Genomic DNA, 144,179 nt, shown 5'->3' on the forward strand with positions numbered 1-144,179 from the left:
AATTATGGAAGTTAGGTGGATAGAATGCCATATCAGAGACAGGGAAATTGATATTCCTGAGTTCAAATCTTCCTTCAGATGCTTACTGGCTGTGTTGATCCAGAGAAAATTGCTTACCACTTTTTTGACTCAGTTTCTTCATTTGTAAAATGAAATGGAGAAGGAAATGGCAAACCACTCCAGTATCTTTGCCAAGAAAATTTTAAATGGGATCATAAAGAGTTATATATGACTGAAAAACAACTGAAATAAGTATAATTGACCATATTAACAAATCCAGAAAAATATTATTCTTTCCATAAATGTAGATGCAGAAAAAGTTTTTGATAAATCATAGGAATAGAGCTTTTCTTGAAATGATATAAATAACATCTCTCTAAAACCAAGAGCAAACATTATATATTTTGGAGATAAACTAGAAGCCTTTTAAATAAGGTCAAGGGTGAAGCAAGAATTTAAATTATCTACATTAGTATTCAATATTGCACTAAAAATACTATCTCTAGCAATGAGATACAAAAAGATATTGAAAGAATAAACATAATCAATGATGAAACAAAACTCACTCTTTTTAGATGATATGATGGTTTAATGAGAGAATATTAGAGAGTCAACTAAAAAATTAGTCAAAACAACAACTTTGCCAAAGTTGTGGCATGCTTAATAAACCTATGAAAAAACCCAGGAGGAAGAGATAAAGAAATCCACTTAAAATATCTGGACAGTGGGCATCTGGGTGGCGCAGTAGATATAGCACCATCCCAGGATTCAGGAGGACCTGAGTTCAAATCTAGCCTCAGACACTTGACACTTACTAGCTGCGTGACACTGGGGAAGTCACTTAACCCTCATTGCCCCACCAAAAACAAACAAATAAATGAAATATCTGAAGCCAGTACAAAATATGAAATATTCCATGCAAAGACAAATTTAAATAAAGAAATATTCATTATTCATGTGTAGGCCAAGCTGGTATAATAAAACTGACAATATTATGTACATTAATATACTTAATCACTGCCATAGCAATAAAATTACTAAAGAATAATTTTATAGAACTAGACAAAAATAACAATACTAAGTTGGTAAATTGGGGGATATTGGGGTGGGGGAGGGAAGGAAAAGGGATTGGCACTACTGTATCTCAAACAATGTTATTATTGTTTAGTTGTTTCAATCATGTACAACCCTGTTTGACCAAATGTGGGATTTTCTTGGCAAAGATATTAGAGTGCTTTGCCATTTTCTTTCTCCTGGGGATCTAGTGGACTCATTTTTTCAGGCAATCAGAGATTAAGTGACTTGCCCACAGTCACATAGCTAGGAAGTGTCTTTGACCAGATTTGAACTCAGGTCTCCCTGATTCCAGGCCCAGTGCTCTATCCACTGGGTCACCAGCTGCCTATAAATTATAAAAAAAAAAGTACAAAGCTTTAATAATCATAACAGTTTGTTACTGAGTAAGAAATAGGAGGATTGACAAGTGGAACAAATCAGGTTTACAGTAAATAGAAACAAATAAGCAGAGCAACTTAGTGTTTGAAAAACCCAAAGATCTCAACTAGTCAGGTATGAATTATTTGACAAAAATTGTTGGAAAAACTGAAAAGTAGTCTCACAGAGACTGGCATAGACCATTTCCTTATACCATATACCAGGGATGAGTTTCTGACCAAATGAGAGATAAAAAAGTTGCACAGGAAATAAAATGGATAACTCTGATTTTATCAAATGAAAGGTTTTTACATGAATAAAACCAATGTAGCTAAAAGTCGAAGAAAAGTAGGAAACTGGAAAAAAAATCTTTGTAGTAAATTTTTCTTCTATTTCAGGTCTCATTTCATAGATATACATATACAGATACAGATACAGATACAGATACAGATACAGATACAGATACAGATACAGATACAGATACAGATACAGAGCTAGAAATAGGCCCATTGGGGGTCTACTTGGCAAAGATACTGAAATAGTTTGCCATTTACTTCTCCTGTTCATTTTACAGTAGAAGAAACTGAGGCAAAGAGAATTAAATGATTTTCACAGGCTCAAACAGCTAGTCTGAGGCAAGATTTCAACCCAGGAAGATGAAATTTTTGACTCTAGGCCTGGCATCTCTCCACTGTGTCTCCTCGCTTCCATGGAAAGTAAACAACTTTAGGTAAGGGAGTCAGTAGGTAGGGAACACAGATGTTAAAGTAGGACAAAGAAACACAAAAGGAATGGCAAAAGAAGAAACCTACATGCTTAACTCCTTTCAAAGGTGACACTGACAATATGCTTCATCTCAGGTCTCTGTAGGTGAGTCAGAAATAGGATTCAAGTTTCCTCTGCCACATTTACTTTGTATGAAGCTTTCTGAAGTTGAGCACAAAGGGTGCTAGGTCAATATGCAGATAGCTTGGTGTAGCATCAGGAGTGACCTGAATGGCAGGAAAGTGGGTTCAAATCTAGCTCTGATCCTTAGCCATGACAAATATGTCTATTGCATTCTACAAGTACCCTGCTCTTTGGGAGATATTCTACAATTTCTGAAATTGTACCACTGGGCAGTCAGTTCATAAAACTTACTAATTATTTTTTAATCCCATAAACATTTTGGCTACCATTCCCAATACTTTTTCTTTTGTCTTAAAATTGCCTAAAAGTATTAGCAGCACTGCCAAACAGCTGTTCAGTGTTCCATAGTTTTTGTCTCCTTCTTGGTATTATATTACACATTAAATGCTATGATGGGAAGCAATTCAGGATAAGATACAGTGGCTGGAGGAGGCTGGTTTTTCCTAAACATATACTGGATGGTTTGGTGCTGCTTTCCTGAAATAGTTCAATTGCCCTTACCTCTATCCACCTGGATTATTGCAATAGCTTTCTAATAGGACTTTTTCATCTCCTTTCTCTTATCAGTGGTCTCCAAAGTTGATTATATGCACCCCTGTTGGGATGCATGGTGACCCATTTGGGTGAGTGAAGAAAATACTAGAACTGAAAATAGCAACATGATTATTCAGAAGTCTTGTAGTCACTGCCTTCCTGCCTCTGCTGGTCAGTCAGTAGCAGCCTTTCTCCTCAGAGAATAAGGTAGGAACATCCCCAACCCTATTGTGCCCCTTCCCAATAAGAGCAGCCTAGGAACACAGGAGGTCATTCTGACCCAAATCCCAGAGCTCATATATTACTGTCTTCCTTCCCCAGCATCTAAGTCAATGGTAGTGACAGTGCACACCTCGAAAGCAAAGACTACTAGCCCAGCTAAAAAAGATTTATGCTGATAAATGAGTATAATTTGTAATTTAAAAAATATATTAAAATGAAATTTAAAACTTATCTAAGTTTAATATTTTTAAGAAAAATATTCTTTATCTGATCCTTTTAAATTTATCTTTTTATGTGTTTTATGATGTGCTTATTAGTATAGTACTACATGTAGGTAATGTAGTACTTATTTATGAATATTCACACGTTGTAGGTAATTTATGAATATTCACATATTGGAGTGCCTGCTTAAAAGATTTTACATAAAAGCTTGTGTAATCAGAAAATGTGTAGAGAAATGCATTATGCCACTACCAAAATCACTTCCTGAGTAAAATGTAAATTTCTTTCCCTGGAATTCAGGGCTTTCCCAAATCCCTAGCTACCCTACATTCCCAGTGTAATTTCAGACTATTCACTTCCCAGCCAAAATGGGTTCTGTTTTCCAACTGGGCATTGCTTTTTCCTATCTCCACACCTTGTTTGCTCTGTTCTCTATAAGAGAATCTCCAACTACTACTTTGGGGAGAAACGCTGCTTCAGATTCTCTTTTCAAGAATGGGGGAAAAAATGTCTGTTGAAATTGTGTACTGAAACATTTAATATTTGAGGTAGAGCCTTGATAGTTGCAGCCATTTCAAACTCTGTTCTTCTCTCTAAAGATTAGAAAAGTCAAATTGTACCATTCCTGGCCTTATCCTTATCTAAAAGACTATAACTCTGTATACAAGTCCCATATAAGTATAAAGAAGGGATGTGTTTTGAAAATTTCAGCACAAGAAAATCAAATGAAACAAGGATGTTTGATTTTGAAGAAATCAGTGACCCCATTTAAATTTTTCCCCCTTAGGAAGGACATTTATGAAATGAAATGAATTGAAATGATAAGCCCTGCATTAAGGCTTTTTGAAAAGCAATCTTAAACAGAAACTACTTTTTATATTAGAATTCCATGCAGAATGATGGTGATTGGTAAATTAAAATGTATCAAAAAAGCCAGACCATATGGGCTTTCCAGTTACAGATTGCTGCTCTTCTGGGGGTACTCCTGCCAGCAGAGAAGTTCAGCTGCATTTTAAGCATATGTTTTGCTGGGCCATTGCTATGAAAAAAAAAAGAAAGAAAGAAAATTATTTGGTGATAATTCAGACTATGTGAACAAGGATCCTAAGGGGAAAGGAAATTTCCTATTTCCAATTATTTGTATTTTTTAAATTAAATTACTAGAAACCCTTGAAAGTGATCAGTTATTTGCCAGTTGATGTACCAAAGAAATTCTATTTCTTTTATTTTCCCTCACCTCAAATTGAAGTTATATCAAAATAGAGCAATATTACTACTGGTTATGCCAAGAAGACAAATTGATCCATTTTTTTCTTGCAAGTCTTTTTTCTATCTTTGTTTTAGTGTTTTATATCTGTGCCAAATTCCTGCAGATTTTTGGATATATAGTGTCTGGAATATTGGAGGTGTTTAATAAATGTTTATTGACTTGAATTACTATTGATGATATGTGATGGAAATATATATTGTTCTATCAATGATTATGTTTCTACCTTTATTGATTTTATTCTTTCAAAAGGTTTTAAAATTTTATTCAAAATTGTCTATTTCAGATTTTATGGCCTTATCAAGGTACAAAGATTCCCTATCTTGTTTGCTTCTAATCTTATTTTCCCCTAATATACCCTTTTAAATTAAGGATAAGTATCCTTTTGGAACTTATTGTGGGATGTTTTTCAGTATGTCAAATTGCCTTCCAATTGTCCCAGGAGAGCTTGTGAAAAAGGAGTACTTCCCTGAGAAGTGTGTTTTCTTAGGCTTATCAAACACAGGACCATTGTTTTCTTTTAATTATATTCTTTGCTTATCTTGACTCTTTCAACAATGTACTTTTCTTTTTTCTAACCAGTACTAAAGAATTTTAATGACCATTCCTTTATAAAATAGTTTGAGATGTAGTAATTCTATGCCAATTTTACTTATACTTTTTCTTATAAATTCCTTTGAGATTATAGAACTCTTTCCCTCCGAGTGGATTTCATTATTTTGTCTAGTTCTAAAAATTATTGCTGGACTTCCAGTGCCAATATGGCAGAGTAAAGAAGGAACCCACTGAAGTCCCCCCAACACCCCTCCAAAAACCCCACAAAAACAAAACAAACAAACAAAAAAACTCTACAAAGCCACCTCAACATTGTTCCAGGAACAGGAAGGCAGCTAACCAACCCAGCAGAAAATATCTGTCCTACTGGGGTGGGAGGGGAGTGTGGTCTAAGAGCAACAGCAGCAATAGCAGCAACAGTCAGCTTCATATCAGGAAGCCTGAAGCAGGGCTTTAAGCCTGGAGAAATTCACCAGTGACATCCCACCCTTTTGCAAACCACCAGCTACCTAGGCAAATGATCAGTCTGGGCTGCACAGGAAGGCCCCACCCCAGCAACCCCACCAGGCACAAGTAACCAGGCAGGCCTTGATTCCACTACTGACCAAATGTAAAGCTCCACCATGATGTTGGCCAACACTTAGATCCTACCTCTGTGGCCTACCAGCAGAGAGACTCTATTTCCATAGTAAAACAGCAGCAGGGACCCCAACCCTTAGGCAAATCAATGACAAGTTGTTTTTTTTTTTTTTCCTCCAGGGCCATCTGATGGAAAGACTCTATTACTATAACAACCCAGCAGCAAGGTTTCACCCTGGAGCAGGCCAGCAGCTAAACCCCACATTCAGGGAAGGACAACAGGGAAGATCAACCACCCAATACAAGCCATAAAGGAAACATTCTACAAAGAAACCAAGCAGCTAAGCCCTGCGGCTCAGTGAAAACCATCAGGAAGACCCAGAACCCCAAAACAAAAACTAGGGACAGTGGAGGACTAGAGCCCAACTCTCACATAAAACCACTAAGTCACAAAAAAAGGAATAAAATGAGCAAAACACAAACAAAAAAATTTGACTCTAGAATGTTACTGTAATGATAGGAAAGATCAACAAATAAACTTAGAGGAGGACAATAGTACAAAAATGGCTGCAGGTGAACGTCAAAGAAAAATGTAATTTGGTCTAAGGCTGAAAAAGAATTTTCCAAAGCATGTAAAAAGTACTTTAAAAAACAAATTAGAGAAGTAGAAGAAGAATTTTGAGAAGAAATGAGAGTAATGTAAGAGAATCATAAAAAGTCAATAGCATCAGAAAATATATACAAAACTTTACAGAAGATAATAACTATCAAAAAACATAGAATTAGCCAAATGGAAAAGGAAGTATAAAAGTTCACTGAAGAAAATAATTTCTTCAAAATTAGAATTGAACAAATGGAAACAAACAACTCTATGAGACATCAAGATATGACAAAACAAAATTTAAAAAGGAAAAAAATAAAGGAGGAAATGTGAAATCATTGATCATTGGAAAAAACATCTGACCTAGAAAACACATCCAGGAGAGATAATATAAGAATTATTGAACTACCTGAAAGTCATGATAAAAAAAAATTTGTGTGTGTGTTTGTATATACATATGTATATATTCTTCAGCTAAAGCAAAGGAAGAGTTAGCAATCATGATTTCAGAAAAAGCAAAAGTAAAAATAGATTTAATTAAAGGCGATAAAGAAATTATAGCTTGTTGAAAGGTACTGTGACAGGTAAAACTAAATGTGGGTGGCTACCCTATCTGTCCTCTTGTGGGGAAAGCTAACTAGGACAACAGTTTAACAGTTTAGGTATTAAACATTTATTAAAATATATTAAAGGTAAACAAAGACAGAACAAGTGTCTCTGAAAGAATAGGAAAACCCTAACTACCTCAACCACTCCTAGTTCAGTTGCCAACCCCATGAGATTCCAACTACCAACTGACAAAACCAACTACCTCACACATTGCTTCAGGCTGATTGGTTGAGAGTAGTCTCATATTTATGTGAAGTAACTTCAGGACACTGAACCTTAGAAAGTTCAACCCATAATCTCACAGCAGGGGGCTTATAGTAATAATAATATTATCATACTACCATAGACAATGAAGTCATATCAATACTTAACATACATACACCAAATGCAATAGCATCTAAACTTTTGAAGAAGTTGAATGAGTTTCATGTGAATATAGATAATAAAACTATACTAATAGGGGACCTTAACCTTCCCCTCTCAGACTCCTGTATATCTAACCAAAAAATAAATAAGAAAGAAGTTAAGGAAATGAATAAATTTCTGGAAAAGTTAGTTACAATAAATTTATGGAAAAAATTGAATGGGAATAGAAAGGGATACCCTTTCTCCTGAGAAGTACATGGAACCTAGATATGTTTTGGACATAAAATTCTCACAAGGAAATGCAGAAAAGCAAAACTAGTAAACACATCCTTTTCTGATCATAATGCAATAAAAATTACATTCAATAATGGACAATTGATAAATAGATTAAAATTTAATTAGAAATTAATTAATCTAAAACACAAGTGGGTCAAAGAAAAACCATAGAAACAATGAATTTCAGAAAATAACAACAATGAGACATGTTGAAATTTATGGCAAGTAGCCAAAAAAGTACTTAGGGGAAAATATAAATCTCTAACTGCTTGCATCAGTAAAAAAGAGAAAAAAAACAAAACATTCAGCTAAAAAAATAACCTAGAAAATGAACAAATTAAAATTTCTCAATTAAATTCCAAATTAGAAATTCTTAAAATTAAAAGAAATTAATAAAATCGTAAGAAAGCCACTGAAAGTAAGAAAAAATTAATAAAACTGGAAGCAAGTTTTATGAAAAAAAACCACAATAAAACAGACTATTGGCTAATTTTATTAGAAAAGAAAGAAGAAAAACAAATTATTATTATCAAAAATGAAAGGTCTGAATTCACCATCACTGAAGAGGAAATTTAGACAATCATGAGGCCCTATTTTGCCCAATTATATGCCAATAAATTTGACAATCTAAAGGAAATAAATGAATATCTACAAAAATAGAAATTACCCAGATTAAAAGAAGAAATAAAATACGTATATATCCCAATCATAGAAAAAGAAATTGAATAAACCATCAATGAACTCCCTAAGAATAAAAACCCAAGACCAAATAGATTTACAAAGGAATTCTATATAACATTTAAAAGAACAATTTATCCCAATACTATGTAAACCATTTGGGAAAATAGGTGAAACAGGAGTCTTATCAAATTCCCTTTATGAAACAAATATGGTTCTGATATTCAAATAAGGAAGAGTGAAACGAGAGAAAGTATAGACCAACTTTTCTAATGAATATTGATGCAAAAAATTTAAATAAAATATTAGCAGGATCCCTCCAAATACCTTCAAATAATGCCTTAAAATAATCCCTGGAGTAGCAGAACCCACAAAAAGACAAAACGAAATCATTTTCCAGCCAAAGACAACTTGGAAAGTTAGCTGAAAAATGTTGTTACACACTGGTGAGACGAGAGTGCAATCTAGGACATGCTGTGCCAGCATAGCCTCAGCTTCAACAAACCAGGAGCAGGACTTGGGAACCATTGAATCAACAAGTGTCACTTGTTTCTAAAGCGTCACTTGTCAACTGTTTCTAAAACTCTTAAGTAACAGACAATAAAGGGGTCAAAAAAGTGTCCAGAAGCAGATTATAGGGATCTCTTTACTAGCACTGAGGCAGGACTCTGTTACTTTGCCCATACTCTGATATACCTTACAGTCTTGGGTGTCAGTCCTAGGGCAGGAAGAAGCACTAGCACACCAAAGCTTGCAGCCACAGTGGAGCTGGATGCTCTTCACAGTTCCAGGGCAGAAAGGCAAGCTTGTAGTCTTGTAGACCACAGCACAGGCCAGGAGAGTAGTAAATAACACTTCTCTTTAGATCATACCACCTTGGAAAATCTGAAAACTTGTAAGTTCCTAGAAGTATCTCTGAAAACACCTGCACCAACCCCCTGAAGCTTAGCATAGTGCACCCTCTACTTTAGAAGCAGAGCCCTACTTTAACAAAAAATTAAAAGTTAGGCTGGGACAATGACCAAGAAAAACAGAAAAACATTCAGACCATAGAAAGTTATTATGATGACAAGATCAAAACACAACCTCAGAAGAAGATAATAAAGTCAAAGCTCCTACGTCCAAAGCCTCAAAAAAAAAAAAATGAATTGGTTTCATGCTATGGAAGGGCTCAAAAAGGACTTTGAAAATAAAGAGAGGTGGAGGAAAAAATGAGAAATGAGAGTGGTGTAAGAAAATCATGAAAAAATAGTCAATAACTTTGTAAAGGACACACGCAGACCAAATACTGAAGAAAATACCTTGAAAACAGAATAGGCTAAGTGTTCAAAGACATACAAAAACCAATGAGGAAAAAAAAATGCCACGAAAAGCAGTATTGGCCAAAATGAAAAAGAGGTACAAAACCTTGCTGAAGAAAATAGCTCCTTAAAATTTAGGATTCATCAGATGGAAGCTAAAGACTTTATGAGAAATCAAGAAACAATAAAATAAAACCAAAAGAAAGAAAAATAGAAAGCAATGTGAAATATCTTATTGGGGAACAACAACAACAACAATAAATTAATAGATAGATAGATAGATAGATAGATAGATAGATAGATAGATAGATAGATAGATAGATGAATAAATAAATAGGTAAATAAATGAATGAATATAAATAAATGAATGAATGAACAAACAAACAAATAAATAAATAAAACCTACCTGGAAAATAGATCCAGCAGAGATAATTTGAAAACTATTTGACTACCTGAAAGCTATGATCAAAAAGAGAACATTGACATCATCGTCCAAGAAATTGTCAAAGGAAATTGCCTTGATATTCTAGAACCAGAGGGTAAAATAGAAATTGAAAAAAAATGTATTGATCACCTGAAAGATATCACAAAATGAAAATTTCCAGGAATATTAATAGCCAAATTCCAGAACTCCAAGGTCAATAAGAAAATATTACAAGCAACCAGAAAGACACAGTTCAAGTATTTTTGTCTAATGCTAGCCATATCTAGGGCAGGAAAGAAAAGGTAAGGAAAGGGAAAAAAGGGGGGGAAATTACATGATAATTTTGTTTTCTATTTGAATGGAATAGCAAGTTGTGCATAGTAGATTTACAGCTTCATATGCAATCATATTTTTATTATTCTGTGTTATAGACATGCTTTTTTATTCCATAAATTAAAAAAATAAAGCATAATTCAACCAAATTATTTTTCCTCTCTTATGAATTCACATTGTTCAATTTTAACTTCAATAATTTCATCTCTTTCTGATCAGGTTAGCTAACAAAATGGTTTTAGCTTTGTTTATCAGTTCTATCCTTTTATTTTTAATTCTCTACTTCTATAATGTCTTAAATGTTTTATAATATAAACATTTATAATGTTATATTTTTTCTATTGTACCTGTTTTAGAGTTGCCAACAGCTTTATTTTCTAGTCTTTTAAAATTCATGTTCATGTAATTTTAATTTATTTCATTAAAATAAATTTTCAGAGATACATAAGTATCCTCTGAATATTGTTCTAGCTAGATCTTGTAAATTCTAGTGTATTTTATTATTAACATTTTAATATTTTTTTATGTTCTTTAGTCAATTTTGTTAAATATTTTCTTTAGCTTTTGTTTAGGTTGGTATCTTTTGTTCATTGTTTTTTATTGCTATTTTTATTGTGTTATTTATAGTCCAAAAAGAAAGGGTCCTAGTGTTTTTCACCCTGAAACTACTGTTTGAAGAGTTTCCTAGTCTTTTTGTTTCTATATTTATTTATTCTTCTATGATTAGACTTGCTGATTTCTTGCTTAAATGCTTACTGAAGGATTCTAATTTTAATCTTTCATAGAGTCACTTTATTTTTTAAATGCTCTTCTGAATCATTTTGCTACTTCTTGGGTTTGTTTTGTTGACTTTTTAGGGGAGTTAGCAGAATCTGTTGTGATATTTGCACATTGTTCAGTTGACTCAGTTTTCTTTATTCTTGAAATAATTATGCATTGAGGTGGGTCTTTCTTCAAATAATGATTAATTTCTCAGTCAGCTTTTATTTGTCTTTATTAATCACTCTGCTGATATTTCTCTGCTGTCTTTGCTCATTTTTTTAAATTACTAATCCATTCCCTTTAGACAGTTCCAGAACTGTTTTGTCCCCCACATAGTTTGCTGCCTATTTTATCTTAAACCACTATGAGTCAAAGTGTGTTCTTTCAGAGGACAAAGGTGACCATTTGAGACACTGTTTTCAGCAAACTGCAATTAGCCACTGTAGTTGGGCCTATTCTCCACCTTTACCAGTTCCATTCTTTTAGTTTCTACCATCTTCCCTACAACTGCCTTTCTTTAGTGCTTAGTTTGACCTCCCCACTCCAGCCATAGATGCTAGCTGTGAAGAAGTGAGAGAGGTCTATTAGCACACTACTATAAAAGGTACTTCCAGAATCCTTTGTACTTATTATTTTTCTCTATCTAGGACAACTGAGTGGCCCTGTAGATAAGAGTGCCTGGTCTAGAGTCCAGAAGACTCATCTTCTTGAGTTCAAATCTGACCTCAGACTCTAATTAGCTATGTGACCCCAGGAAAGTAATTTAACTCTGTTTTTCTCAGTTTTCTCAACTGTAAAATGAACTGGAGAAGGAAATGGTAAATTAGTTCAATATCTTTGCCCACCCCAAAATGGACACATGAAGAGCCAGACACAAATGAGAAACAACTCTGCTCCAATTATTTTTTTCTACATCTAACTTGTTTCCTTTCTTCTGTATTAAATAATCATAATGACTGCTGAGTTTCTGGTCTTTTCCTTCCTCTACTTTCTCATGCCCTATTCTCACATTTCTCTCTGGCTACTTTTTGCCTCCTTTTGGGCCTGAGTTCTGGTATGATCTATAATTATCAACCTACCTGGTACCAGGTTTACCTCTTGGTACAGTACCAAAGTGTGAACTAAAAATGTTCCAGATGCCTAAAATTGTGTCAGCCACACAGGTGAGGCCTTGGGCTAGCAATGACTTGTGTGAGTATCAAAGCCAGCAGAAGGAATATTTTGTCTATTAGAGCCTTTACCTTCAACTGTGGATCAGGAAATTTCTCACCTCTGTGGAAAAGAATAAACTCTGAAAGTCATTGTCTAAAATTCCCATGTGGTGGGAGGGCAGCTAGGTGGTGCAGTGGATACAGCACCAGCCCTGGATTCAGGAGGACCTGAGTTCAAATCTGGCCTCAGACAGTTAACAATTACTAGCTGTGTGACCCTGGGCAAGTCACTTAACCCTCATTGCCCCACAAAAAAAATCCAGTTAATAGAGAAATATACCTTCATTACATCTTTCTACACCATCTTCCCAGGATCCCTTTCACTGTTGTGTAGTGAACTATGGAATGGCTTTCATTGAGTTATTTATTAATAAGCCAGAAAGAAATGAACAGACATTTTTCTGGGTCTTCTTCATGCTAAAAAGCACTGGCCATTATAGCAAGTCAAAAGAACTAAAACTGCTAACATTGCTTTATACCAATCCCCATTTTATAAAATGCACTTTCTCCTTTCCTGACATAATTTTTAGTCACCAAGGAGATAGTGTTTGAAGGGCTGTCTGTCTACAGACAGTTTTCAAAATTGAGTTGCCCCAGGATGACTTCAAGGTCTTGCTTTGTTTTCTGAGTAAGTGAGTCATGATTAGATACCTTATCTTGAGTGGAGAGAATTCCAGCAGCATTGATGAGGTAGTCTAAGAAGGTGACAGTGAAAGTTGTAATTCACATTTTTCATCTTTTACTCTGATATCTGGCATATCAAAATGATGTAAACCTGTTTGAGGTCTTGCCCTAAGTTCATAGACATGAGCTAAATGAAAATCACTTGGTTGGAAGCTCTCATTCAACCTTACTAACAAGTTTCTATTTCATCCATTATTGATTTCAGTGATCAGGAGTTTTGATACTTTGATCCCATGATTACAACTTCATCTAAATAACACCCCATGCCTAAAGGCATGGGAAAGAAAAGAATCTTTCCAAAGCAGTAGAAAGTTCAAAGGACAGCTATAATCCCAAATTGCTGTTAAGCTTAAAGAAAGTAAAATTTTATAAAGACCTTTTCCAGAGAAAGAACAGCAGGGAATTGACTGACTGCAGATAGTACTGCTTAAGTGGCTTATTACCTTATGTTTGTAACTCTCACAGTTTCACCTTAACATCAGGCTTTAATGTAGGCTAACTGGGCTAGCCCACTCTGTCAGAATAATTGGTTCAAGGGCGACTTTTTTGCTAAGAGACCTATTAGCATAGAATATAACACACTGGGCTTAGCATTGAGAAGACCAAAGTAAAAATCTTAACCTTAGACACATTCATTTGTGGTCCTAGTATAAGAATTATGGTAACTACTACTACCTATTAAACAAGGAAACAGGAAAGCTCAGTGTTTGACCTTGACAGGGAAGCTTTCACCTCATCAGAGTTAGATTAGCAGTATGAACCTAGAATTTATTCCAATCTTCACCCAGCATCAGGGAGTTTAAATATCATGTAGCTTCCAATTCTCCAGTGTTCTTTCTTCCTCTCACTTTCATAAGTCAGCACCAAAATCTAGGTCAAGGTGGCTCACACCTTTCTCCCAATGGAGAAGAGGTCCTACCAAACCCAAATAAGAACCCTATAGAAACCCAACAGATTTACCCTCAACCTGGTTTAGTCCATCTGCCAAGACTGTTTCTCATGGGGCCCTTTGCATCTGTCTCATCATTCTGCCTGATGGCATTGCATTTTGTGAGTGTCTCCCCTCAATAAAGCTAGTTTGCTTCATTTTGTTGTTAGCTCCAACAAAATGCTTACTTTTGCTAACTAGTGGACAGATACATTAATTAGATTTACACTTCTCAATGCTTGTAATCAAACTTTATTAATCAAAGTATGTAAACAATACCCTTTTTTAAGAACAAAGTATTGGGGATTCCAAAATGTTTTGTTCATATTCTCTGCAAGCTGCACATTGTATGTCTCCCTCCAAGGTGGTCTGGTCATCTGACAAGGCTATATCAGTCAGAATAGCGGTCAAATTTACATGGACTGGGGTGGCTAGGTAGCGCAGTAGATAGAGCACCAGCCCTGGAGTCAGGAGGACCTGAGTTCAAATCCAGACTCAGACACTTAACACTTACTGGCTGTGTGACCCTGAGCAAGTCACTTAACCCCAATTGCCTCACCAAAAACAAAAACAAAATAAAACAAAACAAAAACAAGTTTACATGGACTGCTTGAGCCTTATATGTGTGTGTGAGCAGGGTGGCATGAGTGAGGGAAGGTAGAAGGGAAAAGAAGCCAATCAAGTTCAGAAATTCATGTAGTTTACAAAACAAGAATCTAGAAGAGCTTAAAAGAGGGGGTGGGGGGAAAATATATCTCAATCAAGTGGGTTTCAGTTCAGTGCTCTCTTTCTCTCTCCCTTCCTATTATTCCATCCTACCTAATATCAAAGGAACATAATCCTGGGGTATAGTGGAAGGAGCATTGTGCTAAGAGGAATCAAAAACAAAGTCCAACTTGGTCACCTACAATCCATGTAACCATGAATATGTTGCTTTGTCTCAATGAACTTTGTTTTTTCACACTGTGTGCTTAGCATAGTTCCTGTCATTACTAGGCACTTTGTTTTTTAATGATTATTGATTGATTGATCTGTAAAAAAATGGAGTGGGAATATGATAATTTTCCTATTCCACAATTACATTGTTTCAGGTGAAATCACTGAAAATTCTAAATGTAAAATATTCATTACTTAGAATATAAAGTATTATTGCACAAAAATACATTGTAAACTATAAAGCCATAATAATGTGATTTACTATTAATATAATATTACATAGAAGGTTCTTGGACTTTGAAATAAGACAAGGTGATGTATTGAATACAGTCCTTGAATATAGGAATATGTGGCATTCTCATATTCATTCCTGACAACTGAATAGTATTTCTCCCTCACCACCCATCTCCATTGATGCATGGTTTGATTGTTTCAAAATTACTTCTTCATCCATTCTACCACAAAACCAGTTTTACTTCAGATCTTATGGAGGAAAAAATTCTGCCAAGTTATATCTGTAAAATTATTTGGGTCTTACAGGAAATAAAGGCTTAGCTTTATTACATATATGTACACATTAATTCACTAATCATTTTTCCAACTCCTTATTTGTTCTTCTTATTTATATATCACTCTGGAAATTCACAGAATTTTACAACTTCATAGGAGCCAAGGTCACTCTTCCAAGGAGACTACAATTCAATTCAAGCTAATACTAAGCAAAAGGTAACTGAAGCACAGTAAAGCAGCGAGACATCGTCAATGGGGATATTAATGTCCAGGCTTTTGAAAATTGTGGGTTTTAAGAAAGGATTGGGAAGGAAGAGGGCAAACAGAGCAAATGAGGTGAGAACTGGTCCTCAGTGGGTGATCATTAAGGTAGAGAGCTTGGGAGAAAGCTACCAATCACGGGAATTCAATGTAGAACTTCTACTGCTCCATTACAGAAAGTACAGCCATGAAAAGACAATGAGAATCTTTTTAGAAAAAAACTTAATTCTCAAGGTCACCTTTCTCTTTTTTTACTTTTGCCTGGATAGATATATAGGAAACTAGTCAGGAATCTTTACCAGCCTGATGAAATAGCCCCTTATGGTTATTGACACTCTTCTCTCAGAGACAATGCAGTGATAATAATTGTCACCTTTATAGGTATTTTTACTTGTAGAAAGAGTGTGGCATAGTGGATAGAACACATAGCTTAGAGTCAGGAAGACCTGGATTCAAATAGGATCTCTAGTACTCATCGTCTATGTGAGTGCACAATTCTACATGCCTTGGACAGCTTCCTAGGACCTAAGTCATAGATGTGTTGTGAACAGATGTTCTCTTTATAAACAAAATCACAGATGCTTTGTTCATTCACATGTTCTTTCCTTGTGGAAGGAGCTCTCAAGTGGAGTGAGTGCCCCAGGGATTTGTACTTAGCCTACGCTATTTAAAAATTTGATCACAGATTTGAATAAAGGTATAGGTGGCATGCTTATCACATATATAAATGATGCAAAATGAGGAGTGGCAGTTATCACATTCGATGTTAGAGTTGAGAACCCAAAAAAGATCTTGGTATGCTAGATAATTTAGCCAAATCAAATAACGTGAAATTTAATAGGAATAAATATGAAGTTGTCACTTGTGTTTTAAAAAAAAATTACAAAATAATTCCAAAATAGGGGGCAGCCATGTGGCACAGTGGATAAAGCACCAGTCTTGGATTAAGGAGGACCTGAGTTGAAATCTGGCCTCAGACACTTGACACTTAACTAGCTGTATGACCCTGGGCAAGTCACTTGACCCTGACAAAATAAATAAATAAATAAACAAACAAACAAATAAATAAATGAATGAATGAATGAATGAATGAATGAATAAAAAATAGATAAATAAATAAATAGATGGATAGATAGATAAATAAGTAAATAAATAAACTAATAATTACAAAATAGGGGAGACATGAAAACATACCATTTCATAAGAAAATTGTGTTGTCATTTTTCATTTGGGTCCAACTTTTCATGACCCCTCTTGGGGTTTTCTTGCCAGGGATAGTAGAATGGTTTTCCATTTCCTTCTCCAGTTCATTTTAAAGATGAGTAACTGAGGCATACAGGGTTAAGTGATTTGCTCAGGGACATAAGGCTAGTAAATGTCTGAGGCCAAATTTGAATTCATGAAGATGTGTCTTCCTGACTCAAGGCCCAGTAGTCTATCTATTGTACCACCTAGTTGTCCCTCATATGAAAATAGATCTGTTTTTTTTTTCTTTTTATGGACCTTGAACTCATAAGTCAACAATAGCTTTAAGAAAAGCTAATGAAATAAACCTTTGTCTTTAGTAAGATGTCTAAGATGAGAGAGGTGGTAGTCTTGGTGTTCTATGGTGTGATAAGAACACTAGGTGATGCAGTAGTTAGTTAATAGGGCCTAGACTAAGAAAGACCTGAGTTTAGATTTTCCCTCAGACATTCACTAGTTGTGTGACTAGTTGGCAAGTCACTTAAGTTTTTTCTGCCCTACTTTTATCAATAGTAAACTGCATAATAATAGCACTCATGTTTCAGGGTTATTGTGAGGATCAAATGGGACAATATTTCTAATGTGATTAGCAAGCACAATGACTGTCACACAGGATGTGCTTAACAAATGCTTGTTTCCTTCTTTTCATTGTGTTTTACTCTAGGAACCAGAGTTATGCTTTTGGGAAGAATATTAATAGGAGAGCAATTCTAATGCTGAAGGAGCAAAAGTTCATGAAATTTTAGGATCAATTGATAAGACTAAGGATAGTTAGCCAGAGGAATAGACACTCGAGGAAACCATGATGATTTTCTGTTAAAGAAATATAGAAGAGGGATTTGATTTGTTCTACTTGGCTCGATTTGGCAGAACCAGGATTAACTGGTGGCATTTTCAAGGAGACCCACTTGGGCTTCGTGTAAAGAAGACTTTCCTAGGAATAAGTGGCATCCCCAAGTGGAATGGGGGGCCTGAAGATAGTGGATTTTTCTCATGTAGACCTCCAAGAAGAGGCATCAGGTCACAGACACACATATTGTAGACAAGGCTAATGTTCAGGTATATATTTTCCAGGATGACCTCTGGAGTCTTTTCCAGCTCTAAAATTCTGTGCCTCTGAGTGTTAGAGTACTTAAAGGATTTTCCCAATTGCACACAGCTAGTAAGCATCAGAGGTGATGGGGAAGGTACTCAGATTTAGCTACCAACTTTCCATCTATACCCCAGTGCTATGAACACCTTTCATGTTGCAGTTTAGGAGATGCAACTGCAGGTATAAATTATGTGAGACTTAGCTGTGAATTGGGACTTACCACTGCAAGAGCTTCAGCACTTCCTCTCATAAAAGAGGGGGGTTTTGCTCATTTTCTCCTACAGGTGGTATGAATAAAGTACAACTAAAAGACAGTATAGTGTTGATAATATAAAATGGCTACCTGATTGAAAAATTAGTTATTGGATCAGAGGTTGAAGTAGCCTTTCCCCAAGCAATCAATTCAAGCTCTAATATACGTATACATATATATACATATATAAATGTGTGTGTATAAATATATCTATATCTATCTATATAAATGTGTATATATATATATATATATATATATATATATATATATATATATATATATATATATATATAAAATAGATTTAGAGCTCAAAAAGGCCTTTGAGACCAGCAAGTCTATAGATTGTCAACTTCATTTTACAGAGGAGGAAGCTGAGGCAGATAAGGATTAAATGACTTGCCATGGGTCAGATAATTAGTAATTGTCCAAAGTGGAATTTGAACCCAAGTCAAGACTGTGAAAAATGGTTTGGAAAAGAAAGCATTTCAAGTATTCCTAAGTTCAAAAGCATGGTTTGAGTCAATCAATCTTACTCCACTCAGCTCTAATAACTTTGTGAGGTGAGAATACCTCAATTAATTCAATCAACCTAAGGAATGAATTAAGTATGAACAAGTCCCTAGACAACTCTATTGTATCAATCAAAGCCAATTTTACAGGATGGAAAAGGAAATCTTTTCAGGATTGGTTGAGAAACTTGGTCATGACCACTGTGTCTCTTTAGCTTTTGGAAAACTGAGAAACTCAGTTGATATTCTATCATCACTCAGCAATCACCTGACTCACTTGGGGCTGGAGAATGGTAGTCCAAGAAGCACCCTAGTTTCCAGAATAGTATTAAATGGAGGCATTGTCTACATTGAGGGCCATGGACAAATTAGACACACTGAGGAAAGGCAGCTGAAAAGAAACATCAGGCCTAAGGTAAGCTTCATGAGTAACCCACACAAAGGAGAAAATAGGTTCCCAGTTACCCAGAGCTGAGTTACTCTACTGATAATATATTTTCTAATCTTAAGTCAATTGTCTCCTGTATGTACTGGTGGAAAATTGCGCCATAGACTTTTCATTGGTTTGATCCCATCCTTTTTGTACCACCTTTGTAAAGACCCCCTTCTAAAATCTCATTACATCTGACATACTTATTGATGCTTGCTGAGTGACTGCTGTGGGGCACACATATAGTAATAGTATCAACGCAGAGCTAGGATTTAAATCTAGATCTGGTGACTTCCAGTTTCCTGCTCTTTTCCCTGTATTGGTCACATTCTCATGGGTGGCTTCTTAGTCACCAGACTTATAGTCAGACATGGTTTTGGATTTCTTTGTTTCCCCTGTGTTTAGTGCCATTCTGGATTCCGAAGTTTCTCAGAATGCCTGTCCCCAGATTAATAAACTATTATTACACTTCAGTTCCTTTGAGGAGTCTTAGATGGTGACTCCTGGCTTCAGTCAAATGAGCTGGTAAATCTTTATAGAGCTATATTGCTATGGCCTCACTCCAGCCCACTATCATATAACATAATTAAATGGTTTCTCTATATTTTAACAACCAGTCATCTTAATGAATCTTGAAGATGGTGCATCTAGACATCCCAATTTATTTCTTAATGCATTTTTTATGGCTGCCATTGCAGTAAGCTGGAAATGATCCTGACTGAGTGCATTTGGTGTAGTTAAAAACATAATAGAATTAATGAGTAAGCAGTACATAAAATTCCAAAGCCTAACATTACAAAATGGGGTCGTATAAACACCATAATGCATTTGAGACATTCTTATCTCTTGAATAATGACTTAACCTCACTGGTACAGAGGTATATGACCAATTCTGCAGAATAACAATGCCGTATCTGGGATCACAAAAGCTGATTTCTGTATTCTAAGGCCTCCCACTCTTGCACTGAGATTTAATACAGGACAAGGGCTGAGAGGCAGCATGGCATATAGTAAATAGAAATGTAGCCAAGGAGTCAGGATGACCAGGTTCAGGCCTTGCTTCTGTTAATGACATGCCACACATAAGAGACATCTATTTGTGAAGATTATGAGTTATGGACAATTGCTTTTCTGCATTGGTGGAAGGACTATTCACCCCAAAAGTTCCCTATGTCAATGAAGTCATAGATTTCATTTGGACCCAAAGTTACTGAGTGGAATACACTAAAGTAAAAATGGGGGCAAAAGGGGTGGAGTATATTACAAATATTTCCTCTTATCTATTCATTTACATATTTAAAGACTACCTAATATGTGCAAAGAACTTTACTAGGCATAATGTAGAATTCACAAATGCATTATGAGGAACGAGAACTTGTATGGCATAATTCTTGATAGTTTTTAGAAATCTCCTAAATAAACATTTCCCCCCCATATGGTAACTGCAAATTAATTTGTAATGATGCTGGATCTCTAGTTTTGTTTCCTTGTTACCTTCTTACCCAGCTTTGTTTCTTCTTTGAGCACTCTTCTTACGTGTCTTTTCTACAATTGGTCACAGCAGCTCCCAGAATACTAGCTTTTACAAGGCTCATTTTAACCATCTTTTCACCTTCACTGCAGTGACCTGGGAAATGGGAGTTATAATTGCCTACCCCAGCCTTTTGTTGTGAGAGTTCATTAAAAAATATCTTTAGTTTAAATATTCTACTGCCCCAGTTACTGAGGGGAAATACTCACAATTTCACAAAATATTCTAGGAAACTGTATTGGTCTGACAGAAATTAAGTTTGGATTCATACCTCACACCATACACCAATCTATTTTCCAAATGGATACATGACTTAAATTTAAATTTAAGGGGCAGCTAGGTGGTGCAGTGGATAGAGCACTGGCCCTGGAGTCAGGAGGACCTGAGTTCGGGTCCAGCCTCAGACACTTAACACTTACTAGCTGTGTGACCCTGGGCAAGTCACTTAACCCCAATTGCCTCACCAAAAAAAAAAAATTTAAATTTAAAAATTTAAAAGGTTATATTATAAACAAATTAGAGGAGCAAAGAAGAAATTACCTTTTAGATATTAATAAGGGAAGACATCATGACTAAATAAGTAATAGAAAGGCTAAAGAAAACAAAATAAACAATTTTGATTATAAGATCAAAAATATGTTTTTTGCACAAACAAATCTAAGGTAGTAACAATTAGAAGGGAAACAGGTATCTGGGGGAAAATCGTTCTTAACAGGTTTCTCTGATAAATATCTTACATGCAAAGACATAAGGATATGATTCAAATTCATAAAATCAAGAACTATTCTCCAGTAGATAAATGATAAACAAGACAAAATCAAATTAATTAACAATTAACTAGAGAAAATCAAATTAAAGCCACTTTGAGGTTCCACCTTATCAGATAGACAAAGATAACAGAAGCAGAGAATGACTTATGTTAGAGGAACAATGAGATAACAGACTACTGCACTGTTAGGGGAGCTGTGAATTGGTCCATCCTTTCTGGAAAGTACTTTGAAACTGTGCCCTAAAAGTTACCAAAATGTGTAAACCCGTGACCCATCTATATTAATACTAGGCCTATACCTAAATGAAATCACATAAAGGAAAAAGACAGATGTAACGGAAAAAATAATTTATAGTAGACCTTTCATAATAACCAAAAATTAATAACTAAAGGAGATTTCAGTTGGGGAATGGTTAAGCAAATTGTGACGTATGAGTGTAATTAAATACTATTGTGTCATGGGAAGTTATGACAATTTCAGGGAGGGAATTTGTTTTGCTAGACTATTCAGCTATATACTGAGGGCTCTATTTATTTTATGTAGTGGTTACTAAGAAAGGAAAATGACATTTTAAATGTTTATTAAATGAAAAATTACAACTTAAATTTCTTTATACATACATGTGTGGGCATATGTGCTTATGCTGTGAGATGGGGTTCTGAGAAAATGATACATAAAAGGTTAAGATAAAAATTTTAATTTGAAATGACCAGGGTCAATTGAGGATATGGTCAAAATATTCCCATAGTTACTTCAGTACATAGACCATTGCTGAGGCTCTTTGACTAATGCAGATAGGTACTTTTGAACTGTGTAATGTTAGAAATTTGACTTTAGGGACAAGAAATAGAGGGATAGTTAACTTCCTTTTAAAATTGTATTTTTATTTTCAGTCCCATATTTTTGCCCTCCCTCCATACCACCCCACCCACCAATAAATATGCTATGCATTATACATATGAAATCATTCTTATATAGATAACATATGTATGTGTGTAGATATATGTATACATATATTTTTTTCATTTCCACATTAGCCACATTTTAAAATTTTTAAAAGGAAAAAAAAATTATGTTTCTATCTGTATTCTGGAGGTATTTTACATCACGAGTCCTTTGGAATTGTGATGGATCATAGCATTGCTCAGAGCTATTAAGTCTTTCACAGTCGATTATTTTTATAGTATTGCTGTTACTGTGTAGAGTGGTCATGTTCTACATATTTCACTTTGCATCAGTTCATATAAGTTTTCACAGGTTTTTCTGCAACTATACCCTTCATCATTTCTTTTTTTTTTTTTTTAGTGAGGCAATTGGGGTTAAGTGACTTGCCCAGGGTCACACAGCTAGTAAGTGTTAAGTGTCTGAGGCTGGCTTTGAACTCAGGTACTCCTGAATCCAGGGCCAGTGCTCTATCCACTGCTCCACCTAGCTGCCCCCCTTCATCATTTCTTACAGCACAATAGTATTCCATCACAGTCATATACCATAATTTATCTATTTCCCAATTGATGGGCATCTCCTCAGTTTCCGATTCTTTGCCACCACAAAAAAGAGCTGCTATAAATACTTAAAATATAGATAATTTTTCTTTTTTGATCTTTTTGAGACATATATCAATTGTTGGCTTTCTACAAGTAAAGAGGCAGCACTGTCATTCAAGTCAAGAGAAATTAGTGAACATCTTTTAAAGTATTTACTGTGCCCTGTGCTCAGCCCTGAGGATGTAAAGCAAGGTTAAAACATGGTTCCTGCTCTCAAGGACCTCACAGTCTAATGAGGGTAGCAGGTGAGGGACACTACATAGAAAACATTATGTACATACAAGATATACATTGTAAATAGGAGATAAAGTCAGAAAAAAAGACACTAGCAAATGGGAGGAGGGGAAGAGGAAGGGTCACTGAGAAGGGTGAAGGTCTTGGTGAAGGTAGAATTTAAACTGAGTTTTGAAGGAATACAGAAGTGAAAGAAACTGGAGGTGAAAAGAGTATCCCGGGCACGAGGGACAGTAAAAAGGCAGAGTATAGGATGAAGGAGCAGTGTGTGTGAAGAACAGCAAGAAGACAAGTGTTAGGAGATACTAGTTTGTGCAGAGGGGAGCTATTGCTATTTCCTTCTTGGAAAACTCTCTTTCGAGTATAACATATTGGAATAGAAGGAATCTTTTCTTGTGATTTGATACTGTTTTGACTTTACTAATGTTGTGTCCAGTTACTTCAAACCATTTAATTTTATCCTTGCATTGCTGTAGAATACAAGTCCTCCATACCTGAATAGATCATTTTAATAAGCTGCTGAGCAAAATTCATAACTTGGTGACTAACTCTACAGGAATAAGTGTCTGAATATCCTCAGAGTGGTCCCCGGACCACAGACATACAATTAATCACCAGATCTGTCATGAAAGGGCATCTAGGTGGCTAAAGGGATAAAGCACTGGGCTCTGGAGTCAGGAAAACATGACTTCAAATCTGTCCTCAGACATTTATTAGCTGCATGACCCTAGGAAAGTCACTTAACCCCAATTGCCCTCCCATCCCCCCCCCCAAAAAAAAACCACAGCAAACCGAAATCCACAGTTTGATAAGGACTTGTAGGATCTTGAGCTTTATTGGCATAGCTTTATGAGGAACATAGTTCACCTCCACAGCATGATGAAGCTTTGGAATAAAGATTCTGTTAGAGAAATATCAGACAGTATTCATGTGAGAACAACAAAGATTTGTTTTGGGGGGGCGGGACAATGAAGGTTAAGTAACTTGCCCAAGGTCACACAGACAGTAAGTGTTAAGTGTCTGAGGCTGGATTTGAACTTAGGTCCTCCTGAATCCAGAGCCAGTGCTCTATCCACTGCGCCACCTAGCCGCCCCATATTTGAAGTAATTTAAATGAATATAACACATTACTTTTGAGTATATATTATACACTTGCTTAATATAGTATGAATGATGTGTGAGAAAATAGTTATTAATAATGGATTTGTGGGGGACCCTGATGTCAGTTTCTCAGTCCTTTCTCCCCACCACTGCAGAAAGTCCAGTTATCCTTGAACTGGGACAAAACCAAGGGAATAAAAGAAATGGAGACAGAGTCTTTTGTGAAAGACTAATCAAAACACACCTAGATATTAGAATATGCCTTAAGTAACTTGAGTGAGAGTTTTTTGCATGTTTTTCCCTGATGTCATTTGTAGAGTTCATTTTAATGTCGACCACCTTTAAATCATGTCAACCAATGGAACTAAATGCTGCTAACCAATTAGCTTTGATCAAGGTGTCAAAAGAGGATAAAAACCTTTGGAAGATGCCATTAGAAACTTTTGGGGTTTTAGACCCTCTCACTCTCTTTTAGGACAGTGTAGGCCTGGTAGGTCTTCTGAACTTTCTTGGGTCCCCTTGAGACGATGTGTTGTCTCTCAGGGAGACAGCATAAGTCTTCTGGGGCTTTTCTCCTGCTCGTGCTAACTGCCATGCTGAGGCTCTTTCCCTGCTTTCTCTATCATGTGGCCTGAGACCATGAGAAGTTAGGAAGACTTTTGGTCAATCCTTTACTGGTATTATATTAATAAGTTAATATATGCTTACCCAAAACTTTAAAAAATCTCCATAATTCTATTCTTTTAATTAGCTAATTAAAAACAAAGCAAAAGAAAACACAGATGGAAGGTAGAAGTCTCTGCTAGTACCATTGCATTTTTTTTTAAGTAAAGGAGAATAGAATTATGGAGATAATAGAATTAAATGATTTTTATTTAGAAAAATATTTTCTTCCAACTTGTTCCAAATTATCCAAGAGATTTTACACCACAACTTTTGTCATTACTTCTTTATAAAGCTCTGCATTTCTGCCTTTTTGTCACTAGGTGGTATTACAACTCACCCCAAAGAATGCATTGAAGGAAAAATGGAAATTTAATTGAATTTCTAGATTACTATACTTTTCTAAAAGAATGCCACCTGGCCCAGAATTACCAAAAATTAGTAACAAAACAACAAACAAACAAATAATAACAATCATCACAACAATATTCAAATAGCTGGGGAATGCTATTAAGGTAAGGATATAAGAAAACATGAAAAATGGGCTCTGGATGAGAAAATACAAACAAAATAACACTCAAAGACACTAAGTTAGGAGGCAATATTATACCTCTGATACAGATGGAATTTTATGTGTATACTTTAGAAAAGCTAAAATAGTATGCTCCTAAAAAAGTACCATTTGTCCACTAAAGATAAGAGAGCTTGAAATGTCAGCTGACTATTCTACCTCTTGGCAATCAAGCAAAAATATTGTATTTGTGATCTTGAGAGAAAGTTGGATCAACCAAATTATGTTCAGCACTACTTCAATATAAAATATTACTCTTCAGACCATGATTCCCCAAAGTACCACTATACTTGAATGGAATACATCCACAGATAAGAAGTGACAGAAAGATGACTATTAATGGTAGTGGGTGTGGTAAAAAAAATGAAAGTTTTTTTAACAGTCAGTTAGGATAACTGAAAGACGCCAGTTTTTGAAGGACCGCCCTTTCGGGGAGGAGACCAATGGCATGAGCTCCGCACGCCAGTCTGCCTGTTGCGCACGTCAGACTGCCTGCTACGCACTCGACTTCCGGGGTGTGAGCTTAAAAGGCAAGGAGAGAACGGAAGTGGGAGCTTTTTCCTGCTCTGCTGGTCTCCTGACTGGGATGCACAGATTGATGCTGACTGGAGTTCGACTCGGCCCGGCTCGCGGTTAGCAGCAGCACGCGCTTGACACGGTCTCTCTCTCTCTCCCCAAAGGTGGCCTTGGGCTTTTGGTGAGTTTTATACAGAATATAAACTAAGCTTAGACTTAAGACAATTTGTATTGTATTTCTACTTTCCTATCCTTCTAATCAACATCACCTTGTGACTATCATACAATAAAAGCTCTAACTAGAAAACCAGAAGCTTCTTCCATTTATTAGTCTGGGAGATAAATTAAGGGAAAGGTTAAAGAGGAAAGATTTATGATCTAATATCCAATTTTAAATCTCACATGGGGAAAAAAATGACAGTAGGAGGCTGTCAACTGGGTTCATGCACTTAGTTCTACATTCATATTCCCAGGTTCCATAAGAAAGAATAAACCCACCTCAGTCAGAAATGGAGCAGGTCAAAGTTCCTAAAATGATCAGAGTAGCATTGGTGGCTGTGAATATCCCTCACTGTTCCAGCTTGTAATAGATTATAATAAGTCTCTATGAAGCACTATGGGTTAGGAATGTTTTCTCAACTGATTCTCACAACTGTATGAGTTGTGGTCCTATGAAGTAGGTCCTATTATTATCCACATGGTACAGTAAAAGAAAACTGAGGAAACCATAGGTTAAGTGACTTGTCCAGAGTCATGAAGCTAGTAAATGTCTGAGATTGGATTTGAACTCTGGTCTTTCTGACTCCAGATCTAGCCACTCTATCTATCTATTGAGCCACCTAGCATCCTGGCAGAGAGAGGGAGACCCAAATGAAAAGGAAGGAAGGAAGGAAGGAAGGAAGGAAGGAAGGAAGGAAGGAAGGAAGGAAGGAAGGAAGGAAAGAAAGAAGGAAGAAAGGACGGAAGGAAGGAAGGAAGGAAGGAAGGAAGGAAGGAAGGAAGGAAAAGAAAGGAAGGAAGGAAAGAAGGAAAAGAAAGAAAGGAAGGAAGGAAGGAAGGAAGGAAGGAAGGAAGGAAGGAAGGAAAAAAATATGACTTTTTTCATTATTTGCATCTTAATAGGTTCTAGAATACAAGTCATATCTTCTCCAAAAATCTGACATGAATAAAACCCAGATGGGTCAAGAGTTTTTAGCCTTTTTTTAAAAAAAATATGTCATTGGTAAAGCACCGGCCCTGGATTCAGGAGTACCTGAGTTCAATTCCGGCCTCAGACACTTGACACTTACTAGCTGTGTGACCCTGGGCAAGTCACTTAACCCTCATTGCCCTAAAAAAACAAAAACAAAACAAAACAAAAATATGTCATGTATCCCTTTGGCATTCTGGTAAAGACTATATATCCCTTCTCAGAATATTATTTTTAAATGCATAAAACAAAATACAGTGTTATAAAGGAACCAATTTTATTGATAAAGAATTATCAAAATACAACTCATAGATGAGCAAGCAATGTAGAAAGGTATACCATATTTATCGCTGTTACCTTGAGATTAAGGATTGCAACATTTTTGCCTCCTTCCCTACTGAGTCACACAGCTATACATCTAACATGGGAGTGTTCAAAGTCCTCCTTCTCAAGGTCATCAGGCTAGAGGACTGCTAGTGCCTTCCCTCTGTTGTCACATCCATTAGGCTGTAAGATCTTTGAGAACAGGAGCTATTTTGTTGCATTTCTTCATATCCCTAATACTTAATACAGTACCTGGCTCATAGTATGACTTAATAAATGCTTGTTGATTGACTGACTAGTGGTAAGAAGGGTTTCTGAAAATTTCTAGCTCCAAAGTTTGCAATATATCAAGTAGGTTGGCTTGCTTCTTTCTAGATAATAAACGACAGCCTCAGTGCCAAGAGGACTATTATAGAAGTTCTCTGGGAACAGGGTAAGAATATAGGAAATAGGGCAGGCATGGCAGATGTCATGAAATAGAAAGTTTTCCAAAATTTCCAAGTGAAAAAGAGCTTATCCTGGGAATGAAAGGAGCTAAAGAAGCAGTGAAGACATGTGAGAGTTAGATTTCTGTGTTAGTTTCTTTATTGTTTTGCTTTGAAAAAAATCTCCTAAGGTACTGACTGACATCTGAGGATTCCTTGTCACTGTCCCATGTTGGGCTGGAGAGTTCTAATTAGCTGGGATTCTGTATCTCAGATCAAGTTGGAGGATATAGTGAGAAGAAAGAAGGTGAACAGATGTGCATACCTCTCAGATACCTGATACTTAAGCCCATGGTGGACTTAATACTGTGGGAGGGAAGCAGGAAAGGAGAGGATGGGAATATACCATTGGATTCAGCACTGTTATCATTAGGGGAGCATTACAAGGTAGGGAGAACAGGAGATACAGTTTTCCCTCAAAGTATAGCACCCTAACCACCTGGCACCTCATCATCAAATTCCCGCTTTCAACAGAAGATATTGTTTAAACTTAATCTGGGTGGAATATTTTTCACATACATGTATCAAAAAAATGTGCCCAACTGTTAATCACATGCATTATAGTATAATGGCTTACAAACAATTCCGAAGATGATATAAAATAAGACTTGGAGAACTCAGGTGGTGGACAGAGTGCTGGAAGCTAAGTCAGGAAGTATTGCTATCAAATTTCACTTCAGAGACTTACTGCCTGTGTGACTGTGGGCAAGTCTCTTAAAATACCTCAGCCTAGTCTCAATTTCCCCATCTGGAAAATGAGGATTAATAATAGCACCTGCATTTTAGGATTGTTATGAAGATCAAATGAGGTAACATATATAAAAGTGCTTTAAAACCTTAAAATGCTATATAAATGCTAGCTTTTTTTCATTTTCACGAATAGATTTTTATCTATTTTTCTTGTTATTTCATTTAATATTTGAATATTTGAATATTTTCTAGAATGCTACATTAATACACATACAAATCTAAGGAACATACCATCAAAGGTGGTGAAATACAGGAAATTCCCCATTTCATTCTCTATCTCTATGCTTTTGTATTGCCTACCCTTGTATTTATTACATGAACATTCTTGTGCATGTGTGTGTATGCACATTTAATAAAAAGGAAATGTAGGGGCACCTTGGTAGCATAGTGGATAGAGCACCTGCCCTGGAGTCAGGAGGATCTGAGTCCAAATCCGGCCTCAGACACTTGACACTTACTAGCTGTGTGACTTTGGGCAAGTCACTTAACCCCAATTGCCTCACTAAAAAAATTTAATTCAATTTAATTTTAAAAAAAGGAAATGCAGACTACAATTTGGGAAACTAAGGGTCACCTACATGGTAGGCGCTGGAGGAGAAATTTGAAACCTGGTCAAACAGCAAAGCCAGCAAGGTTTATTTGGAGCTCTCCTCACCAATGACCTGTGATGTTTGAGTGTTATTTTAGTGGAGAGGAAGATATATAAATAGTCATAGCTCATCAGTCCAATCACTGGGGAAGCAGGAGTGTGGACCACAGGTGGAAGCAAGTATAAGTTCAGTGTGTCTTTGTTGTTTAGTCTTTTCGGTCATGTCCAAATAGTCATGACCCTATTTGGGATTTTCTGGGCAAAGATACAGGAGTGATTTGACATTATCTTCTTAAATAATTTCTAAAGATCTGAGGCAAACTGGGTTAAGTGACCTGACCAGTGACACACAGCTACTAAGTGTCTGAAGATAGATTTGAACTCAGGTATTCCTGATACCAGTTCCATTAATCTAATCAGTGTACCATCTAGCTGGCCATATTTAGGATCATTTCCACTCACATCCAGGATAAAAAAAAAAAAAAAAAAAAAAACTCCCAGAAGTCACACTATGAAAAAACAAAACAAAACAAAACAAAATTCTGTTTCTGATCTTATAAGTTTAAGAAGCTCAGTCTATGACTTTTAGGTCCATTAGCTTCAAGGTCTCCAGTGCATCTGCCCATCTGATGGCTAGGAGTCCTTTGGCATATAGAACCTCTCTTCTAGCCTTAGATGACAGTTGCTAGCTACAGTAGTAGACATATCACTTTTTTTTTTCTATCAGGGCTTCAGTTTCCACATTTATAAAATTAGAAATTTATACTAGGTGATCTCTGTAATACTTTCTAGTTCCCATAGTTTGTGCTTCTGCAACTGATAGCTGGGAGAGTTGGGCTAAATGACTGTGAGCACCCAATGTCGAGGCAAAACATTAGTCTGTTACTCAACAAGCATTTAGTAAGTGCCTGATATGTGTTAAACCCTAAGTAAAGAAATAAAGAACCCAAAACAAAAAAGTACCTCTCTTTAAGGAGAATGCATCCTAATAGGCAAATAATTACAACTATACATATATTTTTCTTCTAGAATTTCAATTCCTTTGATATGTGAATTTATTATCAGGCAATCTTGCAGGTTACCAGCTATCTAGTCTGAACTATAGAATTTGTAACTTCCCTTGGGAGTCAGGCGTTCTTTGTTCTTGCCTTTCTGGATTTATAAAGATCTATTGGAAGTACTAATTAGAAGAGAATGTTAAGGCATGCCAACATGCACCTTTACTGGACTACCAGTGGGACCTGGCACATCATGAGTATTGAATTTAAGTAAGAAACGATTTATGGTAACATTTGTAAAGAGTGCTGATTCTAGAGATAGTATCTTTGTGAAAATTCTACTCTGATGTCAATTCACTTTGGACAAGTCATTCAACTTATATGGGCCTCAGTTATTTCATCTATAAATGAAAGGGTTAGATTAATAGACCTCTGATGTTACTACCAGCTTTAGTACTAGAATCTTACAACCCAATAAAAAAGAGTAAAAGGAAATTTCTTATCAATTAAAGCTATTTCCTTCAAGTTCAAATAAGCTGTTCTCTATCACATGCCTTTGATAGAGACAATTTGTTTCAGGGTCTGATCTTATTCTAGAATAGCTTCTGTCTTCAAGGAGAGTGGGTTCTAATTCTTGAGAATGTATCCAAGTGTGTGACCTTGGGTCAAATACTCTCTACATTTGGATTTAAGCTTCTTAATCTTTAAATTTAGAACATTGGATCAGATGATTCACCTTTCAAATATCTTCCAGCTTTAAATTACATTAATCCTAGGAAATTTCCTTTGATATCTATGTGCTCATGAATTTCTGTACTGCAAGAACAAGATTGGACCTGTAAGAGAGTATGCTTAGTAACTCGAAAAATTAGTGCTTATTTTCTTAACACAGAACTTCAAAACATTCAGGAGGCAAAAACAAGTACATATATCTTGTTTTCTGATTATTTCAGCATTAAGATAAACTTTGCTACATTTCAGTCAAGATGAAATGTTCCACTGTGTCTTAATGCTTCAGGCTCTTTGGAAAGATAACCCTGTAACAAAATGTGTTTGTGTTCCTATTTGGTTTTCATGTTGGGATTTGTGCTGACTTGTGTAATCATTATATTCACTGCAGAAAATCCCACATTTTGCATATTGGGAAAATCCACATTCACTCAATTGCCCACTTCTCTATAATTGTTGCTATATGTGTTTCTTCAGTGAAGCTTTGTACACACAAAAAGGGAATTGGATTCTAAAGCCATTAAGATATTGGTGCCAAATGGATGTGCTCAGAGGGAAGAATTCAACCACATCTGGAGTTTTGTATTCTTTTCTATGGACCACATTTTAGGAAGGAAATTGATAAACTATAGTACATCCAGAAAAGGGGCAATGAAGATAAAGGGTTTAAAGTTCATGTCATAAAAGGACTGATCGAAGGAACTCTTGGTGCTTAAATTAGAGAAAAGAAGATTTATGGGGACAAAAATTTTGGTAGTGCAAAAACAAGCACTAATTAAGTTTTTACTATTTACCAAGTACAGTAATAAGTGATGGAAAAAAGGTGGGGAAGTATGCTTTCTGACACCACATGCTAAAGGAGGAGAGAATGTGCAAATGTATGTATTTATGTATGTATAGAAACACATACATATATAGATATAGGCATATATGTGGGTATATATACATGTATGTGGTATTTGGACATACATATAGACATAGGCATAGATAATACAGATATAGACAGACAGACATAGATGATATAGATATAGATATAGACATATGTGTATATATATATATACAGAGAGAGAGAGAGAGAGAGAGAGAGAGAGAGAGAGAGAGAGAGAGAGACTTGTAGTTCAGTCAATTTGCGGTTGTGTGCAATTCTTTATTACCCTATTTGGGGTTTTCTTGGTAAAGATACTGAAATGGATTGCTATTTCTTACTCCAACTCATTTTCTAGATTAGGAAACTGAAGCAAACAGGGTCAGATGATTTTCCCATGATCACATAGCTATTAAGTGTCCAAGGCCAGATTTGAACTCAGGAAGAGTTGTTCTGACATCCCACAGAACATCGGATTCCAGCTAAATCATGAAGGAAGACAGGAAAATCAGGAGATAAAGGCGAGGAGGGAAAGTACCCCAAGCATGCAGCATGGACACTAAAAAGTCATGTAGTTGGGAGATGGGCTGTTGTGTTTGAAGAACAGCAAGATGATCAGTATATCAGGATCCTAGAATAAATGGAAAGGAGTACAAGAAACCTGAAAGGGCTTGAAGGGGCCTTGTAAATAGCATCAAATGCCAAACAAATGTTATATTTGTTGTTGGACCTAATAGGGAGTCATTATAGTTTATTAGGAATAGGAGGAAAGAAGTGATTTGGTCAGAGCAATGCTTTCCAAAATAATTTTGTCACTTAAGTGGAAGATATATTGACATTCAGAGATACCTGAGGCAAGGAGATCAATCAGAAAACTATTGCACAATTCTGGTCAAGTGATCAACATTATAGAGAATTAGAAATATTCTCCAATCACCAACTCTTCAAACAATCCAGAATAAGAACTATGCACAAGAGATGAAATAATTGAAGCTGTGTCAGCAGAGTATGTCACCAAGAAGTCTCATGAAGTAAATACCTGTGTGGGACAATTATGGATTTGAGTCAGATTAAACTCTGAGGATGGAGTCTGAAAGATACCTAGCCCCCGCCAGAATAGCTAGCCTCTTGCTTTGCCTAAAAGTTAATTGCTTGTCAAATTCTCACTGTCTCCTTTAAGTTTTATTGTTGAGATAATGGACTTGGGACAGTTCTGTAAACTTTGGGGATGGGGTCTGGGAGATATCCAGTCCCCCAGTAAGTTTTATTACTTGTCACAGTTCTACCAATTAGCACTATTTACTTTACTTTTGCTTAGTTCCCACATGCCAGCTACACCTTAATTTATGGCCTGTAATAAAAAACTCCCCTCTCACATGTCAGAATCTCAGTCCCTGTCATGATAAATTGCAGTCAGATAAGGGAGTGATTTCTGCCTCCCTCTTTCTTTGACATTCCTCAGACTTGTACCCCTTCTCCTTCTCCCCTTTGTTCTTGGACATGTCTCCATACATGGATCACGAGCTGGGTACGCATCTTGGGTGAGACAGGATTGGATGTTAGATTGTGAGCTCATCCACCCTAGATGTATGTGGGGACAGTCCTTTTCAAGATTACTATAAAAACCTAGAGGATTGGGCATATCTTTGCAAGACTTCAATGTGTAATTGGGTTTTGCCCATCCTCATGAGGATGTAATAAATCTGTCTCTGCTTGACTTGGTGGTCTCCTTGAGTTATTTGGATAAACTGAGGCAGTTTGTCCCAAACATACTGAATTAATTAATAGATAGGAAGGTTAATCTTTAATCCCTAAAAATTCACTCAGTAACCCCTTCCCCATCGACCCAAACAATCTGGTAAAATAATTCAATTTTACAGAATTTTGCTATGAGATTCATTCAACAATTTCCTCATTACTGCTATTTTCTCTGCCCCCAAACCTTTCTTTAGTAAGACTTATACCTCAGCTCTGCCTTCCCCTCAAAGAGGAGACATAGGGATAGGAAAGCTGAAGCTTGCTTTGCCTGGGGCATCAGCACTCAGCCAGAGAATTAAAGAGGAATTAGGGCAGAACACCAGCATGTGCTTGATGCTGTGCCAAGGGACTAGTATCCCTCTAAGGCTAATTCTACAACTCTGTCACTGCCCACTAGCGGCAGGAACTGAGAGTGAAGAAAAGTGAATCCCTGCAATGTGATAGGAGGCTAAAATAACCTTGAGCTGTAACTCTCAGAAGTTCCATCAGAAAGGTCTTTACCTTTTGGTCAGAAAGTGAACAAACAGAATATAAGGAATATAAGGAAAACAGAGAAATGAACTAAGGTCTCAAAAGTAAGACAATTTAACTAAAGAATTTGGGCAGAAGCAGATAAATCAAAAGGGAAAATATTCATTATAGAAGAGATTGTCTCTAGGTCATCCAAATGAGTCCAACTATCTCTAAATAAATATTAAAGATAGGAAATTGAATCAATGCCTGATGAAGCAGAGGATCCTCTGAATTCTGAAGGGATCATGGAACCACAACATGATGCTGTTGCAAAATTTTCTAAGTTGGAGTATTAGATGAAGAAAAACACAGTCTCTAAGCCAAAGAAAACAGATTTATTGAGAGAGGGATCCTGTCTCACAATAAAGCTGGTCTCAGGTCTAGGACCCAAAGACCCCAAAACTCAGGATCCACAAATATTTATATAGAATGACTCCTTTTTTGGGGAAGACTTGTGACCTGGATGGGAGGGGGGGCTAGCTCCCCCAAAGAATTAAAGGCTCATCACGAATCTTATGAAATAAAAAGAGATTTATTATGGGAGAGGGATACAGCCAGGGAACAGATCACCTTGGTGAACTGTCCCACTGGAGTAAGAGAAGATGTGGTCTTGTGTATCTTTAGAAAACAAAGAAAAGGAAGGGCATTACAAAGCACTGGGAGAAAAATGCAAACAACAGGAAGGGGATTTTTTAATAATGAGGCATCAATAAGATGTGCAGTGCCCATCTATATCTTGTATATCATCTTGGAGACCTTGGTATAGCTTATCAGCTTACCAGGGTCAGGCTCAGCGACACTCATTTCTGAGGTGGGATACAGAGCTGCAAGAATGGGGGGAGGGGAGTTCAAGGATTCCTTGGGGATTGGAATCTTTAGGTTTCTTGTGCTCCCACTACATTCCCACAATTTTCCTACCTTTCCCTATTTCTGGGGAGAAGGGCAAAGGTCCATCTTCTGCAGCTTCTTCGAGTCTGAAAAATGGGGTGTAGAGATGTCCTTGTCAATTAAGGAGAGAGGGAGTAAAAAGTTGTGTCCAAGGGTCCCAAGGGGATAGACACTTAACTTGAGTGAAAGCTTTAATCCTAGAAGCAACTAAAGAAGTGACAGTATTACAAATATAAAGTCCACACAGCAGGAGGCATGCAATGATCAAAATTATAAACATGAAAGGAACAAATAGTGAAAACAACCATGAAGTCCAGAATATAGAGTTGGAGAACAATTGGCTGTGTCTGCCATGATATACATGCAGAACAAAGTATTCTGTTTGTTACATTTTGTTTTTGCAGGGCAATGGGGGTTAAGTGACTTGCCCAAGGTTACACGGCCAGTAAGTGTCAAGTGTCTGAAGCCAGATTTGAACTCAGGTCCTCCTGAATCCAGGGCAGGTGCTTTATCCACTGTGCCACTTAGCTGCCCCAAGCACAAAGTATTCTGAACCTTGCATATCCCAATTTAGGCAACAAGTAAACAGTATAAGGCTATCTTATTGTTCATTACTACATTGGCTAGAGAATCTAGGGACTCTTGGAGGCTCTCAAGGCGCAAAACAGTTTCCTTAGAAGTCTCTTCAATTGCTACGGTCAAATTAGTCAGGACTGCCTCATGTTCCAGGTAGCCCACCAAAGGAATGGCAAGCACTGCAGTTTTATGGATCCACCACAGGAAATTGTCCCAAGACCCCCTTTTTGTCCTATGCTTTTCCTCGGGAGGGAGAGGGCTCAGAGGGTTTTAATATAGCGATACTTGAGGATGTATAAAACCCAAGGTGCATTGACAATAATCAATGTAGAGGCTGGGGCAGCTAGGTGGCTCAATGGATAAAGTGCTGGCCCTGGATTCAGGAAAACCTGAGTTCAAGTCCAGCCTCAGACACTTGACACTTACTAGCTGTGTGACCCTGGGCAAGTCACTTACTTAACCCTCATTGCCCACAAAAATCAAAACAAAACAAAAAGATGTAGAGGCTGAGGCAGGAATTGGTTAAGGCCATAAACAGAAAAACTTCCTCAGGAAAGGAACAAAGAAAGGGAAAAGCATTGGAAAAGGAGGGAAATACATTACTGGGAAATACCATCCTGGTGCAAAGAATGGTATCTCTGCTTGATATGCCAGGGGTGTTGCATAATGACCACTAATAAACCTGTATCTTGGAGGAGCACAGATAGATGGCTTGGTTGACCTTAATATAGGCCTCTCTGGCCTAGATTTCCCTTAGTTCTTTCTCAGCTACCCTGACTTTCCACGATATAGGTTAAACTTAGCTTTCCAACTTCTCTCCAGCTGTGATTGGTCTCTTATTGCTGAGAAGTTACTATTTTTGTTATCTGACCTTTAAGCTCATGGGTAGCTATACTTTATGACAATTGGAAGTCAGATAGTTGAATCTTTGGTTAAGCTTGTAGAGTAGACAAGTTAGTGTTTTCCTTAGTACCATTCAATAGGTATCTTACTCTTATGCTACTAAAGATCATCACAGTTTGTAGTCTTTAAACTGCTTAGGAACTACTGTCAAATCACTTGTATCTAAGGGTTGTGAAAAATCTCACTCACAATGCTCCCAAGTGATTGAAGAGAAAAGTAAAAATCATGAAAAGTTATGACCTGCATAGTAGAAATAATTGGCTCCATAAAACAAAACAAAAGAAGCAAACAAACAACACCTTGAATCATTCTTATTAAGTTTCTCCAAAGAAGTAAAAGAAAAAAAATAGATTGGAAATACAAATATACAGAAGTGAAGGACAGGTTAGAAGAGAAACTGAAACCAATACTTTTAAAAAAATATCTTATCTCTATGTAATCAAAACATATTGATCTTGATGACAGGATATATAGAGTCAATTTCAGGGTCTCCTTGAAGGACATGAGAAGTCAAACAACATGAGTGCTCTACTGCAAGAAATAATGAGGAGGGAAGGAACTTCTTAGAACTTGAAATTTTGAAAACAAAGAATACATAGATAGCCTCCAGGTTAAAAATCAAAACAAAACAAAACAAACAAAACAACAACAGCCAATCCTGGTCTACAAAGTATAAGAAAAAATGATTAAATTTAACAATGACATTTACAAACAAATTCTATAAGAAATTAAAACATGATGGTGGAGGAAAGACTTTGACTCTCCCTCACTCCTGACAAATATGTCCACATACCTCCAAAAGTAATTCCATAAGACAACTCATGGAGCAGCATAACCCACAGAAGGACAGAATGAGACTATTTTCCATTCATAGACAGCTTATTAGGTGACTGGAATCTTCTGTTGTTCACAGTGAGAGAGGAGCTCAGCACATGGCACAGATCCAGCCCCAGGCAGACCATGCCTCCAAAATCTTGGAAGCTTCAGCAGCTTCCTCTGAAACTTGGCTCACAGACCACTAAGGATTTTCAGTAGCCCACCAGGGGGAAATAACTGCTGTCTCTGCTGGAGCTAAGGATGAGTGCCCATATTCTGAATGAGTAAGCAGAATTGAGTGGCAGTCGTCCAGGGGAGGGGCACAGTCATGCCAGGTTCTGAATGATAGAGAATCAGACTTCAATCAGTCTTCTACTTCTGGGTCAAAGAAAAAGCAGGTTGTGGTTACTTACAGGCAAGGCAGGCTGAGAATGAGCCTAATCGTAAGCCCTGAGACTCTCTCTATCTTGGGTCAGTGTGTCCTGGAAGCAGTGCTACATGATAAGAAGGAGTTAAAAGCAAAGAAATAGACAGTCAAGATGAATAGGCAGAGAAAGCAGCAGAGCAACAAAAGCTTCTTTGGTGGCAAGGTAGATCAAAATACACCCTTAGAAGAAGATAATAACAAAGTCAAAGCTACTACATGCGAAGCTTCCAAGAACAATATGAATTCATCTTAGGCCATGGAAGCTCTCAAAATGGACTTTGAAAAGAAAATAAGAGAGGTAGTGGGAAAAGTTAGGGAGGTAGAGGAAAAAATGGAAAGATAAATAAGAATGATACAGGAGTGTCATGAAAAAAGGCAACAGCTTGAAAAGCCAAATTGGCCAAATGGAAAAGGAGGTACTTAAACTCTCTGAATGAAATCACTGCATAAGAATTAGGATAGAGCGAATAGAAGCTAATGACTTTATGAGAAATCAAGACAAAATAAACAAATCCAAATGAATAAAATAAATAGAGGGCAAAAATGATTCCACAGTTGATGTGGAAAATAGATCAAGGAGAGATAATTTGAACATCATTGGACTACCTGAAAATCATGATTAAAATAAGAGCTTAGACATCATCTTCCAAGAAATTGTCACAGAAAATTGCCCTGATATTCTAGAAGCAGAAGGTAAAATAGATATTGAAAGAATCCACCAATCACCTCCTGAAAGAGATCCCAAAAGGAAAACTCCCAGGAATATTATAGCCAAATTCCAGAGATCCCAGGTCAAGGAGAAAATATTGTAAGCAGCTAGAAAAAAATGAATTCAAATACTGTGGAGCTACAGTCAGTATAACACAAGATCTAGTAGCTTCTACATTAAAGGACTGGAGGTCATGGAATATGATATTCCAAAGGGACTGGGACTATAGCCAACAATCACCTACCCAGAAAAACTGAGTACAACCTTTTGGGGAAAAATGAGACTTCAATGAAAAAGAGGACATTCAGGTATTTGTGATGAAAAGACCTGAACTGAATAGAAAACTTGACTATCAAACATAAGACCCTGGAGAATCATAAAAAGGTAAACAGGAAAAAGAAATCATGAGGGACATTAAAAGGTTAAACTGTTTATATTCCCACATGAGAAGATAATACTTCCAACTCATAAGAACTTTCTCAGTATTAGGACATCTGAAAGGAATATACTTACCAAGAGGGCACAGGTGTGAATTGAATATGAAGCGATTTTATTATATGTAAAGCATTTATCCTTGTTTTGTGTAAGGCAGGCAGGGTGTGGTGGCTTATGTCTGGGGCTGGATTTGAGATCAGGACCCTCTGTGTCCAGGTCTGGTGCTTTGTCCACTGTATCACCTAGCTGACCCATGATGACATCTTCAAAATAAAGTTAAGGGCGGGGCAGCTAGGTGGCGCAGTGGATAGAGCACCGGCCCTGGAGTCAGGAGTCCCTGAGTTCAAATCCGGCCTCAGACATTTAACACTTACTAGCTGTGTGACCCTGGGCAAGTCACTTAACCCCGATTGCCTCACTAAAAAAAAAAAATAAAAAAAAAAAAAAATAAAGTTAAGGGATAAGAGGAATGCACTGGAGGAAAGGGAAAGGGAGAGGTAGAAGGGTATAAAGTAACTAAAATAAAAGAAACAAGAAAAAGCTTACGGAGTAGAGGGGGAAATGGGGAAGGAGTGGGAGAGTGAGTAAGTCTTACTTTCATAAGAACTGGCTCAAACAGGGAATAACATGAACACCCAAGTTGGTATAGTATTATGTTTTGCCCTGAGGCAAAGTGGGATAGTGTGGGGAAAAGGTTGGGGAGAGGTGAAGGAAGGGAGGGTAGATTTGGGGAGGGGGCAGTAAAAAGCAAAACATGTTTTAGGAGGGATAAGGTGAAAGAAGATAAAAAATAGAGTAAATATCAAGGGAAGGAAATAGGGTGAATTGTAATACAGTTAGCCATAGTAACTGTGAAAGACATGATGAGCAGGATGCTATCAGAAGGACGTATGAACAATGCAAACCATCAACAGAGAAAGAACTTATGGTATTTGATAACAGATTGAAGTATAGTTTTATTTGTTATTTCCTCTTGCTAAAGTTATTCTATTTTCTTTCACAATTTGAGTAACGTGAAGATGTTTGGCATAATTACACATGAATGGCTTATATTGAATTGCTTGCTTCTATAGGGAGGGTTGAGGAGGAAGGGAGGAAGAAAATTTAGAGCACAAAGTTTAAAAAAAATCAACGGAAAGAAACAATGAGCAGGCGATTTTCAGAGAAATCTGCAAGGACTTACATGAACTGATGCTGAGTGAGATGAGCAGGACCAGGAGAACATTGTACATAGTATCAACAACTTTGCATGTTGGTTGACTGTGATAGACTTGACTCTTGTCATCAAGATAATGGCTTAAGATAGTTCCAAAGGACTCATGATGGAAAATACTCTTCAAATCCCCCCCAAAAAGAACTATGGAATCTAGATTCAGATTTCACCATACAATTTCTACTTTTTTTTGTTTTCCTTTTTTGAGGTTATTCCCTTTTTGCTCTGATTCTTCTTTCACAGCATGACTAATGCAGAAATATGTTTAATGTAATTGTACATATTTAACCTATATCAGATTGCTTGCTATCTTGGGAAGGGGGGTGGGAGAAAGATTTGAAACTAGAAATCTTATAGACACAAATTTTGAAAACTATCTCTACATGTAACTAAAAAATAATAAAATACTATATTAAAAATATAAAAGAAAGGGATCTATAAATGGCACTGAAAAAGAGTGTACATATTTCTTAGCACCACATGGAAGTTTTTTTAATTTTTAGGACCAAATAAATGGCACCTACATATTGCCAATAAATATAAAAAAGCAAAAGTGATAAATATTTTACAAGACTTTATAATACAACAAAGGTGATAATCAATTCAATTAATAAAAACAATAAGTTTAAAGAGGGCAAACAAAATACATCAAATAGAGATCTAACAATGAAATCCTAAATAATAAGTAATTCAAAAAACAAATCATAGAAAATATTAATAATATGTGAAAGAAAACTATTTCAGTTAAAGGCCCTCCAAAATTTTTATAACTAAAGCAGTTCTCAAAGGGAAATTTTTATCTCTAAACACATAAATTAATAAAATAGAAAAGCTGAAGATTAGGAAGCTTATTATGCATTAAAAATTAGAAAACCAACAAATAAACACAAAATAAACCTAAGAGAACAGATATTAGAAAGTTGAGTAAATGGAGACAAGTTGCTAAGCAAAATCAAATATTAGAATTCTGGTGGCTTGTAAGACCCCCAAGAAACTCAGAAACCTTAAACATTAACAGAAATGAAAAAAAAATTCTTTAAACTTTAGACACTGAAACTAATTATTTCAGAAATGAAAAACAATCTCTGTTTCCCACCTAAAGAATTTCATGTTGCCAGGACCCATGTGTCATGGGGTGCAGAGCACACCAGAATTTCTCTGGGGCACACTGAGGAATCTTCTCCTTGAGAAACTAAACCAGAGGACAGATAACACCTAGAGAGATAAGGGGAACCAAATTGGACTGAGCTAGCTTCAGATTCCCACCCTTCATTCTCGTCTCCCTTACCCTGGGGAGATAAATTTGGGCATGCCTTCGGCCTTTGTGTCCTGAAGAGGGATCTGTAGCCACCCATCACCCAATTCCTCTAGTCACTACCAGTGGGGGATGGTCCTCCACTCCTCACCCAATTCCCCCAGCTACCACCAGTGGGGGATGGTCCTCCCTCACTAAAGGAACTTTCCACAGTCAAATGGTGACCCCTCCCCCCATCAGTCTTCTATAAAAGTACCTACCAGTCTCCTGTTCGAGGAGATTTGGTACCTCTGAGTCACAAGCTTTGTGCCTATCTCCCCATGAGAAGTCCAAGGATTTCTTTCATGGTTTCCCTCCCCCCACCTTTCCCTTCCCTTGCTCCTAAATCAACTACCACCTATTCTAACTACTTTTTGGGTGCAAGAGGGTGTAATTCTTTAAAGAGGAATTCCTAAGAACCCCAACTCCTAACCATACCTGTACCCCACTTCCCCCCATTACACATGGATTAGGGCTTGTGCAGACCTTGGGATATTTAGAGGCATTTCTATGATGTAATCCCCAATAATATTATCAAGGTCTGCAAGTATGATATGCAAGCTCTATATGATCAAGATATTGATTTTTTGTATGTCAAAAAGATATGTGACTGATACCTCCTCATGCAATCCCCAATACATCCATTCCCCAGTTATTTTGCTATCTCTTTACTTGACACAGATCCTTTTTGTCTGAAATTTATAAAAGGTCAATTCTCCTTTCATTCAGAGAGACAGCCTCAATCATGACTTTCTCCTGCCATGTATTCCTCTCTTCTAATAAATCTCTCTGTTTTACAAGATTTGCTGTGAGCCTGCCAATTCTTTGGATGAACCAGCCCAACAAACCAGCTCCCATGTCAAGAATGATGAACAATGCTAAAACTTTTCTTTTCTTTCCTTTTTTTTTCCCCCTAAAGACTAACAAATTCATAAACCTTTACCTGGAAGAGGGCAGAATATCAAACCTACAAAATAGCAAAAGAACAAGATGAACTTATGATGATTACAACCTTTCTGTTTAGTTTTCTGATTATCAAGGATTGTTGCACTTGTAAAAGTCACAGTTCCCTTATTTCTATCTTAGTATAAAGCCACACTGACCTTATGTTCTATAAGTCACCTAGGAATAGAACTGTTTCCATGGCTAGAGCAGCTAGCTATGCAGTCTTGTTCCCTTAGACCAGATAAAGATGGGCAGCCTACAAATAGCAGTGAGGCAGACAAAAGAACACATGTTTCCTGGTAACCTTTACTATGAATGAATATGTCTTCATGGTTGGTACTTTAGTCACCAATCCTCTTAGCTTAAGGTGGGTGTAGAAGTGTCAATGTTCCCTAAATCTTTGAGACTGCTAAATTAGCAAAGTGATACATTGAAGTTATAGTATGTATTCTAATAGGTAAAATAAAGAGTGCCAATTAAACCATGGATATAATGGAACTTTTGTTCTTATATATCCATTTGAGAAAAGAGAAAGATATTTCACACATATCTTATAACATATGTGATTTTAATTCTCTAAGCCAAATACATTACCAATCTGTCTGCAAACACATTTCATCTCAAAAAGGTGTTAAAAGTTTTAAATTTCAAATAAGGAGAGACAGACAGAAAAGAGGTTTCAGGACTTTAGTGGGTGTTTTTTTTCCCCCTGCACATCAAAATTTATAAAATTTTCTATGAAAAGTTTGAGTTTTTAGGCCAGTTTGCATATTTCTAGGCTTTGCCTAAAATGATATGTCAATTGATTTCTCCAGTATTTTAGTATCCAGTACTTATTCTTTATGGTAATATGATTATCAGTGAATGATGGGTTATGAATATTTAGTCAGAAGCAATTTTGAAAGCCAACCTGAATAAAGAGGTTTTGGTTGATTATAGACTCAGTAAGAGCAGCAGACAGTTACATTAATTCTAAATCATTTACCAAAGGTCTCATTACAAATGTTAACAATTCTGTTTGAGAGATGATGAGATCATAAAAACTTTAAAAATAACAACAGAATACCAAATTTAATGGATTTTAAAACTTTATATAAATAAGACAATAATGAGGAAATACAGCACATTTTTTTTTTGGTGTTGACCTATATTATAGGAATTAAGAAGCTCTGTCTTTTATAGTATTTTGTTCTTCTAGATGAATAATTCAATTCAGTTCATTTGAAGAACACAGCTGAATTTGCTCCAGGACTGTTGCTCTATGACTATGACACCTAGTGCTCTATCCAGGTTCACTTACCTAGATAGTGTGGCAATGTAGAGAGAGCTCAAGAAACCTAAAGATCCCAACGCCCCAAGGAATCTTTGAACTTTCCCCAGGAGAGGGGCAGCTCTGTCTCCCTCATCAGGATTAGGTGTTGCTGAGCACAACTCTGATAAACTGATAAGCTCTGCAGGTCTATAACATGATATGCAGGATAAGGATGCATGGATGCTGCATATCTTACTGACGCCTCATTATTCCAAAATCCCCTCCCTCTTGTTTCATTTTCCTTCCAGTGCTTTGTAATGCCCTTCCTTCCCCTGTGTTTTATAAAGATAAGAAAGACCAGGTTTTCTCTTACTCCTGTGGGACAGTTCTCCTTGGTGATCTGTTCCCTGGCCATTATTTCTCTCTCCTGATAAACCTCTTTTTATTTTACAAGCCTCCAATTTGTTGGGTGAGGTAGCCCAGTGATCCAGGTCACAGGTGCTCCCAACATTAGCGTAGGCAAGATTTGAACTCAGGAAGGTGAGTCTTCCCTACTTCAGGCCTGGTACTATACCACCTAGCTACCTTATGAAAAACAGAGAGAAGGCTAATGTATAAAAAGGCTCAAAAAATAGATTGGGGACAAGCTGTGAAGAATTATAAAAGCCAGGAATATGTATATGTATATATATATATATATATTAGAGACCCTGAAGTTTTAAAGAGGAATATAGTACAATGGTCAGTTTCTGCATAAGGAAAAATCTCTATATAAAGTATAGATTGGAGTGAGGACAGAGTGGATGACTATAAACTCCCCTTTAGAGTTTATTATGCCCTACCCAAGCAGAGCCTAATCTACCATTCCAGTCTCATTACACATACTCTTCTTTCACTCTAGGCAACCTGGTCTTCTTGCTGTTGCTCCTCACAAACAACTCTCCAGTCTCTAATCTCCATGCACACCTCCTGGGAAGTTGGCAAGTCTTTCTTTTGCTAATTACTTAAAAATATTTTAAAGTGGAATAAGGAAGGGAAAAACTAAAAAAAAGACTGAACCCACCACTCCATGGGATAGAGCAGAATCTATTTCTATTTGGTGAGTTATTAAATGGGTTTGCTCCTGAAACCCATTTTCAAAATTTAAAAACCTTGCTTTCCCTTTTCATTTTAAAAATCCTTTTTTACTTCACACTTTCAAACAAAGCAGATTGCATGTCCGCAAGTCCTTAGTAAACTTTAAAACATTTCATAAATATGCACTAACAATATTTTTACTGAGTATTTCAGATGCTATTTCTGTGTTACTGTGCCCAAAAAAAAAAAAAAAGTCTTTACTCAGAGACCAGCCTTCAGATGATGAGTATTACTGTGCTTAATTGGCTTCTATCTTTTTGTTTCCCTCCTTCCCCCTGAGTACTACACATAAATGAATGAAGGAATGAATGAAACATTTATTAATGCTTTCTATGTTTCAGGCACTGGGCTAAGTGCTGAAGACACAAATGGAAAAACAAGATATCCCCTACACTCTAGGAGCTCAGTTCTGTCAACACTTGGAGATTTTAAATGCAAAGGAGGTGGAAAGGACCTATTGTTCTTTGTACCATGGCAAAGCAGATGCTAATTCATTTTCTTTCATATTATTTGCATTGATAAAATTATATCAGTTGGTGATTCTGAACCATTTGAAAATATCAAAGACTGTTTTGGAGTACTATTTTCTTGGTGATCCTTGGCTCTGGGTCCTCTGGAGGAAGGAGCTGCATATGCAGAATTAGTTGCCCAGTCACATCTCTTCAATTAGTTATTCCCTAGACATTGGCTATGATGTGGATAACCACAATTTACTGAGAACTGACTGATCCTCACCTATTCTCCATTTCTGGGCCAATTAATTGCCTGGGGCTGACCAGACTTTTGATTGTTTTATGGATCCCCTCCATAAGTCTGGATGATTCCCAGACTTCCTTCCTGGACCTTAGATTATTGTGCGAAAGGACTCATTTACATTAAGTAGTTTCTATCTGTGAGCAAGTTACCTTTCCCAAGAGCAGTTTCATGTTACCCCATATAAACCCTCTCCTCAGTCCCCATATTTGGATATTCCTGGCAGTCTGCTTTGTGACAGTCCAAGTCATAACTCCTCTGCCCTATTAAAAAGCTCAATTCTCTTATATTGACTGTTTCATTACGTTTCAGGTTGACAGTGGTTAGTAGCAGGACTGGTGATGCAGTTTAGTAGATAAAAGGCTCAGGAAGAAGTTTAAGAAGTGAAAATCTTTGAAATATTTTCTGAAGACAAAATATGATAAGTAGATTTGATTTATCAAGTGGCAAGGTGGGGTTTGAGATTTAAATTATTAGAGTTGCATTCATTCTACCTTTACTATCCTTAAAATATATGTTATAGGCCCAGAGCATCCCAGAAGTTCTCCGGGGCACATCCAAGACCCTTCTCCTTGAGAAACTAAACCTAAAGAGGTAAGTGTAACCAGACCAGACCAGATCTGAGCCAGTTCCAAAACCCCTACCTTTCATTCCAGTCTCTTCCACCCCTGGGGAGATAAGATTAGGTGTAGCTGTTGCCTTTGTGGTGGGAAGAGAAGAGAGAGATGGCTTAAGATTTGAAGCCACCCCTCACCCAACTTTCCCAGCCACCACCAGTGAGGTGTTATGGGCCCAGAGCACCCCAGAAGTTCTCTGGGGCACATCAAAGAATCTTCTCCGTGAAAAAGTAAACCAGAGGACAGATACACCTAGAGAGATAAGCAGAACCAGTAAGAACTGAGCTAGTTTCAGGACCCCTACCCTTCATTCTAGTCTCCCTCAACCCAGGGGCTATAAGATTAGTTGTGGCTGCTTCCTTTGTGTCCTGAAGAGATGGTTTGGGATATCTGCAACCACCCCCCCACCCAACTCCTCCAGCCACCACCAGTGGGGGATGGTCTTCCCTCACCTAGGGAACTTTCCACAGTCAGATGGTCACCCCCATCAGTCCTCTATAAAAGTACCTGCCAGTCTCCTGCTCAAGGAGATTGGTATCTCAGAGACACATGCTTTGTGCCATGCCTCTCTCCCCATGAGAAGTCCAAGGATTTCTCTTGGTTTCCCTTCCCTTCCCTTCCCTTGCCCCTAAATAAACTACCATCTTATTCTAACTACTTTTGTGTGCAAGAGGGTGTAATTCTTTAAAGAGGAATTCCCAAGGACCCCAAAGCCCTACCCCAACCCCCCTAACCCATTTTTCCCATGACAGGGGGATGGTCCACCCTCAATAAGGGAACTTTCCACAGTCAGAAGATCACATCATGGGACCACCACCAGTCCTCTATAAAAGTATCTGCCTGTCTCCTGCTCAAAGACATTGGTATTTCAGAGCCATGTTCTGTGCCATGCCTTTCTCTCCATGAGAAGAAGTCCAAGGATTTCTCTCTTGGTTTCCCTTCCCTTCCCCAGCCCCTAAATAAACTATTATCTTAATCTATTGCTTTTGTGTGCAAGAGGGAGTAATTCTTTTTTTCTTTCTTTCTTTTTTTTTCCCTGTGGGGCAATGAGGGTTAAGTGACTTGCCCAGGGTCACACAGCTAGTAAGTGTCAAGTGTCTTAGGCTGGATTTGAACTCAGGTCCTCCTTAATTCAGGGCCAGTGATTTATCCACTGCACCACCTAGCTGCCCCCAGGGTATAATTCTTTAAATAGGAATTCCTAAGGACCCCAAACCCCTAACCCCTATCCTGAACCCCCTATCCCATTTTCTCCATGTCATATATATCCTTATCCTCTGTGGTCTTGTGTACACATCCAAATTTATGGCATAGCCAAGAAGAATTTATAGGAATATTCAGGAAATTTTTGACAAAGAGGAATAAGGATTGAAAATGGTTCTTCCTAGTTGTTATGAACAGTATTTTAGGCCAAGAGATAGTGAGAGATTTGGACATTAACTGAGGAGTTGATCAAATATTGAAGAAACTTGAAGCCCATAGCTTGTTGATATTGTTTTTATTATTTTTCCTTGATTTAGAAGAGAATTTGCACACTCAAAGAACCGATTTAACATAAAACAAAAAGTACCAGATACCTCTGTCTGAGATTTTAAGAAGTGGTATTGTAAGATTCAGGAAAACTAAAAGCCATAGCTACCAAATCTCATGCCCAGGGTAAGTATCATGGAAGGTACTTTCAAATTATTTTTAAGTTGAATTCAGTTAGAGAATTTAATATAGTACCCTAGGACAAAAATACCTCATGGTGGGTAGAGCTTCTGGGACATTACTCTATTGTAATGAGGAAACAAAGACCCTGATCCCAATGTCACTACTGGGGAAACTACAGCAAGAAGAGCAATCATAGTGAAGTCCGGCCTGTGAGGGACTCATCCTGGGTAAGACCTCTGAGTGGAGAGTTTGTAGGAGAATGACAGTAGTTTCTGTTAAGGAATGTTAAGGGATCCTATGAATTTGTCTTTTGATTTGCCTTATTTTCCATAAATATTGGACCCAGATTATGCAGGAGGCCCTGAATGTGTCAAGGACAAAGCCCCCCCCCATCCCCCACACCACAGCTGACATAATTTGTTGTTTGCACCCCAAACTGGACTCTATGTGTGTCAAGAGTCAAGACAGTGCCAGACAATGTACATTAGGCTGAGAAACTGCTTGTGCAGCTGGGACCCATAGCCTAGTGGTTTCCAAGGAATAAGAATACCTTTTTTGCCATCACCTTGCTCCTCCCCTTTGGGAGGGATTTCAACCTTAACCCACTTTTAATGAACCTTTCCCCCTCCCATGCTATACCCCTTTAGGAGAAGATTTTTGTTTTTTCCTCTTTTGTTGTACTGTCATAAACACAGAGACTTCTGTATGGATTGTGAAATCTTTGTCCTGGCTTAGGGTTCCCCATGCATGTTCATTGCCCTTGTAATAAATCTAGTTGAAATCAATGCCTCATGGATTTGTGATATTGTTTTTGGTTAACACTTCCTACTTCCTATTTTAACTAATTCTTCTTGTATACTGGAAGGAATAAAGTGATGCCTTCACTTTCCAAATTCTAGCACAGTGTGGGCAAAACAATGGTGATCCAGTCCTAGTTATAGTTCTTGGCCTCTTGTGAAGAAGTCCATAGTCTCTCATAGACACTTTTTATCTTGGGGACCCTGGCCATGCTTAACCTTTTTGTGACACAGTTTTCTCATATATAAAATGAAGAGGTTGGAGCTAATGGCCTGTCAGTTCCCTTCTTGCTTTTTGATTCCCATAGTCCCATGTTCTTTTAGACCTTTATAACTTTGCCATATCTATATGATTAAAGAGAAGTGATAACTGTGGAAAAAGTTTGAGTGCTGCATTTCGGGGGATGGTTGTTTCATATACATAACCTAAAATAACCTTGAAAAAGTTCATTTTGCTCCTGGCAAAGGAATGTGTCTATGGCCACACTGACAGCTGTGATGGTTCATGAAATTTATGTGATAATAGTTACCTTCCAGGACAAAAGTTTAGTACAAGCTGCACCGGGATTAAAAGTGAGAGAGAGATCTAGAGATGCTTTATTTTTATCCATGTCACACATTGCCCTTATCAGGTCATCTCTAAGCTGGAAGGACACGTAGAAATCCCTGACCAGCATAAACTGTAAGACATATTTCTTCAAAGAAAAAAGTTTGGTGGTACTTAGTTCATGACTTTCTGGCATTTGAATTTAAATCCTTTCGTGTTAATAAATTCCAAAACAATCTAAAACTTGTCCTTGAAAAGAACTGAAACTTACAATGGTATCGTTAATATAGTTTCACAATCGGGGGCAGCTAGGTGGCACAGTGGATAGAGCACCGACCCTGGAGTCAGGAGTACCTGGGTTCAAATCCGGCCTCAGACACTTAACACTTACTAGCTGTGTGACCCTGGGCAGGTCACTTAACCCCAATTGCCTCACTAAAAAAAAAAAAAAAGAAAAAATATAGTTTCACAATCAAAGAAAAAAAATAATTCAAGTTTAAACTTGATTGAACTTCTTTTTTATAGGGTTGCAAAGTGAGATCAAGAACTGCTGAAACAGAAAAACAAACATTTTTTTTCCAGAAGCTTCATTAATTCTATAAGCATTTATTAAGTATCTTCTATTTATACTCAGTGTTAAGCATTGGGGCCACAGGTAAAAGGAGAAAATGAATGTAAGTCAGGGGAATTTGGAATGGATTTTCCCAGAAAATCCATGTTGGAAGTAATAAGTATGTTTTCAGGATGTTGTTGTTGTTGCTCACTCTTTTTTCTCGAAGAGGACCATAACAGTTACCATGACTTGCAATGAATTGGATTTAAGTGAGGAAGAAGTGTGCCAAATCAGCAACCTCAGTCTCTTCTCCAGAGCCATCTGGGTTCTGTGACAAGATGTATTATCAGGAAAACTGGAGATGGCCCTGGATGTTTAAGGCAATTGGGGTTAAGTGACTTGCCCAAAGTCACACAGCTGGTAAATCTGAGGTAAGATTTGAACTCAGGTCCTCCCAACTTCAGGGCCAGTGCTCTGTCCATTGTGTCATCTAGCTGCCTCTTGTTCTGAGGCTAACATACAATGGTCTCTTCAGCCCATAAGGTTGCTGTCTATGAATGAATAATTACAAAAGCGATATCCCTATGATCATAGTAATAACGTAAAAGAAAATAATGAACTTGGATAGGGGGCATTGATACTTAAAAGCAAAAAATAATTAGAGAAAGATGATGGAGACCACCAAAGATGTTTCAGAAAGAACTCCAGTAACCTTTCAAAGGTTTGGTAAGTAGACTTATATAGTATTACCATGGGGAAGTGCCTAAAGCTATGTAGTATAGCAGATAGAGCACTATCCCTACCATAAAGAAGACCTGAATTCAAATCTAGCCTCATATATTTACTAGCAGTGTGATTCTAGGCAAGTCACTTTACCTCTATTTGATTCAGTTTCATCATCTGTAAAATAAGGCTAATGATAGCACTTTCTTGTCAGCGTCGTTGTGAGGAGAAAATGAGAATATATGTAACTCACTTAGCAAACCTTAAAGCATGATATAAAAAACTATGTATTATTATCATTTGTCCAAACACATCATTCTGTAGATAAAGAAACTGAGAACCAGAGAAATGAAATACTTTGCCTAATGTATACTGATAGTGTTCTGAGGAAATACAATTCCCTAAAGCTGAAGAAAGCCGATAACTAGGAAATCAGAGAACGTGACTTCTGAAATCCTTAATAGATAAAGATGTTTGATTTATTAATTTGGGGTTGATTGATTTGTAGTCTTGACCTATAGGTCTATCTTGTGGGGTGTGGGGAAGTCAAATTCTCAAAGGATTTCTCTACCAAGAATATCAGTAATTGATAAAACAAAAACAAAAACAAAAATAAAAAAAGAACAAACAAAAAACCCCCAAACTTACAGTCTTAGAGTTGCATGGGACAGTGAAAAGTTAAGTGTCTCACACAGACCCAGATATACATACACTGAACGTGGTTTTGTGAATGTAGATATGGCCTTAAATATGTGATCCTATGGAAGTTTCTTAGTCTCTCAATGTTTGAGATAGCTTTCTAAGACTGAGAAAAGGTATCAACTTTCATTGGAAGTTAGGTGGTTTCCTCAACCTTGAGTTCTATGAAAATATTAAATCACAGGTCTGGTTCCTAACCTAATACCTAGTTAGATAACCAGATCGATGGGTGAATGGATAGACAGGGGAGGGAGAAAGATCAAAAGAGAGAGAGAGAGAGAGAGAGAGAGAGAGAGAAATATGTTTATACACATATATGTGTATATTACATATTTATGTATAATCTTTAAGGTAAATTGAGAGATATTGAAATTTTAAATTATTGTCAGACAGAAATTATTGTCCTAAGTATTTAATCTAAACTACTGCGATGAATATGAGATGAAGCAGAAGGTGCACAATCCCCTCATTGGTGAAATCTTGGCAATTGCAGAAGAGAACCATCAGTGAGATTGTTCTCTGGAGTGTGGGTTTATACTTCTGAATACAAAAACATTTCCTGATGTTTTCAAAAGTCATTCCTCTTTTCTTTAAAGAATGAAAGTCACTGGATTTCAATCAGTTTCATAGGCATATATAAGACTCCTAGAGGAAGCTCAATATAAACAATCTCTAGTCTCCTCTTCACTCTGGGGAATATACATTTCCTAAGAGCAGAGGAGAGAACTTCTTTCATCCCTTCCTCTCTTATTCTGTCTGAGTCTTTTCTCATATTTTATACTCAGCTGGGCATGGGAAAAGGGAGCTGAGTCCTTCACCCTATATCCATAGTTGATCTCCTTTCCAAGAACAACCCATTTCTTCAAAAAGTGGCAGACTAGGCTCATAGAGCTTGGGGACATATATACCTTAGGACTTTCCACCTCAGTGTTAAGCTACCCTGTCCCCTGTTAAGGGCTAAAATTCTAGCTAAACTGTCTAAACTATTTAATGAGTGGTCGCCAATAAATTATAAGCTTTAGCAAGAGTTAGACTTTTAAGCATTTATTAAGGAGAATAAAGGAGAATAAGAATTTGGTAAAGAGAGAGAAAGGCATAGATTCCTATCTATTAAAGGGAGAGCACATTTCTAGCTCTGCTCTCCATCAGAGTCCAAAGGAAAGAGCGCGAGAGTGAGCGCCAGTCTCTTCCTTCCTCCTCCCACTAGTCCGCGTCACTTCCTGATGCCAAAGAAAAGACTCCTGGTCTTGCCCTCAAAGACCTTCGCTTCATGGGCAGAACTCTTCTACAGTAAGTATCCAGCAGGTAGCGTTATTCCAATCGTTACACCCCATAGCTCCCACCCCCAATACTTAGCTCCTGCTGGAAGAGGTCAATTTTAGTTACCTTAAATCAAATGATTGATGTTAACAATAAATCTTTTGTTGTTGTTGTTGTTATTGTTTTTTGGGGGGGAGGGCAATGAGGGTTAAGTGACTTGCCCAGGGTCACAAAGCTAGTAAGTGTCAAGTGTCTAAGGCTGGAGTTGAACTCAGTTCCTCCTGAATCCATGGCCAGTGCTTTATCCCCTGTGCCACCTAGCTGCCCCCTAGCAATAAATCTTAATGGCAATTTTTCCTTTTCTGAGAAAACAAACAAAAAACCAAAACTAACCATTTTTATGTTCCTCAGTTTCCTAATATGTAAAAATGGTAGCGTTTGTGTAGATGAATTTAAAATCTTTTTTCAGCTCTAGATGATTTACAAAGCATTCTCTTTGTGATCCAGGGAAGCAGGTAGTAAAGGTAAGCGATATTGTAGACTATAAATTTTGATACATAACTATTACTGATTCCCATTTACAGATGAATAAACTGAGTTTCATAGACATTAAGTGACATTTCCACTCTTGTATGCTGAATGATCCAGACCTGACCTACAACCAGGGTCTCCTGATTCCATGTCCACTGCTGTTTCTTTTTCATAGAACAAATGCAAATGCTATCTTGCAGGAATTAAGATCTCTTTCCCTAAAAAGGGAAGATGACTAATGACAGGAGAACACAAAGACTAGTTCTCAAAATTTAAATCCCCTTTTTTTCCCTAAGGGGAAGGTAACCAGAAGATAATTCCTGTGAAATTGAAGAAAGGTTTAATTAAACAGAATAGAAAGAGAAATCAACATGCGCATGGGTACTATCCAGCCTACAATGAATAGGACACTAAGTAATGGATAGATAGAGTTTATATAATTTTTAAACAAAGGAAGGTATGAAATATTGGGAGAAAGGTGGGCATATAAAGAAATGAGTCAGTGGGTTCCATTTTTAGGGGTAGGGAGTAATTTGAGATGCCAAGGATGTTACCTTTGGTACACAAATCAGAGAGCATCCTTGGTGATAATATCTCATAATTCAAGGCTTGATAAGAAGATGTCCTGATGAGGAGATATGTCGAAAAACAAGATAATTCTGAGAGCTCCATAACCCAAATTCATGGAGTTACTGGAGATGATTGTCTTCAAAAAGATCATAAACATGATATATTCACAGTATCATAACCTGCAGTCAGGTGAGTCCTTGAAGATAGGTATGTCTCTTGAAGTTCTGTAAACCAACAAATGTCTCAGGATCTGCTTTAAAACTAATATGAGCTTAATTCATTTCAGAGTTGCTAATTTTCTGAATGTCCAGCTAGGTTTACTCTTGGCCACTGCAAAAGGACTGTTGGTTGTCAGCCAATGCATCCAGTCCTCATACTATTCTTCTGGTTACCTGGATAATCGGGGGGCTCAAGGAAATCAAGGTATCCATTTTCACAATTTTGCTATAAAGTCATAGTGCTATTTTATTTTAATTTTCACTTCCAATTTAAGGCAGAGATCAGACCCACCAAGTCATTATAAACTTTTACCTTGTTAGGTAAAACATATCTTTTTAGGAGTAGGGGAGCATATGGACCATGTCAGCACTGATGCAACTGCATGGAGAGGTAATCTATTCCCATGGAACAAGAAAATGAATTCTCCCTTCAGAAACATTCTAGGGTTCATAATGTTCTGCTCTTCAATCCATGAAACAGAGAAATAGGCAGAATAAGTTTCAGTGGAAGTATAAAATGTGCTTCATTTATTTCTTTTTTTTCCTTCCAAGGAAAGCATCTGTCTATTAGATGATTCACTATAAGAGTGCTTCAATTCCCAAACTATCAGTGTCCTAACTGCAAATTCATGGATAAGTGAAAATCTTAATGGTTTATGACATTAATGAAGAAAGAAGATTCCTGAGAAAGCATGTGTTGGGTTTATCAGACAAATAAAACAACTGAAAATCAGGAAAAAAGCAGAATTTATTCAATGATAACCTATTAAGGGGGCAGCAAGTTGACCCAATGGATAAAACACTGGCCCTAGATTCGGGGGGACCTGAATTCAAAATTGACCTTAGACACTTGACACTTAATATCTGTGTGACCCCGGACAAGCCACTTAACCCTCATTGGCCTGATAAAAAATAATAACCTATTAATTCAGTCCTTCTTGTATATTAACTAATCCAAATATACATTTGTTATCATCATATTTTCTTTAATCATAAAAATATTTATTTTCTAGTTACATGTAAAGATAGTTTTCCACATTTGTTTTCATAAGATTTTTAGTTCCAAATTTTTCTCTCTCCCTCCCTTCCCTCCCCAAGACAGAAAGCAATCTGATATAGACTATATATGTACAATCACATTAAACATATTTTTGCATTAGTCATGTTGTGAAAGAAGAATCAGAACAAAAGGGAAAAACCTCAAAACAACAACAACAATAAAAAAATAGAACCAGTATGGTGCAATCTTCATTCAGAATCCATAGTTCTTTTTGCTGGATGTGGGGAACCTTATCCACCATGTCTGTTGGAGTTATCTTGGATCACTGTATTGCTGAGAAGAGTTAAGTCTATCACAGTTGATCATCATACAATGTTTCTGTTACTGTGCACAATGTTCACCTGTTTCTGCTTAGTTCACTCAGCATCAGTCCACTTAAGTCTTTCCAGGTTTTTCTGAAATCTGCCTGCTCATCATTTCTTTTCTTTTTTTCTTTTTTGGATATTTCTTTAGAATTTTATTTTCCAAATTACATGTAAAAACAAATTTTGACAATTTTTTTTAAAACTTTGTGTTCCAAGTTTTTTTCCTCCCTCCCCAACCCCTCAAAAACTCAAGCAATTCAATTTGTTATACATTAATAGTCATGCAAAACATCTCCATGTTAACCAGGTTGTGAAGGAAAACAGAGAAAAACAAAACTTAAGATTAAGGAACTATTGGGGCAGCTAGGTGGCACAGTGGATAGAGCACCAGCCCTGGAGTCAGAAGTACCTGAGTTCAAATCCAGTCTCAGACTCTTAACACTTACTAGCAGTGTTACCCTGGGCAAGTCAATTAACACCAATTGCCTCACACACACACAAAGATTAAGTAACTATCAAAAAAAATATGCTTCAATCTGTTTTCAGATACTATTAGTTCTTTCTCTGTAGATGGATTGCAATTTTCATAAGTCCTTCAGAGTTGTCTTGGATCATTGCATTGCTGAAAATAACCAAATCATTCACGACAGATCATCTTACAATATTGCTCTTATTTTGTATAGCATACATTTCACTCTGCATCAGTTCATGTAGGTCTTTCCAGGTTTTTCTGATAGCATACTGCTCATCATTTTTTTGTTTGTTTGTTTTCAGTAAAGTAATTAACAACAACAACAAAAAGTTTCAATCTGTATTCAAATACCATCAGTTCTCTCTCTGTAGGTGCATTGCATTTTTCATAACACCTTCAGAGTTGTCTTAGATTATTGCATTGCTGAAAATGACTGAGTCATTCACATCAGATCATATCACAATATTCCTGTTATTGTATATACAGTAGATTTCAGTTTTGCATTAGCTCATTCAGGTCCCTCTAGGTCTTTCTGAATTTATCTTGCTCATCATTTTTTTTATGGTAAACTACATTTATATCTTAGTTTACAGAGAGATTTCCTTACAATAAATCCATGAGATTGATTGTTGCAACAACAGTAATAGATACTTTTATATAGTACCTTAAACTTGATAAAGAATGTTCTTCACAATAGCTCAACAAAGTAAATACATTTTGCCATCATCATCCATCAATCATCATCATCATCCTAAATCAATCCTCATCATTAGTCATTCCTCATCTTCTTCATTAAATCCTCCTCATCATCAATCATTCCTCATGATCAAACTATCCTCCAATCATCATGAATCCATCGATCAATCTATCCTCATCCTCATCAGTCATCATCTTAATTTACTCTTGCCTCTCCTTCAAAACATTTTTCACAATTACTATTGTTAACTGTTTCCCACCATCCTCTTCCCTTTGCATGATAATTACTCTATTTTCTACCTTCTTTTACCCTATCCCTCTTCAAAAGTGTTTTTCTTCTGACTGTCCCCTCCCCCAATCTGCCATCCCTTCTTTTACCCCTCCCTCTTTATCTCCTTCCCTTCCTAGTTTAGATTACTCTACTCAATTTAGTGTGTATGTTATTCCCCCCTTGAGACAACTCTGATGAAAGTATGGTCTTTGAGGTAATTCTGATGAGTATAAGGCTCATTCACTCCACCATTCTTCCCCCATCTCTCCCTCACACCATAAGCCCTTTCCTGCTTCTTTCATGTGACATTCTACCTCTCCACTTTCCCCTCCCTTAGCACATTCCTCTCCCCCTTCAATTTACCCTAAAGATGTCATCATGGGGCAGCTAGCTGAAAAAGTGGACAAAGCACCCACCCTGGACCCAGGAGGACCTGAGCCCAAATCTGGCCTCAGACACAAGACACTCACCAACTCTGACCACCCCACAAAAAACAAGATAATCAAAAAATAAATGCTTTAAATATGCCATCCCTTCATAATCAATTCCCCCCTGTGCCTTCCGACTAAATTTATTCCTACCATCTGCTCTAATACTCAGAATTCTCTTATAAATTAGACATATCATCTTATGTAGGATTCTAAACCCTTTTACATTTTAACATCTCTCATAATATCTTTTTTCCTGTTTATCTTTTTATGCTTCTTTAGGGTTTTGCATTTGTAAGTCAAATTTTCTACTCAGTTCAGGTCTTTTCATCACAACTGCCTGAAAGTCCTCTTTTTCATTGAAGTTCCTTTTTTTTCCTCTGAAAGATTATACTCAGTTTTGCTGGGTAGGTGATTCTTGGTTGTAGTCCCAGTTCCTTTGTCCTCTGGAATATCATATTCCATGCCCTCTGATATTTTAATGTAGATGCTGCTAGATCTTGTTTTATCCTTATGGTAGCTGCTTGTGATATTTTCTCCTTGACCTGGGAGCTCTGGAATTTGAGTATAACATTACTGGGAGTTTTCTTTTTGGAATCTCTTTCAGGAGGTAATTGGTGGATTCTTTCAATTTCAATTTTACCTTCTGCTTCTGGAATATCAGGGTGAGTTCCCCTGACAATCTCTTGAAAAATGATATCTAAGCTCTTATTTTGATCATGGTTATCAGGTAGTCCAATAATTTTCAAATTATCTCTCCTAGACCTATTTTCAAGGTCAACAGTTTTTCCAAGAAGATATTTCACATTGCCCTCTATTTTTTAAAAATTCATTTGGATTTGCTTTATTGTGTCTTGTTTTCTCATAAAGTCACTAGCTTTCATTTGTTCAATCCTAATTCTTAGGCAATTATTTTTCTTCAGAGAGCTTTTATATCTCCTTGTTCATTTGACTTTTCAAGCTTTTGCCTTTTTTCCAATGACTTTCCTATATCACTCTCATTTCTCTTTCTACTTTTTACTCTACCTCTCTTACATTATGTTCAAACTCCTTTTTGAGAACCTCTATGGCTTGAGATCAATTCATATTTTTCTTGGAAGCTTTGGATGTAGGAGCCCTGATATTGCTATGCTCCTCTGAGGGTGTACATCAATCTTCCTTGTCACTAAAGAAATTTTCTATAGTTTGCAACTTTCTCTGCCTGTGCATCTTTGCCCATCTTTTATTAGACTTTTAACTCCTTCTTAAAGTGGGATCCGGTTTACAGGCTGCACTGTCTCAAGCTTCAGGACATCCCAGATGGTACAATTTAAGGAAGGGCAAGTTCTTCACTTGGCCTGGCCTGTGCTCTGGTGCGTAAATAATCCCAGGACAACTTACTAATTAACCAGGCAACAACAATTTTTGCTATGATAGTTAGCTCTGATAAGCCTGAACCCCTCCCCAACCTGGGCCACTGCCATTCAAGATTTCTTCCTGCTTCCCCACTGGGGTAAAATGATCAAATTTCCCCTCAGCTCCTGCAGACACCACTGTAGTCTCCCTTCCAGTCCTCTCCCCTCCTGGACAGCCATTTAGTCCTCTCACCAGACCATGATCTTAGTTCAGAAGATGCTAATGCTTCAGCTGATTTGGAGGTTCTGGGGTTAGTTTCTCTGGTGCAGTCTACCTGGAGCAGGATCTGTGTTGGGCCCTACAACCAGCCTGGCGTAGTGGCCCATTCCTGCCAAACTTCTGGGCTATCTTTGGCAGGAAAATAATCTTAGCCTATCATTTTGTGGGTTCCTGGTCATCATTTCTTGTAGCACAATAGTATTCCATTACATTCATATACCACAACTTGGTCAGCCATTCCCCAATTGATGGGAACTCCCTCAATTTCCAATGCTTTGCCACCACAAAGAGAGTTGCTATAAATAATTTTGTACACATGGGTCCTTTTCCCTTTTTTATGGTCTTTTTGGGATACAGAACTAATATGGCATTACTGGGTCAAAGGGTATAAACAGTCCCATAACCCTTTGAGCATAGTTCCAAATTGCTCTCCATAATGGCTGGATCAGTTCCTAATTCCACCAACAATGCATTAGTGTTCCAATTTTTTCCACAGCTTATCCAATTTATTATTTTACTTTTTTGTCACATTAGCCAATCTTATAGGTGTGAGGTGGTACCTCAGAGTTGTTTTAATTTGCATTCTCTAATCTATAGTGATTTAGAGCATTTTTTCATATGGCAATAGATAGCTTTGATTTCTTCATCTATCAGCGTATGTTTTAGTAACAATAATGGTAGATTATTTTTTTTCTTTTTCTTTTTTTTGGGGGGGTGGGGCAATGAGGGTTAAGTGACTTTCCCGGAGTCACACAGCTAGTAAGTGTCAAGTGTCTGAAGCCATTTTTGAATTCAGGTCTTCCTGAATCCAGGGCCAATGCTCTATCCACTGCGCCACCTAGCTACCCCTTCAGATTGCTTTAAAAAAAAAAATTTACATTTTTTTTTGTTTTATATCACCTTTATTTCTAGTTATTTTTACACCACAAGAAATTCATCTTTTATAATAAATAATGGGGGGAGGAGGGCAGAATTTTAGCTGTAATATTCCATTATATTGTTTCGATCCTAGGCAAGTCACTTAACTTCTGTTTAACTGATGTTCATCATTTATAAAATAGGGATAATAATTGCACCTAACTTCCAGGGTTGTTATGAGGATCAAATAAGCTAATAATTATAAAGCACTTAGTAAAGTGTCTACAACATCATAGGTACTATGTAAATTTCAGCTATGATGATGATGGTTATGATAATGAAGAAGATACTGATGATATAATTCCATTTTTAGCCATGCTGCTATCAATGGATATTTGTCTTGTTTCCTCTTTTTTACCAATACAAGAATAAAAGACTGTCATTAATATGTTGGTATAAATTAGAGTTTTCCATTTTTGGCATCGTTTATGTTTGTGCCTAGCATTGAGATCATTGGGTCAAAGGATATGAATATTTATTCACTTGCTTAGCAGAAAAAAGCTAATTGCTTTCCATAATGTTTGCAACAACTTTCCAATCTTCCAATATTTTATTTTGGGCATGATGATAGATATTTAAGAAAAAAGAGTGAAATATGTTAAAAATCTATTTTAAAAAAGGAAGCCAAAAAGCACTTTCCTTTAGACTTCCACAACAAGGTAGCAAAGACTGCTGATCTGTATGGCTCATGTTTTCTAAATTAGTTTATATCCTGCTGGCCTCTAAGGAGCTTCAGTGGGATTTTTTTTCCTAAGAACATCTATGAAGGCAGCTTTGAGGAGTGGAACCTATTACCCACTTAGCAATGACAAAGTGATCAACTAGAGAAAATGGACAGGCTATGTAAAAACAGTTTCTAAGGTTGTCTATGATGTATGGTACTTATACATCCTTTTTATCCACTGAGAGCAGAGTACCAGGCTTCCATTGAAATTGAGTTAGCATTAAGGAAAACTATTAGAACACAAACATTAGTTGTAATATATTACCACAGAAAATTGTACAACGCCCATCCATAGGGAACTTTAAGATTAAACAGTCAACCTTCTATCATTAATAATTTACTATTATATAGTGTAAGATACAGTATGGATGTAGTAGTCTTTAAATTTAGGAAATCAGGCTAAAATGGAGTCCATTTCAACTTCAGAACTATATGATCATAGGAAGTGCAATAAGTATGATTCCTCTCTGCAAATTATAACCCAGACCATGTGTGCCATAAGTACCTAGAGGTTAATGGTCATCTATTTTACGGTTTTTTGGTTTGTTTGTTTTTATCTTCCACAGCACCTAATAGAGTACAATGAGGATACTTACTATTTATTTTGCTAACTATCATGGAGGAGCATTGCTCAGGAAAGTACATAACAGCAAGTTATCATGTTTGAAAATTAGACAAACTTCTGAAATGTTTAACAGAAACTAAAATGCTTATTAAAATGCTATCATTCAAAATGAGAGTATATAGTAATTGCTGTGGTCAGGTGGATGGTAACATCAATTGACCTACTGGTCTATATGCAATATATATTCTGACTTTTAGATAATGATAATATATTTTAAGATTCTCCCAATGTTATTAGGGAAAACAAAAGTAAAGGGGCTACAACTGAATTAATAAAGATTTTTAAGGTCTAAAACCTCCCTAGATTAAACTTTTAATGGATTTGAATTGATTAGAAATTATACAGATGCTTAAGAAATCAATGTGAATTTAAGAAAACAGCTCAACAAATAAGACTAATATGTAACCTAAATTTACATTTGCTTAGATTGTCTAACAGAGACACTTAAGTAGAAATAATGCTTTAACTCAATGATCTTTTCTCACTTTAAATAGACATTTTCATAAACATCCCTGCAGACTTGAGTGGTTTTGAGGTGTGTGTCAGTCCGTTTGTATTCTCAAAGGTCAGTAACTTTTCTTCTGATTCTTACATTCATTCATCAAATGCCACCTTGAGTAAAAGAGAATTAGTAGGGTCAGTCTTACCTACTTAAAGGAATGAAAGAACAATGAACCAAGAGAGATAAAGATTTGTTGTTTTCATATGTTATCAGAAATATAAATTAAAATTATAGCAAATACTAATACACACATATGCGTGTTGGATTCTCTAAATATATACACATAGGTTTGTGCTATCTTTTAAGGCATATATATGTATAGGTATATATATGTACATACATATATGAATATATGTGTGTGTTTTCTATTTAAATATGGGAAGGAGAGAGTGAGAAAAAAGAGACAAAGAGACAGAAAGAGGCACAGAGAGAGATATAGGGAAAGAAATGGATGGACTGACAGACAAAAAGACCTGTAGTCAAGTCCCAATTGATACACTGAAACATCCTGGATGTGCGCTTACAATCAATTCACATAAATTGTCAGTATTCCCAGGAAAATCTTTAAGTCCCTAATTTGTGGAAGAGTTGCCACCTTGCATTGGTAGAGGAAATTTCTTCACCAAAAATCCTCTACATAGAAGAAATTACAGGTTCAGGAAAATACACAAATAAAAGAAGGATGATGATGAAGAAGAAGAAGAAGAAGAAGAAGAAGAAGAAGAAGAAGAAGAAGAAGAAGAAGAAGAAGAAGACTTTACAGTCAATGTAATTTTAAAAAAATTGTCAGAAGGGGGAGGTAAGCCAAGATGGCAGAGACAAAGCAGTGATTCACATGAATTCTCCCCTAACCCCCTCCAAAAAGCTTTAAAGAATGCCATGAAATCAATTCTTGGAGCAGCACAATACACAAAAGGATGGGGTGAAACAATTTTTCAGCCAAATAAAACTCAGATCGGCAGGAAAGATCTACCACACCTGGGTGAGAGGGAAACACAGTCCAGCAAATGCTGGGTCAATACAAGCAAGGGCCCCAGAAAACCAGGAAAAGACATTGGGAGCCATTGAACCAACAGTCATAGCAGCTTTTTCTGGAGTTCTGGAGTTCTCAGTCCACAGCTAGTAAGAGTATTGAATAATTGATCAGATGTAGACTGTAGGGGTCTCTTTGCTGACATTGGAGACAGGACTCTGTTGCTTTGCTCGAATCTGGGTCACAGTCCTGGGTGGAAATCCCAGGATGAGGAAGAAAATGAGCACACCAGAGCTTGCAGCCACAGTGAAGCAGGGAACATAGTTACAGTTCCAGGACAGAAAAGAGTACTTGTGTTCATGCATAGACCAGAACACAGGACAGGAAAATAGTAAACACAGCTCTCCTTATATCATGCCACCAGATATTTCTCGGAAAACAGCTGCATACAATCCTTGAAGCTTGGGACAGTAGGCTTCTACCATGAAACATAGAGTTAAAAGTCAATAAATAGACTGGAAATGAACAAACTACAGAAAAAATTTTGACCATTGAAAGTAACTATGGAGATAAGGAACATTAACACACACACTCAGAAAAAGATAGCAAAGGCAAAGCTCCTACATCCAAAGCCTCCAAGAAAAATATGCATTGGTCTCAGGCCATGGATGAACTCAACAAGGATTTTGAAAATCAACTAAGAGAGGTAGAAGAAAAATTGGGTAGAGAACTTAGAGTAATACAAGAAAACCATGAAAAAAGTGTCAACAGCTTGATAAAGGAGACACACAAAAAAATGGAAGAAAATTATATCTTAAAAGTGGACTAGGTCAAATGGTAAATGAGGTAAAAAAAAAGCCAATAAGAAAAAGTATGTCTTAAAAAGTAAAATTGACCAAATGGAAAAGGAAGTCCAAAAGCTCAATGAAGAAAATCATTCCTCAAAAATTAGATTTAGGTAAATGGAAGGTAATGACTTTCTGAGAAATCAAGAAACAATAAATGAAAATTAAAAGAATGGGAAAAAAGGCAATTTGAAACAGCTCACTGGAAAAACAAAAACAAAACAACTGACCTAGAAAATAGATCCAAGAGAGATTTTTTTTAATGGACTAACTGAAATTCATGATCAATAAAAGAGACTAGACATCTTCTTTCAAGACAATATCAAGGAAAACTTCCTTGGTATTCTAGAACCAGGGACTAAAATATAAATTAGAAGAATGTGCCTCCTTAAAGAGTTCCCAAAATGAAAATTCCAATTCAAATTATAACCAAATTCCAGCTCTCCCAGGTCAAGGAGAGAATTTTGAAACCAGCCAGAAAGAAACTTTTGTGTTGACCTACAGTCAAGATCACAGAAAATTTAGCAGCTTCTACATTAAAGGATTGAAGGCTTGGAATATGATATTCTAAAGGGCAAAGGAGGTAGAATTACAATCAAGAATCACCTACCCAAGGTAGCTAGGTGGTGCAGTAGATGAAGCACCAGCCCTGAATTCAGGAGGACCTGATTTCAAATCTGGTCTCAGACACTTGACACTTAACTAGCTGTATGACCCTGGGCAAGTCACTTAACCCTCATTGCCATGCAAAAACAAACCAAACCAATCAAAACAAAAAATATTACACAACAAGATGATGATGATGATGATGATGATGATAGTACTTCAGGGGGGAAATAGATATTCAATGAAATAGATGATTTTCAAGCATTCTTGCTGAAAAGATTGGAGCTAAAAAGAAAAATTACTCAAGAGAATAGTGAAAGGGTATTAGAAGAGGCAAATCACAAGTGACTGAATAAGGATAAATTATTTGCATTCCTGCTTGGGAAAATAACACTAGTTAACTCCTAAAACCTTTCTCATTATTAGGACAGTTAGAAGGAGTATATATGAACAGGGGAGAGGTGTGAGTTGAATATGCAGGGATTATATTTTTTAAAAAATTAGGGGGTGAAAAAGAGGAATGCATTAGGAGAAGGGATAAAGAGGGGGTAGAATTGGGTAAATCATCCTACATAAAAAGAGGCAAGGAAAAACTTTTACAGTGGAGAAGGAGATGGTGGAGATTGGGGGAGGGGAGTGGTGAATGGAACTTATTTTCCTCAGAATTGATTCAAAGAGGGAATAACATATACACTTGGGGACAGAAATCTATCTTACCCTCTAGGAAAATAGGAGTGAAAGGGAATAAGAGAAGGTGTGGGGGGGGTGATATAAGGAAGGGGAGATTAGGAAAAGGATAGTCAGAAACAAAACACTATTGAGAAGGGACAGGGTGAAAGGAGGGAATATAATAAATGGGAAGAGGGGAATAGGATGTACGGAAATATATTTAGTTTTCATAACTGTGAATAAATTATTGTAGCAAGTTTCTCCTGAAAAGGTTTCATTTCTCAAATACATAAAGGACTGAGCCAAATTTATAAAAGAGTCATTCCACAATTGTTAAGTAACCAAAAGATATGAATAGTTTTCAGATGAAGCAATCAAAGCTACCTATAGCCATATGGAAAATAATGCTCTAAATCACTACTATTTGGAGAAAATCAAATTTAAACAATTCTGAGGTACTAACACTTACTCAGTAGATTGGCTAATAGGAAAGAAAAGGAAAACAACAAATGTTAGAGGGGATGTAGGAAAAAAAGGAGATATTACTTCACTGTTGGTCAGTTTGTGAACTTTCAACCATTCTATAGAGCAATTTGGAACTATGCTCAAAGGGCTATAAAAGCAAACATAGTTCAAAACTAGTAATACCACTACTATGTCTGTATCCAAAGAGAGGTAAAAATCAAAAAAGAAAAGAACATATACATACACAAATATTTATAGCAACTTTTTTCTGGTGCTAAAGAATTGAATTGTAAGGGGACCCACATCAAATGGAACATGGCTGATCAAATTATGGTAAGTGATTATGCTGCAATACTATTTTGCTATGAGGAATGATGAGTAGAATATTCTCAGAAAATCCTAGAAAGACTTACATGAGCTGATGCAAAGTATAATGTACTGTGCACAATGTAACATTCTCAGAAATACAATGATCCAAGACAACTCTGAAGGACTATGATGAAAAGCACTATCCGTCTCTGGACAAATAATTGATGGTGTCTGAACACAGATTGAAACATAGTTTTATTTTTTTTCTACTTTATTCTCCTTGAGTTTTTGTTATTGTTGTTTGTTTGTTTGTTTTGGTCTATGCTTCCTTTGACAACTTGACCAATATGGAAATATGTTTTGAATGAGTATACATCTATAACCTATATCTAATTGTTTGCCTTCTCAATGAGGGGTCTGGGGAAGGACAAAGGGAGAGTATTTGGAACTCAATGTTTTAAAAATGAATGTCAAAAATGGTTCTATAAATAATTGGGGAAAAGTACAATACTAATTACATTAAAACATATTTTAAAGAAAAAAATATCAGAAGTGTGTTTTCTAAACCATTCTAAACCATCTACTCCAAGATTTTGTATGTCATCAATCAGTTCCAGTTGCTGACTATATTCAGTTACATGCAATATATTATTTCATAACAATATTTCTCTAACCACTGGAGAGCTGGAGGGCAGGGGATTAGGTTTTGCTCATGGGAGGCAGGAATTGCTTTCATTTATGATACTGCAATAACACCTCCCATTATGTAGATTAATTCTTATGCTCTTTTAAGAAGGAATCCTCATGCCTACCCCTTCCAGAGAGAGGTTTTAAAAGGTATAAAGAACACTACAGAGGGAGACAATATAATCAGGACCCACTAGGAATTCCTGAGTTCAGTTAAATGAACATTATAGATTGTAATTTCCTCAAGTAATGAGATACTTATTAGTATAAATCTCTTGGGTTTTTTTCAGTGCCCAACATTGCATAATAATGATAATTGACATTTATGTAGCACCTTAGGGTATACAGTGTAATTTATGTGCATAATGACTGCTGCTGATAATAATAACAATAATAATAACTTACATTTTAGATAATGATTTCAGGTTCACAAAGTCCTTTATATACATTGCTTCATTTCAACATCAAAAAAATACTGTATGGTTGGAAATATAAATATTATTATTATTCTATATTTATTACTACTTCTATTTTACAGATGAAGACACAGAAGTAATAACTAAAGAGGCACAATTTGAACAAAGCCAGGTTCTTTGACTACAAATTCAGACCCTTTCTATTGTCAAATATTAAAATATAGCTTTTATATATGCCTGCCTCCTACAAACAAATCAGAGAAATAATGTTTAATCTCTCCTACAAATTAATAAATATATCAGAGAAATTACAACATTTTATATTTCCTATAATGAACCAGATCAGAGAATATGATATATCTGCCTGTCTCCTACAAACAAATCAGAAATAATGTTTAATTTCTCCTACAAATCAGAGACACATAGGAAAAAAAACAAACCCATACCTGTCTTCCTATGAAAACAGACACAGACAGAAAAAACATCAATATCAATTTAATATTTTATTGTCCCCAAAAGAAAGTTAACAAAACACATGATCATGTGATGATTTCCCTCCTAAGAGATAAGCTCAGAGGACTCCCCATTTTTGAGGGTTTATATGGTTTTAGTCCACTGATTATAGGGTGTAGTCAGTTTCAACAGTATGATACAGAAATCCACCCAAAAGCAAAAAGTAGTTTAACAATTTCAGTTATAACAAGTATGGAGGAAATATGGAAGCATCATGATAAGACTGAAGGATTCCAAAAAAGGGTTTGGCAAGGATGAGAAAGCTCAGACGTTAACATAAGATAGGGATTTACTATGCTGAGGGAACAGAAGTCACTAGGTAGGGTCTTTTATCTGCTATCTGTCTGGGTTAAGTTTGGAGTTCAGTTGAGGGACATTACTTCTATTAATCCTATTAATCCAGGGTTTCATAAAACTCCTTTTGGATTATGAGGTACCTCCATCAAATCTAGGTGATCAATATATTCATATTAACACTATATAAACATTTTTGAATGAATAAAAGAATGAATGAAAATATTGGTACTGTGGTGGTGGTGGGTAGGCACATGAATAGGAAGAGTCCATTTTTTAAAAAAATGCCCTATTTTTGAGTGGGTTAAAGTTATAGGAAATTCCCACTTAAAAACACTTTATTGATTGTGAGTACTGTTCATTGCTGCTGCAAGTTCAAAGAATTTTATTTCCTATTGTTAACTAAAGGGAAAAAATTGTGTAAAGTGATTGACTTGTGATAGAATGTACCTTTTGAGGATCTATCATCATAAGGTACCCCAAAGGAGCAGGGTTTTTTTTGTTTGTTTACTTTGTTTGTTTTGTTTTAGCCCAGGACTGTTTGGAAAGTGCCTATTCAGTCATTGGCAGTGTCATAAATTAATCAACTGACACCCAAGTACAGTAAAGGAATAACTTATTGCTTCCCAACTAAAGCTCAGTTAGAACTTTAGGTCTTAGGAATCTGAGGCTTTACACGTATCATGTAATTGCAATGAGGAGACAGTTTTCTTATCTGTAAAATAAGGGACTAGATAATCTACAAGTTGCCTTCAAATTATAAAAACACAATGTACTAATTAGACATTGGTGCTACCTAAATGAAATCCTGAAGCACTCAAAAGACTAGCCTAATAATACTCAATGCATAAATAAATAAATAAACAAAAAACAAAACAAATGGAAGGAGAATGCTTATTGTTATTCAGTAAATTAATGATGCACCTACAATGCATCAGGCACCATGCTAAGTATTGGAGAAACAAAGAAAGGCAAAAACAAAACAAAACAAAACAAAACAAACAAAACAAAAAACAAAAACAACCCAAATAGTCCCTGCTACCCAGGAGCTCACAGTCTAAAAATCAGGGACATTCAAAAAAGGACATACAGAGAAGTGAAAGTATACAGAAAGAAATCATTTCTGTATTCTCCTCCCCAATCTTACCTCAACCTCCAAATGAATCTTTTTATGTTCTTGGGTAGCATATAAGAGGCTAGATTTAGGGTTATCTAACATCCCACTGTAACATTTCCTAGCTGTGTGACCCTGGGAAAATCAAGTAATCATATTGAGACTCAGTTGTCTCATCTGTAAAGTGGGAACAATAAAAGTTTAGTACCTACAGCATGAGGCTATGGTGAGATCCAAGTGAGGTATGTAAAGTGCTTTTTAAACTTTAAAACAAAGGCAAGGATGATGATGATGATGAAAATCCAGCTTCTGACATATAATGGTCAGCCTGTATAATAACCAGCTGTCTATTATAATAATTTTCTTTTCAGGGGTACTAAATTTGGTTACAAAACAAAGGGGAAATACATATCTCTTGATCTCTCACTAACAAACTTTTTTTTTAATAAAATGATTCCAACACAGAGATTCTTGTTTTGCGCCAAAGCAGAGGGGATCATTAAGTAAATTATATTTGAGCAAAAAGTGGCTAGTTATTCCTGAAATTCTATATATTTGTGCTTCTATAAAAATATACATTAAAAATATCCTCACCAAGACTACCTAAGAAACCTTTTGAGAATCATTATATCCAATTTTTCATGTAAAAGTCAAAGGAAACTGAAAATATTCTTTATAAACATGGTTATTTGTCAAACCAATTTATAAAATAATTTGTTTACCAAAAGGCTACATTTCCATAAAATAACTGTGTTGCTCATCTAATGCAAGGTGCAAAAAATATTCTAAACTTAAAAAAAAAAGCCTGCATTGATGGGAAAATGACAAATTATGTTGAAACATTTATCTCTAAGAAATCATCATCTTCAAATTCAACTGCCATTTATCTTAGAGACTCCACAGTTCTCAATTATGAGACCTTAATATGATAATCTAAAATAGTCAATCAGACCAAACATTTTCCACTCTGTTCCCATTGACATTCTTTTCATTGTAAAGGTTGATTTTATGTGGAAAATAACCTCAGTAATGCATTTACTTAGCATAAGCATGAGAATCTTCAGTATTTATTTTAAATAGTTGATATGGCATTTGTTTTTGTTTTTTTGGTTTTTTTAGATTTGCCTTTTTATTGTGAAATGTGATTGGCAGTGCGAGTTTTTCACTAGCCAAATGTCAACCAGCCTCTCTCATCATCAAAAAGCTGGATATGATGGGATCCTTTTCATCACAGAAACTCGTTGTAAGATATCATGGATTATCTTCTTTTCTTCTAGCTCAACATTATCAGTCCCTTAAACTATGCTTATGAAGTATAATCTCTGGTGAATTCATCAGAGTCAGCTTGGTGTAGTGGATACTGTTGTTGAACTTTGTGTTAGGAAGAGTAGAGTATAAGTTTACTCTATATAATCCTGGGAAAGTGATTTAACCTCTCTGATCATCTATTTCCTTTTCAGTAAAACAGAAATGATAACAGTACATATGTCAGTATTCGTTTGAGAATCAAATGATATATAATATATAGAAAAGAACTTTACATACTTTAAGCAGTCATATTGTTTGCCTTCTTCTGGAACCAACCAACCTAGTTTGCTAGAACCCTCTCTCTTTTTTTTTTTTTGGTTGGCACAATGAGGGTTAAGTATCTTGCCCAGGGTCACATAGCTAGTGTCAAGTGTCTGAGGACAGATTTCAACTCAGGTCCTCCTGAATCCAGGGCCAGTGCTTTATCCACTTTGCCATTTAGCTGTGCCCTAGAACCCTTTCTTAAAGGTGATGTCAAGAAATTCCAAATGCGTTCAGAGAAAGGCAACACTGTTAACCCTTGGTTTGTACTAGTTAGTATTATTTCAATTATTACCTTTTTGTGGATAATACTTGTCTATCTTCATTCCTTACCAATTTTGGTCTTCTACTTGAAGTCATTCCCAGCTACAATTCTTCTTCCACATGGCCTCCAAGGAAATATCTAAAAGTCTATATATTCCCATGTAATCCTTTACTCAGTGAAGACCAGTGGATTCCTATTCCTCTTAAATCAAATATCAACTCTTCTGTTTATTTTTGAACATTTTTACAAACTTCCCCTTTCTTATCTTTACAGTTTTTAAAAATAATTAATTTTTAATATATGACTCTCACCCACACTTTTTATGACTTTTTATGACTCAGCCATACAGATTTACTTCCTGTTTTTCACATGGCATTCCATCTCAAGATGATCAAATAGGAAGATATTTCAATAGTCTAGGTGAGAGAAGATAAGGGTTTGAAATAGGGTGGTTATCTATGTGAGCATAAATACAAAAAAAAGTTGCGTAGATGGGAAAACAAAAACAATATTTTACAGCTAACTGAATATTTGGGGTGAGAAAAAAGTGAGAAGTTGAGGATGACACTTAGATATTCAGTGTGGGTGACTGGAGGGATGATGGTTTGACATTTTTTGACATTTATAGGGAATTTAGAGGAGAAGAGGAAGTCACCAAGTAAGAATATAGAGGGAAAAAAAGAAGACAGCACAGGTCAGAGACTTGTTGAAAAATCAGTTAGTGGGCATGACATGAGATGCCTCAGCAAAGGATTTCTAGAAGGAACACTCAGAAATATGGAAAGGGGGACCAGTAGAACACAATTTCATGGGAAAAAATGACAGGACAAAGGGTTCAGGAAGAGAGGATGATCAATAGTCTCAAATGTTGCAGTTAGATCAAAGGAAAGAAGATTGAGGGAGAAAACTTATTAAATTTGAATATTAAGAGGTCTTTGGAATTTATGAGAAGAGTTTAAGTTGAGGTATGAGGTTAGAAACTAGATTATAGATAGTGAGAATATAGGAGGTCTTGATATTGAATATTATTTGTTTTTTATATTAAAGTTTGTCTAAGAAATGCTTAAATGTTATTAACTCTATTGAAAAACCACCTTTTCCCTTTAGTAGAATTTGTATTTTAGCATATTGTATATGATTTTTTCTTATGTTCCTTGTTCGTATTTGCTATATTATCCAGTGTACTTCTGAATCGGCTTCTTCTTATATGATTTATCTCTTCCTGGATGGTATGTTCTCTCTCATTTCAAACTGGAAGCTCTTAGATTTTGACAATTACATTTTTGGGTGTATGCAATTTGGATTTTCTTTCAGGCAATGGTTTCTGGATTTTATTTTCAACTTGCCCTCATTCCAATAATCAGTGGGAAGTTTACTTTTATCATTTCTTATAATACAGTATATAGGTTTTTGCTTCATAATACATGGGGGAACTCAAGTTTATTAAAATCATCTTTCATCTCATTTTTTTAGTTTCTTATAGTAGCTGTCCCATGTTTGCATACATGCTTACCTGGTTAAATAAATTTATCGGAGTTATGTTTGTTTTATTAAATTTTCAGGATATCCATTTCTTTGGCAAAATTTTTAGGTAAAAGGAAAGAAAAAAAGAAGGAAGAAAAATAATTGAAATATTTTTATTAAAATACAGAGAAAAATAAAGAAAAAGAAAATGCAGTCAAGCAGGTTAACTCTAAAAGCTAAGAGTTAAATTTATTGTAGACTTGCAAGCAGGATGACTGAAAGTTGTGTTAAAGTTATTGTATACTTGAAATGTAAGTTGTACTTAAGAGAGATTTTTATTTTCATGTCTATCTCTTTGTTCTACATTGTATATGCAAATATTAATTTTAATTGTGTTAATATGAATATATGGATCATGTGAATTTGATAGAGGTACCTATTATCCAAAAGTATTTTTATGAAACCATGGATTAATAGGATTAATAGAAGTAAAATGTCCTTCAACTGAACTCCAAACTGAACCCAGATAGGTAGCAGATAAAAGACCCTACCTAGTGACCTCTTTTCCCTCAGAATAGTAAGTCCTTATCTTATGGTAACACCTGGGCATCCTTATCCTTGCCAAGCCCTTTTTTGGAATCCTGTAATCTTATCATGATGATTCTGTATTTCCTCCATACTTGTTACAAGTGACATTGTTAAACTGCTTCTAGCTTCTGGATAGATTTCTGTATGATGCTATTGAAACTGACAACACCCTGTAATCAGTGGGCAAAATACCATATATACCCTCAGAAATGGGGAGTCCTCAGAGCTTCCCTCTTAGGAGGGGAGTCTTCACATGATCATGTGTTATATATTCCTTTTTGGGACAAAATATTAAATTGATATTATGTTTTTCCTATCAATTCTCTGATCTGGTTTCTGTGAGCTACCTAGTTCTGGTAAGAGAGGCAGAAATAATAGCCTTCTCTGATCTGGGTGAACAAATTGTAGGAGGTATTATTGATGTCTCTGACCTATTTTTTATCTTGTAGGAGGATGGATATGAAAACTGCTTTTAATATTAAAAAATTGGTTTTGTTAGATTCAGAAGAAAAGTAATAAAATTGCAAAATCAAGCTAATTAGACTTTCCCAAGGAGTTTGGATTTGTCTTCTTATCTCTTCCTTCATTTCTTTTAGTGACTTCCAGTCCACTCTTGAGCTATCTAACTTATTTTCTTTTCTGACTGTCTCCCAGTAATTATTGCTGAGTCACTCTCATCATTTGAAGCTTTATTTCAGAGTATTCAATCCATAGTGTTAGGGGTTTATTTAATTTAATTTCATTTTAGTTTATCCATTAATTCACTTGTTTGTTTGCTTGCTTATTCATTTATTTAATTTTAGATGCTTGTTTCCTTCTTAAAACTCTTCACTGGGGATGTTTAGGTCAAGTCCTTGCTAACTGTTTCTTCTGAACTTCTCTTAGCTCTGGAAATTGCTACTATTACTGTCATATCAGTGGATCAACAGAAGGACCACATTTAGAGCAGAGGACTGTGACAAAGAGATTTAAGTTTGTAGATTGAAGTAGGGCAACCAGCATGTTCTAGCATTTTTATTTTAAAAGTCATTCACATTATTTCATGTTCACAAAATCAGTTACAAAATTTTAATGCTGGAAGGGACCTCAGAGCCCTCACTGCTTGTTTAACCTCACCAAAATAATCTCCACTCTGATGTGCCCCAGAAATTCTTGTTTAGCCTCTTCTTGAAGCTGTCCAAGGGATGGGAATCCATTTCTTTTACAGAGAGCCCATTTTGGTTTTGAACAACTCTAATTATTAGGATTTTTTTTATCCCCCTGACATTGAAACTAAATTGGTATCTTTGCAACTTCCAGCTATTAGTCATACCTGATTCCTGAGCGTTTTATGGGATGAGTTGAAAATATATTTCAAAATGCCCCTATCTCCAATAAGAATGGCATATGATATATAGTCAAATAACTTTGATTGTGAGAGATGGCTTTAAAGTCAGAAAGACCTGGGTTCAAGTCATGCTTTTTGGGGGGTTTTTTTGGTTTTTTGCAGGGCAATGCGGGTTAAGTGACTTGCCCAGGGTCTCACAGCTAGTAAGTGTCAAGTGTCTGAGGCCGGATTTGAACTCAGGTACTCCTGAATCCAGGGCCGGTACTTTATCCACTGCGCCATCTAGCTGCCCCACAAGTCATGCTTCTAACATTAATTAGAGGTATGCGCCTTTATATTGGCTATATATAAAGAAGTCAGTTAACCTCTGCATAATCCAGATACATTTTTAAAATTAAGAGTTACAAAGAAGTTGAGATTCGCTATCATTGCAGGACATGTCCACCCTGGGAGTTGCTTACACTAGGGAAAACCACAGTGCAGGGCCAACCAAAAAACTAGTGACTAAAGCATGATATTCAAAAGATTCTGGCAAGTAAATCTTCCAATGCCTTTTTCTCCATTCTCTTCAAAAAGAGACAGGAATCTTACCCATTTCAGTGGTTTTGTAATGTAAGTTTGAGATAGGATTTTGAAAAGACCAATCAAGTAGAAGACTGCATCACAAACGTTGCCCAACAATCTCACAAATGTGTATATTTTGTCCCAAGGGGACTGGGCAAGAGAGTATTGATGACACAGTGAAGACATCCTTCTTACTTGAAGGAAAAACACAACAATTCAAAAAGCCCATCTTATAGATAGCAACATTATTGTCATATTTAAACAAAAGTACATTATAAATATAGAAGGAAAAATGCTTCCTGATTCTAGCAATTCCCTAGTCATGAAAAAGAACGAAGAATCATGGACACACAAAAAACACCATCATGGAAGCATTTTTGTCAAACCTTAAGAAGATTCAATTTGAGTTTGAGTTCAGACAGAATAAGAATAATTTCATGTAGTGCTGGGATTTAAAACTTTTGCATTACTGGAGCTAGATTTCTGACAGAGATAGCATCAAAGTGTACTTTAACTTGATTGTAGCACATTTGGGGAGAGTGCTGTGGGTATCATATTATAGCAGTAATGCATTTTTTTGGTCAAAAAGAAGGAATATTTTAATTTTTAGGTCTGGTAATATCAACAAACCATTTCTGAACATCTATCATGTGGAGGGATCATTCAGACACAGGAACAGGGGAACTTTTTAGAGATGATCTTTTTCTGGAAGGGCCTTTGGAATAGCAGTAGTAGGAACCAAAGGGTTAACAAGTCATTTCATTTTCATCTTCTTAGTTAACTTGCTATACTTATATTGATCTTTTCTAATGCAAATATATTTCTGGCAAAATGTGTAATGAACACGGGAGGTTTGCCTGACCTCATTATTAGAGTGTTATGCGGCAAGTATTTTTATTAGAATTTCAATTAGCTTTTCAGCTATTATGATGCTTTACCTCTATCTTCCCTTTTTAGTTCCCTTAAGATTACTGAGAATGATCGTTTTAGGGGGAATGTGTTAAAAGGTAAAAATAAAGAACACATGATTTCAGTTTGTATATAAAATTGAGGTCACCATATGTTAACCAAATCAGATTCATTGAAGAAAAAAAGAAAATGCTGTAATTCATGAAAGATTATTCAGGGAATCTTAATTGGGGGGAAAAAGGAAGGTCTCAGCCTAATGGAAAAGGATAGAGGTGAGATAGAATTGCCAACATAACCAAGTGAATAAATCTTAATTAGATTTTATAACCTATTGCCGTAATGACACATAAAAGAACTGGAGAAGAAAAGAAAAACTAGGGGGGGAATCTTGAAGATGTTCTAAGCTGTCTGTGATTTGTACTTTATTATTCCTGCCCCCTAAAATATTCCCATAACAAAAGAAAATTCAAGTTGATAATATATTCTCTGTATTAAAAAAAAAAGAAAAGAAAAACAGATCAGGGCCTTAGACCTCATTCAGCAGACCTCCCATCATTTCTTTTTACACATGAGAAAATTGAGGCCCACAGAGGGTAAATAAATGATTTGCTTGTAACTCCCACAGGTAGTAGATAGGTAGCAAAACTTAGATTTCAATTTGAATCTTCTCCCTGCACATTTTCTTCTCTATTCCACAGTGTACTTCTAAGCTCAAAGAGGGTTTGATTTGATGGATTATTATTATAAATTGGGAAAAATGTGGGGAAATACAGTAGAATTGTTTTCAGATCAAATTCTAAAATAATAAACATAGTGTATAAGTAACTAAAAGTAATTTAAACAACTGCAGAGAGAAAGAAGAGATAGGAGAGAGGAAGAAAAACCGGCTGAGGAGAAGGTGGGGAGAAGAAAGAGGAGAGAGAAGAGGGAACTAACATCTAAATTTTCTTTTGGGGCATAGGCAAATAATATGTCTTTTGCCCCATTGGGAGTCTAACCACTTGTAAAGCTGCCTCCCCAAAGCTCTTCCATAAAGTTGCAGCTGCTTTGTGTGATTAACAATCATATACCCCATCTCAGACTAAACAGAAAGACAGAGATTATGTAATATTTGAGAGGCATCTAGGGAAAGGAGAAAATAAAAGAAGCAAATGTTTCTTAAAGGTTCCTAAAGTTTGTATAGTCAACCCCCCTCCATGTTCCTCCCCCACTCCCCACTGGAAAGGGGTAATATTCTCCTTAGGGAATCCTTATCGAGTACTCTAGTACTAAGGGTGCTTGCTGTTAAAAAACAGGGCAATGGGGGGCAGCTAGGAGGCGCAGTGGATAAAGCACCAGCCCTGTATTCAGGAGTTCCTGAGTTCAAATCCGGCCTCAGACACTTGACACTTACTGGCTGTGTGACCCTGGGCAAGTCATTTAACCCCCATTGCCCTGCAAAAAAAAACATAAAATAAAAAACACACACACACACAAACAAAAAAAAATTCAAAAAACAGGGCAATGATAAAAAAATATGATTTATATCGTAGGGAGAGTGTCACATGTAATGTGTGATAGAATCACATGACTACTACTGAGGTGCTCAGATTGATAACTTTAATTCTGAATTTGCTAATTTGTCCATCCTTCTATTTTTCACACCTTCTTAGCTTTATCCAACACTCTTCCTTTTCTGTAGTCATAAATTTGCTAAACGTAGTCCAACTGCTTAGACAAATCCTTCTCTCTCTGTGCCCTGGATCCCATTCTCTCCCAAAGATTTCGATCCAGCAATTATTTTCTTTTTCATATATTTCCAATTTATCCCTCTCCACTGTCTCCCTCCCCTCTGCCTACAAACATGATCAAGTTCTTTCCAATGTCTCCGCCTTCAACCAAAGCATAACCTCACACTTCTACTCCATCCTGGCTACAGCTCACTGTCTCATCTCCTCGTCACTAATGAACTGCTAGAAGAATGTTTCTATTCCCAATGACTTCATTTCCTCATTACTCTATCTTTAATATCTTGGAGAATGATTTCCACCCCTATCACATAACTGAAAATGCTTCTTTGAGGTCCCCAATGATCTCCTAATTGACCAATGCAGTGCCCTTTAATTGCTTCTTATTTTCCTTGATCATGGCTTCTTCTGTTATGGACTACACCCTTCTACTAGATATTTTTTTTTAAAGGCTTTAGAGACTTCACATTCTCCTTCAATGTTTGCTTCACTTACCCTTTGTCCTATTTCTTACCTGTTATTACAGGTCTTCCTTAAGCACCTGTTTTTGGCCCTTTTCTCTTTCTCAATATTCTTTGCCTTCAGCATATCATTCTGTTTCATGACTTCAGTGTCTAGGGCTCTACAGATGACTTACAAATGTCTGCATCCAGTGCTGAACTCCATTCCAACTCCCAGTCCTGTATCATTAACTGCCTGGTTATCCCCATGTACAGTTTAAACTCAACATGTTCAAAGTCTAGCTTATTTATATTTCTCCTTAAGTGAATTCCTCTTTCTTACTTCAGTTTCTAGCACTACTATTCATCTCTGAGGTTTACCTTTAGTACTCCTCTCTCTCTCTCTCTCTCTCTCTCTCTCTCTCTCTCTCTCTCTCTCTCTCTCTCTCAGTCTCTCCACTTAGGTCAAAATAATGACCTATCAATTTTTTCAATTTATTAATTTATTTTTTGAGGCAATTGGGGTTAAGTGACTTGCCTGGGGTCACACAGCTAGTAAGTGTTAAGTGTCTGAGGCCGAATTTGAACTCAGGTCCTTCTGAATCCAGGGCCAGTGCTCTATCCACTGCACCACCTAGCTGCCCCATGACCTACCAATTTTACCTCTGCAATAACTCTTACATCTATGTGTTTCTTTCTGTTACTACTGTCATTACCCTAGTATATAGGATCTTTTACTTTCTTCCTATACTATTAGAATGGTTTCCTTACATGGTCATTTGTACACCCTCATTTGCTCTCATTTAATTCCAATATGTTTTTTAAAATCCAACCCACATGCCATCTTTCATGTTTGAGAGGCAGCATGATGGATTGGTAAAATTCTTGCCTTAGAGACAGAAGACCTGTTTTCAAATCCTGTCTCTGTCATTTTACTTTGAGTGAGGCACTTAATTTCTCTGTCTCATCTGTAAAATGAATCTGTGAGTATCCAATGATCTTTCTTTCACGGTTACCAACCTTCTTCTTCAGATCCTAATTTGTTCTTCAAAACTTCCATGTTTTTACCCATATTAGGCTGTATGTTCAATGAAGGCTCTGTGTTACCTAAACTTTGTGTCTTTCCCAGAACCTAGCATAGTATGTACACAGTGTATATAATAAATATTTGTTACATGACCAAATGAATGAATATCATAGGCACTACATAAATGCTTATCAACTAAATGAATTAATGTGTAGATGAAAATTAAGGGGAGAGGGCAAAGATAAAAGCTGGACAAGATATTCACAGCCAAAGAAGGTGCAAACATTGGGTCTTATTCCTTGAGTAAATTAGATGGCTTAACTTCTCTAGTACATAAGATTTATTATTTGAAAAGAAAAGAATATATTTTTATCTATTACTTTGAAATATTATTGATATATTAAAAATTATATGTGAGGAACAATACTGAAAAAAGTTTTCAATTTTAATATATTAAACAGACATATTGCTAAAAGTTGCAGGAGGGGTTCTGATCTACCTTAATAAAAAGAGTTTCTTCATCAGAAATTCCTTATACCACTGAAATAGCAGTATGGATAAAATTTATACATATGTATATACTATATGTTGTGTTATATATCATTTTGTAATTAGGAATAGAGAAATTGTTAAAATTTAAGAACATCTACTTTCTGCAGGACTATAGGACAAATATTGAGCAGTATAAAAATTTTAAGGTGAATAATGCAAAAATGTAACCATGGTATCTTTATTAGACATTTGATATTGTCATTGAGAATATAGCAACAACTATTAATGATAATAATAACAATGAATAATCAAAAACATTTATTTGCATTAAGGCTTACTAAACCCTTAAAAAGCAGCCCAGTTAGCTGCAAAGTATAAATAATATCATTGTAATTTTACAGTTGATGATATTGAGGCTCAGAAAGCCCCCTCCCCCCAAACAAAACAAAATAGAAACAACAACAAACTTTCTCAGAGGCCCAGAGGCATAAGTTGTTAGTCAAATTGGATCTTTTTATGGTCAGGTAGAAATGATGCCAGGTTTTGTCTATTGAGTCCTTGATAGTACTCTGAAATATTCAGATTTTTTTTTTTTGCTAAATATAAAGTAGTTCATATGTTAATTTAGGCTTGCTAAGATAAGGAATGTCTTTTCTACTATCATATTTAGTTTTCCCTAAAAGTGTCAAGCCAACCTTACTAATGAAATATTTATCTTATCAGGGAAGCAGTGGTATTTCTAAGTAATGTGAATCATTCATATCTCCTCCAGGGAAGAAAAGAGTTTTAATTTACCTATTATATTTTGACATAATAAATTTTTGGAGAAAATTTAAATAGAAGAGATTGTGACCTAGACAGAACCTTTCCAAGGATAGCCTTTCTTCCCTCCCCTCTCACTGTCTGAAACCCTCATTGGCACTCCCTATATGCTTCATTGTGCAGTTATCCTTTTTGTAAGTATATGTCCTATCTGCCCACCTAGGTTGTAAGCCCTGTGAGCACATGCCTGAACAGTAGATATTATTACCCAATAAATATTGGCTAATTGATTAATTGAAAATTGGAGAAATAGAGACTGAGCTATAAGATTTTATCATTTACAAATGATCTTTTGCTATGCCCTTCCAACATTTGTGACCCCAAGCTACTTGAAGGTCTATAAAAACTTTATCAAGTTCCATGTCAAAAAAACTTTCCTTTAGTCAATCTTGTATAGGATTTTGAGCAATGTTGTTGAAATAACCCTGACCTTAAAATCAGAACAAAAACTGAGGTCAAGATTCAAAGCTTCCAAGGGAAAGTCACTATACCTCCTCAGACCCCAATTTTCTCTTTTGTCAAGTGGGGAGAAAATAGCTATCTCGAAGAATTTTTATTAGGATCTAATGGGGTTATGTGAATAAAGTGCTTTTTAACAACCCTAAACTGTAATATGGATACTACTGGTCTTTACACCAGTAATTCTCCTGTTTCATGTCTTTTCTTTTCTGTCACCAATCAAGATTATCATTACCCTGAGAATTACCCTAAGCAATCACTGCCCAAAAAAGGATCAGCACAGGACATTTTAAGTTGTAATATTAGGTAGATAATATTCTGCAGGCTCTTTGTAGCTACTCTCTCTTTCCATTGCACCATATGGGAATAAAAATGGTTATCCAGGTTCAACCTTCTTTCACAAAGAATTCATTCTGAAAAGTTAAGTATTTTATTTCATTCTAGAATACAAATCACAAAGATTCTCTTCAAGTTATAGTCAGAGTTAGTCTGTAATTTGGAACTTCTATAAGTATCTTAATGATTCAATAGCCAAAGGATTCTGGTATGCAGATATCTGGGATTTGGAATGGACAAATATCAAGCAGACATGTATTCTTCCTTGTCTACAGGGAAACTACTGGATTGTAGCCAAGTGTAACAATTGGAATGATGCCACCTGCTGGAGATTTACTGTAGAAGAGTTCCGCCCATGAAGCGAAGGTCTTTGAGGGCAAGACCGGGAGTCTTTTCTTTGGCGTCAGGAAGTGACGCGGGCGAGTGGGAGGAGGAAGGAAGAGACTGGCGCTCAGTCTCACTCTTTTTCCTTTGGACTCTGGTGGAGAGCAGAGCTAGAAATGCGCTCTCCCTTTAATAGATAGGAATCTAGGCCTTTCTCTCTCTCTTTACCAAATTCTTATTCTCCTTAATAAATGCTTAAAATTCTAACTCTTGCTAAAGCTTATAATTTATTGGTGACCACTCATTAGATATTTTAGACAGTTTAGCTAGAATTTTAGCCCTTAACACAAGTTAATCCTATATCTAGATTTTATGTTTTTTCTTCATATATGTCAGTGCAGATTTCAGTAGACATATTTGAAACTGCATTTCTATCAGCCTTAGGTGATCTATTGGGTTGTTAATTGGTTCCTTACAGAGCAATATTAATATCTCCCTGCCTAAGTGGAAAGGGAAAATGCCTATCATGTACTGGTGGTAGTGGTGAGAGTGTAATGCAGCTTTTTACATTTCCTCCTTAGTAATTTATTAATCAGTCAAAAACTATTCATTAAGTATCTTCTATGTGCAAGGCACTGTGCTAAGCACATCACAAATATTGTCTTATTTGATCCTTCCAAAACTCTGGGAAGTAGATGCTATTATTATCTACATTTTATAGTTGATTAAACTGAGGCAAATAGCAAATAAGTTGCCCAAGGTCATACAAATAGTATTTGAGGCCAGATTTGTACTTAGTTCTTCATGACCTCAGAACCAATTTTCTCGTTAGCTACAATATAATAGTAACTTACCAGCTTTGGGCAAATAATTTATCTCATTATTATCTGTCTCCAAAAGTATAAAATAGTTGATTTAAGGAAGAAATAAAGAATTAGAACCACATTCTATGAATTGGGCATATTATTATATTCACAGCTTTGGTCTAAATGCAATATCCCTAAGGTTTGGATTCAGGATATCTGTATTGACATCATGACTATGCCAGTTGTGATATATGTGAACTTAGGCAATTCAGCGTTGAAAGCAGTTCTGGTAATATGGAAATATTGTGGGAACAAAGTTCAGAGAATTTGGTATGTAATCCTGGTCACTGAATGTTGGGCATTGTGAGTGAGATTTTCCCCAGTCCATAGATAGAAGTGATAATAGACAATAAATGATGATTTACTCATGTAGTCTCTTTGAAATTATGTAACTTGTTCTTAATGTACTCTTTAGTGACTTAAGCCAATGCAGTGATATGTTCTCATGTATCAATTTTTTAGGCAAAATTTTGTTTCATGATCATTATACCTGGTGTCCCTTTATCTTTGTGGTTAACCATAAAATGTTGGAAATAGCATCGTCTAAGCTGAAGGAACCAATCAGCTCCAGAGAAAAAGTTACCAATATCAACTGTGCTAAATGAACCTATGGGTTTTTGTCACTAATCCACATAAGGTCAGAACTTCATGAGTAGGAACAATCAGCATTGGAGATTGAAACAGGTTGAGAAGAGGTCAAGAGAACTTGTAGTGGCCGATGTAACTTGGGTCAAGAAAAAATATGTACACTATGAGCACTTTTAATCTTTTGTATATTTGGGAGGAGTTTGTTCAAGCCCTGAGTAGTTATAAAAACCACCGGATCCCTAGGCTCAGGGTCTTTGTGTCCTAGACCTGAGATGGGCTTTATTGTGAGACAGGTAACCTCTCTCAATAAACCTATCTTTCTAAGGCTTGGAGACTTCACTGTTTCTTTTTCTTTGTAAGACTTAGAAATTTTCATGACAGCATTGGACCTCTTTGGATCAGCATATGCTCATCTGTAAAATGAGGCTGTTTTTAGATGAGATTTCAGTATGTTTATTGTCCTAGATCATTTCTGAGTTTTAGTTTCCTTATCAGTAAAATAGGGCTGATGATAACACTGGCACCAACAGGTGGATTTGTGAAGATTAAATGAGGAAACAGAGAAAGTGTTCTATAAATGTAAAATACAAGGGAAAGGACAATCATCATCATTATTTGTGTTCATTTTAAAATCTTTTTTATTCTATTATCAAACCTTTCCTATCAGTTCATAACAATTAGTAATTGGGGCTGAAGAAATGATTCTAGATACTTTGGTCATAGTACATCTTTGATAGAAAAGATATCACAGAATAGTGAGAAGAGAAAACAATTATGCCAGGACTTTACAGGGAGAAAGGCTAAGGAGAAAATTTCAAATTGTAGAAAAATAAGCAGTCAGGCATAGGCTTGATGGTGTGCATGTGGCCCAAGAATAAATTTAAGTTTATGACTCATATCCCTAAACAAATGAGCTTGTGTCCCCTTAAGCCACATTCTTTTATGACTAAGGATCAGTCTCTGGTAACTTTTATTAAGAAAACAAGAGTCTAGGAAGAGTTACAATAGAAGAGAAGAGCTATAAAGGTAGAGACAAATTTAGGTGTATACACAAGCAGAAGAAATAAGAAAACATACATATTATATTTCAGGTACAATAACATGTATATACATAGTAACAGGGTAGATGGGAAGGAGAATACATAGGAAGATCAAAACAGTCATTGAAATTACTCTAGTCAGAATCAAATAACCAGAGAAAATTCAACAGCAAAGAAACTCTCAGAGGTCATGTAGTTGAACTTATTCCTAAGCAACAATTCTTTGTAGAGGGTAGTTAGGTGGTTCAGTGGAAAGAGTACAAGACTTGGAGTCAGGAAGGCTCTTCTTCCTGAATGCAGATCTGGTTTCAGGAAATTTAGTAGCTGTGTGAGCCTGGACAAGTCACTCAAGCTTGTTTGCCTCAGTTTCCTCATTTATGAATGAGCTGGAAAAGGAAATTGCAAACCACTACAGTATTTTTTGCTAAGAAAATTCCAAATGGGGTCACAAAAAGTGACACACAGTTGAGCGAATCAATCTTTTTACAATGTCTCTCAAAAGTGGAGATACCAGGGACAGCTAGGTGGCACAGTGGATAGAGCACTGGCCCTGGAGTCAGGAGGAACTGAGTTCAAATCCAGTCTCAGACACTTAACACTTATGAGCTGTGTGACCTTAGGCAAGTCACTTAATCCCAATTGCCTCACAAACCAACAACAACAATTTAAAAAAAAACAAAACAAAGTGGAGATACCTTCTATTTAAAGGCCTTTTTTGATGAGTAACCCATGTCCACACTCAATTAGAAGCAAATTTAATTTTGATAAAGCTTTTTTTTTTTTAATTGAACCAAAACTAGCATTTTCCTTCCACTTTTTGCTTTTCGTTCTGTCACCTATGGACAAGAATGACACATTTAATCCTTTTTCCACTTGAATATCTTTCAGACACTAGAAAAGATTTATCATGTCCTCCCCAATTCTTCTCTTTTCCATGCTGTCTTCCATTGATTTTTTTCTTTTTTTTTTTTGTGAGGCAATTGGGGTTAAGTGACTTGCCCAGGGTCACACAGCCAGTAAGTGTTAAGTGTCTGAGGCTGGATTTGAACTCAGGTACTCCTGACTCCAGGGCCTGTGCTCTATCCACTGTGCCACCTAGCTGCCCCTATTTTTTTTTTAATGTATGAGGTATTTTATTTTTTCCATTACATGTAAAGATAGTTCTCAACTTTTGTTTATACATGCTTTACAATTTCAGATTTTTCTCCCTCCCACCCCTCCCTCCCCCCTCCCCTAGACAGCAGGTAATCTGATACAGGTTATATCTATATATCTCTATACATATACATATATATATATATATATATATATATATATACACACACACGTATATATACACATAATAACATTAATCCTATTTCTGCATTAATCCTGTTACAAGAGAAAGAATCAGAGCAATGATGCAAAACCTCAAAATAGAAAGAAAAAAAAAAAAACAGCACCCAAAACAAAAGAAATAATATGGTTCAATCAGCATCTATACTCCACAGTTCTTTCTTTCTTTTTTTTTCTTGGATTTGGAGATCCTCTTCTATCATGAGTTCCCTGGAACTCTTCTGTACCATTGCATTGGTGAGAAGAATATAGTCCTTCACAGTAGATCAACACTCAATGTTGATGATACTGTGTACAATGTTCTTCTGGTTCTGCTCATCTCACTCATCATCAGCTCACGTAAGACCCTCCAGGTTTCTCTGAACTCTTCCTGCTCATCATTTCTTACAGCACAATAGTATTCCATTGTATTCATATACCACAACTTGTCCAGCCATTCCCCAATTGATGGGCACCCCCTCAACTTCCAATTCCTTGCTACCACGTAAAGAGCAGCTATAAATATTTTTGTACATGTGGGTCCCTTTCCCCCTTCCATGATTTCTTTGGGCAAAAGACCTAAAAGTGGGATTGCTGGGTCAAAGGGTATGCACAGCTTTATTGCCCTTTGGGCATAATTCCAAATTGCTCTCCAGAATGGTTGGATCAGCTCACAGCTCCACCAACAATGCATTAGTGTTCCAATTTTCCCACAGCCTCTCCAACATTTATTATCTTCCTTTTTTGTCATTTTAGCCAATCTGATAGGTGTCAGGTGGTACCTCAGAGTTGTTTTAATTTGCATCTCTCTAATCATTAGAGATTTAGAGCATTTTTTCATATGGGAATAGATAGCTGTGGTTTCTTCATCAGAAAACTGCCTGTTCATATCCTTTGACCATTTCTCAATTGGGGAATGACTTGGATTCTTATAAATTTGATTTAATTCCCTATATATTTTAGAGATGAGGCCTTTATCAGAAGCACTGGCCTCAAAAATTGTTTCCCAGCTTTCTGCCTCCCTTCCAATTTTGGATGCAATGCTTCTGTTTGTACAAAAATTTTTTAATTTAATATAATCAAAATCAACAATTTTGCATTTTATAATATACTCTATCTCTTGTTTGGTCAAAAACTGTTTTCCTTTCCAAAGATCTGATAGGTACACTATTCCTTTCTCTCCTAATTTACCTATGGTATCACCTCTTATGTCTAAATCATGTATCCATTTTGACCTTATTTTAGTATAAGGTGTAAGATGTTGGTCTATGCCTAATTTCTGCCATACTATCTTCCAGTTTTCCCAGCAGTTTTTGTCAAATACTGAGTTCCTATTCCAGAAGCTGGAGTCTTTGGATTTATCAAACACTACATTACTAGTGTCATTTACTACTGCATTTCCTGAGCCTAGCCTATTCCATTGATCTACCACTCTATTTTTTAGCCAGTACCAGATAGTTTTGATGACTGCCGCTTTATAGTAAAGCTCCAGGTTTGGTACCGCTAACCCACCTTCCTGTGATTTTTTTTTCATTATTTCCCTGGATATTCTTGATTTTTTGTTTTTCCAGATGAATTTTGTTATTATTTTTTCTAGCTGTATAAAATAATTTTTAGGTAGTCTGATTGGTATGGCACTGAATAAGTAAATTAATTTAGGCAGTATTGTCATTTTTACTATATTAGCTCTGCCTATCCATGAGCAATTGATATCTTTCCAATTATTTAGATCTGATTTGATTTGTGTGAAGAGTGTTTGGTAGTTGTGTTCATAGAGTTCCTGGGTTTGTCTTGGCAAGTAGACTCCCAAGTATTTTATATTACCTACCGTTACTTTAAATGGAATTTCTCTTTCTATCTCTTGCTGCTGGACTTTGTTGGTCATGTATAGAAATGCTGATGATTTATGTGGATTTATTTTATATCCTGCTACTTTGCTAAAGTTGTTAATTGTTTCAAGTAATTTTTGACTTGATTCTCGAGGATTCCTTAAGTATACCATCATATCATCTGCAAAGAGTGATAGTTTTGTTTCCTCCTTGCCTATTCTAATTCCTTTAATTCCTTTCTCTTCTCTGATTGCTAAAGCTAACATTTCTAGAACAATATTAAATAATAGGGGTGATAATGGACATCCCTGTTTCACCCCTGATCTTATTGGGAAGGCCTCTAATTTATCTCCATTGCATATAATACTTGCTGATGGCTTTAGGTAGATACTGTTTATTATTCTAAGGAAAGCTCCCCCTATTCCTAGACTCTCTAGTGTTTTTATTAGGAATGGGTGCTGTACTTTGTCAAAAGCTTTCTCTGCATCTATTGAGATAATCATATGATTTTGGTTGGTTTTCTTATTGATGTGGTTGATTATGTTAATAGTTTTCCTAATGTTGAACCAGCCCTGCATTCCTGGTATAAATCCCACCTGGTCATAGTGTATTATCCTGGTGATCACTTGCTGTAATCTCCTTGCTAATATCTTATTTAGGATTTTAGCATCAATATTCATTAGGGAAATTGGTCTATAATTTTCTTTCTCTGTTTTTGCTTTGCCTGGTTTTGGTATCACCACCATATTTGTGTCATAAAACGAATTTGGTAGAACTCCTTCTTCACCTATTTTTCAAAATAATTTGTATAATATCGGAATTAATTGTTCTTTAAATGTTTGGTAAAATTCACCCGTAAACCCATCTGGCCCTGGGGATTTTTTCTTAGGGAGTTCATTAATAGCTTGTTCAATTTCTTTTTCTAATATGGGTTTATTTAAGGATTTTATTTCCTCTTCAGTTAACCTGGGCAGTTTGTATCTTTGTAAATATTCATCCATTTCATTTAGATTGTCAAATTTATTGGCATACAGTTGGACAAAATATTTCCTAATTATTGCTTTAATTTCCACTTCATTGGTGGTAACATCGCCCTTTTCATTTTTGATACTGGTAATTTGGTTTTCTTCTTTCTTTTTTTTAATCAAATTAACCAATATTTTATCTATTTTATTGGTTTTTTCATAAAACCAGCTCTTAGTTTTATTGATTAATTCTATAGTTTTTTTGCTTTCAATCTTATTAATTTCTCCTTTAATTTTCAGGATCTCTAATTTAGTGTCTAATTGGGGATTTCTAATTTGTTCTTTTTCTAACTTTTTAAGTTGCATGCCCAATTCATTAATCTCCTCTTTCTCTTTTTTATTCATGTAAGCATATAGAGCTATAAATTTTCCCCTAAGCACTGCTTTGTCTGCATCCCATAGATTTTGGTATGTTGTCTCATTATTGTCATTCTCTTGGATAAAGTTATTGATTGTTTCTATGATTTCTTGTTTGGCCCATTCATTCTTTAGAATGAAATTATTTAGTTTCCAATTGATTTTCATTCTACTTTTCCCTGGCTCTTTCTTACATGTAATTTTTATTGCATCATGATCTGAGAAGGATGCATTTACTATTTCTGCCTTTCTACATTTGACTATGATGTTTTTGTGCCCTAATACATGGTCAATTTTTGAAAATGTGCCATGTACTGCTGAGAAAAAGGTATATTCCTTTCTATCCCCATTCAATTTTCTCCAGACATCTATCATGTCTAACTTTTCTAGTAATCTATTCACCTCTTTCACTTCTTTCTTATTTATTTTTTGGCTAGATTTCTCTAATTCTGAGAGGGGGAGATTCAGATCCCCCACTAGTATAGTTTTACTATCTAATTCATCTTGTAACTCATTTAACTTCTCCTCTAAGAACTTGGATGCTATACCACTTGGCGCATACATATTTAATATTGATATTACTTCATTATCTATAGTACCTTTAAGTAAGATGTAATTTCCTTCCTTATCTCTTTTAATGAGATCTATTTTTGCCTGCACTTTGTCTGAGATAAGGATTGCTACCCCTGCCTTTTTTACTTTAGCTGAGGCATAATATATTCTGCTCCAGCCTTTTACCTTTACTCTGTGTGTATCTCTCTGCTTCAAATGTGTTTCTTGTAAACAGCATATTGTAGGGTTCTGGTTTTTAATCCACTCTGCAATTCGCTTCCGTTTTATAGCAGAGTTCATCCCATTCACATTCACAGTTATTATTACTGACTCTCTATTCCCCTCCATTCTATTTACCCCCTTTGTACTTTTCCCCCCTTCTTTCACCCTATTCCTCCTCACCGACGTTTTACTTCTAACCCCTGCCTCCCCCGATCTGCCCTCCCTTTTTATCACCCCCCTCTCTTTTCTTTACCCTTTTCTCCCTTGCTTTTGTCCTCCCTTCTATCAGTCCCCCCCCTTTCCCTTCGCCTTTTGTTTCCCTAAAGAATGAGTTAAGTTTCTTTATCCCAATGAACGTATATGTTATTCCCTCTTTGAGTCAAATCTAATGAGAATAGGGTTGAAACCATGTTCCCCCCTCCTTTCTTTCCCTCTATTGTAATAGGTTTTTTTCCACCTCTTCATATGATATAATTCATCCCCTTCCACCTCCCCTTTCCTCTCCTCTCCATAGACTCCCTTTTTAACCCCTTAAATTTTTTTTTCATCACATCAAAGACAATTTATATTTATACCCTCTATATAAAGTCCTTCTCTCTGCCCAAATACATTTACAATTCTTAAGAGTTATGAGTATTATCTTCCTGTGTAGAGATATAAACAGTTTAACCTAATAGGGTAACTTTTTTTCCCCTCTGTTTACCTTTTTAAACTTCTCTTGAGTCTTGTATGTTGAGATCAAATTTTCTATTCAGTTCTGGTCTTTTCACCAGGAAAGATTGAAAGTCCCCAATGTCATTAAATGTCCATCTTTTCCCCTGAAAGAAAATGCACATTTTTGCTGGGTAATAGATTCTCGGCTGCAATCCAAGCTCCTTTGCTTTCCGGAATATCATATTCCAAGCCTTGCGGTCCTTTAATGTTGAAGCTGCCAGGTCCTGAGCAATCCTGACTGTGGCTCCATGATATTTAAATTGCTTCTTTCTGGCTGCTTGGAGTATTTTCTCCTTCACCTGATAATTCTGGAATTTGGCTACAATATTCCTTGGAGTTTTCCTTTTGGGGTCTCTTTCAGGAGGTGATCGGTGGATTCTTTCAATGATGATTTTATCCTCTGATTCTATGATATCAGGGCAGTTCTCCTTAATAATTTCCTGGAATATGGTGTCTAGATTCTTTTTCTGGTCATGGCTTTCAGGCAGTCCAATGATTCTCAAATTGTCTCTCCTCGATCTGTTTTCCAGATCAGTTGTCTTTCCAATGAGGTATTTCACATTTTCTTCTATTTTTTCATTTTTTTTATTCTGCTTGACTGATTCTTGGTGTCTCATGGATTCCTTATCTTCCAACTGTCCCACTTTAATTTTTAAGGCATTGTTTTCTTCAGTGAGATTATGCACCTTTTTTTCCATTTGGCTAAGTGAATTTTTTAAGGCTTTGTTTTCTTCAGCTTCCTTTTCCAAGCTGCTGATTCTTTTTTCATAGTTTTTTTGTTTTGCTTTCATTTCTCTCCCCATTTTTTCTTCTACCTCTTGCAGTTGATTTTTAAAATCCTTTTTGAGCTCTTCCAGGAAGGCTTTTTGTTCTTGCGACCAATTCACCTTCCCTTGTGAGGCTTCAGATGTAGCCAATTTGAGGCTATTGTCCTCATCTGAGTTTGTGTTGGCTTCTTCCCTATTGATACAGAAGCTCTCAATGGAGAGGGCTCTTTTTTGCTTCTTACTCATTATTGCAGCCTATTTATTTATTCTTTAAGTTGAGGTCTGCTCTGGGGGCACCAGGGTCCCTGTTTGGGGCTTCTTGTGCAGGTGTATAGGTGCTGTGTGACCGGGCTTTTACTCTGAGGCCTTTTTGGTGTGTGGAGATCCCCCGCCCTGCACTTCCTGTCTGATTGTGCTCGGCCAGCCAGGCGCCAGACCCCGGCGTCTGATCCCGTCGTTCGTGGCCCTCTCGGCCGGTGCAGGTAGGTTTTTCCACTGTCCTTCTTGGCCACCAGATTTTTGAACCAGGTTCCGGGAGCTTCAGTTGTTCGGCTGTGGCCTGCAACTCCTGATGACTTGCCCCGACCCCCTGGGCGCTGGGTTGCTGCCCTGCACTGGGCCTCCCTTTTGCCCGAGTCAGACCGACCTTTTCCTGAAGTCTTCTAAATTATCTCTGGTTGGAGGACTGTGTCTCTCTGTCTCTTTGCAGGTTCTGTAGTTTCAGAATCCGTCCAGAGGCTTGATTTAATGTTCGTTTTGAGGGAACAGAAGGAGAGCTCAGGCAGCTTGCTGCTTCCTCTCCGCCATCTTGGCTCCGCCCCCCGCTGCCCCTATTTTTAACTTGATCCTTGAATGGGCCTTGAGTTCCTTCATCATTCTGGTAACATTCCCCAAGAAGAACTCCTGATATGTTCTGATGAAGAAAATTTCAACATACTTGAATGGAATTGAATTTAAAGCTACTCATAGTTTTTATTGACCCCTTGGGCATAAATGAGTGATGGTTTCTGTCTGAGAGTGGGAGTGTTGTTTCAATTATAGAGTGAGTCAAGGCAAGCCTGTCACAAGAGGACAAGTATATAATGTATAGTGACAGGGAAACTCAGTAGACTCCAGAGAATTCTCTATCACATATAGGATTAAATATAACGTCATTTTAGTATAAACATCATCATTAGTATCCCTTTTTTAACTCTATATTCTTCTTATATTGCATAACTGCATATCATGCATATCATGTACTTCCTGATCCAACCACATTGCCTTATTTGATGTTCCTCACACATAACACTCCATCTCCCCTTACCATGACTTTTCACTGACTATCCTCATGCCAGATATGCTCTTTCTTACCTAAACTTCTTAGTTTTCCTAGATTCCTTTAAGATACAGTTTAAATCCTGATTTCTGAAAAAAGTTTTACTGGAATTTCTTCTTCTCTGAAATTACCTTCCAATTGTTCTCTATATGTCTTATATTTACCTAATGATTTATATGTTGTTTTACCCATTAGAATAAGGACTCCTTGAAGGTGGGAATGCTTTTGTTTTTTGCCCTTTTTATACCTCCCCAGAACTGAGCACAATGCTTGGCACACAGTAAAGTGTTGACCGACTGACCAAAAAACACCATTGTCTTCTTCAAACCAAGACATTTGCCTTTCTGCATTTCTATAGCATCCCTTTCATCTGAAATTATTTCTTCATAAAACCTTGCCTCCCCAAATTTCAATTCAGTTTACATAGCTGGTGTTTCTGCTAAGCTCAAAATTTTCTCTCTGAATAGATGATTTCACTTAATGGCAGAATCTTAAGAGAGTGATTGTAAAGTAATGCAGAGGGCATCCAAATGGGAACCAAAAGATCAGACTTCAAGTCCCTAGTTACAATATTTGCCTTGGGGAGGTCTCTTCACTCCATAAATACTTAGAATGCTTGACTAACTTTTGATTAATTTGTTTTGTCACATATTTTGGGGAACAAGTACTATGTTTTACATCTTTAAACTCTAAATTATTTCAGGATACATACCATATTTTTTTTTCTTATTCAATATTATTATTTTCAATGAAGAGAAATCTATCTTATCTCCCTCCTATCCTGTCACCTCCATTTGAAAAAAAAGAATGACAATAAAGAAAATAAAGAAAAACATAATATTTGTAAGAAATAAGCACACCAAAAAAACCCAACAATTTCCAACATTATAAATGTTCAGAAGATACATGTCACATGTGCACCCTGGGTCCATCACCTCTTTGTCAAGAAGTAGGTAAGTGTGTTTCATCACTGGTTTTCTGGAATTACAGTTGGTTACAAAAAACAGAATTCTTCAGTGCATTGTGAAATTCTTTTTCTTTATGATTTTGTCATTATATGATTTTTTCTCCTAATACTTCTCAGTTTATTCTGTAGCAATACATTCAGGTCTTCCTGGGTTTTCTTTATTCATTCTTCTCTATCACTAACTGTATATAACATAATATTTTATAATATACATAGTATAGATGAAGGGAAACCCAGGACAAGACATCTGGAACCAAAGAATTAAACCTCTAATTCCCTACTGCCTGTGATGAAATTTCAGGGATAACTAAATTATGGTTTTGTCCTTATGTCAAACTCAGGTTACTGACAACGTTAGCCCTCTCTAGAACAGGTGGAGGGAAGAAAAAGGGGAAAAATAAATTTACATTGCTTTATTATATATCTTAAAAGGAATAGTAAGTTTTATATAATAGGTTTGCAGTTTGATGTACAATCATCTTTTTAACTATACTATGTTATGTAAATGTTTGTTTCACTCCATAAATTAAAAATAAATGCATTTTAAGAGTAGTAATAAAGGGGAAATGTCACTGAACATGGAGTCCTAAAACCCACGTTGGAAATAGAGCTTTGCTGATTATTGACAATTGTGACGTTGGGTAAGTACCCTTACATTTGTTTTCTTAGTTTCTTCATATGTAAAATGACAGAGTTAGGCTAGATTTTTTTTCAGAGTTCTTACACTTTTCTTTTTTTTTTTTTTTTTGATTTTGCATTTATTTCCTCAGGAGATCTAGAGACTAGAAACTAGAATATTTTTTGAATGTTGACAGTAATACCAATGTAATGGAAGAGTAAAGGTCTGGATCTCAGAAAAGTGAAGAAAGAAGCACCCAGGAAGGGCCTCCTTGGAGGACAATGGTCTCTTATGTTGCTGATTAACAGAAGGTACTGTTGAGGACTATTAAGTAAAAGAGACTAGAGAACATTAAAGTCTGCTACAAGACCTCTTAATTTAGTAGAAAAGTCAATAGGTATTTATTGTAAACTTCTGAAAAGAGAAATGGTGCCATGAGAATAACTTTTTTGGATGCATGCTATGGGAAGACAGAGGACTCAGTCAACTTGAACAACTTTCCTAAGTTTTTTCTCGAGATTTAAAGGTGGTAGTTACAAAATTTCAAAATGGACATTTGAAAAAGTTGAATGCAAATATACATATACACACAAATTTTACTCTGGGTTTTCAGCACAATAAAGAGGTAACCTTGACCCCTTAGGACTAGGCCATCACAAGTATCTCTAAGTTCTAGGTCAGCGCAAGGAGCTCTCTCAATTCTCAAGGTTTATAATATGAGTTCCGTGACCCACTGAATTCCTGTCCTTGGTGAGCTAACCTGGTGAAGTTTCAACAGATTCATCACCAGAAGTGATTATACTGATCCAGGCTTAACTTATGTCAGTCCAATGATCAGAATAAACAGTTGGAATGCAGAGAGATAGGAACTTATGACCTATAAATTGCAATATAAATTACTTTACTAATAAAACATAGGAGATAAAAATGATTCATTTTTAAAGTTAAAAAGAATGCTTACTAAAATATAATTCGACCCCATTTCACCTCTACAGTTACTGAGAACATGTCATACAAGGTTAGGAAAGTATTTCCAATGAGGCAGTAAAATTCTTGACACTGTACGCATGGGATGGACCTCATACAGAAAGCCAAATGCCCTTTCTGCATCCTTAAAGGAATAGATAAACTAATGCTCCTTGTGAGTAGGAGTTGATTCATTCTTTGTATTTACATTAGAAGCACATAATTGTACCTGACACAGGAGACAATTAAATAATTTTGTTTGATATATAAAATAAGTGTTATGCCTATCAACAATTTATATATGTTATACATGTATATACACATAGGTAGATAGATATGACAGATAGATATAGATATATAAAACAATAACTTAAAATGCCATTTACTAAAATAAAAGTATGTTGGAATCTATGTTGTTAGAGAGTATACTCCTCACCAATGGAATAATATACCGTAAGAATATTAAAATAAATATAGAAATTGAGGAGAAAGAGGAAGAAGAAAAGTTTAAAGAATCTTAATATTGGCTGCAAACATAAATATTATATAATAGAAAAAGATGTTAAAAGAGGTTGGAATAACAACTGCAAAGTATTTACCCAGATGGTTATTTTAAATAATTGGTATGGGTACCAATAACTCAACATGTGCTTTTGTAGAACACCAAAGAATTTGGAAAGCTACTTTTGAACAGATGTTTGGGGGGTATCCAGGAGCACTGAGTATTTTGACTCCATCTTGCATTTAGTAGCTAGTATTTTTTAACAGTCATGAGCTTCTAATTACAATACAATAAGAATGGAACAATAACCCAAGAGAAAATCTTCTCTAAGCAGATGGCTAGAGTGAAAGGAAAAAAAAAAAACTAGCTGAAACAAGCCCAATAAACTTAAAAGAGAAATACTTGTGAGAGAGGTGAAAATCTGTGAAAATCTAAGTGTGTAACAGATTTTTTAAAGAAAACTAAAACTATTGTTTTATCCTGCTATCCTATAATCAAAATCACCCTTAACATACTTGTAATTACTAGATTTTTGAGTTATTGAAAAAACCTTAGCAATCTATGAATTTGTTGTTGCTTTGTTTTAAACTTATGTTTTCACTGTTAAAGGGAATCCAGGTAAAAAATCACCAGTTCTCTACTAAAGGATCTCTGAAATTGTTCTGTGTTCAGAGGACATAGAATGCATACATTCTAGGACTGCCCAGCCCGCATGTATCAGAGGAAAAACATGAATCTAGGTCCCTCTGTCTCTGAGTAGAGCTCTATAATCAATCAATCAAAAAACTTTTGTTAAGGTCCTTCTATATGCCAGACACTGTGCTAAGTCCTGTAGAAAAAAACAAAAAACAAAAAACAAGAAGGGAAGGGAAGGGAAGGGAAGGGAAGGGAAGGGAAGGGAAGGGAAGGGAAGGGAAGGGAAGGGAAGGGAAGGGAAGGGAAGGGAAGGGAAGGGAAGGGAAGGGAAGGGAAGGGAAGGGAAGGGAAGGGAAGGGAAGGGAAGGGAAGGGAAGGGAAGGGAAGGGAAGGGAAGGGAAGGGAAGGGAAGGGAAGGGAAGGGAAGGGAAGGGAAGGGAAGGGAAGGGAAGGGAAGGGAAGGGAAGGGAAGGGAAGGGAAGGGAAGGGAAGGGAAGGGAAGGGAAGGGAAGGGAAGGGAAGGGAAGGGAAGGGAAGGGAAGGGAAGGGAAGGGAAGGGAAGGGAAGGGAAGGGAAGGGAAGGGAAGGGAAGGGAAGGGAAGGGAAGGGAAGGGAAGGGAAGGGAAGGGAAGGGAAGGGAAGGGAAGGGAAGGGAAGGGAAGGGAAGGGAAGGGAAGGGAAGGGAAGGGAAGGGAAGGGAAGGGAAGGGAAGGGAAGGGAAGGGAAGGGAAGGGAAGGGAAGGGAAGGGAAGGGAAGGGAAGGGAAGGGAAGGGAAGGGAAGGGAAGGGAAGGGAAGGGAAGGGAAGGGAAGGGAAGGGAAGGGAAGGGAAGGGAAGGGAAGGGAAGGGAAGGGAAGGGAAGGGAAGGGAAGGGAAGGGAAGGGAAGGGAAGGGAAGGGAAGGGAAGGGAAGGGAAGGGAAGGGAAGGGAAGGGAAGGGAAGGGAAGGGAAGGGAAGGGAAGGGAAGGGAAGGGAAGGGAAGGGAAGGGAAGGGAAGGGAAGGGAAGGGAAGGGAAGGGAAGGGAAGGGAAGGGAAGGGAAGGGAAGGGAAGGGAAGGGAAGGGAAGGGAAGGGAAGGGAAGGGAAGGGAAGGGAAGGGAAGGGAAGGGAAGGGAAGGGAAGGGAAGGGAAGGGAAGGGAAGGGAAGGGAAGGGAAGTCTTACCCTCAAGCAACTTGCAATGTAATGGATTATACACCATATGACTCCCTTTATAACTTTCATTAAAGTTAGAATTTTTAAATGAGCAAGAATAAATTAAAAAATTCTTACATGGCCTTATAGCTTTTTACCTTGTTGCATAGTTGGTAGTTTAGTTGTCAGCAACATAGAATAGTGGAACATGTTGGCTCTGGCTTCAAGGACCTGCATTTTAATCCCAAGTTTCTTCTTGGTTTGGTATTCAGGCTTTATTTCCCTTATTTATAAACTTGGAGTGAGGGGTTAGCCAATTTCTAAAGTCTTTGAATCATAGATCCAGAATTGGAAGGAATCATAAAGACCAGTTAGTCCATCCCTCACATTTTACAGATGAACCAATATTCTTTTCACCATACTTAATCAATTTAGTGTCTACTGCACAAAGTTGTAAAGATCAAATGGATAAGATGTGTGTGTCAAATTCAACTTCAGAGACTTCCTAAATGTGTGATTCTGGGCAAGTCACTTAACCTGTGTTTGTCTCAACTTCTTTATCTGTAAAATGAGGATAAAAATATAACTTAACTCCTAATTATTATTATTCCCTTTCAGACCTGCTCCAAAATGTTCTCTCCTTATTCCCATACCACCTCAAAAGCAGGGAGAGAGGTTGAAAGGTTCTGTTTTTTATCTTCTTTAGATTCCTAACAACTCATTGTGTGGCCAACCTTATCCTATCCTTCCCTTTTCCCAGGTGAGAAACTTAATTCTGCATTTCTTACCACTCATGATCTTGATTTATTAAGCTTTTAAAAAATCCTAAAATAACAATTCACTTCTTCTACTTATTCTTCTCAGGTTTTTTTTCCTATTAGATACTTTACTCCTTAGATAATAATTTCATTACTTAATGGATATGGATATTTTCGATGCAGTCCACATATTTGGAACTTTTCATATTTTGATAACTATTTCAACATAATTGGACTCTCTTGTAATCCTATATATTTCAAATCTGAAAATATTTTTCTGAGAAGGGATTCATTGTCTTTGTGAGATTGCCATAGAGGTCCAAGTCAAAAAAAGGCTTAGGAAACCCTGTCTGAAATGTTTTAACCTAGTAATGTTCAATTGCCTTTGTAATATCACTCAAATAATGTTTTTTGTCATTTCTTAAAGAAAATTAAACAGAAAGAATTATCTCCTTCAATGTTAGCTCTGGGTTTATGATCCAATGAAACATAAAACTTATCAGGCCTGTACTTTATCATGGCAGGTTCTTATGAATAACTCCATTGGAATCCAAGATGGGTCAGGTTTTACTGGAATAAAAATATATGAAGCACACTACCAGAAACAGAATAAATTGACTTTTCAATAACCAAATTAGCTAGGTACTGAGAGGATCATCCTAAGTTGTTTGGCCAATTGGTGATGAATTATTTGACCATGGAAACATAAGAAATAAACAACAACAATAACAACACAACAACAACAACAACAACAACAACAACAACAAAAATACACAATGACCTTTAGTCATGTTTGGCTGCCCACTGCTTCTATAGTGATAGTGGCCAAGTGATAGAAAAAAGGCGTTAAGGGTTGGTAAGAATTGTCATTTTTAGATAATCTTCAAGTATTAATTTAATTACTTGTACTATAAGAATGTTAGATTAAAAATATCTTTTTGACACAATTATAGGAAAATCAACTAAATGTATAATTAATCTTGGGATAATGAATGATGAGTAGCATTGCTTATTTTTTACTTCTGGCCTTATTTTATGTATGTTATATTTATTTCAGCTTTGGAAAACAACCACAAAAGTTGTTCATTGAAGGGCATACGCTGTGACATCATTTTAGAAGAAAAATCCCTTCTTTTTAAATTGTGTATGCTATAGTAAAATAGTGTCCAGATGCTTAAATTTTAAAGAAATCAACTTAGAAATGAAAATTAAAAGAGAATGAGTTATGACTATGCATATATCTGTCTGGGTAGTTTGTATAGGGCAGACAAGTTGACCTCTTGAGTTGATTGTTATAGGCAGTAGTTTTATAAATCTCTTTGTTCCCTAACTCTCAGCTTTTAAATGTGGGAATCAACTCTTCTACAATTATGTTCCTCCTCCCACCATCTTCAGCTCAGCCATAATAGAGAGAATTATTTGAACAAGTGTGAAGGAAAGAATTGGCAAAAAAAGTACCACAAACTTCCACAGATGCTAATCTCTACCTCACTAGATATGCTATTTAAGCTCACACTTTGACCTTGGAGAAAAAGCTTGGTTCAATGATTGCACCACTTTCAGAAATGAAGCTTTACAAAAGATGAAATCAATAAGATAATCTTTCATATAGCTTCTTATCCCCTGTTCTGTCTCTTTCTCTGAAGTGATATGGCTCATCAATTCTCTCTATGTCCCTGTCTCTTTGTCTCTATCTTTGTCTGTCTCTACAGTCTATCTGTCTATCTGTCTCTCCCTCTTTCTCATTCTCTCAACTTCCCATTCACAATAATGAAACTCAGAAATCAGATGCAACTAGGATTGATCTGACATTCATAACCTACTAAACATAATTATAACAAAGAATTGAAATAAGTGTTGACAAGAGAACTCACCTACTTCTCCCTGAAAGGCAGAAAAGTACACAAGAAAGGAAAATCAGGAAACATTCCTGCTGTCATTCTTGACAAATTCAGACATTTGCCATATTTTCCCTTTCTCAGTCCTTTGCGGCCTTCCTATTAAGGTTTAGCTCATTAATGCAATAGAAGCAGTAGTGTAAATAGGGGTGACTATGCCAGCAGCTTCTCATGAGTTCTCTCTCTTTTTCCCACTGGCACACTCAAAGATTTTCATTGCACTGCAAAAGAACTCTCTAGAAACCTCTATGCCCTTGCTCATTTTTCTCATTCTTCTTTGGGTTTCTAGTCTCTGTTTCTGGGGACAATAACATTGTTTCCAAGGTTCTTGAAAATAAATGTTAGGAATTTCACTTTTGCCAATAGAAACCGTTAACCAATGCCCTGCTACAAAGAAATCAATCAATAAATATGTATTAAGAACCTACTGTGTTCCAGGCATCATATATTTCTATAGGGAACAGCAGAGTCATTTAAAACAAGATTTATTTTAACATTTGAACAAAAATTACATCTTGGATTTATATAGTATGATTGTTGAATTCCTTCCTAGGGCCAATATTTCAGGATGTGGCCAGGCCATCTATTCTAACTTCTCTCCTGGCTTCATTCTTAACTCTATGGAGTATTACACATTGCCCCAACTTTCCAGCTGCCATTTATGTGGCATACATTCAAAGATAAACCCCTTGAAGGTAGGGAATCCTTTAAAAACATTAACTTGTATTTACATTCCTAAAGCTTGGGTACAGGGTGTGACCTATATTAAGAAAGGGATGTAAGAAAGAAACTAAAAGAACACCACCACAAAATAAAGAAAAAAAAATACATGGTCTCTGTTCTCATTGCACTTATTAGAAGTAACGGCATGTACACATATACATTATATAAGGAATTCACATATAATGAACACCTAGATGGAGTTATTGTTTAGTTGTGTCTAACTCTTCATGACCCTGTAGATTATAGTATGCCAATGTTGCCTATGGATTTTCTTGGCAAAGATACTGAAGTGGTTTGCAATTTCCTACTCCAATGGAATAAGTCAAATAGAGGTTAAGTGACTTGCACAGGGTCACACTGATAGTAAGTGTTTGAGGCCAGATTTGAATTCAGGTTTTCCTGACTAAAGGCCTAACATTCTATCTTCTGAGCCACCTAGATGCCCAGGTGAAGTGCAAAGAATTATTAGATTAGATTTTTTAAAAAAAATCTCTTATATCTAAGGGAATTCAGGAAGGATTCATGGAGTCTGCAGCATTTTAGTTCTGTTTTGAAGAAATACAAATGGAAGAAAACAGAGGAAATAATATTTTAGGCCCAGATAATGAACAGAATAAGCAAAGGTGAGGAGGTAGAAAAGTACAGGTTCTACTCAGATAATTTTCCTACTAACTATAATACTGATTTATTAATAATTACTGATTATGCCAGTTTGAGTAGAACATAGAATATTAGGATGAGTACGATAATTAGTATAGGCTAACTATAGGTCAGGGAGTTTAAGGGTACATTGGGTAATTATTTTATCATGCGCATACATCTGGCAGATGGCACTAATCATGTAATATTACTTTAATATGCATGTTTTCCCCTCACAAATCTATGCATGTCCTGTCCTATAATTACATAGAATAAAGAAAAATATGGATGAACTTTTCCACATGTATGTGTGCATATTAATAAATACAGATATACATACACGGGTATATGATATGATTGGTGAGGATAGAGAGCATCTTTGGTTTCACTGCTCTATAGGGAAGATAAGTTTATATATTAGCACCAGTAGATAAAGTTCTGACAGCAAGGAATTTTAAACTCATAATAATTTTTAATTCATAATTTAAAATAATTTTTGGAAGGAGAGAGCTTATTGAGGGGAGGAAGAAGGGAAAGAAAAATAAGAGAAGGGATTGTCAAAGAAATTGAGAGTAGGAAGTCATGGAATATATATCATAACAAATAGTCAAGCATATGATTTAGTATATGATTCCAGTTAGAAAAGATCTAAGTGATTTGAGATAAGTATGAATTATATTTAATGAAACCTTTCACCTCCATCATTACACTGTTTTTCTTTTTCTTCCTGTTTCAATCATCATCTGAAATGCTTATAAGATAATTCACTTATTTTCCAAGTAATCATGTAGGATAGATCAGTGTCTGGCATATGATGGTTGCTTAGTTGTTGTCCTTTGCTCTCTAAGAGGACAAAAATGACATCATCATGTTAGAGTCAAGTTCCAGTGCATCTGACTGTGGTTGATCACACTAATACAAGTTTGGAATGTTTTACCACAGGTTAGGCACAAGTAATCCATGTCACATTTGGGTTGGATCCTCTAAATTTTTGTATGTCACATTTCTTTTGAGGCACTTTAATTCTTCTTTGCTCATAGAGCTCTTCACCATCTGTGATGATGGTATGCCATGCAGGGTGGTCCTGTGCCAGTATCTCCCATGTCATACAATCAATTCCAAAGTTCTTATGAGAGACTTTTAGAGTGTCCTTATATCAATTTTTCTGACCACCATGTGAACACTTGCTTTCTGTGACTTCTTCATAAAATAGGGTTTTAAGTAAGTGTAAGTTTGCATTCAAACAATGTGACCAGTCCCTTGGAGTTGAACTCTTTGCAGTAGAGTTTGAATGCTTGGTAGTTAAGCTCAAGAGAGGATCTCAGTGTCTGTTATTCTGCCAGGTGATTTTCAGAATCTTCCTATGACAATTCAAGTGGAAGTGATTGAGTTTCCACTGAATGTTGATTTGTTGACTGATTGATATTAGTTCTATAAAATGGAACTGAATGAGTTTTTCATAGTACCTTGAACCAATGCACCTTACTGAACCAGAGTAATTTCACTCATATTTTAGAAATTAATTTTTTACTGCTAAAACCAGTTTGAATTTATTTAGAAAGATTTTAAGATAGTAGAGGGCATTAGTATATGGCATTCCCTTAGTGTAAACAATTACAACATATAATACTTTTGTTTTTAATCCTACTTTGTTTCTTTTTATAGTAGATATTTTTTGCTAAGGTTTTTAGTTCCAAATTTTGTCCCTCCTTTCCTCACCCCTCCTTGAGGCAGTAAGCAATCAGATATAGTTTATACAAGTGCAATTATGTACAACATTACCATATTAGTCATTTTGTAAAAGAAAACTTGAATAAAAGAAAAAAAATTAAGGAAAGAGAAAAATAGAGGCAGCTAGGTGGTGCAGTGGATAGAGCCCTGGCCCTTGAGTCAGGAGGAACTGAGTTGAAATCTGACCTCAGACACTTGACACTTAATAGATGTGTGACCCTGGGCAAGTCAATTAACTCCAATTGCCTCACCAAAAAAAGAAAAGAAAAGAAAAATATAATGCTTCAGTCTGTGTTCAATCAATATCAGTGATTTCTCTGAAGTTGGATAGTATGCTTCATCATTAGTCCTTTGGGAATGTCTAGGATAATTGTATTGCTGAGAATAGTTAAGTCATTCACAGTTCTTCATCAAACAATATGACTGTCACTGTGCATAGCATTCTCCTGGTTCTGCTCAGTTCAGTATATATCAGTTTATATAAGTCTTTCCAGGTCTTTCTGAAATCACCTTGCTTGTCATTTCTTAAAGTACGATAATATTCCATCACAACCATAGACCACAGCTTTTTTCCCCAGGTTGATGGGAATTCCTTTAATTTCCAATTTTTAGACACCAAAAATAAGCTGCTAGAAATATTTTTGCACAGATAGGTCTTTTTCTCTTTTGGGGAATGTCTTTGGGATATGAACCTAGTAGTGATATTGCTGGATCAGAGTGTATGCACAGTTTTATAGCCCTCTGGGTGTAGTTATAAATTGCTCTCCAGAATGGCTAGTTTATCCTACTTTGGTTCCGTTTCCTTTTTGTGTTAGACTGATTAGAAAGTGAAACACTAACATAGGGTCTTCACTGAAATAAATATACATTAAATACTGAGTATGAGGAAGACAAGATATCTAGACCCATGGACTAAAACAATATGCTATCCTTGTGTTCCAGAAGTATTCAAATTAATAGGGCAGATAATACACCTGCACACAATTATAATTAAAGACAAAGTGCTGTAAGTGCAAAAGAAAGGCCATTTAGCATTCCTTGAGAAATTTGATAGAGAAATACTTTTTTAGTTATGGGATCATGCAACAATTAATGGAGAAGTGGCACTTTATTTGGGAATAGATAAAAAAGGTGGTATATAAGTCAAGGAAAGAAGGGGAGAAGAGTGTTTATTTCAGGAATAAGGATCATTGTCAGTAAGGGTATGGGTATGAGAAAGAAGAGTTTGAGAACTGGGATTTCTGCTTGTCTTTTTAAAAATAGTATAGGTGGTGCAGTGGATAAAGCACTGGCCCTGGATTCAGGAGGACCTGAGTTCAAAGCCAGCCTCAGACACTTGACACTTACTAGCTGTGTGACCCTGGGCAAGTCACTTAAGCCCCATTGCCCCGCCAAAAAAAAAATCCAATAAGAGTGATAGATGAAAAATGGGAAAATTAATGCAAAAATACAATAAAATTATGAAGAAAATTAACATATTGGTAAAAGAGGCACATAAATAATGAAGAATATAACCCCTTAAGCCACAGAATTAGCCAAAATCAGAGAGGTGCAAAACCTCACTGAAGAAAATAATTGCTTGTTTTTCTGAAACCATATCCTTCATCATTTCTTTTTTTTTTTTAATAGGTTGTCTTTTTCCTTTATTGTTACGTTTTTTATTGTGAATAGAATTTTATTTTCCAAAATATATGTAAAAACAAAATTTTAACATCAGTTTTTAAAAAGCTTTGTGTTCCAACTTCTCTTCCCCCCCTCCATTTGCACCCCCACCCACAAGAACTCAATCAATTCAAAATAAGTTATACATGAATAATCATGAAAAATTCCCATATTAGCTAGTTGTGAGAGAAAACAGTCAAAAAACCAATACTTCAGATTAAGGAATTGTCAAAGAGGAAATGAAAAAAAAATTTAAATGTGTTTCCATCTATTTTCAGATACTGTCAGTTCTTTCTCTGCAGATGGGCTAGAATCTTCACAAGTCTTTCAGGGTTATATTGAATCATTGCCTTGCTGAAAATAACCACATGCTTCCCAGCAGATCATCCCCCACTGTTGCTGTTGCTTTGTATACAGTACATTTCACTCTGCTTCAGTTCATGTAGGTCTTTCCAGGTTTTCCTGATAGTATCCTGTTCATCATATCCTTTATATAGTACCTTAAGGTTGACAGAGAATTTTCTTCATAAAAGCCCAGCAAAGTAGGTACCATACATTTTGCCATTATAATCAATCATCATAACTATTTCTCTCCATCCCACTCCCCAGGACATTTACTCTATCTTCTTTTTACCTATTCCTCCTCAGAGATGTTTTACTTCTGACTATCCTCTCCCTCACTTTGCACTCCCCTTTTTCACCCTTCCTTCCGTGTCCTCTTCCCCTCCTATTTTCCTGCATGGTTAAATAGATTGCTCCTCCCAATTGGGTATGAAAGCTATTCCCTCCATGAGCCCACTCCAATGAGATCAGGGTCCCTGAGCTAATTCTGTGTTCTAAATTTTTCTTCCTCCCTCCCTCCTCAACCCTTCTTATGAGCTCAAGCAATTCAATATGTCATACTGGTGCAGTAATGCAGAACATCTTCATCTTCCTTGAAAGTGTTTTGCTTTTTACTGCTCTCTCCCCCAATCTGCCCTTTCCTCCTTCCCTTCTCCCCCACCCTTTTCTCCCTTCCCCCCCCCCGGGCAAAAGTATATTACTATACCTGCTTGAGTATGTATGTTAGTCCTTCTTTGAGCCAATGCTGATGATATTAAGGTTCACTCACTCCCCATCTCCTTCCCCCTCTTCTATTCTCCTCCATTAGCTTTCTTCTTGTTTCCTTCATATGAAATACCTCTCCCTGGACCATCTCTCCCCTTCTCCCTCCCCCAGTTTATTCCTCCTACAGCTCAATCCTATTTTAATGATGTCATCATGGATTAGTTAGGTGGCACAGTGGTCAAAGCACCAGCCCTGGACCCCCAAATCCAGCCCCAGACATAAGACACCCCACCCTGTCTGCCCTACAAAGAACAAAACATAAATGCTTTACAGATATCATCCCTTAATATTCAATTCAGCCTTGTCTTCTGTGAATTTCTTGTGAAGAATTTTTGTTTTGTTTTGTTTTGCTTTGTTTTTTGGTGAGGCAATTGGGGTTAAGTGACTTGCCTAGGGTCAAAGAGCTAGTAATTGTCAAGTGTCTAAGGTCACATTTGAACTCAGGTTCTCCTGAGTCCAGGGCTGGCGCTCTATCCACTGCACCACCCAGCTGCCCCTGAATTTCTTACTGAGATAGTTCTTATGATTTCAAAGTATTATCTTCCCATGTAGGAATGTAAATAGTTTGATCTTTTAATATCCCTCATGAAGTCTTTTTCCTGTTTACCTTTTTATGCTTCTCCAGGATCTTGTATTTGAAAGTCAAATTTTCTATTCAGTTCAGGTCTGTTCATCACAAATGCTTGAAAGACCTCTTTCTCATTGAAATCCCATTTTTGCCTCTGAAAGATTATACTCAGTTTTGCGGGGTACATGATTTTTGGCTGAAGTCCCAGTTCCGTTGCCCTCTGTAATATCATATTCCATGCCCTCTGGTCCTTTAATGTAGAAGCTGCTAGATCTTGCTTTATCCTTATTGGAGCTCCACAGTATTTTAATTCCTTTTTTCTAGCTGCTTGCAGTATTTTCTCCTTGACCTGGGAGTTCTGGAATTTGGCTATAATATTCCTGGAGGTTTTCCTTTTGGGATCTCTTTCAGGAGGTGATCAGTGGATTCTTTCAATTTCTATTTTACCTTCTGCTTCTAGAATGTCAGGGCAATTTTCCCTCACAATCTCTTGAAGGATTGTGTCTAAGCTTTTGTTTTAGTCATGGTTTTCAGGTAGTCCAATGATTTTCAAATTATCTCTCCTAGATTTATTTTCTAGGTCAGCTGTTTTTCCAAGGAGATATTTCACACTGCCCTCTATTTTTTCATTCAATTGGATTTGCTTTACTCTGTCTTGGTTTCTCATAAGGTCACTGGCTTCCATTTGTTCAATCCTAATTCTTAGGCAGTTATTTTCATCAGACAGTTTTTAAATCTCTTTTTCCATTTGGATTTTCAAACTGTTGACTTTTTTTCTCATGACTCTCCTGCATCGCTCTCATTTCCCTTTCCATTCTTTCCTCCTTTTCTCTACATCTTCTTTCTATTTCTCCTACTTTCACAGTAGTATTCCATCCATGATTTGTTCAGTTACTTCCCAGTTGATGTGCATCCCCTTAGCTTAAAATTCTTTTCCATCAAAAAAAAAAACTTCTAAAAATATTTTTACACATGTCATTTTTCTTTTATTCTTTTTTGTTGTTGTTATCTCTTTAGGGTGTGAAGTTTGGCCTTTTATAGCAGACACCGAATATGTCCTCAAATTCCTCAATAAGCCTATGTTTCCAATATTTCACCAGACATTTATTAAGTACCTATATCATATTCAATGTTAGGTGCTAAGTCTATAGAAATGAAAAATGACATTACCCCCTGAGCTCAATGAGTTTGAACTCTAACGTAGGGATATTACATGAAGAAATAATGATATCATAAAATAATAGTATAAGTGTGTCAAGGTGCTCTTGGAAAATTTGAGGAGAGAACATTTTTAGCTGGGGAGATATCAGGGAAGCTTCACAGAGGAGATACTACACAAATAAATAGAAAGATTCAAGAAATGAGGAGGAAAAAGCCATGTATTTGAGGCATAATGGTTTACCTACACAACTCTGGTTGTGGGTGAGAGCAAGAGAAATAGATCAAGGTACAAATAGTAGTTCACTTTATCTGGAATGTAGATTATATGAAGGACAGTGAAGTGAAATGTCTGGAAAGTCTAATTGGCATCAAATTGTGGTGAGTCTTACATCCATATAACATTTCTGAGATGGTACCCTTGATATACCAATTGGTAACAAGCTATTTCAAATGACATTAGTGTGAATACTCCATTATTCGTTCTCATCACATTTGGTTTTTTCAAAGTATCTTGCAGCACATAAATTTCTCTACATATGTTTTCTCACTTAAGCCTCTCAACAATGTTTTGTGGGGTTGATTGTACAACTATCATTGTTTGGCAGATGAGAGAAGTGAAACCCAGAAGGTTGAAGCAACTTGCCAAAAGAGGGATAGCTAGTAAGCTGCAGAGTCAATACTTAAACCCAGGTTTTTTGATTCCATGCACAGATTTTTTCTACTCCACCACTTATATGGTGTAAGATGTATGCCATGTTGTGATGAATACTAATCAAAAACATTATTCACTTTATATTTTGTTACATTCTTCTGTATTTCCAATGGAAAATACTAGTAACACCATACTTTTATGTTACCTGGTTTTTGAGTAATGAAGATAAAGAAATGTGTCCAAAATTAAAAAAAATATATTTTCAAAGGCTTTGCATTTCTAAAATCAACAATCAAATAAGAAGCAATACCTTTGGATTCAATATGAACCTTCCTTGAAGTTATTTTAAGCCATTCAAGGGTTATTAAGATAATCAATAATCCTCACCACTCTGTAAAAAAAAATATGGATAAGCTTCTAATCTTTTAGCTCTCTTCACTCCCTAGCAACAGCTTGGAATTTAGAGCTTAGCAAAGGAGATTAATTGCAAAGAGAAGTATAAGTGAAAATTTAGTATCACTTTGGTTCATTAAGAAAGCAAATTTGCATTTGCTGCTTTGAATTTAACATTAAAATAAATTACTTAGAAGGTTAAAAACAACAGCAAATCTTTTTTTCTTCTATGATTTACAATAAATATGGCCACAGATTCAGAACGTATATATGTCATATAGTTCACCCTTTTATTATTTTGCAAGGCAGTTTAGAATTAGGAAATAAAATCATTAAACAGTTTGTAGTCATAGATCTGCCATTCACTATCTCTACGATATTTAGTAAATAATTTCCTCTCTCTTGACCTTGGTTTTCTAATGTGTAAAATGAGGGTTTGAGTATAATATCCCTAAGGTCCCTTTTCGCTTGAATTTCTAGGCTTTTAAGGCTTAGAGAATGAGGTCAGGAAGATGTGTCCATAACATTTTCATTTTCCCCTTGACTTTGTTAAGGCTAAAATTCTAGCTAAATTGTCTAAAATATCTAATGAGAGGTCGCCAATAAATTATAAGCTTTAGCAAGAGTTAGGCTTTTAAGCATATATTAAGGAGAATAAGAATTTGGTAAAGAGAGAGAGAAAGGCCTATATTCCTATCTATTAAAGGGAGAGCACATTTCTAGCTCTGCTCTCCACCAGAGTCCAAAGGAAAGAGCCCAAGACAGAGCACTAGTCTCTTCCTTCTTCCTCCCACTACCCAACGTCACTTCCTGATGCCAAAGAAAAGACTCCTGGTCTTGCCCTCAAATACCTTCACTTCATGGGTGGAAATCTTCTACAGTAAGTCTCCAGTAGGTGGCGTCATTCCAATCGTTACAACTTCTTCCCTGTGTCTTCTCCCCAGTCACTATTTATATGGATATAAAAAAGTGAAAACCTCTGCGACTCAGTTTACCCACTTCTAAAATAAAGGGGTTGGAGAAAACGATGCATAAGGTTCCTCCTAGCACTCGTATTACCTATTCAAAGTCAGTTATCATTTCTACTGTTATGACTCCTATTCTCCAGGCTAAATATTTCCAATTCTTTTCACAGTTCTTTATAGATCAATAGTCAATTTCACTAGCTTCTTGATTTTTCTGCTTTAGACATGACATCTGGTATTTCTGATATAACATAACTGGAAGGAAATTTTTTTAAAAAGAATACTTATGACCCAGATACTATACTTCTATTAGTATAACAATATTCTGTAAGCCTTTTAACTACATATACATTGTTGGCTCATATTAATCTAGTGGTCAATATATAAATCTCCATTACATGAAATGTTGTCAAGCTATGTCTGCCATCATTCTGAATTGGTGGAATTGATTTTTTTTTTAACCCAAATACAGGATTTGGTTTTTATCCCCATTAAATTTCATTTATTTGGTCATGGGTGACTATGTACATATAGAAACTTCAGTGAGAGTCACAACAAAAATATTCTTAAAAAAAAAAAAAACCTCTCTAAGGGCATGAGAGGGTTGGGGCTCATTTTTTATACCATTTACTTGATCAGTGGCAAACCCAGTGAGCCATAGAGAACATGAAAGACGTGGCCAAGGGACAATGTTTTACCTGTGACTTTTGTAAATCCTCTTAAGAAAATGAGAACTATTTCAAATATGTCCCTAGAATGAACAGGATATGGTCATTAAAAAAATCCATAGTATCCCATGCTTGACTAGATATGGAGGAGTCGAAGATGAAGCCCAGTCTTTTAGCCTGGAGAACTAAGAGAATTTTGGTACCATAATGGAAATAAGGATATCAGGATAAGGAGTCATTTTTAAAGAGTAGAAGATCAATAGAAAAATAAAGGGAAATATTAGGCTCAAGATAGATGTCATTATTAAAATTGTTCTGTGTATAACTTAAATTTGACAAAGCTTTTTTGTAATTTGGGTGATCTAAAGCTGAGTCAAAACATACAGAACACCTATAGATATAATTTTTCTTTCTCTAATCTGAAGACTGCCTTGAAAATTAAAAAAAAAAAATTAAGGTAAAAGATACCTAAACAACTACTTGAAGGGAATATATCATCATTGTCTGTGGGGCCATATTAAAGGCATCCTCTTTATTTTGCAGCTCATGGCTTAATCATCTAAAAGATTTAATGTAAATACTTACTTAATAGTAACTTTGCTTTGTCCTTGCAATGCATATTTCCCACTAATGTAATTTGGTTTGCTTTGATGTTTTCCCAAGAAGATTGCTCTTTCCTCTCTGATGACATCTGAATTATTGAAAGATTGTTTCTTGACTCCAAAACTCAGAGAATGTTGGAAGGAATCTATATCTATTCCAGGCTGTATAAATAATTCATATGCACATCTTTTCCTTGGTTGTGGGAATGCTGCTGGTTATTTACAACTCATTCAAAGAAGAAAGAGATGGGAGGCAGGGAATCTCATTAATGTTGGCCTGTTATTGGAAAAAGCCAGTAATTGATTTTTTTTTCCAGTGGTTAACTCAACATGTGCTTATAAAGAAATGAGTTAGTGTTTTCCTATTTTATTTTAAGAGGCCTTATCTGATCTCCTCCTTACCCCCTTGGATTGTGAACTACTTCAAAGAAGTAAACATTTATCCAGGGGATTATATTGTGGATACTGTGGAAAAAAAGTGAAAGATAAAAAACCTCTCTTGCTGCTTCTAGGCAAAATCACTACCTATGTTGAATACGGTATCTAAAATTTTGAAGGCAAGGGAAAAAAATCATATTTTTACATAAATCCTAAATGACTTCAAATCAGAAGACTTCTTAAACAAGTTTTATTTCATACTAATCCCTTGGATTCTCTCTCTTCCCTGTTTTTTGTTTCTGTTTTTGAATTTATTTTTGTGGGGCAATGAGGGTTAGGTGACTTGCCCAGGGTCACACAGCTAGTAAGTATCAAGTGTCTGAGGCTGGATTTGAACTCAGGTCCTCCTTAATTCAGGGCCAGTGATTTATCCACTGCACCACCTAGCTGCCCCCAAATCAGAAGACTTCTAATAAAAGTCCAGCTATAGAAGAAAAGGAAATGACCAAGTTTTAAAAATGCATTCTCCTGTTCTGTAGGACCTTAAGATTATTGTTAACTGATCAGCTAATGGAGAGGATAAAACCAATTTAATTGGAGACAAGTATCTTTATCTCAGGAACAAATGATGGAAAGATTATATATACACAATGTTCTCATATAAACATGTACTTTATACTTATTGTGCCAAGATGGCTGAGTGAAGAAGCAACCCTCCAGAGCTCTGTCAAATTTCCCCTCGAAACCAAAACAAAGCTGCCTCTGAATCATTCCAGGTGCAGGGAAGGGAAGGCAGGGAAGCAGCCTACCAGCCCAGCAGGAAAGGTCTGTCTTACTTGGGTAGGAGGGAAGTGAGGTCCAGGAGCAGCTGCAGCAGCAGCCCCAGCTTCAGGGCTCACAGCAGGGTGCCTGAAGCAGGGCTCTGAGCCTGGGGCAACCCACCAGTGAGGCTTTACCCACCTGCAAACCAGCAGTTCCCTGGGCAGGTAAGTAGTCTGGTCAGCATAGCAGGGACCCTCAACAAGCACCCCAAAGCTAACACAGACCACCAGGAAGGCTTTGACCCCATTGCTGACCAGTAGTGAAGCCCCACCCAAGACTGATTTACAGCAGATTCCCAGCCAACAGTAGGGGACTCTAACCCTCAGCACATTGCAGCAAAATTATCCTTCCAGAGCCTTCTAGAAGAGTGATTGGTTACCATGGCAACCCAGCAGCAGCCCCCCCCCACACACACACACACACAAAATCATTTGGGGAGATTGGAAACAAAATCACTCCTCCAGGGCCTCCTAACAGAGAGGCCCTACTAACACAGCAACCCAGAAGCAGGACATCACCCCTAGGGCAGACCAACAACAATAACAGTCCTCCAGGACCAGTCAATAAGAAAGACCTTGTTAACTTTAGCAAACCAGTAAAAGCAAGTAGATAAGCCCTGAAGCCCAGTGAAAAACACCAGTAAGACCCAGAGTTTTTCAACAGAAAAACTTAGGACAGTTTAGGAATAAAGCTCAACTCAAATAAAAACATCAAGGCACAAAAATGAGCAAAAAACCCAACAACAACAACAACAAAAAGCTTGACTATTGACAGTGATAGGGAAAATGAGGAAGTAAACATAGAAAAAGACAATACTAGCAAAAAGACTAAAGGTGAAGTTCCAAGGAAAACTACAAATTGGTCTCAGGACAAAAAAAGAATTCCTGGAGGAGTTTAAAAAGTACTTTAAAAATAAAATTAGACAAGTAAAAAAAAAATTGGGGAAAGAAATAAAAGTAATGCAAGAGAACCATGAAAAAGAAATACAAAAATTTACAGAGGAAATTAACTCCCTAAAAAAACAAATTTAGCAAAATGGAAAAGGAAATACAAAAGGTCACTGAAGAAAATTATAATTTACCTAAATTAATTTACTTATTTAGTGCTGTACCAATCAAGCTATCAAATATTCTTTTATAGATCTAGAATAAATAATAACAATATTCATCTGGAAGAACAAGAGGTCAAGAATAGCAAGTGAGCCAATGAAAAGAATGAACAGAAAGTTTGGCTAGCTATACCAAATCTAAAGTTATACTATAAAGTTGCAGTCATCAAAACTATTTGGTACTGGGGAAGCTAGATGGCAATGTGGATAAAGCATGGGCCCTGGATTCAGGAGGAACTGAGTTCAAATTTGGCCTCAGACACTTGACCCTTACTATCTGTGTGACCCTCGGAAAGTCACTTAACCTTTATTGCCTGGCCAAAAAAACAAAAAACAAAACTATTTGGTACTGGCTAAGAAGCAGAGTGGTGAATTAGTACTATTGATTAGGCACAATAGAAATAGTAGTAAACTACTATTGTAATCTACTGTTTGATGAACCCAAAGACTCAAGTTTGTGGCATAATTACACACTATTTGACAAAAATTGCTGGAAAACTTGAGCATAGTATGGCAGAAACTAGGAATAGACTAACATCTTATATATCAAAAATAAGGTCAAAATGGGTACATGATTTATACATAAACGTTGATACCATAAGCAAATTAGTAGAGGAAAGAATGGATTACCTCTCAGATCTATGGAGAGAAGAAAAAATTATGACCAAACAAAAGATAGAGAATTTAATGAAATGCAAAATGGATCATTTTGATTACCTTAAATTTAGAAATTTTTGTACAGAAGCAATGCAATCAAGATTAGAAAGAAAGCAAAAAGCTGGGAAACATTTTTTACAGCCAGTATTTCTGATAAAGGCCTCATTTCTAAAACATATAGAGAACTAAAACAAATTATAAGACTACAAGTCATAACAGGCAGTTTTCTGATGAAGAAATCAAAGCTATCTATTGCCATATGAAAAAATGCTCTAAGTCACTATTGATTAGAGAAATGCAAATTAAAACAATTCTGAGGTACCACCTGACACCTATCAGGTTGGCTAATATGACAAAAAAGGAAAATAATAAATGTTGGAGAAGCTGTGGAAAAATTGGATCACTAATGCATTGTTGATGGAGCTGTGAACTGATCCAACTATTCTGGACAGCAATTTGGAATTATGCACAAAGGGCTATAAAGCTATGCATACGCTTTGACCCAGCAATACCACTATTGGGTCTTTTTTTCCCAAGGAGATCATAGAAAAGGGAAAAGGACCCACATGTACAAAAATATCTATAGCTGCTTTTTTGTGGTGGCAAGGAATTAGAAATTATGGGGCTGCCCATCAATTAGGGTATGGCTAAACAAGTTGTGGTATATGAATATAATGGAATTCTACTGTGCCATAAGAAATGATGAGCAGGCAGATTTCAGAGAAACCTAGAAGGACTTGCATGAACTGATGATGAGTGAGATGAGCAGAACCAGGAGAACATTGTACACAGTATCATCAACATTATGTGTTGATAAACTGTTATAGACTGGATTTTTCTCAGTAATACAATGGTACAAGATAGGTCCAAGGGGCTCATGGTGGAAAAGGCCCTCCAAATCCAGAAAAAAAAAAAAAAGAACTGTAGAATATGGATGCAGATTGAAGTTGTTTTGAGGTTGTTCATTTTTGCTCTGATTCTTCTCTTATAACATAACTAATGCAGAAATATTTTTAATGTGATTGTACATATATAACCTATATCAGATTACTTGCTGTCTTGTGGAGGGTGGAGGGAGGGGAGAAAAGGAGAAAAATTTGAAACTAGAAATCTTGTAAAAACAAATGTTCAAAACTATTTCTACATGTTACTGAAAAATAATAAAATACTTTTATAATTAAAAAAAGACTACAAGTCATTCTCTAATTGAGAAATGTTCAAAAGATATGTACAGGCAGTTTTTAAGATTATGAAATCAAAGATAACTATTGCCATATGAAAAAATGCTCTAAATCAATATTGATTTGAGAAATGCAAATTAAAAGAACTCTGAGGTACCACCTCACACCTATCAGATTAGCTAATATGACAAAAAAGAATAATACATGTTAGAGAAAATGGAACACTAATGCATTGTTGGTGGAATTGTGAACTGATCAAACAATTTTAGAGGGTGTAGGGACCAATTTTTAATTGGGGAGTGCTAGCTAAGTGGCTTGCCTCATTATTGGGGCAAGGAAGGAGACCAGCAGCCTCCCTCAAAACAGAACAAGATTTATTTTAACAGGAAGGAACTTAAAAAAATAACAAAACACAAACAGAATCAGTAGGATCAAGGGAAAGGAAATAAAATGGGGAAAGGGAAATTATAATACCTGAAAAAATACCGCCACCCAGGAATCAGCTGAAAATATACAGCAGAATGCCTGTTGCTTTTCCAGCTTCCACCTCGAATGCCCAATTCTCCTCCCCCAAACCTAGAAATACCCCACACAGCCCCAGCCAATGGGATGGCCATTCTGACAGTCACATGACTGCCCTCACTAGGCTTCCAATCATTATAATTTTGCCAGGCCCATGTAGGCGTTGGTGAGTGGTGATGATGTGAAGTGCCAGAGCCCTGACAATGGCTATAGCCAGTTGGTGGAGCACCGTGCGGTTTGTGGAGCCCAAGGCCAGTGCGGGCAGAGGCATAAAAACCTCAAATAACAATGAATTCTTTACAAGGGCAGTTTGGAAGTGTGCCCAAAGGGCTATGGGTCTGTGCATACCCTTTGGTCCAGTAATGCCACCATTAAGTCTGTATCCCAAAGAGATCATAAACACAGGAGAAGGTCACACTTGTACAAAGACACTTATAGCACCTCTCTTTGTGGTTGCAAAGAATTGGAATTTGAGGGAATGCCCATCAATTACAGAATGGCTGAACAAGATGTAGTATATGAATGTAATGGAATACTATTGTACTATAAGCAGTGATGAGCAGGCAGATTTCAGAAAAATAGAAAAACCTGGAAAGACTTAAGTGGACTGATGTTGAGTGAAATGAGCAGAATCAGGAGAACATTTTACATAGTAACATGAACATTGTGTGATGATCAACTGTGATAGACTTAACTCTTCTCAGTAATACAACAATCTATCACAATTCCAAATGATTCATGATGGAAAATGCTCTTCACATCCAGAAAAAAAGAACTGTGGAATCTGAATGCAGATAGAACCATACTATTTCTATTATTTTGTTTTTTTTTCCTTTTCTGAGTTTTTTCCCTTTTGTTCTGATTCTTCTTTCACAACATGACTAATGCACAAATTTGTTTAATGTGACTGTACATAAAACCTTTATCAGATTGCTTTCTGTTTTGGGGAGGGGGTAGGGAAGGGAGGGAGGGAGAAAAATTTGGAATGAAATCTTATAAAAACAAGTGTTGAAAACTATCTTTACACGTATTTAAAAAATACTATAAACTTGAGGGGAGAGGGGGATTGTGAGCTCCTTGAGGGTAGGAACTGTCTGCTTTTTTTATATTTGTATCTCCAGCATTTAGCACAATGCCTGGCACAAAGTGAACAATTAATAAATTGTTTATTTATATAAGAACAGAATAATTAAATTGTTACTTAGTATTTTGCTATGTCAACTACAATGAAAGCCCTTTCAAGAAAGGGACCTTGTATTATGCTCCTTTGTATTACCTCACAAGACCTAATAAAGTGCCTAATATAGTCCTAAATGTCTGTTCTCAATCAAACCACTTTCCTTGACTGTATTGATTAATTCTTCTGATAACTCTCCATAGATCTCAGCCCCATCTGCTTCAGATTTCTTGAGATTTGTAGAAGGATTGACTTCAATAATATTCATGTTAGCATAAGCTCCATGGACTTACTACAAGATAGTATATCACTGTACAATAAAATTAACTGCATACTGTATGATGGCCACTGTGCTAAGCATTTGGAATACAAATATGAAAAATGAAAAAAAAAAAACCAGTCTTTGCCCTAAAAGAGCTTAAAGCAGTATAATAGGGGAAGACAATACACAAATGAAGTTCAAGGGGCATGAAGATGGTGATGATAAAGTATAAACCAAGCAGAGTGGCTTTTGGTATATGAAGAGACTTTTCAGGACCAAGTGCTAAACATCTGTGTGCTATACTGTGTTTATACTCTGAGAGTAAATATGGTATCATGCAGTCAATAGGGGTTCTCATTTTAAGGGTCATAGATCCATTGGAGGTTCATGACAATGGTTCAAGAGTTTCATGCTAAAATTATTTAATGTACCCTTAAGCAATATATAATTACAGAATATTATGAGTAATATATTAAATTGCCCTCTATTCACAATACATTTGTTGTTGTTGTTGAAAGGGATTCATTGAATAGAAAACTCTGGGTAACACAGGTATAGCTGAGAAAAATAAAACTACTACCAGAAATGGTAAGTAAGTAAGAGCCATAAAATTTGCATATAAGGGATATGCAATTTTATGTCAAATCATCTTTTTTTCCTATTCTAATATGTTATGGAAATGCTTGTTTTATTACTTAAGTTCATAATAAAATAAAATTTTAAAAGTCTAAAAATTAAAGTCATCAGGAAACCATGTTAATGGTTCAGATCCTCCAAGTCCAGATTAACTATTTGTTTTCTCACATCCTTAAAGGGAAACCAGGCAAGTCTTCATAAAACAAGCCTTTATAAGACAAATGAAGTTCCTATGTAGTTTTTACATCTACTGGTTGTGAAATAGTCACTTCCACACGACCCAGCTTCAGATACACTTATCTTTCCTCATATTATCTTCTATTACAGGCTTCACATTTTTATTAGTTTTGATAAGGCACAACCCAACAGGTCAGGTATTCAGTTCTGGATACATGATGTAAGGAGGATAAACATGGGGGTGGTTAAGACCAAGAAGAAAGTCTTGAAGCTATTAGTCAAGGTAGATATAGAAGCTTAGAACAGGGCTTTTAAACTTTCTTCACTCATGATTGCTTTTTTCCAGAGAAATTTTACATGACCCCAGATATATAGGGATATAAAAAAGTATACATACCCTTTTACTTTTGCCAAATTTTTCACAAGCCCCACATATGACTCCATATGGGGTCGTGACCCACAGTTTAAGAATGTTTGGGTTAGAACATGGTGAGACACATTCCTAGTGGCACTCTGATGACTCATGCCTATTTACATATCATTTCCCTGAAAAAATCATGAATTTCTTGAAAACAGGAACTGATTTTGTTTTTCTTTGAATGTCTCATCCTCACCAAGGTGGCAGGCACACAGAACTCACTTAATAAATGTTTGTTCACTTGTTGATTACTTGGACCTAGAAAGGACAGAGTGACTGAGGAGAGAAACCTATTTTATTCTCACACTAAATGTTTTGAATTTGTTTTAGTCCAGCTGAAAATAAAATAATACAATTTATATAAGGTTTTGTTGGATCACAAGACCATAGTTTTAGAGCAAGAAGTGACTTTACAGATGAGGAAATTGAGGCACAGGGAGGTTGTCAAGTCAATAAATTAACAAACATTTGCTAAGTGTTTACTATATGCCAGGTACTTTGTTGAGTTCCAAGAATATTAAGAAACACAAAAACAGTACCTCTCCTCAAGGAGATGACAATCTAATAAAGAGATAAATACGAAAAACATGTAGATACAAAATATACTCAGGGTAAATTGGAGTTTCAAAGTAGAAGGCTCTAGCATTTAGGAGAAATAGAAAAGGCTTCTTACAAAAGATAGATTTAAGGTGACAGTGGATATGAGTTCAAATCTGACTTCAAACACTGTTTCCACAGGAAAGTCACTTTACCCTGTTTGTCTTAGTTTCCTCATTTATAAATGAACTGGAGAAGGAAATGACAAACTACCCTAATATCTTTGTCAAGAAAACCCCAAATATGGTCATGAACAGTCAGACATGATTGAAACAACTGTACAACAACAAAAATTTTTAACATCCTGATTCAGGAGAGAAAGGTGAGAGGGAGAGGGAGAGGAAAAGGGAGGGGAAGAGGAAGGGGGAGAGGGAGAGAGAGTTTAAGCTTGTCATGGTTTGAGGGATCCCAGTTAAGAGTAATTTTCTATCCATCTCATCCGGAAAGTTAGTGAATCAGAGAGAAAAATCCAAGGGCAGTGTCTATATTTCTCTTCTAAACAACATTTGGCATGAACATAATTGGCACCTCTGTTTTCCCATGGTGGGATGTATAAGAAGTATACTTTTGGGGCAGCTGGGTGGCACAGTGGGTGGAGCGCCGGCCATGGATTCGGGAGGACCTGAGTTCGGATCCGACCTCGGACACTTGACACTTGCTGGCTGTGTGGCCCTGGGCAAGTCACTTGGCCCCAATTGCCTCACCAAAACCAAACCAAAACAAAACAAAAAAACAAAAAACAAACAAAAAAAAGTATGCTTTTGTTTTTGTTTTTTCTCTACTCCTCCCCATCTGTTTGGTTTTGAAACTAGCCTCATAGTTCTGTCAATTATAATGTTCCTTATTCATAATTCTCTCACATTTGTGTATTAATTTTTAGTTTCTCATTTTGTTTCTTTTTCCTTATCTATAGAAGCAAGTTGTCAACTCCTCAAGGACCAAAATATACTGTTGAGAGGTAAAGGCTCCTATAAAATCTGTTTTTTAAACGCACTGACTTTGTTTCTTGGGACTGCTTAGGTTTTTATTAACAACATAATAATAGCTTGAGATTTTGTATCAGAATTTTCTATTTTCAATGCCTTAACTAATAGCTTAATTCTCCACATTTTGCTATTGTTATTTTTAATTACTATTAGTCATCATAGTGCTCTAATAGTCTCATTTGTGTTTGTTTAGTTATATAAAAAGTGTCTCTTGAGGGAGGGAAATAGAGTATTCTTAGAGAAGTCCTACGCCATACTTTTGAAGTATTATAATAAACATTTTTATTTAAAGTTTTGATTTCCAAATTCTACACCTCCTTCCCTCTCTTCCCTCCCCCATCCCTGAGATGGTAAACAATCATCTGGGTTATATATGTGCAATTATATAAAACATTATCATATTAATAATTTTGTACAAGAAAAATGAAATAAAAGAAAAAATGAAAGAAAGAAATTGAAAAATAGCATACTTCAATCTGTGTTGAATTAATATAAGTTCTTTCTTTGGAGGTGTATAGTATCTTTGATCACTGTGTTGCTGAGAAGAGTTGTCATTCACAATGTTTCATCTAACAATATTTCTGTTATTATGTACATTGTTCTGGTTCTGCTCACTTCACTATATATCAGTTCAGAGAAATCTTTCCAGGCCTTTCTGAAATCATCCTGCTTGTTAGGTCTTATAATATCCCATTACTATTATAAACCACACCTTTTTTAGCCATTTCCCAATTTAAGAGTATTCCTATGATTTCCAATTCTTGGCTGCCACAAATAGAAATATTTTTGTTTTGTACAAAGTATTTTTATATTTTGGGGGATACCTTTGGGATATAAACATTTCAGTGATATTGCTGGATGAAAGGGTATGCAGTTTTTTGTTTGTTTGTTTTCTTCATTTATTTATTTATTTACTTTTGTGGGGCAATGAGGGTCACTTAGTGACCTGCCCAGGGTCACACAGTTACTAAGTGTCAAGTGTCTGAGGTCAGATTTGAACTCAGGTCCTCCCGAATTCAGGGCTGGTGCTTTATCCATTGTACCACCTAGCTGCCCTCTGGAATGCAGTTTAATAACCCTTTGGGCATAGTTCCAAATTGCTCACTAGAATGGTTGGATCCATTCACAACCACTACATCAGTGGAACAGTACCCTAGTTTTCCCACATCCCCATCAAAATCCAACATTTTCATTCTTTGTTATATTTTCCACTCAGAATGGCATGAGGTGGTACTTCAGAGTTGTTTTAATTTGCATTTCTCTGATTTTGGTGATTTAGAATATTTTTTTTCATACAACTATAGATAGCTTGAATTTTTTGTCTGAAAACTTCATATTCTTTCACTATTTATCAATTAGGAAATGACATATTTTTATAAATTTGACTATATATATTTGAGAAATGAGGTCATTATCAGTGATATTTGTTGTAAAAATTTAAATTTTTCTGCTTTCCTTATAATCTTGGTTATATTGGTTTTGTTTGTGCAAAAACTTTTTAATTTACATTTTGTAATGCTCTCTCTATATTTTTTGTCCTAAATTCTTCCCCTGTTCATAAATATGTTAATGTATTTTCAATATACTTTTACTCCATAAATTCCCCACAAGTGGAATGAGACCACACCCTTCTCCTCAATGCACCTCCAGAATTATTGTGTTTATATGTTGTTAAGGAATGACACACAATGACAATCTGGATATTACCAGAAACAAGACTTCACTGGAGTTGTAGGTGAGAAAGACTGAGGTGAATTTATACTTCAGTCTTTTATTTTGTCAGTGAGTAAGTTTCATACATAGGGCTTTATAACTTACACACAGAAGGAACAAAATGCTAACAATTAAGACAATTTACAGCCTCCAGAGAGGTCAGGAACAGGACATTTTCTAAAGAAAAGAATCTTAAAGAAAATTCAACTCACTTACTTCCTCTATAAATTCTATCAGCAAGGTCTTCTATAGTTAGGACAAAGAGTTTCTTAAGCTTAAAAATAACATTTTGAGTTCCTGAGGTTACTTGCTGCTTCCATTACTTAAAGATTACTGTCATTTGAGAACTGGGAACTGGGGCTTTTGATAATTTCATGCATGTGTCTATTGATTTCTGATCTAATACACTTAGTTGTAAGAGACTTTATTACCTTAAGATCTAGGATTGAATCCAGTCTTTTAAATGGGTAATTAGCATGTCATACTGTGTTCTTCACCCATGCACAATTAAAAAAAAATACTTCTTTTTCTGATTGGCTGATAAAACAAAGTAGATGAAACTGAGCACGAATTAATAAAACATGTTTTGTTTTTTAAAGCAGGAATTAATTTTCATTTGATTTTTAATCTTATCGTTGAATAGTGCCTTGTACATAGTAGACACTTCATAAATGCTTGAGGAATTGGAATGAATTATTAAAATGAACTTTTAATGTAAAAAGAAGTATCACAGTATGTATAAGCAAGACAGTCTTTGGAAAAAACAAACAAAACATTGACTAAGTTTTTATGCTCCAAAAGAACATTATTATACTTTGAATAAAATTAAAGGAACCTCTAGGGAGGATGTGCTTTAATAAACTTAAATACTATAAGCACTCCATTATAATCATTTTGTGCAAGGATGAGCAAGGGAAATTAAGTTGTGCCATATAACAAATATATTAGGCTCTTGGGGCTTTTAATTTGTCTGGTTTTTTTTTGGGGGGGGTAATGTTTCTGCTAATAGAATTGACTTATTAAAGTGTCACTTAAATATCCATAATATTGCATTGTGTGAAAAATTCTAGGCAATATACATCTTTCTGTTAAATTAACTTTATGATGTTTTAATAGAGATACTGGAAAATGTTACATGAAGTTTAGGATTATGGAATTTAGCATTATCATGGTCATATGCTCCAGCAAAGGATATGCTTGAAAAGCCTTTGTGTAAGGTGTTGCTTGGCAATATAGACCTTAACCATAACAGTGTCAATAGAAAGAACGATCACAAAAAATTGAAAGGTAAACCTCTCAAAATTATATAAAAAACATGGGTTAAAAGAAGAGATATGAAAAGACATCCTTACCCATCTCTTTGCAAAAGTGGGAGGTTCACAAGTGCTGTGAATTATACATATTTTCAGGCTTTTTCCATACATTGATCAATTATGCTGATTTTTTTCTTTCTGTCATTAAAATACTATTTGTTATATTGAGTGGTTCTTTGAGAGAGAAGGAAGGAATACTGGGTAATGCTATAGTGATATAAAATTAATTATTAAAAGCTTATTTTAAAAAAATATGGTATTTGACCAATCTGATAAGTCAACAAGCAAATGATACAGTGATATATCTTTGGGTCTATGTCTTTATAGGCATGACTTCTCTCATTTCTTATCATATAATGTTCTTCCTCATACTCCTTTTCTAAAATATTCCATTAAAAATGGGATTTTATGATAATTATTTGTATATACATACATATATTATATTTGCATTTACAAAAGTGGTATTGAATTTAAATAGTAAGGATCTGATGACAAGGCACCATGGTAAGTACTGGGGCTAGAAAGGTAATTATAATGCTGTTCTCAAAAAAATTACAATCTAATGAGAGTGAGAAAGAATAACCATGCTCTAGGGGAGACAATGATAGATGCAAACATAGGATCCAAGGGAAGTATCTGAAGGGTTGTGTAAATAGGTAGTGTGAGTATTATTATTCTCATTTTACAAATGAGGAATTTGAGGCTTAGTAAGATGAAATGACTGGCCTGAGGTAGCATAGCTAATAAATAGCACAGCTGTGACACAAATATGGGTCTTCTGAACCTGCAACCAGGGTACTTCATATCTGTTTCTTATACTATAGAAAACAACTGATACCTATGCCCTACAGCAGAAACAGCATCATTAGATTTTTTATGAGGAAAAAATTAACTAGTCATTTTGTTTTATGGAATATTTCTCATTACTGTTATCTTATAAGTTTGTTTCATATACTCATAGTTGGGTTAGTATCATTAAATTAAAAATAAATCAATACAGGCAATTGTGATGAGGAAATTTGGTTCCAGAGAATAAATAATGAAACATGTCCCTTTTCTCTAGACAGAAGTGGAAGATTGTGGGAAAGAGTGTTGCATACACTGTCAGACTCTGTCATGGTATCCATTGTTTTTGATGAATAGTTTTTCTTTTTGTACAAGAAAGTTTTCAGAGCTGAGTTGGGTGGTTGTTCTGCCCTTAAATTGAAATCACCACATGTATATAATAAAAGCTATGAATTAAACTTGTTTTTGAAGTCAGTACAGAAAGGAGGTAACATAGGTATTTTACCCTTTTACTTGCTACTCAATGTCTTTTACATTACTTATTAAAAACCAAGCCCATTACATATGGTGAGAGTTTTGCTCTATTGTGCAGTCTGTTTGTCTCTTTCCTTAACTAGACAAACTATCATACAGATTTAATCAAGGGTAGGTAGTTAAATTCATGGATTAGAGGATATCCATCTGAAGCTCATTGTAACATGATTTATAATAACCATAATTTTAATGAGCATTATCAATGAATAATTCATTCTTGTTTCAAACTTTGGATTGAAAACCTTTGTTTTTTGTTTGTTGGTTGTTTTTTTTTTCTTCCTCAACTGAAGGCTCTGGGAGAATTCTTCTAAGAAATTTCACCTGATACAGCAATGGTTTTGTACTTGTGAAAGTGGTTTCTCATAAACAAACAAACAGATAGATGAATAGATAAACAAAGAAGCAAATAAATGAATGAATGAACAGATTGTTAAATAAGTAAATAAATAAATGAAGAAATAAGTACATGATTAAACAAACAAAAAACAAAGGAATGAATGAGTAAATAAACAAATAGATAAAGTTTTAGGTTTTTTTCTGTTTCTATTTCTATTTCAGTTTCTATTTTATATTTCTATTTTTTTCTTTTGAAAACTAATCCATGTAAAACTATTTTGACCTTTTAAAAAAACCTTCATGCTTTTTATTATCAAATATTTTTTGATTCCATGAATTTGAATATGAAATACTACCATTAAAGTATTAATCACCACAAGAAATACTTTATAGAAGGATGAAGTAGGAGATGCCCAGATATCTTTTCAGAACAATAACATTATATATTGTGTTGCTATAAGATACCTAAATCTACCATTGTGAGAGCATGTTGGTGAGAGCAAGCCAACCATAAAAGTAGTTTTCCACACAATAATATGATATTATAGTGTGGATAGTGAAACTTCATGCCTCACTTGGCATTATGCTAATGAAGTAACTTGCCTGAAGAGATTTTGTATTTAGTTCAGTTTTTAAAAATCAGTGTGCCCTCTTACTGGAATGCAAATAGCTAGATTGATTACACATCAGTATGGATTATGATTGGTTATAGAAGTAGGACAAGAATTCAAGCCTGGGAGATTAGAGGCAAATGCAGGCATGTAGGCTAAGGCTCTCATAAGAATATTATTATTGGAGATATTCCAGGATCCTGTTGTTCAAAAAGTATTCAGGTCTTCAAAGCCATAGAACCACAGAAATACAGATATAAAGGAAATTAAATCTCATTAACCTAATTTATATAAAGATCTACCAGTTGTGGAAGTTTTATACGAGCTTTTGATTAAAATTAAGGCAAATAGTTTTAAATTCTCTTTTAGCCTTCTCTGTCTCTTGTGGGCCAGTCCTTTATAATAGCACTCTTTCAGAATACAAGAAACATCTATATATTTTTATCTAGAGACAAAATCATGTATACAATATAGGAAACATGTGAATAAGAGTTAAATAGACTGAGAAATTGCTGATGATTGTGAAGCTAGGGAACCCCAAGTAGTATTGAGGCAGGAAAGAAAGAATGGACAAGGGATAACTTTACTATGTCCTACAACATAGCAAGCAACTGTGTCCCAGCAAACAGACAGTTCTATATAAAGCCCATCATTCCTTATGTTGGTTATTGAACCAGACAAGTCTCCAATTGTTCATGATTATTTCTAGTTTGTTGTGGCATTTCACTTCTTTGCTAGTGCTGCCTAATTAGGTGCATCTTTCTACCCCTCTCTTCTATCTCCTTAGAACAAAAGTTCCTGGGCTTTCCCTGTGACACAGAACTTCCTTCTTTTCTTGATCCTTCAGTCCTTGTTTATAGCTAAAGAGAAAAATATTTCCAGTCATTTCCCCAACTAATAAGGATACTGATCTACATCAAGAAATTAAGGTGGAGACTAGGATAGTCCAGACTGAGGGTGAATTAAAGATACCATAGGTCAGAACAGAAGAAATTTTGACCCAGGAAGTTGGACACAAACTAGAAAGGCATAGGTACCAGAGATTATGATCATAATCTCAATTTATTCCCCGCAAACCCACTTTGACAGATATGTTGGATACTTAAAGGTCAGCTATTGTGAAATCACTTAAGGAGAGGATGTGTGAATGCTTTATGAAATAATTATGTTTCCCATACGAAAGGACATTGGTGGGGCAGCTAGGTGGTACAGTGGCTAAAACACCAATCCTGGATTGTGGAGGACCTGAGTTCAAATATGACTTCAAACACGTGACACTATGTGTGTCCCTGGGCAAATCCCTTAACCCCCATTGCCCCCCCCCAAAAAAAAGAAAGACACATTGGTAGGTTTCCTTGTCTTATAACTTTTAGAAATCTATTTTAACCTTTTTTTAGTTTTTGATCTTTAAAAAAAATTCAGTGAAAAATCTACCTTCTGCTTCACCCACACACACACACATTGAGAAACAAAAACAAAACCCCTGTTAAAACATTTATAACATTTTTTTTAAAATTATGAGTCATCTGGAATTGTTTAGTCATGATGTAAACCCTTAAGTCTTCAAAGTTGTTTGTCTTTACAATATCTTTGTCTTTATAATATATTTGTTATTTTATAAATTATTCTTTCTGATTACTTCCCAATACATCAGTTCATACAAGTTTTTCCAAGTTATTCTGAGCCCATTTTTCATAATTTCTCAAAGCACAACTATTTCCCATCACATTCATTTACCATAATTGTTGAGTCACTCTTCCATCAATGGGTACCCTTACACTTTGCAAGTCTCTGTCCTCATAAAAGAGTCTCTATAAATCTCTGCCACAAAATATCCTGCCCCTTTTCTTCCTTCTTGTTTTCCTCTTTTTTTCCTCTTCCTTATAGAGTTAAATGTATTTCCATACCCAACTCTGTATATGCACATTGCTTTCCTCTGACAAGTGCAATTGAGAGTGAAGTTCAAGTGTTACCTGCTAAGGCAACTCCTTCCTCCTCACTTGTGTAGACCTTAAGTTGTGTACCCCAATTACATGAGATAGTCTTCCTCAACCTTCTTCTCCCTTTCCTCTGCAAGCTAATGTATTCCTTTTCCCTTATTTTTTTCATTATTATTTTAAGAATAGTAAAACATGACCAAACCCATCCTAGCCCTCCTGTCTTTAGATTCTCTCTATTATTATAGTAGTTTTGAGGGGACATATCATCTCATCATATCATGATATAAACAGTTTATCCTTGTTCCTTATCATTTTTCACTCATGCTTACCTTTTTTCTTTTTTGGGCAGGGCAATGAGGGTTAAGTGACTTGCTCAGAGGCACACAGCTAGTGTCAAGTGTCTAAGGCCAAATTAGAATTCAGGTCCTCCTGAATCCAGGGCCAGTGCTTTATCCACTGTGCCACCTAGCTGCTGCTATGTTTACCTTCTTTTAAAATGTTTCTCTTGACTCCTATGTTTGCACTTCTGAGTTCTGATGAAGCTCTTGCCTTCATATTAGAAATAAATGAAGGTCCTCTAATGCCTTAAAGGTCCATTTTTCCTGGTATGAACATACTTTCTTTAACTGGGTAAATCATACTTGCTTGCAACCTTGTATCCTTTGTCTTTGGGAATATAATTCCATATTAACTTTTTGTGTTAATCAAATTAACCTTTATAGAGTTAGCTACTAAATCATGTGTGATCCTGACTCTGGTTATTCAGTATTTTAATTTTTTTCCTATTTGCATGAAGGCTTTTTTTTTTTGGTTTGTTTGTTTGTTTTTTTGACCCAGAAATTCCTGATTTTTTTCTTGGAAGTTTTTATTTTGGGTTTTATTTCAGGAGGTGGGTGGATTTTAGATTTTTTCTATTTCCCTTTTGCCCCTAGGTCTAAGAAATATGACAGTTTTCTGTGGAAACATTTTTTGAATATAATATTTTAGTTCTTTTCTTATCTTTTTTTGTCTTGGCTTTCAGAACTAAATCTAGGTCACTTGTATTTGTTATGAGATATCTTACATTTTCTTTTATTTTTTCAACATTTTGACTTTAATATTCCTTTAATGTTATCTCTTAGAATGAGTATCTTCAATTTGATTCATTTGAATTTTCAGGGAGTTTGTTGCTTGGACTATGTTTTGTACTTCTTGCGTCAAGCCCTTGAATATTGATTCCCTTTCCAATTTGTTTTCTCTCTCCCTCTCTCTCCCTCCCTCCCTCCCTCCATGCTTCTCTCTCTCTCTCTCTCTCTCTCTCTCTCTCTCTCTCTCTCTCTCTCTCTCTCTCTCCCCCTCCCCTCTAATTTTCTAACTTCACTTATCAAAACACCTTTAAGGTTTTTGTTTGTTTGTTTTTGGAAAACTAAGGATTTATTTCTTTCAAGAATTCTAGTTTAATTTGTGTCCAAGCTGTATTTTTCCCTTAGGCTTCCTTGTAGTTGATTTGAAGTCATTCTCTTCTACTGGATTTTGTTTTGGGTTTCTTTGCCTATGCAATAGAAAAACAAAATCCCTGTGAAAACATGTATCTCATTTTTCATCATGTCATCTGAAGTTGCTTGGTAATAATGTTGATCAAAATGGTCTTCAAATTCTTTGGATAATATCAAAAGATACTTTATTGTGGGAATTAAAGAAAAAAATTGCTTATTCATTTTTCCAACTTACTTCCTAACTTCAGACTTTATGTTAGGGCTAAACTTTGTGCACTACTGGAAGGAAAGTCTGGAGTAACCTTATGTATTCTACATTCCTGGTGCTTATAAAACCAAATGTTGAAAACTATCTTTGCATGTAAGTGGAAAAAATATACTATTAAGATTGAAAAAAAAAGATTAAACTATAAAAAAACATTTCTGCTATATTATTTCAAATGATTTGAACTCATGACTATATTTATATATTTGCATGTGTTCTTTCTATAGCCTTGACAATTTGTATAATTGCTAGATCTTTGTATCTCTAATTGGAATTTTTAAAATCATGCTGGTGGTGCAGCAGATAAAGTACCTAGCATGGAGTGAAGAATATCTGAGTTCAAATCTGGCCTCAGATATTTACTAGCTCTTTCACTCTGAGCAAATCACATAACTGCTATTTGCCTCAGTTTCCTCAACTGTTAAATGGTGATAATAATAGTAAAACACTTGTTATCGAGTTTCTCTTCTGGGATCCCAGATATTGTTGGTGTTATGTTAATCTTTCCTTTTAAAAATTTCTCTTCACTTTCTTTTATGTCATAGTTTTTTCCCCCCACTTTGGTGGGGGGTGGGAGTAAAGGGATGGTGGCACTTTTATTGATTTAATTAATTCAGATATTTTCCAAGGTTTTATTTAACTCTTCTGCCATTTTCCCTGTCCCAATTTTTTTCTTACATAAAGAATTACATGAATATTTACTTTATTAGGTACATTTATTGCTGTTTTCAAGAGATGAAGGGGAATTGGGTTTACATATGACCTTTCTCAATTATTTTGGCAGAACTTCTGATTGAAATTATCATTCCCTATGCTGTAATATACTTTATCCATTTCTAAACATTTCTGTCATTGGTTATACCCTTAATTTTTTGATAATTATACTTTGAAATGAATGTGGATTGAAGTCTAATGAAACAGTAGTAAGAAACAATAATGAATATTAGAATAGTTGAATTTGGATCATTTTTATCCATTATTCAAGTGATGGAATTGTTATATTATTGCAAAGTGTGTGTAATAATAAAAATATTATACATTGAAAAACTAAAAATATTATACATTTGAAGCTTAAGAGATTATTATTTCAAAATTCATCCAAGGTCACAGAGCTGAAATGCATCATAGACACAATCAAGGTCCCTCTCTCATTTTTCAGGTGAGGAAACTGAGGCAGAGGGAAGTCATGTAAATATTCTACTATCTCACAGCTAGTATATACCTGAGACAGGATTTAAAACCAGGTATAACAATAAAAATAGCTGAAATATTTATATTTTTATACTTCAAAGTTTTCAAATAACTTAGCATGCATTATCTTTCTTTTGTTTTTTATCATATCTCCTTTAAGTCAATGTTGTTATAATCTACATTTTACAGATAATGAATCAAAAATTCAGAAGTAAGGTAACACATTATTAATAAGTGGCAGGGGTAGGATTCAAATCCAGATCTCTTAATTTCATATTTAAGAATGTTGTACATCATACTTAACTATGAAGTATTTTCTAAACAGAAGACATTACTGGAATATTAAATAATTATAAGAATCATAAGAAATAATGAGGAAAGAAGTTTTCCTACACAATTTAGATATTGAGGCTTTTTATTAAAAACTGAGTTTAAATTCATCTAGATTGGTGAATTCTTGAAATATTGCAAGTGAAACAAGGTGGCCTAGTGAATAGAGAGCTTGCCTTGACCCCATAAAGATGTTGGTTTCAAGGCCAGCCTCTGATACATCCTGGCTGACAAATCACTTCACCTCTCAGTTCCCCAGGCAATTCTCTAAGACTATAAATCACTGCCAAGTTATTGATCTGAATCAGTGGAGAAAGTTTACTCATCTGAGAGTTTCCTGTACTGATGAAACCACAAATTCAATCCCTATCCCTAGTGTTATAATTAAATACTGTTTGAAAGCTAAGTTATAAAATAAAAGGTTCAGGGATATAAGGCAGCAGAATTTTATTTAGAGTATTCTCCAGTATTTGACCCATTTTCCTGATGCCCAGAACACTTTGAAGACACTGGTCTAGACACAGGAATACTTCTATCTCTCCTGCACCTATTTTCCAGGTCAGCAGTATTTCCCAGAAGATATTTCACATTGCCCTCTCTTTTTTTATTCATTTGGATTTGCTTTATTGTGTCTTTGTTTCTCATAAAGTCACTGTGTTCCATTTGTTCAATCTTAATTCTTAGGCAATTATTTTCACCAGAGAGCTTTTGTACCTCCTTTTCCATTTGGCCAATTTGACTTTTCAAGCTGTTGACTTTTTTCTCATGTCTTTCCTGCATCACCCTAATTTCTCTTTCCATTTTTCCCTCTACCTCTCTACCTTTATCTTCAAAGTCCTTTTTGAGCACCTCTATGACCTGAGACCAATTCTTATTTTTCTTGGAAGCTTTAGATATAGGGGCCCTGATGTTGACATCTTCCTCTGAGGGTGCCCCTTGGTCTTCCTTGTTACTGAAGAAACTTTCTATGTTCCTCACCTTTCTCTGTCTGCTCATCTTGCCTTTCTTTTACTAGACTTTTAGCTCCTTAAAGTGGGGCACTGTTTCCAGGCTGCAGTATCCCAAGCTTAAGAAGTCCTAGGTGGTATTATTTAAGGAGAATCAGGTTCTTCACTCACCTGGCCTGTTCCCTGGTCCTTAGATGACCCCAGACCAACTTGCTAATCAAACAGCTTTGTGTGTTGTGGTTGTTAGCTCTGACGAGCCTGTGCCCCTCCCCCACTTGGCCACTGCTACTCATGATTATCTCCTGGTTCTCAGCAGGGGTGTAAAATCCAAGTTCTGCCTTAGCACCAGCATAGACCCCTGTAGTCTCCCCCTGACCAGGGCTCAGCCCACTCACCAGACTGTGAGCTTAGTTCCAGACAACACTGGTGCTTCAGCTGATTCAACAACTCCTGTTTTGAGGTATGCTTTTCTAGGATGAGAAGAAGGAAGGTGGGTTATACTGGAATATGTAACTGTAATGTACATCAATGAAAAAATTGAAAATATAAAATCTATAAAAGGGTCACATTTAAAATCATTACATTTACTTTCATTTATTTATTTAAAAAACATTATAAAAAGTATGATTTTTAAAATGGTCAAGATTCTTGGGGGCAGCTAGGTGGTACAGTGGATAAAGCACCAGCCCTGGATTCAGCAGGACCTCAGTTCAAATCTGGCCTCAGACACTTGATACTTACTAGCTAAAACAAAACAAAATGAAACAAAACAAACAAAAAAAAACGGGTTGGGGGGAGCTAGATGGCGCAGTGAATAGAGCACTGGCCCTGGAGTCAGGAGTACCTGAGTTCAAACCTGGCCTCAGACACTTAACATTCACTAGGTGTGACCCTGGGCAAATCACTTAACCCCAATTGCCTCACTAAAAAAACAAAAACAAAAACAAAAAAAAAAACAAAAACAAAAAACAAAAAAGACACTTACTAGCTGTGTGACCCTGGACAAATCAAATAACTCTCACTGTCCTACAAAGACAAACAAATAAATGAATAAATAAGTAAAGGAATAAATAATTAGCAAATGAATGAATAAACAAATGAATGAATGAATAGATAAAAAAATTAATTAATTAATAGATAAATAGATCAATAAATAAATAAATAATAAAATCGTCATGATCCCATGAGGCTAATGTCACATTCAATTTTTTATCCCTATCTGAGTATACTTAGCCTACCTACTAGACTATTAGTAAGTCATAAAAATTGACTGTGACAGCAAGAAGCAAAACATAATTAATTCACTTTTTTTGGATTCACTCATCCAATATGTGAGGTCTGGATTTATTTATTCACTCACTTGGGTGGAAAAATATTTTGTTACTGTTGTTTTATGACCTCAAGTTTAAGGGACTTTGATTTAGTATGTTGATATTCCTGTAGGGTTTCAAAGTTAAATACTAAGTACAACTGGTAACATAACTGGAACAAATTTAAATTACAAAAATGACAAATGATATCAGTATACATTGAATATTAATTGTATGTGTTTATAATAGTTAATCAAAATTAATTTCTCTAAATAGACCAAAAAAAACCCAGTTCCTTCAATATAAGTTTACTATGCCCTTTTTTCAGTCTGAAGGAGACATGACAGTTGCTCTGTGAACAATATATCATCTTAGAAGTTCTAATTTCATACTAGAATTCAAAGATATGGTTAAATATGTAGCTACTTCTATGTGTCAAGGAATGAATTACATATAGGTGGTTGGTACATGAATACTATCCTGTTCCAAATATAAATTCATATGGAACCCCAGGTAGCCAGAATAACAGGTTTCCATAGTCCTCCTTTCAGCAGAATCTTAGATTATTTTAGAATGAAATTAAAGCAGGGGCATATTTGGATATAAATCAAGTAAAATTGTCTATCAAAGAGATAAAACATTAACACACTGTCCTGAAGAGCAGAGTCCTTATTTCTTGAAATATATAACCATCACGCCTTATCTCTCTCTCTCTCTGTCCACCCCCCCCATAAAAAAAAAAAACTAGCCACCTATTGGTGCTAAATTAATTTCTCTTCCATGAGGGTGGAGGAAATAGGACTAGATTATCCTGGGAGGTATTTTTAGTTCTGTGATTCAAAGATGTCTTGGTTTGGTGGAAATGGTATTTAACATAGAACCAAAAGACTCATATTAAGTTCTGGCTCTGCCATTTATTAGGTGTGTGACTCATGGTTGGTCAAATACCCTCTCTGATTCTTAGTCGCAACTTATAAAATGAGAATACTTTCACTAATAAGTTTGTAGAGTACTGTTTGAAGTCCTATGTGAAAAGTCTACATGAAACTTGGTACCAGCATACCTTTATTTCTTCAAAATAAGCATTGGTGCTATGAATTGAATTGAATTGATAAAATAAAATAATCTTTTTTGAATAAATGATATTGTCAAAATGAAGTTGATTTAGAATTGGTTTGGGTATTGAACAAGTGATAAAGAGGTGTTAGAAAAAGTTAGAATTAAAGCAATGTCACTGATCTGTAATTATGTTGAATCATTTCTTTGATCCAGATTAAGGGGGTGGGGGCAGGGGAAGCCTGATCAGATGAAGTACTTTGAACATGATTCTAAGTATAATTATCTGGACTTATATATTTCCTAATGTTTGTTTCCTCTTATTGCAGTGTGCCGTGTATTGTAGCACTGGTTGATTTTCTTGACTGGAATTTCCTCCATCCTGAAGATCATCACCTGACTTCCCTGGCTTTCCTTTATTCCTTCAAGTTTCATCTAAAATCTCACCTCCAAGAAGCCTTGTCCTATCTTCATTAATTTTATGGTCTTCCCTCTGAGATTACCTCATATTCATCTTGTATATATTCTGTTTATACATAGTTGTTTGCATATTTTTCTCTCATTAGTTGGTGAGATCCTTGAGGTAACTTTTCTCTTCCTTTACATTTACCATAGTACACAGCACATAACAGAGAGTTAAGAAACATTTGTTGATTTGACTAGCATGATAAATAATAACATAATACATAGTAGCATAATTGAACTTTCATATAAACTCCATTGATATTTTCCCTTGGAGGTGTTAAATATCGGAATCTATTTCAATTGAATCAGTTGTTGAATTTGAATCCTCCATTACCCATTCATTATCTCTTTAATGCAAGACTGGTTACTCCCTGCTTACCAGATGCTTTCTAGACAACTTTATATTGATGTCCATTATATATTCCTCAAGAAATAAAAATGAAATTTAATGTTAATCAGTGCTAAAATATTATAAAATCTATTAAAATACATTTTAAATCAAAATTCAAATCAGGTCACATGTAGTATCTACAACTGAATTCTGGGGTTTTCATTATCTTGAGAATAGAAAACTAAGGGCAATTCCTAAATCCCTATTATTAGTATTATATATTTGTCTGTTAGACAATATTTACATAGGGTTCATCACATTATAAAATGAACAAGATCGGCTTAGGAACAGTAAGAAGGTGGCAGTAGGGATAATAATATTCCCTTTGTCACTGTGACATTGATATAATATCATGTAGTATATCATGCCATATCCTATTCTCTCATATCACATGATGTTATATGTTATATCATATGGTGAGCAAGATATAGTAGAAAGATAGACTTGAGACTAGAATGTCCTAGGTACTATTCCCTTCTTACTCCCCTACAACATATACTGGCTTCATGACCCCAGGCAAGTCATCTATCTTCTCAGTGCTCTGGGAAATTCTCTCCATCTTTTTAAATTGCTTTCTACTGCTATTGTGAAATAGGATATTACAATGTTTTTTCCCCCTTGGTAATAGTTTATTTTATTTTCCACTTATATATAAAGATTGTTTTCAACATTCATTTTTGCAAGATTTTGAGTTTCAAAATTTTCTCCATCCCTCTCTTTCCTCCCCAAGATGGCAAACAATTAGATGTGCTTTATATAAATACAAAATACATATATCCCTATTGGTCATATTGCAAAAGAAGAATCAGAACAAAAGAGAAAAAACACAAGAAAGAAAGAAAGAAAGAAAGAAAGAAAGAAAGAAAGAAAGAAAGAAAGAAAGAAAGAAAGAAAGAAAATAACAACATCAAATCAAGTGTACTTTAATCTGCATTCAAACAACATAGTTCTTTTTCTGGATGTAGAGACCATTTTCCATCATAGATCTTTTGGAATTGTCATGGATTATTGTTCTGCTGAGAAGAGCCAAGTCCTTTGCTGTTGATCATCACACACTATTGCTGTTACTGTGTACATTATTCTCCTGGTTCTGCTATCTTCACTCGACATAAGTTCATGTAAGTCCAGTCTTTTCCAAAATCTGCCTGCTCATCATTTCCTATAGCCCAATAGTATTCCATCATGTTCTCAAAGCACAACTTGTTCAGTCATTCCCCAGTTGATGGGCATCACCTCAATTTCCAATTCTTTGGCACCACAAAAAGAGCAGCTATAAATATTTTTGTACATGTGAGTCCTTTTTCCTGTTTTATAATGTCTTTGGTTTATAGACCTAGTAGTGGTTTTGATCCAACCATTGTCCCCTGAAATGATTGGATCAGTCCACAACTCCACCAACAATTTTCTAATTTTCCAACATCTGCTCCAAAACTTATTATTTTCTTTTTCTGTCATATTAGCTAATTTTATAGGTGGGAGGTATTACCTCAGAGTTGTTGTTTTTTTAATTAATTAATTTTTTAAATTTTATGTCATTGTATTTCATTGTATTATTTTGTATTTTATTTTATATTATATTTTATTATTTTATTTTGCAGAGCAATGAGGGCTAAGTGACTTTCCCAGGGTCACACAGCTAGTAAGTGTCAAGTGTCAGAGGTCAGATTTTTATTCAGGTCCTCCTACCTCCAGAGCCAGTGCTTTATCCACTGTACTACCTAGCTGTCCGTCAGAGTTGTTTTATTTGTATTTTCCTAATCAATAGTGATTTAGAGAATTGTTTTTCATATGGCAATAGATAGATTTAATTTCCTATCTGAAAACTGTCTCTTCATATCCTTTGATCATTTCTCAATTGGGAAATAACTTATATTGTTATAAATTTGATTCTGTTCTTTGCATATTTAAGAAATTAGGTTGTTTTCTTTTCAGAAACACTGGCTGTGAAAATTGTTTCCCAATTTTCTGCAATTCTTCTCATCTTGCTTGCATTGGTTTTATTTGTGCAAAACCTTTTTAATTTAATGTCATCAAAATGATCCATAATGCATTTCATATGTTTTCTCTCTCATGTTTGGTCATAAATTCTTCCCCTCTCCATAAATCTGAAAGGTAAATTATTCCTTCCTCTCCTAATTTTCCTATGGTATCAACCTTTATCATGTTGCCATTTTAACCTTATTTTGGTTGATGGTATAAGGTATTACTCTATGTCCAGTTTCTGCCATGCCATTTTCCAGTTTTCCCTGCAGAATTTGTGAAATAATGACTTCTTTTCCCAGAAGCTGGAGTCTTTAAGCTTAAAACAGTAGATTACTATACTTATTTACTACTGTACCTTATGTGCCTAACGCAATCCACTGATCTAAAACTCTATTTCTTAGCCAATACCAAATAGTTTTGATGATTGCTGCTTTATAATATAATTTTGGAACTGGTATAGCTAGGCCCTTTCCCTTGCATTTTCTTTTCATTACTTTCCTTGATATTCTTGACCTTTGTTTTCCAGATAAATTTTGTTATTATTTTTTCTAGCTCAAAGAAATTATTTGGGGTAGTTTGATTGGTAGCACACTGAATAAGTAAATAAATTTACGTAGAATTGTCATTTTTTAATATATTAGTTCAGCCTAACATTGAACAAATGATATTTTACCAATTATTTAGGTCTAATTTTTGTTATGTGAAAAGTGATTTGCAATTGTATTCATATAATTTCTGGGTTTGTTTTGTCAGATAGACTCCCAAATATTTTATATTTTCTACAGTTATTTTAAATTTAATTTCTCTTTCTATTTCTTGATGCTGGGGTTTTTTAGAGATATATAGGAATGTTGATGGTTTATGTGGCTTTATTTTACATCCCATAACTTTGCTAAAATTGGACTTATCTCAAGCAGTTTTTTAGTTGATTATCTAGTAATACCATTGTATCAGCTACAAAAAGTGATGGTTTTGTTTCATCTTTGCCTATTCTAATTAATTTGATTTCTTTTTATTTTCTTATTGCTAAAGCTAATATTTCTAGTACAATATTGAAAAATAGTGGTGATAATGGGCATCTTTGTTTCACCTTGATCTTAATGGAAATGCTTTTCATTTTTTCTTAATTTGTATAATGCTTGCTGATGTTTTTTTTATTTTATTTTGCTTTTTAAAGAATGTTTATTTATTTATGTATTTATAATTTCCCCACCTTACATGTAAAAACAAATTATAGCATCGATTTTTAAAATTTTGTGTTCCAAATTCTCATTCTTCTTCCCTATCCCCCCTAAAAAACGCAAGCAATGCAAGTTATATATTCAAATCATGCAAAACTTGGCAGACAAAAATAATTTTAGAAAAAGAAACTAATAACAACAACAAAATATCCTTCCATCTGTATTCAGGTACCATCAGTTCTTTCTCTGTGTATGGACTGCATTTTTCATAAATGCTTCAGAATTGTCTGGGACAATTGCATTACTGAAAATAACTAAGTCATTTGCAGCAGATCATCTTACTATATTGCTGTTATTTTGTTTACAGTACATTTCACTTTGCATCAGCTGATGTAATTCTTTCTAGGTTTTTCTGATAGCATCCTGCTCATCTTTTTTTTTTTTTAATAGTAAACTACATTTATATAGTTCTTTAAAGGGAGATTTCTTTACAAAACACTCATGAGATTGATTATTGCTAATAGCCAACATTTATATAGTACCTTATATCTGATGAACAATTTTCTTCACAATAGCCCAGCAAAATACCAGCAGCAGCAGCAGCAGCAGAAGCACCACCATCAGCATCATCTTGCTGATAGTTTTAGGTAGATACTCCTTATAATTGTAAGGAAAGCTCCATTTATTTCTATGCTTTCTATAGGTTTTTTTTATAGGAATGAATGCTGTATTTTGTTAAAAGCTTTCTCTGAATCAATCTATTGAAGTAATCATATTATTTTGTTTAATTTTGTTATTCATGTGGTCAATTATGTTGCTAGTTTTCCTAAAAGTGAACCATCCCTGCATTCCTGGTATAAACCCAACCTGGTCATAGTGCATTATTCTGGTGATAAATTGTTTTAATCTCTTTGCTAATATTCTATTTAGAATGTTTGCATCATTATTTGTTAGGTAAATTAATCTATCATTTTCTTTCTCTGTTTTTGCTCTTCTTGGTTTAAGTGTAAAAACCATATTTGTCTCATAAAAGGAATTTATAATTTGAAAGAATTTTTGAAACAAATATGTTTGATAAAAGCCTCATTTCTTAATTATATAGAGAACTGAGTCAAATTTAAAAAAAATACAAGTTATTCCCCAATTGATAAGTGGTCAAAGGATATGAACAGGCAGTTTTCAGACAAAGAAATCAAAGCTATCTATAATCATGAAAAAATGCTCTAGATAACTTGATCAGAGAAATGGAAAGTAAAACAAATCTGAAGTGTCAATGCATACCTCTCAGAGTGGCAAATAAAACAAAAAAAGGAAAATATTGAATATTGGAATGGATATGGGAAAGTTGAGATACTAAACCACTGTTGGTGAAGTTGTGAAAAGATGCAGCCATTCTGGAGATCAATTTGGAACTATGCCCAAAGGGCATATAGAACTGTGCATACCCTTTGATCCAGCAATAGCACTGCTAGGTTTATATCCCAAAGACATCCCCCAAAAGAGAAAAATACCTACTTGTACCAAAATATTTATAGGAGCTCTATTTGTGGTGACTAAGAATTGGAAATCAAAGAAATGACCACTGCTAGGTGGTCAAAGAGACCATAGAAAAGGGAAAAGGACCCAGATGTACAAAAATTTTTATAGCAGCTCTCTTTGTGGTGGCAAAGAATTGGAAATTGAGGGAATGTCCATCAATAGGAAAATGGCTAAACAAGCTGTGGTACATAAATGTAATGGAATACTATTGTGCTATAAGAAATGATGAGTTCAGAGAAACCTAGAAGGACTTACATGAACTGATGTTGAATGAGAGGAGCAGAACCAGGAGAACATTGTACACAGTAACAGCAACATTGTGAGATGGACAATGGTGATGGACTTGGCTCTTCTCAGCAGTGCAATGATCCAAAACACTTTCAAAGAACTCATGATAGAAAATGTTCTCAACATCCAGAAAAAAGAACTGTAGATTATGAATGCAGATTGAACCATACTGTTTCTACTTTTGGACTGTTTTTTTCCTTCTTTTTTGAGGTTTTTCCCTTGTGCTCTGATTCTTTTTTTACAAGATGACAAATATAGAAATATGTTGAATGTGATTGTACATGTATAACCTACATCAAACTGATTTCCATCTTGGGGAGGAGGAATGGAAGGGAGGGTAGGAGAAAAATTTGGAACTAAAAATCCTGTGAAAACACATGTTGAAAACTATCCCTATATGTAACTGGATAATAATAAAATACTTTTAAGCAAAAGCGATAAATCTGATGAGACTAACAATGTTTATCCCCTCCCTTCTATCCCTCTGTTGTAATAGGTCTTTTATATATCTTCCTATGATGTAATTTACCACATTCTGCTATCCCTTTCTTCTCCCAGTACAGTCCTTTATTTTTCACCCCTTAAGGTTTTTTTTTTTAATAGCATCACATCAAAATCAATTTATACCCACACCCTCTGTCTATGTATGCTCCTTTTTATGATTATGTAAAACATTACCATATTTTTCATTTTGTATAAGAAAACATGATTAAAAGAAAAAAATGAAAATGAAAAAAATTGTATTCTTCAGTCTGTTCCATCAATATCAGCGTGGGAGTTGTTGCCCTTGCAAGGTTACTCTCTATCTTTCTGTTAGTGCTTATTCATTAGTAGTTGGTGTTGAGGAAAATGGGCCCCACACTTACAATGATTTCTAACTTCAGTGATGGCTATGGGGATTGGAAAGGACCACAAATTTTCCCACTGCTCTAAAGGTGTAGAAATCAAAGTTCCCTCCTTTATGAGGAATTTCCATTAAGTTGACTCATCCAACTTCAGTGTTCCTACCACTTTCACATCAAGGAGTGTGTGGCAGCTAGCTCAAACAGGATGGCAAAAGCAGATTGTTAAATTTTAATTGTGAGCAAATATACTTTGGATCACCAAATGCTACAAATTAGAACTTTGTTGTCTTATCATTATCTAGACCTAAGAAATTAATGAATAAAATGTTATAGTAAACATATTATTTTTTAAAGGTATTGATTTAACATTTACCAGGATACCTCTGCTCATTCCTAATCTTCTGCCCATTATTCTCTTAGTCCATTTTCTCATATCCACCACAGCTTGTACCACTCTCTTTTACTCCCATGTCACTAACTCAATTCTCCATAATTTCTATATCTTCACACCTTGAATTCTTATCTTTTCCATGGAGCTGTTCTGAACTATTCAGAAGTGATCTGAAGACCTTGTGTGTGTGGGAGATAATAAATAAATATTTGTTTAATGTGGGAAATAATGATCTTCCTACCTGGTACCCTCTTGCCTCTCTCTAGTCTCTCAAGAAAATCAATAATCTCATTGCTTATGCATATGATGTAGTATGCATCTAAAATGTACTTTGATTGTTATAATTGTATATGTTAGAGATAGCACTGTAGTAGAAGGCCAGCCTTAATACCAGGAAATCTTGCTTTTGTCATGGGCAAGTTACATAAGCTCTTAGTGTCTCAGGGAACTCTATACTACTATAAATTATAGACAAATTGTTGGTGTGTATCAATGAAGCTGGTTTCCACACTAAAATTTCCTATATCAATGAAATCACAGGTCTAGATACCTTCTCTTCCAAAATAACACACACACACACACACACACATGCGCACACACACACACACACATTTTCTCTCATCATCTATATAGCTATACATCTATATGTGTCTTTATATCTATATCTGTCTATATATCGATGTCTATATATATGCATTTCTTATTTTCTGCATAATTATATGTGCCCTCTGGTTTACAAGAAGATTTTGTTTTTTCTATTACAGACACATGGAGATCAATGATGGTCAGGGAACTAAGGGTCAATTTTATTTGTTGATGATTAAAGAAAAAAGTGAAAGGGGAGAGAGATCACCTTAACCTCTCCTCCCTCATTCCCTGATGGCTAATTCACCATCTTCTGTACATTTCTGTTATTAATATATTAATTTTATTCTATGCCATGCCATGCCATATCATATCATATTGTATTGTATCGTATTGTATTGTATTGTATTGTATCATATTGTATCATATCATATCGCATTATATCATTACCCTTACCAGCTTCCAGAATTCTAACCTTTTGAAAGCAAATTCTATTCATTTTGATAGGAAATTTGGTTTCTCTCCAACTTTTCTATATTGCCAAATAATATTATGAACACAATAATTATTTATTGTACAAGATTTATTAAGAAACTAAACTATAATAGGATTTTCCTATTGAAGTTCTATGTTCTTTTCCTTTTATAAGATCTCATTAACATATAATAATCATAAGGTGACTTTTGTTTTATTCTGTCAGCATATTATCTCTTTTTTCCAGCCTTGGCACACACAGGGCACTTTTTTAAAGTTCCCATCACATGAAATCATCCAGGAGCTGTTCTGTGACCTAGAAAAAAAAAACATCTTGGTTGAATACTTAGCAACTATTTAGCTATGACTCACATGGAATTCATTCAGAATCATCAATGAGGTCAGGAATTTAATAAAGACACTTAAGACAGCTTTCTCATCCCTTTAAGTGGTTCTTCCAGTTTACACAGAAGCCCAATAAAGAACAAAGTCTGAGAATTTGTTTTCCCATTCCTGGCATATTTTAAGCTTGTTTTGTGTCATGAGAGGACCTCATTTTCAAGAAATATCAATCTTAAGTCTCTTGTGCTCCCAAGTGCATAAGGCGAAATCCTTCTAAATTGCCTGAAATGTTCTTAAGGAATGTAAGCCTTTTGACTTTTATTTTCTATCCATTCCCTGGTTCATCCTTTTAAATGTAACCTCAAGGGCCTAGTGCTGAGTAATAACAAGTCATACATTACTTCCTTGTCCTCTAGGCATTTGATGAAAAGATAAATTATTTATAATCACAAGTTTGAGAACCTTGCTATTACTTTCAAACATCAGGATCTTGATTGAGATGAACATTAATTAAGATAAATGGAAAATCCTTACTCATCACTGTAATTGGATAGAAAGATGTTGAGTGATTTGTCTTTTCCCTGGATAACTCATGTAATGAAAAAATTAATATTGTTATTGAAAGGAGAAATTAGAGAGGAGCTCCTCACACCTGTGTTTGAGATAGCATTAGCTGGTTAATGAGGCTGGTAGCTACAGGATTGATAAAGTAGAATTGATTTGGTGTCCTAAAACTCCTTTGTTGTATACCATAATTGCAATTTTGATCACTTTTACACAATTAGGTGGGGTGAATGATGCTATTTCTGCTTGTTGCTATGATGGAAGGGCTGACTAGGGAGAGCAAAAATGAACCTTTCACAAGAAGAGGGGAGTTTGTTTGCAATAGGGACCCTTTTGTTGGAATTGTTAAACCAATAATAAAAATACAAAGGAAAATATGAAAAGTAAGGAAGGGTGCAATGTGAGGAAACTCAAGATGGAAAAAGCATAACATAAATCCACTTAAAATATTTTCTGATCATATACAAGGTCAGGTAGTGACTATATTGATACATTTTAGTTTGACAGGAGCTAATAATAAACAGAGGAGAATGAAAAATATTGATGATTGAAATTCCTTCCTTAGACAAATTCAGTCATGAGTCTGATTCTAAAACCCCTGAACTTTTAGGACTTTACCAACTTATTTTTTTATTTCATTGGTTTAATTTTGTGCCATGGAATCATTCTGTGGATTGGTGAACCAGTTATAAAAATCCTAAATTGTTTATTCAGAAGGACTTTGAGAATATGATCTCTGTCCAAAGTTAGAGTAGATATGCATTTGATTCCCATCAATCAACATGTTTGTTTGTTTTTTATTTTTTAAATACCAATGATATCAAAAGCTCTGGGCTAAGAATTGGGGATACAGGGAAAAAGAATAAGGTAATACCTACTTTCAAGGAGTTTATATTCTAAAAATATTTTGGAGTCAGATGTCTGTAAACATGGATTTTGAGCAAGAAATTGAAATCCCATGAATGGTAATATTTAATACCAGCACCTTTCAAATATTGGGATATAATGGAGTAGGCTGGAGGATGAGAATTTGATTTGAGTCAATAAGACCTGGTTTCATGTCACAGTTCTTTCTCTTACTACTTTTGTGAACTTAGTTAAGCCCCTTACCTCCTCTAGGCCTCAGTTTTCTTTTCTGTGTTAAGGGTTAAAATTCTAGCTAGTCTGTCTAAAATATCTAATGAGTGGTCGCCAATAAATTATAAGCTTTAGCAAGAGTTAGGCTTTTAAGCATTTATTAAGGAAAACAAGAATTTGGTAAAGAGAGAGAGAAAGGTCTAGATTCCTATCTATTAAAGGGAGAGCACATTTCTAGCTCCGCTCTCCACCAGCGTCCTCAGGAAAGAACCCCAGACCGAGCGCCAGTCTCTTCCTTCCTCCTCCCACTAGCCCGCGTCACTTCCTGACTCCTGGTCTTGCCCTCAAAGACCTTAGCTTCATGGGCAGAACTCTTCTACAGTAAGTCTCCAGCAGGTGGCGTCATTCCAATCATTACAGTCCCCCCTGTTGTTCCTCAAGAAACAAAATGTTTCCTTGACAGAACAGTAAAAACAATATAATAACTATTGCTAACTAATATTATGTGAACAACAATATAGAAAAGGAAGAGAGGAAAGTTTTGTCCAGAGGGGCGATTTTTTTTTGTCCTCATGAACCGACGCTTTGACATTAGTCTTGCAAAGGGAGGGCCTCTGCAGAGAATACATGTTACAGATGGTGTATATTATAACAGAAAGAGAAAAAAACAACAAATCAAAACTGTTCATTTAAAGTCTCTGAAAGTCTTTTCTCAGATGTCCTCTAGGTGTAGTCGTGGAATGGAAGTCTTTTCAGGGGTTGATGTGTGGATGCTGGTAATCAGCCAGGAAAATTTCCTACAAAATTGAGCTTAACACAACTTTAAAATAGCTTTGTCAATAATCAAATCAAACAATGAAAGTTCTCAAAAACATGTCTAAGGGAATTCAGAATCTTAGTTGTTACACATGAAACATATAATAAAACAAAAATTGAAACATTCTTTAAAATTAATATTAATATAGTCCCCCCCCTTATGGAGGGTAATTGAAGAGACAATTGCTGTGATATTAATTCTTTGTTTCATCACTTTTTGCATCATCTGCCTAATTATCCTCATGCCATTATGAGAAATTTTTAAATCTAATATAATTGGTAACAGATGTCAAGGCCAAATTCAACACTGTTATTTATCATGACATCTGAGATAATTATGGGGGTTACCATAAAAGAACAAAGAAATGATGGGATATGAGCATTCCCACACTTGAGCAATATATACTGCCCATGCAGTATGCCAGGTTTAAAATAGGTGGATGGAATATATGTCCATGCCACTGAACATATTGTCTTGAAAGAAGTTTTGAAAAGCAAAACACTAAATATTAGACAGCAGATATTGATCACATATAGTGAAAACATCTCATGATTCAGTGAAGAAATAGTGTGGGATAAAAGAATGTAAGAAAATAAATTTTGGAAAAGGAGAGAAATATCTTTGAGGAACTTCACAAACTCTTACTCCAAGGCTTCCTTATAATGTGTGGAGGGGCTCTGACTTCTCAAAAGTTATATTAGAGAAGCACATACTTTGACAGGTTCAAAAAAATTCTCTGTCCATATTCCAAGGACCAGCCTCAGCAAGTACAGATAAACACATCCTTAGGCTCACTTAGCAATTCATTTTTTTTTTTTTGATAACAACCCATGGGACAAGAGAAAATGTCAATGTATCTCTTAGTCCTTTACAGCCTTCATCTGCTTGCAGACAAACAATAGGGGAGTAAAAGCTAGCAAAGATGAATTGAGACGTTTCCAATGCATATAAATAATGAGAAGCAATGTGG

Source organism: Dromiciops gliroides, chromosome 6 (genome assembly GCF_019393635.1).
Source record: "Dromiciops gliroides isolate mDroGli1 chromosome 6, mDroGli1.pri, whole genome shotgun sequence".
Lineage (NCBI taxonomy): Eukaryota > Metazoa > Chordata > Mammalia > Microbiotheria > Microbiotheriidae > Dromiciops > Dromiciops gliroides.